General features: G+C 43.8%; 4 protein-coding genes across 13 annotated transcripts in view; 2 read left to right on the top strand and 2 right to left on the bottom strand.

Annotated features, from left to right (window-relative positions):
- mllt1a (MLLT1 super elongation complex subunit a) overlaps positions 1 to 15,259 on the top strand; it is a 23,704-nt gene extending 8,445 nt beyond the window's left edge. The window contains exons 4-12 of one of the 2 annotated variants that reach the window (XM_076876014.1): positions 2,089 to 2,232; positions 3,758 to 3,883; positions 5,923 to 6,573; positions 6,793 to 6,883; positions 7,033 to 7,144; positions 7,693 to 7,792; positions 8,157 to 8,225; positions 9,177 to 9,248; positions 9,352 to 15,259. In XM_076876014.1, coding sequence (XP_076732129.1) covers positions 2,089 to 2,232; positions 3,758 to 3,883; positions 5,923 to 6,573; positions 6,793 to 6,883; positions 7,033 to 7,144; positions 7,693 to 7,792; positions 8,157 to 8,225; positions 9,177 to 9,248; positions 9,352 to 9,477 — 1,491 coding nt within the window. In that variant the 3' untranslated portion in view covers positions 9,478 to 15,259. Of the gene's footprint in view, positions 1 to 2,088; positions 2,233 to 3,757; positions 3,884 to 5,922; positions 6,574 to 6,792; positions 6,884 to 7,032; positions 7,145 to 7,692; positions 7,793 to 8,156; positions 8,235 to 9,176; positions 9,249 to 9,351 lie in introns of both variants that reach the window. The other variant, XM_076876013.1, reaches the window with a different exon arrangement.
- A 1,699-nt stretch (positions 15,260 to 16,958) lies between these two features.
- Positions 16,959 to 31,918, bottom strand: acsbg2 (acyl-CoA synthetase bubblegum family member 2). Its single transcript, XM_004553814.4, has 15 exons — positions 31,599 to 31,918; positions 27,833 to 27,962; positions 27,517 to 27,638; positions 26,099 to 26,367; positions 24,728 to 24,816; positions 21,560 to 21,680; positions 21,298 to 21,378; positions 21,061 to 21,210; positions 20,736 to 20,912; positions 20,138 to 20,319; positions 19,690 to 19,932; positions 19,387 to 19,604; positions 19,103 to 19,242; positions 18,654 to 18,900; positions 16,959 to 18,346 (listed from the first exon to the last, which is right to left on the bottom strand). The coding sequence occupies exons 1-15, from the start codon at positions 31,603 to 31,605 to the stop codon at positions 18,228 to 18,230; spliced, it is 2,295 nt and encodes a 764-aa protein (XP_004553871.1). The 5' UTR covers positions 31,606 to 31,918; the 3' UTR covers positions 16,959 to 18,227.
- A 10,180-nt stretch (positions 31,919 to 42,098) lies between these two features.
- rfx2 (regulatory factor X, 2 (influences HLA class II expression)) lies at positions 42,099 to 73,666 on the top strand. 5 transcript variants are annotated; one of them, XM_004553816.4, is made up of 19 exons: positions 42,099 to 42,302; positions 51,850 to 51,958; positions 52,910 to 52,999; positions 55,045 to 55,127; positions 56,213 to 56,483; positions 57,554 to 57,628; positions 58,419 to 58,600; positions 58,779 to 58,898; positions 62,570 to 62,691; positions 63,266 to 63,384; positions 66,266 to 66,378; positions 66,608 to 66,759; positions 67,018 to 67,115; positions 71,958 to 72,107; positions 72,227 to 72,435; positions 72,568 to 72,721; positions 72,797 to 72,839; positions 72,990 to 73,107; positions 73,185 to 73,666. In XM_004553816.4, exons 2-19 carry the CDS (start codon positions 51,851 to 51,853, stop codon positions 73,351 to 73,353), a joined length of 2,376 nt encoding a protein of 791 aa, XP_004553873.1. In that variant the 5' UTR covers positions 42,099 to 42,302; position 51,850; the 3' UTR covers positions 73,354 to 73,666. The 5 variants fall into 5 exon arrangements, with proteins under 5 accessions (XP_004553873.1, XP_004553876.1, XP_004553875.1 ...); XM_004553817.6 differs by lacking the exon at positions 42,099 to 42,302 and adding an exon at positions 44,394 to 44,487; XM_004553819.4 differs by lacking the exon at positions 52,910 to 52,999.
- A 1,331-nt stretch (positions 73,667 to 74,997) lies between these two features.
- Positions 74,998 to 140,258, bottom strand: fcho1 (FCH and mu domain containing endocytic adaptor 1). Of its 5 annotated transcripts, none has more exons than XM_076875850.1 (28): positions 140,103 to 140,258; positions 124,204 to 124,254; positions 109,684 to 109,775; positions 105,391 to 105,465; positions 101,851 to 101,992; positions 101,490 to 101,642; positions 98,127 to 98,231; positions 96,798 to 96,854; positions 96,599 to 96,697; positions 95,784 to 95,880; positions 95,502 to 95,619; positions 95,390 to 95,414; positions 93,018 to 93,078; positions 91,332 to 91,525; positions 90,984 to 91,002; positions 90,782 to 90,838; positions 88,821 to 88,872; positions 88,005 to 88,129; positions 86,786 to 87,865; positions 84,582 to 84,688; positions 84,326 to 84,494; positions 84,130 to 84,244; positions 83,885 to 84,040; positions 83,678 to 83,810; positions 83,412 to 83,608; positions 77,767 to 77,831; positions 76,234 to 76,401; positions 74,998 to 75,471 (listed from the first exon to the last, which is right to left on the bottom strand). In XM_076875850.1, the coding sequence occupies exons 2-28, from the start codon at positions 124,228 to 124,230 to the stop codon at positions 75,443 to 75,445; spliced, it is 3,717 nt and encodes a 1,238-aa protein (XP_076731965.1). In that variant the 5' UTR covers positions 124,231 to 124,254; positions 140,103 to 140,258; the 3' UTR covers positions 74,998 to 75,442. The 5 variants fall into 5 exon arrangements, with proteins under 5 accessions (XP_076731965.1, XP_076731968.1, XP_076731967.1 ...); XM_076875853.1 differs by having other exon boundaries at positions 86,792 to 87,865; XM_076875852.1 differs by having other exon boundaries at positions 140,136 to 140,212.
- Positions 140,259 to 144,179: the final 3,921 nt, after the last annotated feature.

The raw sequence follows: 144,179 nt of genomic DNA, 5'->3' as shown, positions 1-144,179 counted from the left end.
CAGAGAGAAAAATCTGTGATGCTCTGCAGAGATCTGCAGGAAAACTGGGGGGGAGGTAAAAAAATCACTGACCGCTGCAAATAACGACACAATCACCTCCCTTAGAGATGCATCTCAGTCTGAATGGGACTTAAGGCTGCCTTTACACTCTCACAGGAATGCAGCATATAAGGAGAAATCAGGCTTTTCCAGCAATACTCATGTTAATCTGGTTAACTCCTTAACTTGATAGAGAAAACTGGGTTTCCCTTTTACTTGATGTGAACGTAATCAAGTTACCGTCTAAACCAGGAGTAATGCAATTACTTGTGGCCGTATAAAGGCAGTGATGGTTCAGAACCTCTGGTGGAAAAATATGTACACTATAAATCAGAAGTATCAGCTCTCAATGATCACATAATTGACTAATTAAAGGCTGGGCTACTTTCTATCCTCTTATGGAAAATCTAAGGTAGACGTTAGAAAGATTAGACTGGAAGCAGAGCCCCCCAAAGCTGAGTAACCAGTGATTACTGGCAAGCAATTATCAAACCTGTAGTTTATTAAACTAAGTTAAGTACGCCTGTGATTTCCACTTAGATCGGCTGCACACGCGTGATTATAAGATGAGCCATTCTGGACTTGTTAGCCGTGTCTTTCTGCACGTCTAGATCATGGCTCCACATGACAAAGTGTTGCTGGAGGATTTGAAGTCATCATGAGATGAAAGCTTTTAATCAATAGTTCTATTAAAGAGCCTCAGGACAGCTAATCAGATCAGATTTGTGGTGGCTGTCCTCTTAAAATGGCATCATGGGTGCTCTGAGAGTTTGCACAGATCCGACTTGCAAAAGACCTGCATATAAACAACATGTCATAAAAACTGCCAAAATAGCCTTTGCATGAAGAGAGATGCGGGGAATATTTGGAGCACTAGATAAATTTGTTCGGTCATATCTAGAACCACAGTGTGTGCACTCTGACTGAAGCGTGGGCTGGCCGTGTGATTACAGGTGACTGCACAAGTGCAAAGGCGTTAGGAAGGTGACGTTTATGGATGGTATTATTATTTGCTGCAGACGTACCAAAACACTGGCTGGATGACTCTCGGCCTCCAGGAGCTCGTAAGAAGGAATATCCCCGATGGCGATGCAGAGCCTGCTCTCAGAGTACCCGAGTGTGCTAGCTGACACTTTTAAAATATTTTACAGGGAAAAGCAACGATGTCTTTAAAGGCAGGCAAAAAGTAACTAGAGTAATGAAAGGTGTGCTGACATCTGGTGCATTGAATCGCGTTTGTTGTGGCTCCATTTGTGATATAGTAACTCGAAACTGTCGGTTTTTAATTTGACATAAGGGCAGATATCTTACTCTTGTACTTTAAAGTAATGCGATTACCTGAATGTTAAATGATTCAAATCTGTAGCACCTTAAAGTGATGTTGCAGCAGAGTGCGCTCCTGTGGTAAGCCGTGTTATAGGATCCGTTTCACTTTAGGAGAAATGCTCGTATGCAGTCCTGTGTTAGTGAAAGGCTCGTCTGGTGTGGAAACAGTTGTTTCTATTAGTCACAGCACCGGCATCTTTATGTCAGCCATTGAGAAGAACGATGGAGGAACCGCTCTGCTTGCATTACGATACAGGGCCTGTGCACATTAGTGTGCCATCATCTTCTGTAGTCCTTTGTAATGTTAAACCTTTCAACTGCTTCCAAAATTGCAACATCCTCCTTTTAAGTGCGAGTAGCTTCTGTAAACAATGAGACGAATCTGTCAGGATGATCCAGAAAAGACTTGAAGGAAAGTGAAGAGGAAAGTAAATATTAGCGACCATTAAGCCATCATCGCGGTTACTTAAAAAACTTTATTTATAAAGTCTTTGAAGAGTGACCTAATGCATGTGCCTGTGTCGCTCCGCTCCGCCGCTGTACAGCTTCCCTCAGGAATGTTTCTTATCAGTGCTCCAGCTCCAGCATTGTCTCTGTTCTGTTGACTTTCCGGGTTGACGGTGCAGTCATTCAGCTTTTATTGTGCGTTGTGAAATGTCTATGACTGAGTGCCACACGTGCTGTGTAAGGACTTTTAAAACCTTCATTCTTCTCCCTGTTCAGGAGGAGCCCAAAAAAGTGTGTTTCAACTACGACCTTTTCCTTAACTTGGAGGGCAACCCACCAGTCAACCACCTGCGCTGTGAGAAGCTCACCTTCAACAACCCCACCAAAGAATTCAGGAGAAAGCTGATCAAAGCTGGAGGGGTGAGGCTGCCTGACACTTTGGCTCGTAGCCAGGCTGACTGACTGAGAGCTAAATGGCTGATCAAAGTGAATATCAGACGCTAATAGTAGCGAGTGCGGCACACTGTATTTTAGCGTTAACGTGGGAGGAGTTGTTGTCTCGAAGTGTTTTTTTTCCTGTTCTCGACTCCCATTTTAATCCTTTAAGAGCCGCAGATAACCCGCATTGAGGAGATCACTTAAAGTCTTAAAAAGCATTGATTTACTTTAAAAAGGGGTCTTAGAAGGAATTAAACCCTGAGATTTCACTTTGAAAAGTATGTTTCTTCTTCTTTGTGCTCTTTTTGTGTGTGTGTGTGTGTGAGAGAGATCGGGAGCTGCTGGGATGTTACACACTCCTTTGCCCGAACGCTAAATAGGGGATTGTGTGAACACGAGGACGCTGAATCGGTTTAGTCAGCACTGCGGCTGATAAATAAGAAAGTGTGACTTTTATCAAAACCTTGTGTAAACTTAAATAATCCACATATGCTGTAAATTGTTACGTTGTTACATTATTTAAATCAATTCTATAATTTGAAAATGCTGCAGTGTTACTGATCAAATAGCTTTTGACTCTTATGTCCCTGCTGTTTCCCCCTTTGGCTAATGAAGGGATTTTTATACAGTTTAAAAATATCTTTAATTTGGCTGAATAATGTGATCCTGTTTAGGTGACCTCACGTCAGAGATTCATTTTAACCTCCTAAGAACCGAACTCTTTCATAGCATTTTTAATTTCTTTTTGCTGTTTGGGCTGATTGAGACCTGATGGATGTAAAAACAAAGAATTACATGATTATTTTTTATTTATTTACCTGATTTTTGTTTCTGCATATTTAAAATTGTGTCCTAGGACAGTGGTGTCAAACTCCAGGCCTCAAGGGCCGGAGTCCTGCAGGTTTTAGATGTGTCCTTGATCCAACACAGCTGATTTAAATGTCTAAATGACCTCCTCCACATGTCTTGAAGTTCTCCAGAGGCCTGATAATGAACTAATCATGTGATTCAGGTGTGTCGACCCAGGGTGAGATCTAAAACCTGCAGGACCCTGGCCCTCGAGGCCTGGAGTTGGACACCCCTGTCCTAGGAGGTTAATGTAACTCCATGGTGTAGATGTGTAAATGCTGTAGTAGCCATTAACCTCCGAGCCCAGAGTAGCTGTACATTTAAGGTGCTGCACACTATGAACACTCAGTTCATTGGAAATTGATCAAACTTGAGCTGCAGGAAGTGAGGACAGTCTTTATCAGCTTTGCTTTTCGCTGTTTCTGTATCTCGGCTGCTGCAGCGCGTCTTCCTCAGTATATGCTTTAATACATTTTTATTTGCACATAAAATAAAATTCATCTATGATACATTTCTTATCTTTTATACTGATTCGGTTTGATTTTCTTTCCAAACTCACGTATAAAGCCCACTTATAAATCTATCGGGGAAAATGAACATGTGTTTTGCTTCAGTTCTCAGAGCTTGCACCTATTAAAGCCTCTTTTTTGAATTTCAGGTGTTGGTGGTCCCCGAGGGGGCGGAGGCCATGTCAAGGCCAAGCCCAGACTACCCCATGCTCCCCACCATCCCCCTCTCTGCCTTCTCAGACCCCAAGAAGACCAAGACCTCTCACGTGTCAAAGGTTGGTGAAGAAATGATCCCGCTAGACCGTTTTATTTTCTCTTTGCACCTCTCTCATTCATCTTAAATTTATAATCGGCTTTATTGGTCAACTCCAACGATTGCATTTTCTAAAAACACACACACTGTCTGGGTAAAAGACATTAACAAAATCATTAAATCAGCCTTCAAAACAGCCTGACTCAGACTTCTAATCACTACCAGCTGTTTTTGAGCATCTGTATGCAGAATTACTCAGCCTGCCAGGAAAGGAGGGATATCAGAAGAAAACGGGAAACTGATCCCTTTACGTTTACTCTGCCAGCTCACAGGCCAGCACAGAACTGACCTGGTATGGTCTTTCTTAAAAGTGGGGCAGGAGATTGTCTTTCTAAGTCTATTCCTTCTCTCTTGATAAAATAAGGAGCTGATAAAGCGATAACAGGCCCCTGTGTTCTTCTCGTACGCAGTCATTTGTTAAAGCCTCACCATTGTGGCACGCGTGCAAACGAATGTCCGTCTTTATTTCGACATAGAAATGCACGTTTCATCAGTCCCATGATTATCGTGGCATGAGTGGATGTTTGCTGAGCACCAGCTCGAGCTGGAATGGTTTCATCCAGCTGTGTCCATCTGCTGACACGGAAAAACTCGGCGCAGGAAGTCTCCGAAGACGCACTTTTTCTCCAGTTTTTTAACAGTATGATAAAAGCTCTAATGTGTGCATCAACTTTAATAGTGTAACTTTGAAAAAGCTGTAAAACTGTTTGCTGATAAGTGGGCGCTGCCTGCCAGAGCTCTATTAAAAGCCGCTCTGGTGACTCTGTGGCGCGTTTGTTTGCACATTTGCATTTTTATGCCTCCGTGCCAGTGACAGCTGTGGCTGAGGAAATATGCTTCGGGGTTGACGATGTGTTTTTCTGCCCCATTCTCACGACCGATGTCTCAGCAGCTCTTTGAGGAAAATTATTCACGTTTGGCACAAACTCAGGAATTGGTTAGTATCTGCTGGTCAGAGTCACTTATACACCTTTTCGGTTATTTGTTGAGATCAGACAGAAATGTCAGCTTGTTGCACTCGGACTGGTTTTTCCTTCACCACTCAGTAGTGATGAACTTATGTGGGGTCAGAAGTTTGAAAGAAACCTGAAAATTATCACCTTAAAACCGATGGCTTGACCAATGATCCCATGAACTCGCTCTGCTTGGCGCGCCCAGTGCCCACTAAGTATTTCAGCAGCACCTGACGATACGCAGCACTGTTGAGGTTGTTGAGACCTGTGTCTCTCACCTCCTCTCTCTTCATACTTTGCTTCCTACTCTATAAAATTATTAATAAACTTGGTCTGAGAATTGTTAGGATTTTGCAGTGCACGACAGTCTTCTACTGAAGACTGCTGTACGGTGTAAAAGTGTGACGTCAACGGTAACGCCATCTGCAATTGGTCTTGCAGGGAGCAACCTAAACAAGTAGAAACCCTGCTAAAGGTGGTCCAGAGCTGCACGAGTCAAACCTGGAAATGTTGGAGGTTGTGGGGGGCGGCGGCTAATGTTGTTTCCGAAGCTCACTAGAAACGGAGCCATCGTTGATTTTCCGTACGCTTCGTCTGCTGCGACAAATCACGTATCACATTTGTCCAGCACCATCAATACGTTTCAGTGCGTTTCACGCTAATCGGATTCCAGCGACGCTAACGACATTCCCATCACAGCAGCTCCACATAGCCTTGCTTATTAACAGTTATAACTAGCTAATAGAATCAGCTAAGATCTCGAGCCTATTAAAGACCAAGATGCTGGGACTGGAACTGAGGATGTCCTCATTCAGCTCTGAGCGATGGTGAACTTCATACAGCTGTTAGGCAGATGTTATTCTGTTTACTAATTACTGAGACAGTCACATGTAATGTGATTACATGCCAGACTGGAAAGGCTTGATTTGGGAATCTTGGGAGGACACGGTGCGTTTGTACTCGAGGCAGCTGAGCTGATATTCTGTTTGTGGCGGTTTGAGCCAAATAGGAGAAGAGTCGATGATGATGATGTTGTTTCTCTCTCTAGGAACCCAGCAAAGAAGGAAGTGGAGGCAGCAGCAAAGGACCCAAACCACACAAGTTAACCAAGGAGCACCGAGAGCGGCCACGCAAGGACTCTGAGAGCAAAGCTGCTTCAAAAGGAGACAACGATAGAGACGGAAGCAGCAAGCCTGGCCGCGATCCTTCCTCTTCCTCGTCTTCAAAAAAGCCGTCAGACATCAAAGTGAAAGATGAAGTAAAGGTCCTCCCCAAGGCAGCCTTCAAGGAGCCTAAAATCACACTGAAGGACTCAAAGATGGAGGGAATGTCTCCGAAAGGAGGGGGGGCCGGTAGCGGCGGAGGAGGCGGGGGAGGAGGTGGCGGAGGGCCGCCGGAGCCCAAAGCACCGGGGAAACGACCGTCCACGGTGGAGTCTCCCAAACCGAGCGCTAAGAAGCAGAAGAAGGCCAGCTCCGAGGGGCCGAAGGGGCCCACCGGCAGCGGGGCCTTCACAGGAACCTCCCCCCGTGTATCGTCCTCGTCCGCAGCAAACCAGTCGTACGCTGAGAAGAAGCCTCCGAAGGAGAAGGGTCGCTGGTTCCCAAGCAAAAACGACACGCAGGAACTGAAAGAGGCCAAGAAACTACAAGACTCAGAAGAGTCGAATTCAGAGGATGAAGCATCGTCAAAATCAGAGGTAGGAGGACGAGACGGTCGCTTCAGTCAAGCTTTGAAACGGGAAAATGTTTGATGTGAAAAATTCATTAGTTTCTCTTGAACAGACTGAGGTCTTACCCGTCCATTTAAAAGAAAAAACAATGCATCATTACATCGTGAGCCCATCTGATACTCGGTCCCATGAGTGTCGTTGTTGTCTCTTCATGGACTCGTTGATCTCTCCTCCTTCTCTTTACAGCCGTCGGTTCCCTCCAGTCCTTCCACTCAAAGCTCCAGTTCAGATTCCAGTTCAGACTCTGACTTTGAGCCGGGACAGAAACAAGGACAAGGTACGGTTCTGTCAACTACGACCCATTTCACATAAAAATAGAATTTCATTAGATACGATTATTTCATTTAATGAGCAAATTTAGACCTTATACAAATTTTGGGTGCTGAGAATGATGGAAGATGATGGTTTGTGTGACTCGTCGCTCAGGCCCCCTGCGATCCATGGTGGAGGAGATCCAGTCTGAAGAGTCCGATGATGATGACTCCACCTCAGAGGAAGAAACGCCCATCAAAACCAACCCGCCTAACCGCGACTCTCGGTCAGTCCCCCAAAACACATCCACTCTTTGCACTGTCACGCTTTCCTACACAGAAATTAGTGACAGAAACATGCACATCAGTGAAGAAGTCATTATCAGTCAGCTTACATGTATGACACGCTAGTGGGAAAGTCATGGTATGTATGTTAATGCTTGATGTTTCAATTCCATTAAACAAATACTAATGTTTTGGGCTTTTTAATGCTTTTTAAAGTATTTTTATCCTGTAAAAAAGGAGAAATAAAGCGGTGAATATGCACTGTGTCTACGGGAGAATATAAGCTGCACAATATGCATCAAACAAGTCAAAGTTGGAGCGTATTAACTGATCGTTTTTCCCTTTTTATAGTTGTGCTGAGTAGCTACATGTGCAAAAAGCGTTACCGTAGTCTAATAACAGGCTGTCATATCTAGACCTGTCTGCCCACCTAACTTTCTCTTGTTGTTAGAAGGCAAATTCTACTCGAGGGTTAACTCTGCTTACAATGGACAGTGCGAGGCCTGTGTGCATGTCATTGACCTCTGACCTCGCCCTGTACCCCTGTCAGACTCAGCCTGGACAGCGAGAGCGACAGCAGCGACGGCTCCCACCGCCCCAGTCGAGACCCCGCCCCGCCCCCACAGAAACACAGCTCCTCCAATAACAAAGTGAGTCACAGACCTCACTCTGCTGCACACTTTATTAACGAGTCGTCTCATTAGAATAATCTCATTACTTGTGTCGTGTGTTTGGTTCGCACTCACTGTGGGACGAGCGGTTTGCAGTACAAGCTGTGAGTTTATTGCTTTTCTGGGGATTTCATTCTGTATGTGTGAGTTTAGTATAGATGTAGACCATAATTCAGGCCGTGTGTTTAAGGGTGATGCTTAAAGCGGTCTGTAGCCATTCACCTGGCTCGCACTTGCATTCCTGCTCCTTTTTTGCAGGTGGTCTCATCACTGCCTCTCTATCAGTATGCCCCCCCCCCTCTCTTACCATCTTTTACATTTTTCTGTTGTCTCTGAACTGCAGGTGTCTGTCCGAAAAAGCCCAGATTCCTCGTTTCGCTCGGAGAAGGTGATGAAGAAGGGATACGACAAGGTAGGAAGGGTAAATCAAACTTTTTATGCCTAAACCTCACACACACACGAGGCTTTCAGACAGCGTTCGGGGGCCACATTAATGGATTCAAGATGCAGTAATGACCAGTAAATTCATCCAGCTATGCAGACTGACTCTGGCCTTTGAACCTATAAACACATCTTTCTTCTTTCTTCGTTGATTAAAGTCATGTTTAAGTAGCGTTTGGTAAACTGATCTTTATTTTGTTGGAAGAGTCCAAAACTTCAGTCCCTCTAAACATGTTATGGTGTCAGTCAAAGAGAAATCCATGTCCAGCACCAACAGATTATTGTTTTTGTCTCTTTGAGTTACTAACTTCACGATGTTGATCAGACTCGTGTTTTTCTCATGATGGTAGTTATTTATTTATTGCCCCGGCTGCTGTATCTTTGTGCTTCTTACACCGCTGAAGATTTGGGACCAGATCTTCCAGATGTTGCTCCGTGAAGTATGAGAGTCTAAAACCTGCAAATGCTGCATTTAAAAGCCCCCAAAATCTGGAGAACACATGCGACCCTTTATAGATTCCCCCGTGAAGATTTATTGGCTGAGGTGGTGACTGAACCCCCATCAGCACCTCATTTAGACTAAACGTCTAAAAGCAGAAGAGATTCTTTGTTCCTGCTGTTACCTCCTGCTGGGATCGATTACCACAAAGCTAAGATGGAACATACTGATCGGTTGATAACGACAGAACTGATGCGTCTAGTCTCTGAATCAGTTTGGAGTTCCCAGTTTTCCCAGATGTTCGTCTCGTGTATGTCATGCATGTGTCCTTTATCTCCCCGATGTAGAAGAAAAATCTCTCTAGAGTCACAATTTTGTGCTGACAGAGTAGGAAGACTCTTAAACACTTTATTATCATTATTATTATTTTTAAACTCCTTGGACTTTATTCTCTCCTCTTTTCCCTCCTGTCCCATGGAGCAGGCCTACACAGAAGAACTGGTGGACCTCCACCGCAGACTGATGGCATTAAGGGAGCGTAACGTCCTGCAGCAGGTGTGTGTTCGTGCCAAAGCTAAATCACCCTGTGATGCTCTGATTCTGTGAGCGTACGGTGCTAACGGTTGCCGTGACGTTAACTGATCTTCCTCTCTCTCAGATCGTCAACCTGATCGAGGAGACGGGCCATTTCAATGTGACCAACACCACCTTTGACTTTGACCTCTTTTCACTGGACGAGTCCACCGTCCGCAAACTACAGAGCTACCTGGAGGCGACCACGTGACAGGAAGTGGAAGCCGGCCCGCGGATGGCGGAGGCGGCCTCGTCGCTGCGTCTGCTCTTTCGAGAGGAGACGGGTAGCTGGATCTGTCGCAGCTCTTTCGTGGGACTGACTGAACCTTCGAACAAGCACACACGAAGACACAACTCCACCACCTACGCTCGACGCCGGGGAGAGAACTGGAGGAGCAGCAGCGGGAGGCGTGGAAGGAGACGCCGGAGCGGCAGAACTCCGTCTGCAGTCAGGATTTTCACTACCCATCTCTCGTCTCGAGTCCGTGCAGTGGTGTGGAATTCACCCCACAACCCCTCCTCCACCCTCCTGCACCCTCATTGCTCCCGCCTCTGCAAACCTAATACTTCCCCCTCCTCCTCTTCCTCCTCTACATGCACACTCCTTACTCGGCAGAACACTCCGATTCTTCCCCCCCACCCCCGTTGTCAGCTGGAGCTCATTTCTCTCTCGACATACTCTTGAGGGGTGTGTGTGTGTGTGTGTGTGTGTGTGTGTGTGTGTGTGTGTGTGTGTGTGTGTGTGTGTGTGTGTGTGTGTGTGTGTGTGTGTGTGTGTGTGTGTGTGTGTGTCCGAGCACTGCTGAGGTTTAAGGGGAGATGTTGTCTTTGTGGTCACTGACTTCTCTCTGTTTGCTTGAACACAAACAGCCAGTTTGATTCTTCCCCCGAGCATACACCAACATATAAAGAATTAAGGTAGCACTTTACTTTATTAGCCACCTGTTTAACATTAATAGGCACATAAACCTCAAACAAATGGATTGTGACACACTATAATGTAGTTGTAAGCAGATGCGCGTTTCCTCGTGTTATCATATTGATCAGAGTTTAGGAGTTAAAGCCCATAAAGACTTTTAGTTCTTCTTGTTTTAAGAGGTTTTCATGCATGAAGCAGTTTTAGGAGCAAAATGACGAGCTTTCATTTTCTTCTTCTCTTGTTTTCCTCTCACACGTTACTCAGAGCAGTAAAAGATTCACTTACTGAAAATACTACTAACGTGGTTTGGGCAAGGGTTGCAGGTGTGATGCCGGCTCAGTCGCGGCGGACGCACCAGAGCGTTAGCTGCTCTGTTTGCACGCGATCTGACACGACGAGAACGTTTTAGAAGAACGCTGCGCACCGGAGAGGTCCGGTCTGATAATTGTGCTCATTACGTGTGACAGCTCTTTGCCACTTGTTTTTCTAAGCCCGGTTTGGGTCTCTGCAGTAAAGATTTGGGGACTGGTCTTTCACTTGAGTTCATTCATTCCCCTCTGTGGCAGTAAAAGATGGCGCACGCGTCTTAGAAACTCCTGTAAATAAAAGCCAGAAAGCCTTTTAGTCCCGACTCTAAGCTACTAACAAAGGCGGCGTCCTGTAGGAGAAAAGGATCATACACTAGACAACCACTGTTATATTTCACTTTTTTTAAAATAGAAATGCGTTTCAGAGTAACATAGTCCCGTTCATGGCATTTTCTTAATGAATTATACTCATCGTCTATCTGAACAGCGGGTGTGAAACCTCATATGTAATTATAGTGTGTTATAAACCAGTTGTTGAGTATTTGCAGTGCTCGCGAATGCTCAGCGTGAGGCTTTAAAGCAAAGCGGTACCGAGATTCACGCACATGTTTGCCTCCCGGGTCCTTCCAGCTTTGAACACTGTACATGAAGACACTGAGACGTGTGCTGTATGTGTGCGTGACTGAGCTTTCTGTCGTCTGAACATCTGAAAGCGTTCTCCTCAGTTCCCCCTCTCCTTCCTCGCACTGAAAGCTGAGCCTTGACCTCCTACCAACAGCGACCCCTCCCTTCGCTCCATCCCTCCACTTCACCCCCCTCGTCCACCTCCTCCCTTCTTCCCATATCGGCGTGCATGAAAGGGCTCGACTGCTCGCAGCCGGAGCAGCGGAGGGTCACTCCTGAATTGCCTTTTAAGCGTTGGGTCGGGCACAGTAAGGTGGGGAGAAATGGGGGGAGGGGGGGTTTAAAAAGCCGTGAAAAAGTAGCCATACTTGTCTCCCTGATTCCAAAAATTAAAAAATAAAATAAAATAGGGGCCACGCTTTTTTACATTTTATTTTTCTACAAGTGCATTTTGTGTATTTATTCCCAGAAACCTGTGAGCTATGAATGTATATCGCTTTTACTTTTCTACGGCTAGAAACAGCCCCACTCTAGTGCCTTTTTCCTGCGACTTGCAGTGTGTATATGTGTGTGTGAGTGGGGAGGGGGTGCACTCTGTTAGGCATGCCCACACAGATTGAACCCCACCCCAGCCCCCTCCTCCCCTTGGGGAAACTAGTATTAATTGGAATGCCTGACTATCCAGTATTTTCCTAATAGCTTCCATCCCTGCTTCTCTCCAGTGTCTCTGTAGGCTGTCGCCCCTTTTTATCGATTTCCACTCATCGAGCCCTCTGGGAATTTTCAGAAGGCGGCCAAGATTTTGTTGGCCAGTTTTGGAATTAGGTGTTTTAACGCGTGGTAGTTCCTTCCAGTGCGTGCTGTTCAATAGGCTCCTCCTTCAAGCAGCGTTAAGCGTACCAGCTAACAGCCAAGCGTCCGATATCAAGTCGCCAGGCACTTGAACGGCATCGCTAATAGATGTGAATGCAAGAAAATAAAGACGCTGGTCTTTACATCAGGAATCGGACTGATGGTCTCACAAAGCTGGCTTCTTCTAACTAATCGGATCAGTGACTGTACGCTGCGTGGCTCATTCTCTTTAAAAATGATGGTGATCAACATATTGGCTTTATGCGCTCAACATCTCAAACATTTAAGACATGTTAAAAAATAGTTTATCCCAGAGGTAGTGATATTAGAGACTAGACTGTATTTAGTTTGTTTATTTTAAAGCCAATATTGATATTAAAGGCTTTCAATAATCTGATCTAATTATAATGTAAGTTTATGTTGAGCGGTTTTCATTTTCTTCCCCGTTGCTCTGCGGTGCTTCGAGCCAGATCTTTGGTGTTTGTGAGCCTACTTCAGCTCCGGTAAGCGTGCTAGCCGTGGTGATTTATGCATTAATGATCAGGACCTAGTCAACAGAGTACTTGAACAAAGTCAGAAGTGACAATCATCAGTAACGCCCGCTTTAAAAGTTCATCGGAAAGCACGTCGACGCACTGAAATGGTGTTGAATGATGGAGGTCGACTGCTGTAAACGACGATGAGCTTTTGTGTGGTTGAGAGTACTTTGCACAGTGATTTGAACAATTTAACTCTAATTGAATTGGCAAAAACTATCCTGGCGTGTTTAGTGTGACCGCATTTAACAGACACCATCCCACCAGGTCGGAGAAGCTCCGCCTTCTCCTCCTGCGGTGGACTAAAGGCCAATCATTTGTATGCAATAGTTTTCTTTGCATCAAACCGTACTGTAAAAAGATCATAACACACCAGAGAAGCACAAATGTCGCTTTCTTCACTCTGTGTAATAGAGTCCACTGTAATATCTACTCTTATTTTTAGCTCCTAGTGTTTGATTGTTTTCTCTTTACAGTCTTTGTATTTACTGTATATCGTTTACTTGTTTTCTCAGACTCTGTCTATGCTCTATATATCTATAACGCTGCTGCAGAAGTTCCCCCTAACGGGATCTTCAGTTTTATCGAACATTAATGACACTACTCTCGATCGTGAGTAGCTTCCTGTTGCGTAATCTGAACAAACGTCTGCTCGACACATTCAGGAGCCAGTTTTGTGAGGCCCAAACGAGTCAGGACTGAGCACGAGTTCTGGACTTATTTGGGGCCTCGATGTTGGTTTTTGTGGCCCCCTTTAGGCTTCACGCTCTCTCAGACACCAGCCCACTGATCTCCTTCCTCGCTTTTTCCTTTTCCTGTGCTTCTGCCCTGACGTTCCGATAGCTTTAATACTTCGCTCTCTCCTTCTGTTGCCTGCCTGGCTCGGCGCCGCACTCCCTCTGCCCTTACCGTAGACGCCTCACGAACACGGACGATGTCTCAAAATCAAAACCGGCATCAACGCCGCCTCATGTGCCCTGCAGTAGCCCCCCCTCCCACCCCTCCCTTCTTCCTCCCTCTGCGCCACCTTCATTTTTCCCGAGGTGTGCCTCTGTCAGCAGAACTTCAGGCCCGAGAGTGAATTTTGCAGCCGTGTGAGTGACGATAGTGCATCTTGCCTGCGTGTTTGTCAGCGATGGGAGAGAATTTCCAACGAACAACTTTCCTCTCTGTCCTCTGTGCACCGATGTGGGAACTTGGAAGTCCTAGTTCATGAACTCTGACCTTTGACCGGGCGCTCATTCGGTCCCTTGTGGTCGTGGCGGAGACAGTGAGTTAAGTGGGAGAAGCCCCACTATGTACCCACAGTCAACGTTTTATTTATGGACCTCTGCACTTTTGGCTGTGATGACTTCAGTACTTAAGTAGTTACCTAAACTGTATTTTTAAGGATTTTATACAATATTTACATGCAATACAATATGAATTGAGTTTGTTTTGTTTGCCAACCATTTGTTTCTTATTTAATTGTCTTTTATTTTGGCATGTGTTCTCGCTATTATTCACAAACATGCCTGTCGATCTGTTTTAGGCATAAGATGTTGGGGATGTTCCCTGTAAAAATTAGTTTTTTTGTTTTGTATCATGATTCTGATGACAGCTGAACACCGAGAAGCACGTGTTTGGGCGGAAGGGTGAAAAACAAACAAAACAAAACTGCTGGATGAGCTAAACTTTCACCCTCTGCCCCGAGTACAAATAACTGGACCACAAGGCGGGACGTGAGGAGTCCACACTTTGGTTCAGCAGAAGAAAAACGGTTTGTTTTTCTGTCGTGTCCAGTTTGGGTTTTCTGCACGTTCGTAAATGTGCGCGCCCAAACGTAGACTGTCATCTTCATTTTATTACGTTAGGACAACTTGAGCCTGAGGAAACACAACATAGAGAAACAAGAGTTGCAAAGTGGGAGGAGATGCTCTGGAAGTTAAAGTGCTATTCATTTTTCCTGGTTTGTTATTTGTTTAAATGTTTGAACCCCTCTCTGGCTTGGATCTGCATAAAACACTGAAAACTGTCTTAAATATTAATATCTGTCTCAGAAGATGTGCTTTAATGAACTGCAACTTGCAGCAAGCAGTAAAGATGACAAGCCTGAGTGATTATCGTTAATGTTGAGGAACATTATAGAAGGGAATGGGAGATAGATGGGAGAAACCCCCCAGCTGTCCCTTCCCTTTGCAACTCTGTGCACAGGGCTGTGAGAGTGGAGCATTTCAGCTGAGTCTATATTATATATAATATGTGTTTAATACAGCAAAGGTAGATTATCTACTGTGTGGATCTTTAGAGGATGAGGAAAAAGCAGCAAAACAAACAAAAAAAAAACAGAGAAAATGGTTCATTGATAATGTGTGGAGGTGGGCGGGGCGGGAGGGAGGGGCATGTGCAGACGGGGTGTTTCCTGTGTCAGTGGTTGTCATAATGTGTCTGTGACAAGGGGGCAGGGTTGCCTGTATTTATAAAGGGTTTGATTATTTTTCTTTTAAAGGGGCGGGGCGAGGGAGGGGGGAGGGCGGCGTCTGAATCCATGTACGAGGTCGAAGCGACGAATGGCGGGAAGAACAAATGAACTGGATGGCTGAAGAACAATTTTGGTATTTTTGAAAAAACAAAAAAGGAAAATAACGAGCTTGGCATTACAACGCCACCATGTGGCCGTATGATGCAAGTTGTTAACGAGGACGAAACATGTTATTTTAATGTTATTTTTATGTTCAAATCATATTATTAATAAAGTCATTAAGTACTGTTGTCCCCCCCTCCCCGTGTGTCCGATCCTTGACCGCTGCGTGACCCGCTGCAAGGGTTCGAGTAAAGTTCACGTGACGGTCATCGCGGGCCGCAGGGTTAAAAGGACAAGCAGCAGGCCGGCTCATAATGCTCGTGATGCATTGACCATCTATTGAGGAAATGCGGCTGTAGGGAGGGACAGTTATTGGCGGAGGCCGATCAATAACCCGGGAGGCTGCGTGGACCTTTTGGCCTGTCGCAGCAGGAACAGCGCAGGTGCAGATGAAATAAAGATGGCTGAACGCCGTTTAGCAGCTTCGCTTTCACGCTCTTGACGTCGTTCGTGCCGGTTCAGTGAACGGAGACTATGTTAATGGTTCGGGCAACACAACAGTCTGTGCTGTGAGCAGAACCGTGAGGTCTCTGGTGCAGCCCCTGCTTTATGTGCTGATTTAAAAATGTAATGTTTTGTTAAGTTAATGGAAAACAGTGATTTTTATCCTTTAGAAGAAAAAAGAATCGAATATTTGTGATATTGTAAAAGTTTTAGTATCACAATTCAATTTGGACCCACGATAGCTAACAGTGACCACGTGGTAAAGACACTGTGTGCAGATAACCTCCGCCCTTTTATCCAGCTGATGAGACGCATGAGCACAGTTTGCGTAAAAATCCTGTTATTTGTGATAATTCAGCACTACTGTGGCCAATCCTGCAAAGTGTCACAGCTGCGAAACTAAATATGAATGTGTGCATGTGTTCATTACTACTGTTCAGTACATTTACATTGTCAGATAAGACAAATAATGGAGCTGGATCACGTGGTGACACAGTTCTAGTTCACTTACAATATAAATGTTCAGGATTTTCAGTGAAACGGAAGAAACAGAGTTGGGTCAATTTTTTTTTTTACTCTTTCCTTTTTACAAGTCAACGTGAAGCGCAGACTTTCAGCTTTATTTTTTCATAAATTTTGTATTAAATGTTTAGGAATTACAGCCGTTCTTATACAAAGTCCCTCACTTGCTTATGAAGTAACTGAATAAACTCCGTGGTTGCACGAATATCGCAGCTGTCGCCTTGGAGATTCTCTGCCGTTCAGTTTTGTTTACCATGGCAACGCAGCCTCCTGAGCCGAGTGCGGTAAGGCTCTTCGGCTGCGTGCACCTGCTGACAGAAGCTTCATGATGCGAAAAGCATCAGAGGAAATAAGAAACAGAACGTCTGCGAACTACAGAATCCAAACCTAAGAGATCGGCCTCTGCAAAAGCGAACCATCCTGTGCTGCAGGTTGATTTTTAGTAATAGCATCTATGACAAACTGCTACCACTGCAAGAATGAAACTTGCAGCACGTCGGTTTTTCTCTCCCCGCGTTTCCGCTTAGCATTAGAAGCTCGTGGGTTTTGTGGCCACAAATACGAGATGTGAGAGACGATCTCACAGAAGTGGAGGAAATATTATCGAGCAGCCTATTTATGGTTGTCGGCACACCGAATAGCATAGAAACGGTTCACATGTGCCACGTATTTAACGAGGCCGTCGGCTCTCCTTTCTTTTTTTACACCTGAGTCTGTTCTGATTGTGAGGTTGCATCATCATCAGAGCCCCGCCTGCTGTCTGCACAGTGCGCTGTCTGCACCGACTGTTATTTGTTACTCTGTGCATTTAAATCCCTCCGCGTTACATTTACAAAAACAAAACAAAGGACAAGTTTCACAAAGTAGCGTAATGAGTTCCAATTTATTCCACAACTGATCAGACACACATTCACATTTTCGTCGTTACAAGCAGGCCTGCTTCACTCTCCTGCTGCTGTTCTTTCAACCCAGACTTCTTTAAGACTAAACAGCTGTTAGGTTCAGGCAGATCCAGGTTTCTGTCAGGGGTGTTGTGAGCCCTCACTGAACCGTTTGCTCAGTCTCACAATGCAAGTGCATTCTTTTAACCTTTTTAGGCAACGGATTAAACTAAAAAGGCCATTTGGTGTTCCATCAGCCCATCCTCACTCACCCCGACCCCCCTGAACCACCGTCATTTCCTCCCTTTGTTTTTCATCCTTAAAACAAAACACACAAACCCCAAAATTTAACATAAATGAACCACAAGGCTCAGTTTGGCTCTGCTGGGAGTGCGCCACACACGCCTGCTATATACTAATCTTACAAGATATACAAGATGACCTGCTTTGGAGTGCAAGAGCTGCTTTCAAATTTGTGTCACATCGCAGACGAGGCCGATGGTAGGCGATCTCAAAATGTCGCTGTGGCGACAGGCCGCTAGCAGCTGATAAGATTTGCTATAAACTGACAATACAGTCCTATAACTTATGTACAATTTACTTCATCTCCATGTGAGTGCAAAATAAACGTATTCCTGACGCGACCGAATGGCTGGGAAAAAGAAACGAGGAGGTAAAACATATTTACAGTATTACAAAAAAAAAGGTCACAAATCAAAATACCTGACAGACACCAAAATGCAACAGATATGGCTTCATGACATACTGAGAACGATAGCTTAAATTCAACAGCAGAACATTTTTGACATTTAGAAAACAAAAAACAACAAAAAGGAGCGAAATCAAAGACGAGAGAAACACCAAGCACATGTGAACGTGTGATTGTGGGATTTCACTCCATCCGATGCTCATTTGGTAAACAGAAACTTTGGTAAAGTGAAAATAAATACACACAAATTATTCATAAAAACCCCCAAAACATCCTGTTGTTATCAAGTATTCCGGTTCGCGTCGCAGCTCCTTACGTAAAGCTGCTGCTACTTCATCGATCACACGTCACTGGTCCTTCCAGAAATACAAATAAATAAGCTCAATTTAACCTCATTTGGCTTCTGTTCTGTACAACAATCATAAATGTAAACTGAGACAGACTGAGCGTGACTTAAGGCAGTAAAACAAAAAAAAAAAAAAAAAATGTAAATACAGGAGGAACCCAGCAGTGGACTGAATGATGCAAATGGTCCCAGCAGGTCTATTTGGGTGGCAGCGGGTTGTCGGGGGTTGCTGGAGACGCCACGTCCTTGTAACAGTTATCGATCTGCTCCTTGTACATCTTCATCACCACCGGCCGCTTCAGCTTCATGGTGGGGCCTGCGGGAAGAGCAAAGAGGATTCGTGCTGTTTAACTCCTGCGAGGTGTAGAGTGACTGCAGCCTGAGCCGTACCAGCGCATCACCACATACATCCTCCCGGCCTGCTGCAACTTATGTTTCTCTGTAACGCACTTATTTGAGCTACCGTACTCAATATCACATGTGTTTTAGCTCCAAAAAGGCAGGAAATACCCAAATGTGAGTAACTGTGACTACAAATGGATGTGAAAACATCATCATCGTGCATCTTATTAAATGTCGTTTCAAAGCCGTTGTCTAATAAAATAAACCGCGCATTCGCTCACCCAGCTCTCCTCCGCCGACAGAGAAGTCTCGATCCAGGACGACCCACTTCTGAATGCGCTGAGCGTTGGAGGTGGACTTCTCGTTGACTCTTTTGATGCCCTCCTGGATGGCAGCGTTGACCGCAGGGTCTCGTCCGCCTGAGATCTCGGAGACGCGCGTGGCCTTGCTGCCCAGCTGCCTGCACAACTCCACAGCTTCTGGCGTCAGCTCGTCCTGTGGATCGCCCGTGTCTGGGTTCACTTGGCACTGGAGGGTGAGGGAAAAAAATCAAATAAATATCAGTAACCAAAACAGCACGATTCTGAAAATCCCAACTGTGTAGTTTCTCAAAGCGACCACCAGGTGTCAGTGCTCCTTTCCTCACTATCTGTTAAAGCAGATGCACTGATGCAGTGAGCTTCTGACACCCCCCTCACTCCTCCCCTGTTCTCACTGTCTGAATCTTTACCTTGATGGTGAGCAGCATGGACAGAAACTTCCTCTTGTCTCCGACCAGCATGGCGTTGCTAATCAGCGGCACGGCCTCCTTCACCGCATCCTCTATGGGGACGGGAGGGATGTTCTCGCCGCCGGCTGTGATGATCAGCTCTGTGAGCGAAGAGAAGAACAAACCTGAAGCAATCGGCCTGTAACAGGATATAAGACTGAAAGCAGAACTGATGCTCTTCATTTAAATAGATAAATAGAAATCTGGTACAGTTCCAGCAGAGTGCGATTTAGCTCAGGCAGTACCTTTAATCCGCCCGGTGATGAAGAGGAACCCGTTCTCGTCTTGCTTGCCCAGGTCACCCGAGTGCAGCCAGCCCTCCGCGTCCAGCGCCTCCTCTGTCTTGTCGGGCATATTGAGGTAACCCATAAAGACGTGGCGTCCCCAGAAGCAGATCTCGCCGTTTCCCTCCTCGTCTTTGTTGTGCAGCTTTGTTTTGCACCCTGGGAGCTCGATACCGCAGCTGCAAGAGAGCAGTCGTGTAACTCACCAGCGAGTATCAGTCGTTCCCTGCAAGCCGTCAAACCAATGCAAAGAGAAAAATGTACCTGGTGAGCTTGAAGGCATCGTGGCGGGAGATGGTGTGAGGGCCGCTGCTCTCGCTCATGCCGTACAGTTCGCAAAGAGGAATGTTGAGGCTGAGGAAGAACTCCAGGGTGTCTTTGGTGATGGGGGCGGCGCCTGTGTAGCACTTGGTGCAGCGGTCCAGGCCCAGGGCCTTACGCACCTTTTTGAACACAAGCTTTTTGGCTACGTGATAGCTGACCGGAGCGCTGCCTGGTGCCGAATTCCTGGGGAGAAAGAGTGAAAGAGAACGCAGCGTGAGGTGGAAGGCTATCCCAGCTGATGGAAATAAATAAATAGTTGTTTCAACAACAATCCTGCATCTGCGGTGATGTTCCACAAGAACATTTCAGCAAACTGAAACAGGAACCTCCCACCTCTGAGGAAACGACTCAGCCCCTTCTTAAAAAAAAAACAAAAACATATACTTACTGGTTGAGCTTGCTCAGATTGGTCCGCAGACCCACGTCTTTGGCCCAGGCAGCCACTTTCCTTCGCACGGTGGAAGACTTTGCTCCAACAGCTTTCATCTTCTCCTGCATCTTCTCCCAGACACGTGGGACGCCCATGAAGGCCGTCGGACGCGCCTCCTTCAAAGTGTCTACCAGCGAACCCTGTAAAAAACAGGAAAATACAAATAAAAATCACACATTTTCACAACTTACACAAAAAGAGGAAGTGTGAAAGAAACAGAAGCCGTTTGTGTAAAAGACTGACTACAGAGCCACGTGAGGAACCAGAGGGGGGCGCTATGCTACTTTTCTGTTACAGGCTAAAATTGCTGTAGTGCAAATGTGAGGGTGATCAACGGGGGAGGGGGGGTTACTTAATTTTACATCATTTAAATTACTGATGGGTATTTGTAATCAGACACTTGGTTCTTGTTCTATAGCAGCCACAAAGAACCATGACCGTACAGCAGGCCTGTTATATTGACCGTACTGTGCAGGTGAACCTATTAAACGGGCTGATGAGCGTTTATTTCGGGCGCCGGCGTGTTTGTGTTGTCCGTTTGTGGTGTGTGTCGCACCTTCAGGGCGTCGGGCTGAGCGAAGTAAGTCACCCCTCCGATCTTCATGGCGATCCAGATGTCGACCATCTGGGCCGCGATGTGGCTCAGAGGCAGGTAGCTGACCACCACCTCCTGAGCCTGGGAGGCCGCGGTGAGACTCACATGCTTGGCGGTGGAGTAAGCGGTCCAGGTTAGCTGAGAGAGTAAAGATGAGGTGCTGTGATTGTTGTGGGCGCACAAGTGTTTCACATCTTTACTGTAACAGTAGATCAATACTAATCAACTGATTAGAGGCACATTGCCTCACAAAGCTCCTGAGGATGTGAGGATGGGTGGAGCTTACGTTGTCGTGGCTGAGCATGACTCCTTTGGGCTGGCCCGTGGTCCCTGAGGTGTAAATGAGCGAGCAGCACTGGTTGGGCTTCTGGCTGGCGATGATGGCATCGAGGGGAGCGTCGGGCTCGTCGCGTCCAAGCTCCAAGAACTCGGCCCACTGTGGCACGCAAAGACAAATAAAAACACTTCGATCGTGCCTCTTGTGCTCAGCAGCTTCTTTTTATGCACGGGAGTGTGCGCTTACCGTGTACAGGTTTGGTCTCTTCTCTTTTAGTTCGTCTTTGTACTGGACGATGGCTTTCAAGTGTGGCAGCTGGTCTTCGATCTGTGGACGGATGTGAAGACGATCAGTAAATCCACTCGTGGGATTCCTTCAGTATAAGTTACTACTTTTACAGCTTGGTTTAATAAACGCACATATTATTATTATGTTTTTTTGTTCAGCTGTGCCTGAAATCTGTTCAGCGTGTTGCTCCACATCCACGTGTAACTCACTCTCATCTTACCTGAAGGATCTTCTGCAGCTGTTTGTGGTTCTCCACCACAATGATATTGGCCTTGGAGTTTTCTGCTACATACTGGCACGCCTCGGGAGAGTTGGTGGTGTAGATGCCCACAGCAAACCCACTGTGAGACAGAGACACGTCACACAGTCAGCTATAGAGCCATTTACTTCTCTATATTGTTCCAATCGAATCAATATCCAGTCATGTTGATTAAGAGGCCTTCCATTTGCAGATATGCATTTGATAAGTCAATATAGATATTGTTCATTTACTTCCAGTCGCCATGGAAACAAAAGCTTGCAGGTGAATCAGAAGCGCCGAGTTGCATTCAAGTCATACGACGGATGAATTGAGCGCTCTTGGTGGAAATGTATCAGAAATGCATCAGCACATGAATCAGGTTTGTGTTGCATCTGTGCAGCTGCTGACCAAAGGTATAAGTCAGCCAATCAAGTGAGAGCTTTCACCAAGGTACATTTAAGACTTTTAAGACAATTTGTTATCACACAGAATGCAATTAAACATTCATTCAGTAGTCTCGCAGTTATTTGCTGAAAGTGTGACTTGACTGACATCTACAGGACGCCTGTCGCTGTAAATAAAACTGACCTGACCTGAATCAGCGGCAGACTGAAGTTATTTTCGTGGCACTTTTCATACGTAAAAAACGAAACTATGTTCATCAAAATGAAGCGCAGGGCTGCTCCCAACAGTGGGTGGAGAACATGCAACATGCAAATGAAAAGCAAATCACTTTAACCCTGCATTTCAACAAAGCAGCAACATGTTAAATGTTTGCTCTGACTGAGCTGCAGATGCCCGAAAATTCAGATCACCTGACGACATCCCGATGTTACCACAGGAGAACCAGTCCTCCCCGTCTGTCTTTTTCTTAACAATCTGATGAAAATGGGTCAACAGAACCCACCTGACCTATGACAGCACTGTTTTACTAGAATACCTAGCTCCCGCTCTAAAAGACAGTGAGATATGATGCAGGATGCGATTCAAATGTTTTGCTTCGGTGTGGAAATCTGAGCCTTAAACTGAAGTTTCCAAACATGACCTGATTGCATTCATCACGACCGGTTTGTTGACATTCCAGCTGACCTTTTTGTTGTGATCATTACGCAGGGAGCGGCGTTTAAGCATGCACAGTATCGGTATCAGAGTGCGTGGAAAGAATGAGCTTCTCTATAAACAGATTTAAGACTTTTAAGAATCAAAGCAAACATGAAAATGTCACCAGAATCGGCGTGAAAAGACCCGGTTCAGCATAACAGATGTTTGGTGATGTCAGCAGCTGAGCCGGGGTACATCTGGCCTCAGCCAATCAGTGCCTTTAGACTCTTACTTTGGCTCAAGGGTCTCAGTTTCTTGGAATTTCTTGCACTCTTTTTAGCGTGTTGGATAACAAGCATGGGTTCATTCATAGTGAATACTTATGCAGCAAAGCTGAGAAGCTTGTGATTGCTGTTATGTGATCAGTGCACAGACACAGAGTACAAACACAACACAGATGGATAAATAAGCCTTAAAAAGCACATTAGCATTATCAGGAAAATGCACTGATTGGATCTAGAGCAGGGCGATATGACCAAAAATAGTTATCGCGATATAGATTTCAAAATTTGCGATAACGATATAACTGACGATATAATTGACACTAGACAAAATACTTTACAACTCCACAACTTTATTAGTGAAAAAAAACATCTATGTATTTTCACTTAAACAAGCAGCTGTTTTTTATGTGCATTAAAATAAATATAAAAATGTAACAGTGCAAATGCAAAATCCTCGCTGACAGTTTAACCAAAAGGCATTTCCAGTGGAAACTGGTCGACATATCCTCAGCATAACCATGTATAACATCCACAACACTTAAAAAGAGGTTATACACACACAATACGGTAACATTATGTTGAAGCACAGTACGTATCACTCCGCCAGGCTCCTCCCTCGTCATCATAAATAATGCTGTTCCAGGTTCAACATTGCAAGTGACCAATCACCTTCTCCTGACGTCATCCGCGACCTCGAAAAAAGCAAACGCCTTCAAAAAATCTACTTCACTTGCGAGAAGAGAAACCGCCTCTGTAAGGGCGATATGTATAATGCTTACCGTTTATTAAAGAAAAGTATCCTGAAATGCAAAGAATTCAAGTTCCCGGATGGGCGGACAGAAGCGGTTTCTCTTCTCGCAAGTGAAGTAGATTTTTTGAAGGCGGTATTTTTCAAAGACACAAAGACATTGGTCACTTGCAATGTTGACCCTGGAACAACATTTATTATGACGATGTGGGAGCAACGCCGACACGAGGATATCAGATCATCCCTGCGGACGACAGCTGTAACGCTCCGACAATCCATCAAGCGGTGCGGCTTCGTAGCTCAGCAAAGTCGTACTGAAACATTTAACAGATTTTCGAGCGCCGTGTACATAAAATCGTTCCGAGGTCAGTAAACACAACCAGAGTTCATACATAAGGCACACGGGATTATAAGGGGCTCTGTTGACATTCAGACAAATCAAAGGATTGATTTTAAGTGCGCCGTATTTTCCAAACAACACGGTAATAACGACGGCCCGCTAGCATGCGCTACCAAAAATAGTGCTTTGTTGTGTATCTGACGGACGAAAGCTAAACCAGTTCCACACCAGTGAAGCTGCAGCATTTTTACAAACCAGTTCTGGCTCATCTGTTTCATTCAACGATCCACTTTCGCTCTTCTCATTCTGCATCGCCTTTTTCACCATGTGCGTATGAAAACAAAGGCACTGCGCATGCGCGTTTTACCCATATTTTATCGTGATATTTCATTTTCTTGTCGTTGCCCCACATTACACCGGTATTACCGTGAACGGGATGATATGGCCCAGCCCTAATTGGATCCACAGCGGATCAGTTCAGAAGAGGAATCGAATCATCGCATGTATGAGCACAAGCTCTTGTAAAGTGAATCGAAGTTGAGTGCAGCACCCCAGTGAACACGCATAGTTTCAACCATCCATCAAAAAGACGGTATTGCTCTGGCACATAGGACACACCAGCAAACGCGCTGCCACACGTAAACATCAGCATGTAATAAGATATCCACAGATACAGAGAGCAGGAGGATTAGGGTCATGTAAAGGAAATATTCAGGGCTGACGATGAAACTCACCCCGCCAAAATGGCTCCGATGTCTGCGACGAACCACTCAACGGAGTTGAAGCCCAAGATCCCAACGCCGTGGTAACGCTCCAGTCCGAGCTGTAAAAGCCAGAGCGCACTTAGAGTCACAGCAGATCTGGCACAAGTCTCACTTCCATCGTTGCGATTGTTGTTACAAATCCCTTGTTTAATATTTACCTTTTGTTATTACTTCGGGATATTTTGTATTTGACAGGATAAAGCTCAGAAGGGTCTGCTTGTTACAAACTAGAGTGCAGACAAATACATGCACCAGATTTAGCCTGATGTTCTTTTCACGAAACACAGAGACAGTTTGAGCCGTCAGGTCTTCCAGCTGATGCAGGTGGGACCTGAGGTTAGCTGTGCATTACATTCAGCTGCAGCCAGCATTCATCAAGTCGTTCATTCATTGTTGAAAGATAATAATCAGGTGTAGCTGACTGTGTTAGGGAAGCACAAAACAAAAACTATCTGAGCTTTATTTATCGTGAGCGAGGGCGAAGTTCAGGTCTAAGAGTTGGATTCGAGGTTGGTTTGTGTGTGTGAGACGCAGAGAGAAACGTCCGAGTTTGTGTGTGTGTCAGTAGAAATGAGTCAGCCTGCTGTCTAACTTTGCAGAGTTTCACGTGAAACAATGACACGCTCTGTCCTGCTGAGACCTCGCCGTCTGGCCTGACATTTCAACCCTTTGGTGCGGCGACACGTGCTGTCTAGACAGACTCGGCACGAAGACGAACGGACGTTAAAACGGCTCGAAGAACTCGAGGACTGTTGTTGGAAACAGAAATGTGTTGATGCTGAGGAAGCCCAGCTGCTCGGGGTGAGGGGGCAAAGAAAGGTTTTGGCACCACACTGTGTGTCAGAGCTGAAAGCAGTAATTCTTCTTCTTCTTATTGATTTATCTGCTTTTTATCCGTTTTTTATGAGCCATCACTAAGATTTCGTCCAGGAAATGTTGGGATAATCAGATCCAGAGAGTGTCTGCAGTTATTCTCTCACGTGTAGCGCACAGCTGTGCCCGCCAGCTCTTCGTTACTGCTGGTTATATTATGTTGCTGCCTGTGTGAGGCAGCACACGGGTCAGGAAGGCCATAGCCATCTTTACCTTTCTTCTTCTGGCTGAACAGGAAGTGCATTTGGCGTTTAAAAGTCAGCCAAATCAAATCTGCGGAGCCGTCTGCTGTGGTGACAACAGCAGCCAAAATTCTCTTTCACTGTCTGACAGACGAGCCACCGTTTCTGAGCATTTGGTATTCTTGCTCAAAAACTGAACTCAGCTTAATTTTATGTCCTTAAAGTAACGAATCAACCGTAGATGGAAACTTTTGCAGCGTTACCCAAAGAATAAAAGAAAAACTACCTTCAGGAAGCTCTTGGCAGCGGTGCGGCAGGTCTGGTAGTAATCTTTGTATTTCAGGCTTTTCTGCTGGTCGCCCTCCTTCCAGCACAGAGCCGTATATTCGCCGTAGCGCTCCACGGTCGAGACGAACATCTGGTTGACCGTCAAAGCGGGTTCAGCGGCCAGACCGGACTCCTCCATCCTCAGCTTCACCTCTCCATCGCGCTGCGTCGTCCACAGACGGGGTTCTGCTGCCGGCACCGACAGGGAGTCTGGGCGCTGGGCGCTCACTGGAAGATGTGCAAATAACAGTCAGAGAATCGATCGAAGGCGGGCCTCGGCAATAGATCTGTACGCATCTGCCGTCCTTGAAAACTGCGACAAACACCCTTTATTTAAGGTGTTAATGGCGATACCATCCAGCTGCAGGCCTACGATAAATCTGCAAAGTCACACGGGTTCAAAACTAGTGTCAGCCAATGGTAACAGAGCTGGCATGAGTCACAGTGACAGCCAAGAGTTAGCAATCGCTTCAGGTTGGCTAGAAATGACAGTCTTTAAAAACAAAAAGTGGTATCATTTTAAAAGCTTTATAAATAATAAAATATAAATACAACTTCCAGCACGCCATGCGAGTGTACCGATGGACTTCCTGGTTAAAATTATGATCAGATAATCTTTAAATAAAACCGTCTGTTTGCCAACAATCTCCGATTATCACTTATCGTAGGGGGCCGAGGACTTGCACCAAAACTCTGACAACAAAACCAATCGATTTGTAATCGTTTCTGCAGGGAAGCCCCGCCTCCATGTTCTGCTCTCACACTCAGAGACAAACTGCCAGCAGGATGTTTGAATATGCAGCAGAACAGCGTCACACGGAGGGTTTATGACTATTTACGATTCATTTAGAGCAGGGCTGTAAATACTCTATCATGAAAAAGCCACCAGCAGTTATTATTACATGTTAAGAGTTCCTCTTTAAGAATCATTATAAACGAATGATAACGAATGTCAATTAACTTTGGGTCACAGTGCAAAGTTCCCCTTTCGTGGTTATAAACAGATCGCGGAGCAACGCGTGTGCCGGGGTTTTTCCTCACTCACTGAGGCGGGAAAGAATGTCACCGTTTAAAGGCAGGAAAAGGGAAGTGGAGCTCGCTCTGCCGAAGAACGCAGAGTTCATTCACGTCTGTTTGCTCTGCTTCCTCAGGAAGGAGAAAAAAAAGATAACATCAGCATTTACAGCGAGCACAGAGATGGGATAAAACCCGAGGTCACGACCTATCTGTACGGATGCTTGAGCCTAAAAATGAAACTGATGTCGTCTAATTGTACGTCTGCATGCTGCTTATCGCAATTCTTCCAGCGCCGCCCTGGTGAACGCCGGATGCTCGGGAGCGCCCGAGAAAGTGTAAACACGCTCCCTCTGCACTCACCTGCTGGTGTGTTTGAGCTCTGCTCCGCGGGGACCTCTGTAGTCTTGGTGCTGCTGGTGGCTGCGTCATGGGCGCCGGTCTCCTCTTCCCTTTCCCCTGCGGACTCTTCCTCTGAAGACTCACTAAAGAAAAAGGAAGGAAAAAAAAAACACACAGTTACGTGTGGGTCAGCAGGTGGAAGAGGGTGGGAATCCTGAGAGCAAAGATCATGCCCTCATCCCAACTGTTGTTGGTGTAAACACCGTCACTACCTCTCTGTAGGCAGTTCAAACAAAGAGGGGCTTATTTTAGGGGCGTGTAACTTGTGTTGACGTACTTTGCTGTGTCCACGATGCCGTCATCGAGGGAGGCCGCGCTGTCCACTGTAACACAGGGCGACTCCAGGAAACCGACTTCTCTGGGAGGCTCCGTCACCCCTGACATGCTGGTGGACTCGCACAAAGTTACTGAAACAGAGGATGGTCAGGGTGTCACAACAAGGAAACAGTTACACACATGACTGAGAGGCTCCAAGAGAAAGACCCCTCCCCCCAGCTGGATCCCAGGAGTGGAGCATTTGGGGGATTTGTGCTGTAATAACTAAATAATTTAAGTAGTTTGCTATTTAGATCTTAGACTATAAAGAATCATAACTGACAAAGAAATAAGATCCAAAGGAGCAAATACTGAAACATCTGGCTTTCCTTGTCTAATTAGCGCACAGCTCAGCTGACACCAACGTGTGACAGCCAGCAGTGGGCGGTACTCACAGAAGTCGTGCGTCCTGTAGGGCACTAGGTCATGTAACCCTAACTCTAACCCTTGCAGTTGTAGTGTTCTTGCAAAGTGTCACGAACCTGCCCGACTTCTGTCTCATGATCAGATAAAATGCAGCTGCTTAGAAATCTCACCGAGATCATTGCGACCATAAAAAAGCCGATCTCTGCTCAGGACGTGCAGAGAGCGACCTGTGACGCACTCAATCGCACAGCGAGAAGAAACGGCTCGATTGGATCCGACTTCATGAGCTGTTAAAAGCCTGGATGATAACGCAACATATGGAGCCTGGCTAGCAAACACACGTTACAGATAACGCTGTCTTTCTACTAATAATTGACTGTGACTGCTGCGCTTGGTCAACAAAACACCTCAATAAAGAATATTTACACTGCTCCACCCTCCTGGTGTCGAGTGGAAGAGAAACGGGAAAAACAAAGGAAACTGGTGATGATTGTGAAATAATTTTGAAAGATACAACAGAAAGAAAGTGGAAACCCCAACTGGGACATTAGAGCGTGTCCCAACTGGGACATTAGAGCGTGTCCCACCTGGGGACATGTTCCCTCTTCTCTCAATGATCTTGTGATTTACATGCCAAGCCGACCGTACCACCCCCTTCCCCTTTTCCTGCCTTTCCCACCATTTCGTTCATCACAGGAACCACGTCAGACCTCTCTATCATTCAAACCACTGCTGTTGCCGAGCTGGACACCCCCTCCTCTCCCTTTCCTCTTTGGTAAATCACAGGACTGATCTGTTTATGTAAGAGGGCTGAAAACACATACCAGCAGCTTCATCTATCTGCTCTAGCAGCAGCACATCATTTCTCACCTTTTGGGGCCCATGGGGGGGGAAAAAAAAACAGAAACAAACAAGCTCCAGAGAGCCAAAAATAATTTTTGTGACACATTTGAAACATATTCCCAACCTAAACTTTCCATAGTGGAATAAAACACAGGTCAGCTGGATTATTTCATGTATGAATTGCATCTAAACTGGAAGAATTCATCACATTTGGCCAAAAACATGTCCCTGAGGAGCAACATGGGCTTGATTTGGATTTGATCAGGATGTTTAAAGGTCTCTCTGTGGACGCATCGCCTCCGGTGCAGCTGCAGATTCCTCTGTTGCAGTTGTGGGTGGCTGAAGGTGGAGGCAAGCAGGCAGACCTGGGACTGACAGGGGGCAGATATTCAAAATCACCTCCCCTCCTCTTATTTCAGTCACTGCTGCGTTCTTGTGACGTGATGGGGAGGATTCTGAGCGTGACGCTGATCTCGAGGTTCAATCGCTCATCAACCCTACCAGTCTGCAAACGGACATGTGAAGGCTGAATATAGCCTTTAGAAACCCAGTGAGCTTTCATCACATTAAAAACCCCTGAGATGCGTGCCTGTCACACAGGCCTGGTATGAATCCCCCCCTGCTGTTCATCTGGCAGCAAAAACACCTTGAAAACATCCATCGGTGGTCAACAAGGTTATTGATCCATGAGCAGGCTAAGAATACATTTCCCCGGCTGCTGTGATAAACTTTCAGTTTTTCCAATCAATAATTTTTCTTCTGTGGTTTTCTGATAATCACCCATGAGAAATATGTGGATTTCCCATTTAATTATCTCTCAATCACCAAAATCACAAACCCATATCCTTTAGAAACAAGCCGGAAACCTCTGATTCTCTTACCTGATATAGATTAACCCGTCAATCAATGACTGATTGAGCCATGGCTTTACTTCCTTTACAACAATGTTTCTAATACTCAGTGTGTGTGATGGAGACCTGTACATGTTTAGCAGGTTTGGCCTCTGTCACCACAGCAGCAACATGGATGGCTTTCACCTTGTTTTCAGGATGTGAAAAACTCCCATCTAAAACAGATTCAGTACCCAACACTATCAGAGCAGCTGTGGCCCAGGAAGTAGAGCAGGCGGTCTACCAATCAGAACAACAGTGGATGGATTCCCCAGCTACTCCTGTCTACATGTTGAAGTATTTTGGGTAAGATATCAAAGAAAATGCTTGCATTATTTTTTTATTTGTTTGCAGTAAAAAGGGCGTTAACTGAGTAGAAAAGGTCTGGACTTGTTCTTTCAGCTCTACAGAGCTGCCGAGCACATTTTTTAATCACTCAGCTAATAAAACGACTGTGCCACAGTTTAGCTTTCCATAGCCCGAGGTGACGTATTCAAATGCACCTGTTTGAGAAGTCACAACCAAAGACCCAACCAATCAATGATCAGAGTAGCTGCACCATCATTTTCTGCTGACTCTCTGATGCTCCTCTTGATGAAGCACAGCCATTCTGCATGCTTTTGTTTTCATGAAGTTTCCTTGTCATAAGACAGCACAGCCAGTGCCAAGGATGAATCATCTGACGGATTCAGCACAGTTGTGCAAAATGCTGCATCCACTCGGGGGGGGGGAATTGTACTGCATAGCAACAGCTGTTTCATTCAGAAAGGGAACAGCAGCAACCCCCCCCCCTCCCCCCCTATTCCTTGAACAAAAAAGTGTCTGCCCCAAAACCAAATGAGGGACTCTCCCCGAAACAATACCACCATGCTTGCAAACTTCACTTGGGTTAATCCCCTTTTAAACTGTACAGACCAAAAGTCCCCCCCCCCCCCCTCTAAATTTTAATTTTTCTTCACTCGAGCTCCATTTCTGTTTGTCCAGAGTAACAGCCACCTCACTTCACCTAAAGCCACAGTGCTGCTGCTCTGAACGAAAGTCAGATACAGTGAATTCCCAAAAATCAGTGAATGTTCTCCTCCTGCTTCCATCCAGCTGCTTCCACGCAGCGCGCACTGGGCGTCATCCTCAGAAACCCCACGGTACACTGGGCACATTTTTTCCAACTTAATCTATTTGCATGCTAAGCAGACTTTTGTTAATGGCTATTTTAAACGTGAACCAAATTACAGGGAGAAATACAGATGGATCTGCTGGGTGGGTTACACCCTTTTAGGAAGAGACCAGGTCTGAGCAGGTTGTCTAGACACACCCAAGCCGTAAATTTAAGACCTTTTTTTCTGTAACACATTTATTATCATGTATTATCCTATTAACGTCTAAAGCAAGCTTCACTGAACCCAGACATAAAAAAACTCAAATTATAAACCAGGAAATTGTAGATCTGAAGGCGAAACATCATAATTCAGAGTCCAATCTAAGGCCTGTAAATGCAACACGCACACACGCAGGTGGTTTTATTAACGGAAAAATCGTGACCAACCGGTCTCTGGCCAAACCTGATGTGTCGCCGTGAAACCCAGCTTAAAACAAAACCAGAAAAGCTCCACACAGGGCTCAAATACTCACACTGCATTGCTGGAAGCTGATTCTTATTCCGGTTTGGTTGTCTGTTTCTTCGTGACTAGATTTTTCTTTAATCTTCCGCTTTTTCTTCGTGTTTTCCGTTAACGCCGTGGCTTCAGTTTGCCGTTAAACACGCACCAACCGGCCACTGTCTACTCAAGCACCAGATCATTCATTTTCAAACACACAACCGGCTCCGTGGGTCCCACCCACCCTGAAAAAAAAGAAATCCACCCAGGGTGGGGCCTGTCGGTTTCCTCCGGTCGCACCGCCCCCCTCACAGCACCGCCATTCTGATTGGTTCAAACTGCTCACACCACAGGACCTGGTTTCCATACAAGGCTACGCAGGGCACATGGACACAGAGGGGGCGGAAGTTGCAGTGAGCGCACGAGCTCATCTGCCCCTCCCTCCTCCACCCTCGAGCGTACACGTCGCAGATATGCCGGCTCGAGGGGGGCGGGGGGTTACTATCGGACAAACTGCAGAGCCCTGACAGCTAGCGCGGCTGAGCCTGTTCTTGGCTTTAGCTTCATAACTTTCCACTGACAGAAACGCGCACTTCAAATGCACCACATCCTGCAACCTACATTATTATAACTACTGCACATGCTCCTTTTCGTCTTCATTAAAGTTTACCAACGACGCCAATTTATGACATGTAAATATAACATAACAAATGTCCACCTACAAAAGAAGAAGCTGAAAATCAGGTTTTTTTCTTTTTGTTTGACAAATTGACAACTGCTACATTTTACTTTCATACTTTTCTATTTGTATTCCACTGCAATTCAACTGGATTTTTAAAAAATCCTCACTCCGGCTCCAGTTCACTGCTCTACTTAGTTTAGAAATGAGGACTTTGCAGTAAAAAGGTGACCTGGTAAACTACAGAGCTCCGACCTTAAGCTTGACAGACCAGTCCTGTATTAATGGTTTTATGAGTCACAACCTAATTGCATTAAAAACAAAGGGATGGGAGGGATGCAGATAAACGCTGTTGACACACACTGAACTTGTGTAAAATATGTAAACAAAGCTGTAATGGGGAACGAGTCCACGACCTCTCGTGAACTGCATGTTTCCCCCGAGGTTAATGAGGGTGTGGAGTCACAGCTGAATTTACAGTACACATCCATCCGTAGCTCAGTGTGAATGTCAGTGAGCTGCTATTAATCCGGTTCACACACAAAAATATGCCGGACGTGTTGTTTCATGACTATTCACTCATGTCCATTGGTGTCACTGATGAATGAAAGAATTTCCTTAAGGCAAATTTCCACTGAAGTCCCGCCTGCATCATTCGAGAGGTGAGGCAGTTCAAGGACAGAAAGAGGAAAGTACAGAAATGTCCTCCACGGACTAATTACACGAAAACACACACACAGGATTAAACCTTCACTTGCGCATTTAACCTCACAAGAAATTAATGCCACCTATTTTCAATATTTAATGATATTTTTTATTCAGAAATTTTAATTTTTTTGCAAATTATAAAATGCGCCTGGATATGCATGGCGTATGTTAACACATGATTATCTTCATGAGCCTTACTTCTCTCTTTTTTTAAGATGAATCTTAAAATGACTCTGAAGATGCGCCCTCATTATTGGTCTATGGAAAGATCAGTATCAGCCAATCGTCGGGAGAGACGAGCACCACACCACAGCATCAGATGACACGCAGGGACCGGCTCATCCAGTACAACCATGCGCACATGCTCTAGAGCTGCAGAATGCATTAGTGCTTATGCAACCCACGCCGAGGGTACGGCCGGTCAGAGGCATCATCTCTTCCTTTCTCTCTCATCCTACTCTCAGACAGCAGCACAGCGCACCGACTCTCAGTTTCTGTCAGAAGTTTTTGTTACGTGCAATAGATTTCCCTTTGATGTCTGTAACGTGCTGTAAATGTCAAAGCATTTTAATATGAAATTAGTTGAATTCTTACTTTACACAGTACTATTTGGTTCAATATATTTAAATGTGCCACCTTTAATAGGCTACATATTTCCACTAGTTTTCTTTGTAAACTGTTAATGTTTAAGGGTACGGTAGTAAAAAGCAGAATATGTTTTTTGGACTAGTGTAATATGAAGGATAAATTGCCCATTTTTAATACTAATATACTGATTGAATGGATGTCTACCTCAATATTATACTTGAATATAAGTGTATTTTGAAAATAATTTTACATTTAAGTAAGAAGGCAGTGCCCTCGAGAAAATCATTTTCTTGTGCAACACCCATTTGTGGTGAGTATTGTCTGTTTTTATGCTTATAATACAACTTTGTGATATAAAGATTTAATTCCAGAAAAGTTGGGATGCTGGGAAATGTGAATAAAAACAGAATGAAATAACACAAATTTCCAAATTTCATAGATCCATATTTTATTCACAATAGAACAGAAACTATTTTCCTATTTCATGGAGAAAAAATAGCTCAGTTTGAGTTTGAAGGCTGCAACAATTTAAAAAAAAAAAAAGTTGGGACTGGGGCAACAAAAGCCTGGAAAAGCAAGTGTTACTAAGAAGAAACATCTGCCATCTTAAGCTCATTAATGCAGCTTAAGACTGTCATTTAAAGAAGAAGCCACATGTGAACATGATCCAGAAATCCTATCTGCTGCCAACTTATCTGGACCAAAGCTCATTTAAAATGAACAGAAAAACTGCTCTGTGGTGAGACTTCATCCTTCTGACTAAAGAGGAGAGGAACTCCTCTTGTTGTCAGCGCTCAGTTCAAAAGCCAGTGTCTCTGCTGGGGGTGTATAGTAGAAGAATTTACAGGTGCATCGTAATGCAAACCTCTCTGAAACCCTACAACATAATTTATATTGTAACCTGATGTGCGCAAAGATAGCAAAGTAACTACACATCATGTGACAGCCCACTGCTACTCTGATTGGCCTGTTCAGTATACTGTTGATTTCTCGTCTCCACTTCCAGCTGCTTTTTGCCCCAGTTGTGAGTTTATCAGTCAGACAATAACAATTATTGAATAATGAGCATAGCATCAATATAAGGATTCACAAATGTCCCTGAATTCTTGGAGGAACACTGATAAAACTATATGAATGTAGCTTGAAGAATCAATTTGTGTCCCTTGATCAATAAATGATCAACAGCAAAGATTTAGAAGAAAAGAAAATTGCAGAATTTGATTTGTTTCGGTCATGGCTGCCACTACATATAAAACGGTTGCAGCTCCAGAAATATTTGAGGTGTAAACAACATCTTTATTTTTTGCCCTTAGATCAGCCCTTCATCTGCCAATCAGTACTGTGGAACACCAGGACACGACCATGAGGTAATTACCATATAACACACACAACCATTAATGCTGGTGTCAGTGTCAGCCACATAAGTAAGTGTCTCCACAAGCTTTACAGATTCACAACAAAAGTCTCGATCAGCCGTTAGTGACTCTGGAATCTGCAGCTCGCATATCAGGAAGTTCAGCTTCAGTACTACAGGTTTTATATGTTACCATACATCCTGACAATGTCTTTCTCAGGGAAGGCGTTGCATATTTCAGCAAGACAATGCTAAACCACATTCTGCATCTATTACAACAGCACGTCACATTTTACACAGTGCTGCGATTTCTTTGGCAGTGCGGTTGTACATTCATGCATATTTTTAACATATTTAGGTATCTTACGTATGTACACATTTACATTATTACATTTGGATTATACCATTATAGATTAACTTATAGCGTTCCTCCCTGTATGTATTTACCCAGCTTATGCCTGTAGCTGAATGTTTATCGTTGTTTAGCGTGAGATCATTGCGGTCTGTGGAGGCATTGCCAAAAATCCAAAAAATCTCCACAATGTGCGTAAGAAAGCAGAACTGGGATTTCTTGTATGTGCCACTGTACATCAGTCAAACTGATGTGCTGGTAACAGGAAAAACATACAAGGAAACAACAAGGTAACTGGTGATGCATAGACAGCTCAATCAGAGCATCTCAAAAAGAACAGGTCTTGTGGTTTGCAGAGGTGAGAGCCCATCAAAAACCAGTGAAGGACAACCCCCAGCAAACTCATGGGAGACAGTGATTAAGGTGGGGAGTGCTGATCCTGCAGAAGAGCTACAGAGTGACTAAAAAGCTCAATGGTGGCCATGATAGAAGGGTATAAGAGTATAAAGTTGTTGTGTATGAGGCTATGACCAGACGCCATGCCCATTCTGGGCCCCGTCCACACCTGGATGGGTCTGCAGAGGGCTGACCCACTTAGGTGGATCCTAGGGCAATGAAAGAAGGTTGAAGTTTCAGGTATTTTGACACCAGCTGGTGAGCATGTCAGAGGTGTATCCTTACACACAGTGGATCCATCTGTCTTTACAATTCCATAGCAAAGATTGTGGTTGTTCACCACACCGCTGCTTCCATTTAGATACATGTTTTTGTCCTTTTCATTGGGGTTCAATATGCCTCTGGCTGAATGACTCATATTTTCTTTGACATCATGCAGACAGCTGGATGTGTTATTTACACGGAAAGAGACGGGAATCCTATTCAAGCAGTGGGATCCGCTAGAACAGGGGTAGGCAACTCTAGGCCTCGAGTGCTGGTGTCCTGGAGGTTTTAGATGTGTCCATGATCCATCACAGCTGATTTAAAGGGCTAAATGACTCCTCAGCATTTCTTGAAGTTCTCCAGAGGCCTGGTAATGAACTAATCATTTGATTCAGGTGTGTTAACCCAGGGTGCGATCTAAAACCTGCAGGACACCGGCACTCGAGGCCTGGAGTTGCCTCCCCCCTCATCTAGAAAAACTACTTAGATCTGCAGACCCCAGACCGAGGGCCTAAAGGAGCTCCTGGTGTCTGTTTTTGTCATATAATCACTTAGTTCATTTTTACAGGAGTCTTTTTTACTACGTGCACAGAAAAGGCTTGTGGAACATGCAGTGGGCGATATTAAAATAGTAAGACCTGAAGCTGGTGTTTAAATATAACCTTTCAGTTGACTAGAAAAAAGCTGGAGCCAGGAGGGTTAACTGGACTGGTTAAATATAAGCCTTGTTTTCATTAGGAATCTGTAGGAAGAGGACCAAACTTTTCCTGTGCAGCTGGAAGTGGAGCAACTGCAAATAACAAAATAAAAAAAGGAAAGAAAAAATGTCTAGAAAAACAAGAACACTTAAAAGTTTTTTGTTCCAGTGTTTAATTTAAAAAGTTTAATTAAAATAAATTCATTTAAATATCAATCATTCCTTCCATTTTCAAGTCATAGCATAATTTTAGCTCATAAAATAATAATAATAAATAAAACTATACTTTAATACTCAGACATCCAGTCCACTTCTGTCCCACTGAATCAGGTCCAACTCCACCAAAGGCCTCATGGTGACATCAGAGTGTTTTGTACATGACTGATGCTGAGTGAAGATTAATTCAAATACTAACATTTAAACTCTACACAGTTTCTCAGTAACACATTTGTGCTCTGTTCTTCAATATGTGCTAAAATGTCTGCCCGCGCCGTATCACAATATAGACATATGCTGCCATCATGTGCCGCAAATGGCAAAGTGCATGGAAGTGACTGTGACTGCACTGCTGCAAGGAGAAAAAAATGACATTTTTATTTTCAGTATACAGATATTTTATACATCACTGGACACTTTATTAGGGACACCTTACTAGCACTGAGTGGATGCCTTTTTTTCCTTAATTCTCCATGGGATACATTCAACAAGGTCCTGGAAACATTTCTCATAGTTTTTGGCCCCAAATCTCATGTTTGACATGATAGCATCACACAGCTGCTGCAGACATGTTGGCTGCACATCCATGATGTGAATCTCCCACTCTAACACATTTCAAAGACCCTCTATTGGATTGAGATCTGGTGACTGTGGAGATCATCTGAACACAGTGAACTCAGTTTCCTCTTCAAGACACCAGTTTCAGATTACATTAAATGTTACCCTGCTGGAAGCCGCCATCGGAAGATGTGTACACTGTGGTCAGAAAGGTTGTGACATTTAAATCATGCTCAGCTGGGGTCCAAGGTGTGCCAAGAACATATCCCCCACTCTATTACCACTGATATAAGCCAGTATGGATCCATGGTTTCATGTTGTTTATTCTGACACTACCATCCAGAAGTTGTTGTTGAACTTCAGCAGGTTTGTACTGATTGTTTGTACATACCTAAATTAATTGAGTTGCTAACATATCATTGTCTGATTACAGGTGTACCTAATAAAGGGTCTGTAAATTCATGTGTATAACAGAATCAAATGTGTACAAGTGCAGAAACAAATGCAAAGATCTGTTTATGTGCAGCAGAAATAAATAAAAGTAGAAAAAGGGTGACTAACCAATTTTTTAAATGTAACAATTTGCAACTTAGTGCTAAAATATAGAGTTGTTTGAAACGGTAAGGTGCAATATCAGAAAGTTCAGTTCTGATTTTGATTTGTGCTTATAGGGAACAGCCTATTTAAACGGGTTTATAAGGCCATGATTATGGTATTTGTCGTACACAGTGTATAGCTCCTTCAAATCACAAACACAGTCTATTTCAGGGGTCGGCAACCTTTCTGATGATGAGTGCATCTAAAGTTTCCTCAGAGGTCAGTGTGCCATATGATTGCATTAGCAATAAATGTAATAAGGCTGTATATCAACAGTTACACACTACATAGAACCACTTTATAGAATCATATTTGTTTGCAGATGTTGGCAGCTGTCAGCAAATAGTTATCAGCTATTTTGAAACAAAAAAAGACTTTTTATCCATAACAGCAAATGAACTGAACAACAGAAAATGCCAATGCTATTTATGGCCTCCTCACAACAATGATAAGAAAAATAAACTGGGCCAACATGGCATGTTTGTTAATACAGAGACACACATGTTACTGTGATCTCTGGTCTCCCACTCAGAGACACAGGTCTCCGAGTGTCCAGCATTCAGAGGCTGCCTCAGGACTCATGTGAGAGAAAACCTGCTCACACAGATATGTAGAGCCAAATACTGTCAATAAGGCCTCTGCAATGTTCTGAAGACAGGTAAACTTGTCAGGTAGTGACGTCCAGCAGGTGAACATGCAGCTCCATGAACACGCACAGCTGTGGAGTCCAGCTGCGCTCGTAGTTCTGCAAACTTTGACCCCACAGAGTCGAGCTGTTCAGTTCAATCAGCTGCGTTTCGATGTCGCATTAACTGGCATTAACTCAGCCAGTTAATGTGAGACAACCAGCTGCTCATTAAAGCTTCTGGTTTGATCAGAAAAGAAAACATTGGTCCAAACGCCTGAAAGTCCTGAAAACACATTGTGAATTCTGTCTCGAGTCTACGGATGTATCCGTGTATTTCAGCGGTGCTGATGCTGCGCTGAGCCGACAGCTGCTGAAGCATTTGAAGTGTTGGAATGTGGAAATTTCAACATCGCTTGAAAAAACTGCCAGCTAGCAACGTCCCTCTCACCGGTAGGCGAAGTGATTTTTAGCAAATTACAAGTTGAGTCTGGTAGTTGGGGTTGTTAGCTAAGATGCCGTCATTAAGAAGCGGCACAACTAATGTGTGTATGTGAGCTAATCTGCGATGTGCACCGCTGGCCCGGCCATTTATTTTTTAATGCACCTTCTCAGATTAACTCACTGTGTGTCGTGCCCAGGGCTGGACTGGGACAAAACATCTGCCCGGGCATTTTGACTAGAGACCGGCCCCCCAGGTATTAAAGCCATAAAGCCTTTGAATGAAAACAGACGCTGTTGTGACAGTGATGTACAGTCTTGTTGGTATATGTATGATTTCTATACATTGTACATCAGGTAAAAACTTTGGTTGTAAAATTCAGATAATTATTTAATAAAAACGATACATTTTAAATGAGAATAAGAAAGAAAAGTATTTCTTTGTGCCCCCCTCTCCCTGTTAATGCCCTACCTGCCCCCTGGCAAAACTTTGCTAGACCCGCCCCTGCACAGTTACCAGCTGTCAGCTACTTAGAAAAGGATCCTGGGGTTATTTGTCTCTCAGAAACAGATCATAACTTCAACTCATTCATGTCACCTAAAGGGTAAACCTGTTTCTCCATCACCTGTTCAGCTCTGATGATCCAGTAAGGACATCTCCTGGTTTCATCTTCATGTTTCCCTCTCACCAAACCAAACCGATATCATGACCAGCAGCTTTACAGCTGTGGCTCCAGCAAACATCAGCTGATACTAGAAATTAATATTAAATAAATTCTAACAACAGCTGATCAAGCTTAAACGTGCTGCTGTTGTTTAGCGCGACAACCGCTGGCAAAGTGGGCGATAAACAAACAAGAGAGACGATCAGCTGATCATTGATCAGTTTCATGATTGAAGTAGCAACAGGAGAGGGAGGGTGAGAGAATGAGAGAAGAAGAGGCAGCTGTGCAGCAAAGACAGAATAAATCCAGCTTTGTGTCTTTTTCATTCTAGCTGAAGTCCTGGACAAACTGTGTTCCTTCTCAGCTCAACACGAAACGCGCAATATTTTCTCTGAATGCGGAACGATTCCGTTTTTTAGGGGACGGTTGGAAACTTTACTAACTAACCTTATGAATAAAATAAAGTTCACCATCAGTAACATCATAGCACCCACCCAGCTGTATGGAAACCCGTCATGCTAGCTAATACGCAGTACGAAAAAGTCAGCCTAACAAAAATAAACTCCATCTAAACTTGGTTTATATCTGACCCTGATAGACTGCAGGTCATAACTTCTTACCTGAAGTTCAGTTCACCTGATACTTGGACCGGCGCCCGCCTCGGGTCTCTCCTGCCTCCACTTTCCCCTCATCCACCTGTTGCCTCTGTGGAAGCTCCGCCATAGCCACCACTAGAGCAGGGCAATATGACCAAAAATATTTATCACGATATACATTTGAAAATTTGCGATAAGATATAACTGACGATATAATTGACACTAGACAAAATACTTTACAACTCCACAACTTTATTAGTGCAAAAAAACCCCCATCAATGTATTTTCACTTACACAAGCAGCTTTTTAAGTTATATAAAAAAATTTAACAGTGCAAATGCAAATTCCTCGCAGACAGTTTAACCAAAAGGCATTTCCAGTGGAAACTGGCCGACATATCCTCAGCATAACCATGTATAATATCCACAAAACTTAAAGAGGTTATACACACACAGTATGGTAACATTATGTTGAAGCACAGTATCACTCTGCGAGGCTCCGCCTACGATAGCCGTAATGCTCCGACAATCCATCAAGCGGTGCGGCTTCGTAGCTCAGCAAAGTCGTACTGAAACATTTAACAGATTTTTAAGCGCCGTGTACATAAAATCGTTTCGAGGTCAGTAAACACAACCAGAGTTCATACATAAGGCACACGGGATTATAAGGGGCTCTGTCGATTTTCAGAAAAATCAAAGGATTGATTTTAAGTGCGCCGTATTTTCCAAAAAATACGGTAATAACGACGGCCCGCTAGCATGCGCTACCAAAAATAGTGCTTTGTTGTGTATCTGACGGACGAAAGCTAAACCAGTTCCACACCAGTGAAGCTGCAGCATTTTTACAAACCAGTTCTGGTTCATGGTTTCATTCAACGATCCGCTTTCGCCTTTCTCATTCTCCGTCACAGCCATGTGTATGTAAACAAAGACACCGCGCATGCGCGTTTTACCCATATTCTATCGCGATATTTCATTTTCTTATCATTGCCCAACATTACACCGGTATTACCGTGAATGGTATGATATAGCCCAGCCCTAGCCACCACCAAACAACTGACTTATTTTTACACATCGACCAGCATCTGGCCAATCCACCACCTTTCAGTGTTTATACCGTTACAAATAAATAAATAAATAAATAAATCATCGGCCCATAAAAACGAAAAATCACCATCCGGTATGCCTGATGGCCAATCCAGCTATGGTCGTGCCATCAGTTAACCCGTCCCCAGGGTTGCCGACCCCTGTTGTAAACCTGCCATTTCACTCTTTCTTCTATTCTTCTGTTACGAATCACCCCTGACACTCATCTCCACCCACTCCACCCAGCCTGTATTCTCTGTCCGTTGTTTTTGGATGGTTGACCCCAGGTATTTCATTTCATCCACCTTCACTCTACTCCAGCGTCACCATTACAACAGCCCTGAATGAGCTGAAACACAGTCAGTGTAACAGTGTGGAAAGGTTCCCACTTCGTAACACTTCTGTTTGATCCTGTTATTTTCAGAAACTCTTTTTTAAAATTACAAATCTTATAAAAGGTTAAAAAGTATAGCAAAAAAATAGTTTGGGAATATAAGCAGAAAATTAAATTAATTACATTTTGAAGCATTTAATGTATTTTTATTTCATTTTTGTAATTAATTTATTGACTCCTTTTTCACCCTTATTTTATACCACGGCATCTTCGGTCTTCCATACTTGTCCACCTCCTGAGCCAAGACCACCTCCCAGTGGTTCAATATGAATTTACAGCTTTATTTAACTGGGCGGAACACGTCTCTTTGGCCCCTCCCTTGGATAGTGAGGGCCCTGACGTAGGCTTTTGAGGGTAGCAACAGTTGCCTCGAGACCCCGTCGCGCTATAGTGACTGTAGCCGTGGAGACAGTTACTTACCAACGGGCGCAACACTCAGCAACAGCGGCTGCAGCATCTGGAAGTCACCGAGCGAGAGGGAGAGAGTGGAAAGAGAGAGGGCACAACTTTTCTCAAGGCAAAGGTGACTATACGTTTGTAGAATTTAGAAACTAAATGAATCCTAAGTTCGAGGTCGAACGTGTTAGCAGGGGTCTGGATTATTTACAACACAACTTTCCCTTCTTTTGTGGTATCCGCCCCAAGTTGAGAACGGTTTTCCACTCTTCATTTGACTGACATTTACCAGTTGCAGGCGACAGCCTTTAGCCCGGGATCCGTTCCTTTTATCCTACTTAATTTGTTTTACACTCTGCCTTTAACATTATACTCCGTGTCATCGTTACTTCAACTCCAAATCGATTCAGCATCACTTTACACTTGTTGCTACGTTGTACCGTGTGCTGCGAGGTTTGAACGCACTTCCAGCTCAGTATCAGCGGGATGGATGGTGAAGCTACCGCTCAAAGCTACAGCTAATGCTAATTTGGACGACCAGCTGCCATGAGTGCAAGTTCTCTCGTTAGTTCGTGTGGCGTTGTTGACGGCGGCTGTGTGTTGTTCGCCACAGCACGGGCAAACTTCGTCGTTCCCAGAATCGGATTCAAGCAGGTGGAAAGGCTAGCTAGCTAGCCTTTAGCACGAGCGGCAGTTATGTTATGTTGCTCTAACCGTAACCAACGTCCGCTGCGTGCATCTTCTCACCGTGACAACTTTTATTTCTTCCGGGAGCTTGGCAGCTCTTTCGTAGCACTTTTCACTCGCAAGTTTTCTCTTAAAAGCAATGAAAAATATCGAACATTTAACCACTGATCAACTTCTGCCGGCGGGGTTACTACACCAAATTCTGACGCTTCCCCTGGTTTTTCCCACTACTAAATCACGTCATGAATCAAACTCTGTGACCTCTGATACCAAAATATAACTTCAGTAGAAAAAGTTGTGATGTTTGAGAAATGGCTTGAATAAGGGGGTATATTACAGCTAGGTGGTGCTATGATGGTTCTTTTATGTAGCTGTCTTGGATGAGAAACTAAGCGTTGAATTTGCTGTTTTCTGCGTGCTTTTAAAGCAGTGCATGCGATATACCGCTATGCATTTTATAATGACTAGATTTATGTAGTCGACCTATTCCCCACTCTTAAATTTGGAGTACACCCCCCCCCCCCCCCCCCGTTTTGACAATGCCTTATTTACTGATCAGATTCAGAAGCAAATTGTGTGCTAATGGCCAAGGTGTTCCTAGTGCCACTGCCTCTTTGTTCAAGCAGAAGGTCTCACTAGGGTTGCTGTTTGATCCCTCTGCAGAGCCGAAGGTGCATATCAATCTGTGCTGTAGCATTTAAAGGAAGCAAGAGATTTTCAGTAGTTTTAGACTGTGTCTGTAACTGGTTTTCCAGGTCTTTGCACACCAAAGACGTCCCCCCGCTTTTGGGATTGTGTTTCTTCCTGTCCCACGAGGTACATTAATTCTAACGAACTGTCTTTTCCGAGACAGTTGTCAGGTGCTCGGTCATTTGTAGTGTTTGCTATTGAAGCATCAGGAAGCATCTTTGCACCATGAAAATTTCACTAATTGATGCCCTCTTTGCAATGATCCATAAACTTGGCAACACACACACAAAATCCTTGGATGAAGAATTCATTTTGGAAAGTTGAGCTGAATGATTGAGTGACTAACCAATATCTTGTTTCTTTAGGTCAAAAAGAGGTATGTTAAAATATAATGTTCATGAACCACGTGTGCATGAACTTGTTTCGGACTGTGTGTCAGAGAGGGAAGCTTATGTTTGATTGGTCAGACAACTTCCCACAACTACAACGAAAATAAATAAATGACTGCGCTGAAACCGTGCGTGTCCCCCCCAATTGAGCATGACACTGTTATGTTTACATGGCAACTTGATATACAAATACACCCAAGTCGTGGAAAGAAAGGGGTTGGAGCATGCCGGGGGAGGGGGGTGAAGTGTTATTCTTTTAAAAGTCAGTGTTTTTAATCGGGTTATTTTCATCCCCCTCTTTGTGGTAGGAGTGCATAGCTTCAGCCTACAGAGGCAGGTCAGCAAAGAGAATTAAAGTGGAGAGCAGCTGGGGGTTAGAGAGCTATTTGGGAATTGTTTACTGCACAGCTTGTAAAGTGTGGAAATTATTAATTAGCATGTTGCTTTAATTTCTGATGTAGTTTACTTTGCCATCTGTCTTTATCCTGAATTTCAGTGACCACACTTGGCTTTATTGACATTGCCTTCACCCTGAGATCGCTAACCGTAAGTGTTACATTGGGGTGTGATTTAGAGATATTAATGTTTCTTTTTTAGGCTTTCCTTCGTCTCTCATAGCCTTAATTTAAGCCATGTCCGGACTTGCGTGTATGATTTATTTATTTTTTTGCAGTGTCCACTGTTGCCTGTGTGCCATTTTGAGTGTTTGTAGTACAGTTCAGCTATCAATAGGACAGCTGCAGTGGTCTCTTGAGCAGGGGGGTGACCTGACACAGCTTTAAGTCACATGTTCTTTCTCTCCCTGTGTATGTGGTGTGTGCGTGTGCTTGCTCATGCTGTATTTAGCCCATCTTAATGAGGCCCCAATGCTGCCCCAGGGAGGAGTTCTCAATCCAATAGCTAGCTTCAGATACAGACACTGACCCGACCACTACTGTGAGTTTTGCTGGTGCTGTTTACAGTTGATCGTATTCCTGCAGACTTACATTTACCTCCCAGTGTGATAAGTGAACTGTTTGGCTTTCGAAACCTATCACTGTCTGATTTTTTTTCCCCCCTGTTTTTAACACCACTTTTAATGGCTTGTCCCATAACTGCAGTCAAAAGCATGTCAGGATATCACAGAGCGAAGCAGAAGAACTAAGAAACAAATGCCTCGCGGGGCTTGTTAAGTGGAAATTAATAGTGCCATTTGTACACATGAAATGTTTTAATTTCATAAGCGCCATAATTCATTTATTTGTTAAGGGCTTTTCATTTTAACTGATGTGCTGCCATTACTGTTTTATAAGATTTGTTGATAGGGAAAATTGTTTTAAGTATCCTCTTGACTTGCATCAAGTCTTCCAGCTGTAAAGATGTTGGAAATCAGTGGAGACTTGTGCTGCTAGGATACGAAGAAACAAATCCCACACTGAAAAATGCTGCCACTGATTGGCCCTCGTGTGGTGACAACAAGTTGAAACTCGTTGTGAAATGAAATGTTTTTCTGTGTGTGTGTGTGTGTGTGTGTGTGTGTGTGTGTGTGTGTGTGTGTGTGTCATCAGCGGCATTCTTAGCATTCCACCTGTTTGTATCGTAGCTACAACACTGGTAATTAAATTTCCTGCCGCAAACAGCAGACAAGGCAGTCACATTTGCATTACAAAGACTGCCCCCCCACCTTCCTTTGAGTCAGAATAGTAGCAGACCCCCCCCCCCCCCCATTCACTCCCCACTTTTCCTGTTTTTTCTTTTTGGTTTTTTTTTGGTTTTTTTAGTGCTAATTTGTTAAGGGATATTTATTTGAATAAAAGAGAACATGTTCTGTTAGTGCAAACCTGCTACAAAGTAACAACCAGAACCAAGACTAACGGTAGTCTTTTTGATTGAGAGGCCTTCAAACAGTATTTTTAGGCAGAAATGCTTTTTAGAAGCATTTACATGATAAGATTTAATGGGCAACGATTGCAGAGCATTCATTGGTGGAAGCATTCTTGATTCTGTTAAGTGGTAGATGTTTTTTTACAGTGAGATCTCATTATTTATCTTAGAAGACCCTTTTCTACTCTTTATCTTAAATGGAGAGCAAATGTTAGTCTTGGATTTTTCAGTGCTGGTGGTATCGTGTTTTCTGACAGAAGAGCGCTGCAGATTGTAAGGTAGGGCAGCAGGCCTAGCAGTGTGTTAGTTTGACTGTTTGTTCTGTGTTTACCATACAATTTAAGTAAGTTGTCCAGTGTTGATGGACAAGCAGTTTAAATTAATTTACATTGAAATCATTTAATTATATTGGTATGTGGCAACTGTACCGTTACAAAACTGATTATTATCTGTAACCAGTAGTCTGGCACAAACTGTTGCATGCAAAGTACACCTGTCTACATATGCTGTATGTATAGTACTTATACCAAAGAGCTGACAAATGAAAGGAAAAACCCTTAGCGTGAGGGGCTTCGGTGGCTTTATTTTGTTGTTGTGTGTGGAAGTAACCCGGCACAGGTTGGTTTCACTCCACCTCTGAGTCACTGTGAGTCAATACAAAGCTGTTCTGAGTGATCACCTTTATCCTGTGATGAAACATTTTTGTCCTGTGGGGGAGTGTTCTCCACCAGGATAACAATGACCCTATTCGTAGGACACTAAGAGTCACTGAATGGTGAGTATAGAAAATATAGTGAATGAAATGACCACCTCAATCTGCCGATCTCTGCCCAGATTAAACCTGGGGCATTCTGGAGCCGTTTGGAAGACTGGCGAGACAGGTCACGACCTGGAGAATCGAGGGCCAAAGTGCACTGAAATTGTTCTTGTTTGTTTGCCATGTGTTAGTCATGTGTAGATGTGTAGAAGGCAAAGGATGCGTTAAACACTTAAATCTGTGTTTTGATGGCAAGCACTCAGCCTGGTGTAGTATTCACTACATAAACAACAGACACTTGGATCTGTCTCAGATTTAAAGCATTAACTGATGACTCATTATTTCGTATCAAGTAGTGCCCCGCGTACATACAGTACGATGATTCTTGGTGTCAGATCTCTATGGCGCAAACGCTTGCCAAGAAGGTAGACTGCTCAAGTGAAACATGAGGCTTATCTCAGGTTCATCGGTCAAGATTGAGAAAGCTTGCTGCCAGCACCTGAGGTAATCTTCAGAGAATGTGCTTCCCTGAAGGAAAAAAAGGAAGTGCACGGGTTTGAAACACACCTGTTATAACAGAATACCTAAAACCAGATTTGTGTATTTTAGTGTAGCTACAGAGAAGGTGAAAATCCACGACCAACTTAAGCATTAGGATATGTCACCTTTTTCCAGTTCCTCCTTAAAAAACCAGAACTGAAAACATGAATCGATTTTTGTAGTGTATCTATAGATTTTTAATATTGCATCTCAATGACAAAATGGCATTATAATAAAAAAAGCTTCTAAAATACAGCTGTAGCTTCTCATGTTTTCTATAATTTGACAAAATGAAAGCATTTTGCAGGCCTGACAGGAGGATGTGATTTAAGTCTTGCTGTTACATGAGTGAAACTGGTATTATTGAAAATTCTACTCTGTAGTCATTAGCCTCCTTTGCTCTTAAGCAGCCAGGTGACTCGAGTAAACTTCCCTTCTTTGTGTTATCGGTGTGGCAGCCTTGAAACACATTAGCTAAATTCTCTCGAAGGAAAGAGGCGCCCACACACGAGAGGGTACTCTGATTACATTTCCCAGTTGTGACTGTCTCGCTCCGCTTCCCTGTCTTGTGTTGCTTTCTTTCAGTTGAACTTTTGTTGAAAATGTGCCATTTTCAGATCCTCAGCCTTAATCTTCAGATGTTAAATGGCAAGGATAAAAGGCTCGGGCGGGGGCATGGAAATCTGGAAAGGGTTAGAAGAGGTATGGCGTCGGGGAGGAAGTTGTGAGTGTAATGCATAGGCGAACACACACAGTCTCCATGGTAACAGTTTGATCTTTCTCTCTGTGGCTGTCATGCCTGCAGCACACATGGTGACGGAGTGGACAGGTTGCACTGATGACCAGAGGCGGGGAGGTGCGAGCTAGGGAGGGGAGGAGTGTGCTTGCATCAGAGATAGTGGCCGGTGCCTCCTTTTTTCTTTTCCTTCCCTCTCTCACTCGGTCTCTCGTTCTCTTTCGCCCACCCGCCCCCTCCCAGCTCTCCCTAAACTCTGCCATCTGCAGACCCCAAGAGCTGCTTTGATTGGATTAGCCATGAATTAATGAGACAGGCTTGAAGAACAGCCTCTGTTGTGGAAATCTCTTATCATATCTTAATTCGCTCTTTGTGCGAGCGCGTGTGCCTGTGTGATCTTATAAGTTCTTTTAATGAAATCAAAGAAAAGCTCAATGCTTTCTTTTTCAAAGCCACAGATTGTAATGAATTTGCTTGAAATGATGTCGCTGACTAAATGAGTCCCCAAATTGGGGGAGTGTATGTTAAAAGCCCTGAGAGAGACCTGTTGCTCATTCTGGAGAGATGTAGAGAGGTAATGCAGGGTTGTACAAATATCCTCAGTTTCAAACACAACAAGTGTTACTTATGCTGTATTTTCTCTTCCACCGAGTTGGAAAAAGTTTTGCTCGGTTCAAGCTGTTTACTGTCATCTGCCTGGACAAAGACTGAGCGTGGTTTGGATGTGTTGTTTTTGGGTGGCATGAGTGTAAAGCTAACCCTGACGAATGGACTCCTGTCTCCTCGACGGCCTAAACATGCCCTCCTCCTTTTGACCACCGAGTGTTTTCAGAAAACAGCACTTTGTCATGTCGCAGTCAACCTAATCCTAACCAGCATAAAGTCTGTACATTTTTCTATGACTGCAGCACAGAAATAACTCTGCCTCCATGTCCCCTGCCGTCTGAAATTAATAGCATACACACTATTTATTGTTGTAAGTTTCTACTTAGCGTGAGATAGAAGGATCAGGTGGGGGATGGCATTGTTTGGTTTGGGAAGTATTCTGTTGGTTGCGTAGCAACAGGCTCCTGGAAACGGGAGTGGACGGTGTTGCCACTAGCAACCGTTGTTGCTCTGCAAACAATGTGGGCCAGTGCAAACATGAGCCAAGACTGCGGGCTCCTGCTTTTAATTGAACATCTGTATGTGTTTTTCTCTGATTGAGCCCTGTGTAAGTTAGATCTGTCACTGACAGATGTTTAAATTTTGTTGGCAATATAGGCCTGATTATTAATGACAGTTTGGGAGGCCTCCAGGGTTCCTAACATGTGACTTTTGTTATTTCTGTATAGCTTTTAAAACTCTGGTATCTCCTGAAAGCAGGGATTCTTTGTGTAATGTTGTAAAGTGCTTATCTGGGCTTTGCTTGAAATAAACCAGGCTTGCAGACCTGACATGAAAACAGACTTTTTGTGTGAAGTTGTCTCTGAGTAGGAGGCATAAAGATCTGACCGTAGCCCATCATAAGTAGTGGGTTTGCAGCAGCGAGCTGGCCCTCCTGCTGGGCTCTACCTTTGTGCCTTTCAGAGCTGCTGGTGGGGATTTTGTGTGGCTTTTAACCTTCTTCGAACGCTAAACAGACTCCTCTGAGCCACAGACTTTCTCCTTTCCCACCAACTCAGTGATTTTTTTTTTTTCTTTTTAATTTTTAAAAAAAATATTTGAGCGCAGTTTACCTTATCTAATTTAAGTCAGCACCTTCATAGACAAAAACACGCAGGTCAATGATCCTTTTCTTGTTTTGCTCACCACCTTGCTGTGCCGTCCACTCATTAATGGCATAAAGAAGCTCCTGAGGTTTGTCTTGCTTCCCGTTGGTGCTCTTTAATAATAGATTCTTGTCATTTGTTCACATTTGGTCCTTTTACATGTTTCAAATATTTTAAAGGACAATGTCTCTGTCTGAGTCAGAAGCATGCCCCCAAAAGAAAGACTCATACAACACTTAGGATTAGGTTGGTGTTTCAGTTGTGATTGACACACATCAGGAATTTCAACATAGGCCTCCTACGCTTAGTCTGTTAGTCATGTAAGCAGAACACTGTCTTTGCCTCTGGCACACATGGAAGTTGTCACTAGTGGCACACCCATATCTGTTATCATAAAGGTATTCTATCCCCCAAACTCTACATGTTGCCAAGTTACATTCGGTGTCCAAAACCTGAGAAGTAACAGTTAAAAAGTCTATTTTTGTTTATGATGGATTTTTGTGTTTGTTTTCTGGGGTTTTTGTGTGTTATTAATAAGTGTTGCATCTTAAACAAAGTTATGTTTCCTTCATGGTTTTTAAAAGTGCATTAAAATAGCTTACAGAGTGAAAGAACCGTAAGCTCTAAATGCTGTAATTAACATTTGATCAAGTACTTATGAGGGACAGTGCCAGGCGTTGTGCGATACAGTCCTTAGCTGGTCTGCTGGAGATTTACTGTTTCTAGTTATCATTTTGTAGTGAAGCATTTATCCTTATGGTCTGTGTTTTTAATGTCACGGCTTTGCGTGGTGGAGATTGTGTATCTGTGATATTCATGTTTTTTTTAGTTAAATGTATTTGTTCCTCGTTGCCATCAACAGTGTCACTGATCCAGGTTTTTGCTCTCGCGTTGCTAGTTTTTCCAAATGTTTTTTTTCTTTGGCACGTCCACAGAAAAGTTCAAGTTTGGTTTTGAAATTTGTGTTTAATCTCTAAGGCACACTTACAACCCCTTAGTTACTAGTCGAAGTCTTTTGACTTACCTGAAAGTTAAGCGTTGAGAAAGCCAAGACACGTGTGTGGCTGCACTAATGACTCAGTGTGCAGATTACTGCAGACAGAGTGGTTTTTGTCAGGTCTCTTCAAGTGAATTAAAATAACGTTGTTGCGCACGCTGTGTGTTATGACTAATCGCAGCATGTCTAGAGCAGGTTGTGTCTTGCGGCCCTTGGCTATAACACTCTATCTGAACACTACCTACTTGTTCCCCTACTGACTTTTCCTGCTACCCCACATTTTCTGCCTTTAAATTAAAGCCTGCTCTTCAGTTCAGCCCCCCCGTATCTCCCTCTCCTTTATTCAAATCATCCTCCCCCTACTCTCTTTGTGGTTGTACTCGAAAGTTCCTGTGCAGAAGCTTTATAAGGGGGCTAAAATAGAGGAGTGAACATGAAGGCGTGGGGGTGGGAGTCAGGGTGAGTTTGTGGGGAGGGAGCTGAGGGGGGGCACAGATTCCTCACCATAGCAACCGACAAACGTTTACAAAGCATTGAGGAATTTCCTCATATCAGCTGGATTATTGGAGCCCTCAGAGATCAGCTCTTGCTTGAAACAAACACTGGATATCATCAGGACCCTGGCAGGGGCTCGAACCCCACTGCTATTTTCATCTTTTCCCCCCATCATTTTTCTCTTTTGGGGCTTTTTTTTACCCCCCCCTCCCATTCTTCTCTTGTCCCTGCCTTGTTGCTCCCGCTCTTGCTCTGTCCTTTTTTTTTTTTTTTTTTTTTTTTTTTTTAAAGAGAGCCTTTGTGTCACTCCATTTTTAGCTCCCCTTTGCTATGCTGTGCACATTGTCACCCAGTCGAAAGCAGAGTAGTGGCAATGGGTTTGGTCCCCACGAAGCACTTCAGTCCTGTTGGTAACTTCAACTCCTCTACTGTAATTTTTCCTCCTGGGTCTCCTCTGTCAGCAGGACGATGTGTGTCAGTAATACTGTTGGCCTATTGATCTTGTCTTTGATTAAAACTAAAGGTGGGCAGCCTCTAGGGTTCTGAGTGCTGTAGTGACTCAGCTTGATTTGGTAAAGCTAGAACACCCCCCCCCCCGGGTGGCTCCACAAGAGTAGGGATGGGATGTAAGAGTGTTTATTTACTAAGGTGCTCATATTATATTCTTTCAAAGTTCTTTTTTTAAATTTTACCTGGAAGGGTATTTCTTCAGTCTGGTAGAAAATGACTTCTGGTGATGTCTTTTCTGATTCTCCTTAATGCTTCCCAGCATGCAGAACTCCGAGGGAGGGTCAGAAACCACGACCAGCGTGGCAGCGCTGCGGACGTCATCATCAGCCCAGGCTCCGGTGGTACAGCCTGTCCCAGCCTCTCAGCAGGTAGGATAATATATCTACCCTGCTGCTACTGTGATGATAGGACAAAGTCTGTCATGACTTAACTGTTCCGTGCCATCTCTTTCCAAATGTTAAGTATAAGGGAGAAGTTATTTTGGAAACCAGGCCAAGCCAGGAGCTAACGTTACATGGAATGCCAATGGAAATATAGCATAGAAGATCCCTTTTATAACTTCTGATTGGGTGTGCAGCGCAGAGAGCTGCAGCAGGCAGACCTGTCTGCTCGCGCACACGGTTACACTGCCCATGAAAAATCACACACTCAGACAAATAACTTGCTCTAACTGGTGCACAGAAAGGAGGAGTTTAGTGCTCTAAATGCTATTTTAACTTAAGTGCTTTAAGCTCATTTCATCAGGAATTGTATGACAAAAATCTGATGAGGACTGGCACGGTTTGTCTCTTGACTGAGACTACAGCGACGTCCTGCTTTGCCCACGTATTATTTCTAAAAGCCCACCCTAACACAGCAGGTTAAACCCTGCCCTGTCCAGCAGCACCGGCAATAAATAAGAATGTATTTTTAAATTGTGGTTCCAATTTTGTAACTTGTCAGCAAATAAAGCCGCTACTGTCCACTCTGCCAACAGATGCCTCTCGTATCAATTTACATTATTAGCTTCTGCCATGAGTTCTCTCTGTCTTGCCAGACCAGTACATCAAATTTGCTAATGTTTCGAGGCTGCAGATAAATGAGAATTATCAGCGCAAGCGCAAATGACAGTCGAAATTTCTGTCGTGTTGTTTTTATGTCTGTCTATTGCTATCGTTGCTACTTTATATTCAAAACCTGTATTAAAAAGAGATGTAAACCTGACATTTATAGATGAAGATGTTTGTTATTGTGTTGACTGTTGCATGTTTAGAATAATGCGTTTGTATGAATTTTAAATGCCCATCTATGTAATTCAGTTATGTCTCGTATTCACACAGAGAGTGCTGGTTCAAGCCACAGGCTCAGCTCAGAAGGGAGGACAAGTACAGCAGCTTTCAGTACCCAGGGCTCAACAGGTCCCTCAGCAGGTACACAGTACTGTACTTACTTGTACTGTGCTCTGACATTATGTACACCGCTTGACTTGACGGCTGAAGACCTGTGGAGTCTTACAATAAAGTAGGAAGAAGATTACATTTTAAATGACTCGCACATCCAGAATACCAGACTGGTAACGCGACCGTGTCCCCTGTTTGACCACGGCTTAGTTTTGTCGTTTACAAATACTAGTTATTCGTCAGGTCCTGTTCAGGTGACAGTTTATGTTTATAATAATGAAATTTAGTCCGAAGAGCTTCAGCTTTGGTCTTCAGTTAACAAACTAGGAAGTACACAACCAAATTGGTAACATATCCACCTTTGTGTATTTAAACGCTCTCGAGCATGGCAGCCCGTTTTTTGTTTTTAAGCACATTTCTCCTCTTGCTGTGCTCCTCATGGGTGTGTGAAAGTTTCTTTCTCTGGCTGAGCCTGGTCCACTGGCTGTATACATGAATAACATGTGTATACCTATAAAATGTCTCTTGGCGGCTTTTAAAATGAAAATGTTATTTTAAACTGTTATTTGTCCCGCTGGATAAAAGAACAAGTTTTGAATGTGTGTGTGTGGTGATGACAGTGTTTTTCTTGGCTTTTCTGTTGCCTATGTATGCTTACATTGTGCTTACATGTAGCTCTGGATCCTAGACTATAATGTGATTTGTCCATTGGTCATCTGATCGCAAATAGGACTCTTCATCTTTATCATTCAGTGCATCATTCATTAGCACTCAAAACCTCAGGGTCACTTAGAAATGTTCTCATTCTTGGAAGAAAAGTTTCTTAATTTACGTGACTTTAAAATTAGAAGCATTGTAAATGGGATGTAATCAGTAATTAGTTTTTTGTTTTAAACTATGTCTGTCTAATTTTCTGCAGCTGTGTCTCCTGTGTTCCACTGTACAGAGTGAGCTCTAATGCAAAAACCTTATTAATCTTTAGATTAGAATTTCAAATTTGTTTGAGTTGAGATGAAAATCTTTGTGCTGGCTTTCGAGAAAGTGAAGTAGGAGGCTGTAGTGGACATCTGGCCAAGAAGACAAGTATCAGAGTCTCTAGTTAAAGAAATGGGCAAACTGCAGGTCCTCGACTGACAGCTTCATTAAACGAAACCCACAAAACAGCCTTCTCACTGTCAACAGAGGGAAGGCGACATTTAGAGCAGAGTCAGAGAGGAAAAGCAATATATGAAAGGACAAGATTAAGATGGGCATAAGAACATGCCGGACAGAAAATTGGAAAAATGCTTGATGTGCTTGGCCCAAAGATTTTCTACATCTGTGAGATGTAGAATAAACGAAAAGATGATGGAGCGCGGCTTACCATCTGTCAAGAGTGGTGGAGTGCTTTGGTAGAGGTAAAGTGGGAGATTTGCACAAGATAAACAAAGACTTGAAGGAGGAACGCTATCATTCCATTTTGCAACATCGTGGCTCACTCTGTGCGAAACCACATGTGCGATATGTCTTCATTGGTTCGAGCTGAAATCCGCTCGTACTGTTTCACCGAATGCAAAGTGTATGTTTTAATCTACTCTGTCTGTATGCCTGCAACAGCTGTCAGCGGCACGGTGCTTTTTGTGAATATGTCTTGAATGCCTTGAGGGAATTTCCACAAATTTGGCACAAGTCTTTACTCCACGAAGAACTGATTTGATTTTAGCAGTCAGGTATCAATGTCACTGTGATTTAATTTTCTTCCATTCTTGCAAAAGCGATAGGATCACCTTTAGTTTCTGGCACAGACGTTCACTTAAACTCAAGGATGGAACTGATTCAAAATTGGTAGTCAAAGGTCATTTAATGCTCTTCAGTTCATGCAGTTTACTATGTGTGTGGACAGACATGGATGTAAGTTGTGTTGATGCATTCTCCCATGGGTTTGTGGGAGACTGCATCAATGAGAGAATTATGCCGTTATCTTATTTTTTCCTGTTGCCCACTTGATTGCAGCTGGTTCTGATAAATAAATAAGAAATCTTCTCAGGCCTGTTTCCACTGATCGCTGCTTTCATTGTACTGTGATCTCCATGTAGGTGCAGCAGGTGCAGCATGTCTACCCGTCACAGGTCCAGTATGTTGGAGACAGTGGAGATGCGGTTTATACCAATGGAACAATGTGAGTCGTGCTGCATTTTTTTTCAAATGGGGAATAAAAATTTAAAAAAAAAAAAATGCAGACAAAGATTTATTGTGAAACTGAAACACATTTACTACAATGACTCTGTCAGTGAAAGAACCCGGAGGACTGCTTTCTAAATCACACAGACACAGCGCTGCACGTATTTGGCTCCATCTCAAACGTGGAGTCATCTTGGATTATGGGGGGGGGGCTGGATAAAAGGATAAAAGGAATAAGACAAATAATTCAATTCAATTTTATTTATATAGCGCCAAATCACAACATAAGTCATCTCAAGGTGCTTCATAGATACAGAGAAAAAAACCCAACAATCATATGACCCCCTATGAGCAACACTTTGGCAACAGTGGGAAGGAAAAACTCCCTTTTAACAGGAAGAAACCTCCAGCAGAACCAGGCTCAGGGAGGGGCGGGGCCATCTGCTGCGACCGGTTGGGGTGAGAGAAGGAAGACAGGATAAAGACATGCTGCGGAAGAGAGACAGAGGTTAATAACAGATATGATTCAATGCAGAGAGGTCTATTAATACATAGTGAGTAAGAAAGGTGACTGGAAAGGAAAAACTCAATGCATCATGGGAATCCCCCGGCAGCCTACGTCTATTGCAGCATAACTAAGGGAGGATTCAGGGTCACCTGGTCCAGCCCTAACTATATGCTTTAGCAAAAAGGAAAGTTTGAAGCCTAATCTTGAAAGTAGAGATAGTGTCTGTCTCCTGAATCCAAACTGGAAGCTGGTTCCACAGAAGAGGGGCCTGAAAAATACAAATAATTGTCCAGACTACTTTATAACAAATATCTCTCAGATCAAAGTGCCATTAAAGGTAACTGATGCCTAAACGACTTTTATCCCACACTTTGATATTTAATGACTCTAGCAAAGCGAAATATTTGCACGACCTCGGTAATTTTTGCCGATGTCAACACAATTATGTAGTATATTAACAATACTGTTGTTGTTGTTGTTGTTGTTGTTGTTTCCCCGTGCGTTTGCATAAAGATTCCTCTTTGCAGGCAGAGCTGAAAATCAAATGTTCTTTAATTTCTGTGGCCTCTCTGCAGCCGAACAGCCTACTCCTACAACCCCGAGGCACAGTTGTACGGGCAAAGCAGTGGCGGGCCCTACTTTGACTCTCAGGCCGGTGGAGGTCATGTTACCACGGTGGTCTCCTCTGCCAGCGGCGGCGTGCCCACTCATGGCATGGTAGGCATCACCATGGACGTGGGCAGCAGCCACATCATCTCCAGCGGCAGCACCTACCTGATCCACGGCGGAAATATGGAGGGAAGCCGCAACCACATATCGCACTCGTCGCGTTCCTCCTCGGCTATGGTGAGCAACAGCCATCCCGCTGTGCTGTTATTCTGGTGCACGTTTACCAACTCGAACAGGATTAATAACAAAGCAAAAATGAATACTTAATGACTGAAAGAGTCTGGGGGGGGGTCTAAATAATAGTTTTGGTAGGTTTCATCACTACCTGAGATAGACTGTGTCCTAACTCACCACCCAGTTTCCCAGGAACCTGCAGCCTGAGTCGGGGCCTCCTAGCTCTGTAGTAACGCACAGAGTGGTGCAGGCCAGTGAGCCCGCAGAACCGGGACATTGGCTTAAATAATTCAGCACTGCCTTGTTTCAGAGGTTTTCACAGGCACTTGAGCGCCCTACGAAACAAAGCAACCCTTGGGGCTCATTACCATTTGGCCAAGAGCCCTCGGGAGCCTTGGACCGCTGCCCGTTTCTTTTTCCTTTTATTCTGTCTCCAGTTTGGCTGCACTACCAAGTCTTTTTTGACTTGATTTTTCTTCTACAGCTCAACAGAATGTCCCTGGTTTTGTCGTTCACTTTGCCCGCCAGTTGGACTCCATTATTTTTCGTTGTCTAGTGAGAGACTAATATGTCAGCGTATTTTTCTACACTGACGGTTTTGCTTAAGTCGTAGTCACAGCTTACTCTGTCTGCCATTTAGCTCTTCAAATATTTTTCAGCTACATCGTTTGATAAACTGCGGGGTGGTAGGCATTGTTGACCTGTTGCTGAAAACCTTAAGCTGACCTGCGACCCCTGTTTGTGGTTCCTATTTGCATACATTAGAGTGTCTGACTGCAAACCTTCACTGAGCAGCTTAACCCTATGAGTCCCTTGATTTGCATGCTTTTGTCAGCCAGTAATAGATTTGGCTACAACACTGACTGATTTTAATAGAAATGCAGAGATCTGGCTGCTCGCTAACAGTCTTATTACCTTTATCTTTTTGTGTGTGTGTTTGTTTTTTTTTTCTTCATATACCCCTGCTTATTTCTGTTCCCTTTTTCTGTCTCTCAATCTCTTCTTGCCTCCTCCCCCTTCTGTGTCCACTTCTTTCTTTTTTTCTCTTTTTTGCATGCTTCTTCTTTCTTTAGCTTGAAATGGCGATTGAAAACCTCCAAAAGTCTGAAGGAATTGCAAGTCACAAAAGCAGCCTGCTCAACAGCCATGTAAGTCAACCAGGAACTTTCTTTGAAAAGGACGTGAGGGGGAAAAAAAGGAAAGAAAGCCGTGGCTGAATCTGTGGGCTGTGTGCTCTTTGTGTGCTGAGATGAACGCACTGCTACTTAATCTGCTTCTGCACTGTCTCAATGACACGCACACTTAATGTTCTTTATCTGAACTTGCATTTGCTATCACTCTTTCCTCAGTTATGCATCTTGTACATGTGCATTAATGCTCTGCGTCTGCATGTACTTAAGTCGACTGATGTTTCCAAATATTTCTGTTATTTTCACTTCTAAGTACAGCGAGACACACACTCAGATTTTATTACAGTGCAGCTTTCGTCCTGCCCGTCAGGTGTAATAAGGCTTAAGAATGAGATTCACATAATATCTCTGGGTAGGTTTTTATCTGCATGAGGACATTTGTGGTGTAGATTCCTTCACTCTTAACATAATTTTTTTTTTTTGCTATATTGTTTGCATAAATTTACTTTGATGTATTTTATTGGATTGCATATTGCAAATCATAATTTTGCTGATTATTTCTTCAGTTTCAGCCATTCTCCTTAGTTACTGTTCGTCATGCTGTAGTCGCTTATGTTCTCTGAAGAATACAGTTAGACGGGGGGGGGGGGGGGGGGGGGGGCTGCAGTGGTGTCTCTGGTATTTATATCACTAAACTAAAACAGGCTACTGTGTGCGTGTTGTCTGTTTTGTGACGTGTCTTCACCAGGTGACTATAGCGCTAATTTTTATTTTTATTTTTTGTGACTTGTCTTCTGTGTATTTTTAGCTGCAATGGCTTCTGGACAACTACGAGACAGCGGAGGGAGTTAGCCTGCCCCGGTCCTCCCTCTATAACCACTACTTGCGGCACTGTCAGGAGCAGAAACTGGACCCAGTTAACGCAGCCTCCTTCGGCAAACTCATCCGTTCAGTCTTTATGGGCCTGAGGACCCGCCGCCTCGGCACCAGGTAGGAAGAGGTTGTTGCAGATGCTGATGACGGTAATCACATGACCATTATAGATTTGATGATGCTTAATGCTTATAGGCACTGGTAACCTGCTGATGGACCGGGCTAATGATAGTGATTACACTGATGGCAAGGCTTCTCATGACTGGTTTCTGGCTTTTCTCACTCTATCCACCAGAGGCAACTCTAAGTATCATTACTACGGCATCCGGGTGAAGCCAGACTCGCCGCTCAACCGACTGCAGGAGGACACCCAGTACATGGCCATGAGGCAGCAGCCAGTCCACCAGAAACAGAGGTCAGGTTTTTCTCCCTGTCTGCCTGCTGTAGCGTCCTTTCTTTACATCTCTGTGGCTCTGTGATGACTTTTACTAGTTTCTGAATAAACCTTCACTGACATCAGTCCTGTGACAGTTGGCTATGTTCATTTCCCTTTTGCTTAACCAAAAACAAGAACAGCGCTGCTGCTAGTGTGTGCATAATGCACCGTGTGTCCTGGAAACCCATGAGCCTCTTTTAGTGAAACTCACTCAGGAATAAACTCTTTAATGCCGCACATAATAGATCACTGCACGTCTTGGTTATCTGACACACCCACTGAACTTAGAAAACATATTTCAAAAACAAAAATGTCGTTGCCGCTGTTATCAAGTGGTGGAAGGAACACTTCGAGGACCTCCTAAATGCTGCTGTCGTGTCTTGTGTAGAGGAAGCAGAGACTGGGGACGACGCACTGAGGCAGCTAAACAACTACAGGGCCACTGGGGTGGATGAGGGTCGCCCTGAGTTCCTGAAGGCTTTGGATGTTGTCGGGGTGTCTTGGTTGACACGCCTCTATAATGTTGTGTGAAGATCAGGATTGGCAGACCGGGGTGGTGGTTCCCATCTTTAACAAGGGGATAGGAGGGTGGTCTTCAGCATTAGGGGGATCACACTCCTCAGCCTTCCTGGGAAAGTCTATGCCAGGATGCTGGAAAGAAGAGTCCGTCCAGTAGCTGAACACCGACTACAGAAGGAACAATGTAGTTTTTGTCCTGGTCGCAGAACGCTGGACTAACTATTTTTACACTTGAGGGTGCGTGGGAGTTTAGTCTACATGTGCTTTGTGGACTTGGAGAATGCATTCGACCGTGTCCCTCAGAGTGTCCTGTGGGAGGTGCTTCGGGAGCATGGGTTGCCAGGCCTGTTGCTATGAGCCATTCGATCCTTATAAAACTGTTGCCAGAGCTTGGTCCGTATAGCCGGGAATACGTCGGACTCGTTTCCGGTGGGTGTTGGACTCTGCCTGGCCTGCCCTTTGTCACAGGCTGCAGGGTTGTGAAGGCTGTACCGGTCCGTCGTGGTGAAGAGAGAGCTGAGTGTAAAAGCGAAGCTCTCGATTTACGTCCCTACCCTCACCTGTGGTCACGAGCTGTGGGTAGTGACCAAAAGAACGAGATTGTGGATACAAGCGGCAGAAATGGGCTTTCTGTGAAGGGTGACTGGCCTCTCACTTACAGATAGGGTGACAAGTTTGGCCACCTGGGAGGAGCTCACACTAGTGCTGCTACTCCTCCACATTGAAAGGAGCCAGGTTGGCTCCAGGGATGGCTCATGGGTGCCTCCTGCGCGAAGTGTTCCGGGAGGAGGCCCCAGGGCAGACCCTGGAGAGTAGGGCTGAACGATATATCGCATTTGCGATAATATCGCGACATGATCAAGTGCAATTTTCTAACCGCAAAGGCTGCGATTATACTCTGGACATGTCAAAATTCATGGGCTGCATCCTCCTGAGGCCGCATTTGTAGACCGATTACGTCACAGCGACGCGCCAAAGGCTGTCCAAATTACTACCATATCCCAGAATTCATAGCGCGGCCCAGCCAAACTCCAGTTTCCAGCAATGGCGACCGCTACTAAGTTTTAAAATTACTCATACTAATCTTTCTGGGTCACAAAATAAACTTTTAACATATTTTCAGGCGAGAAAGTAGTTGTGTAAACATCAAATATCTGCTCGGTTTATCAAGATATCCCATATTTGCAAAAGTGCTTCGACGTTTTCAGAGGCGTCTGCTACCCACCAGCTCGACAGCTAGCTGGGAGCTCGAGGGTTACTGATGCGGCCGAGAACGGCACAACTCCCGGCACATCATTTTCAGATCACCGCGGAGTTTCGCTGCTCGGGTTAAACGTAATATATAAGTCACTTAGACAACCTAAAAATGTTATTGTTGGGCTTTTTTCAGTGTTTTGTTTGTTCGTGAGTAAATCGGTTTGGCTGAGATTAAAGTTATTAGATTAGATTAGATAAAATAAAACTTTATTAATCCCCCGGGTGGGTTCCTCCTTGGTTTTCACACAGCTGACTAAACGTCAAACAGAAAACTTATTAAACATGTAGCATTCCAGCCGGACTTTATTCAGACGATGCACTCAATGATCATTACGGATGGACCATGGTGGGGTATTCCAACCCATTTATTCACAAATTGCCATAGACACATCGTAAGAGCTGTAATCATAACATAAAACAAATAAACATTCACTTGATATAACCACGTTTCTGTTATGCTAATCAATTCACAGAAAAGGCACAGGAGGTGCTAGCATCAGCCTGCTAGATCGCTCATAAACTTATTAACAATCAAGTAATACATTTACAAATTGTCCGAAATGTAAACAACAAGTACAACACACAAACATACCTGTTCGCCTTCCAGCTAGATGCTAATTTTAAGATGGATGGAAAACGATAACCTTCTCATTAATCCTTTCTGCGGCAAGCAGTTGCGGTACGATCTTCCTTCCCGGAAGTTGCCCGTTACGAATTTCAAAATAAGAGTTTAATCTATATTATAAGGTATAATTCGTTCAGGGATTTAACTGTTTGAAAAATATCAAATAAACAAATAATCTGGGTCATTTACAAAACAGAAGTATGAGACAGTCGAGAATTTACACCAGTGTCTGGTTATATTTTAGATAGCAAGAAGCAGACGGCCGAGTTTATTAAACTCCACCGAGACAGCGGTGACGCTAATCAGAACTAGACCGTCCAATTTCACGCCTTTAAACTTTAAAGGCGTGTTTGTGTGTGTGTTTATACAATTGCTATTATGTTTGCACTTTATGTGTAATGTTACTGACTGCAAAGATCAGTAAGATGTGTGTATTTTTTATTTATTAGTTTTATTTATTTAATATTATTTTTTAATTGAATGACTGTCTAGTAGTTCACAGATGTCGAAAAACTGAGTGTGGTAAAGCCACTGATTTTTTTGTTATGTATATTTCTGCAATCTGCACATTGTACTGACTTTCATTTTAATGTTTACACCAGGGTTCCTTGTCAGCACTTTATGCTCAGATGTTTGTAAGCTAAAAATAAACTATTGTGTATGTTCAAATATACTGTTGTGATTGAAGAAGTTAAATAAAAATGTCAGTCATCAATTCATGCATCACCTCATGTCATCATAACAGAGGTCTGTCTTCCAGGAAAGAACAGTTTAAAATTAATGTAATATAGTATTGTATATGATGTATTGCTTGTCTTTGTTTAATAATACAGAAGACAAAGACCTTAAAAAATAATCGCATATCGCATCGCAATCGCAATATTGGGGCAAAAAATCGCAATTAGATTATTTTCCATAATCGTTCAGCCCTACTGGAGAGATTATATCTCTCATCTGGCCTGGGAACGCCTTGGTGTTCCCCTTGACAAGCTGGTGGAGATGGCCAAGTAGAGGAAGGTCGGGGCTTCTCTGCATAGGCTGCTGCCCCCACAACCTGGCGCTGGATAAATGGAAGAGAATGGATAGATAGTTGCCGCTTAAATCAGCAATAAACCCGCATAAATCAGTCTCGGTTTTGTACCGAATGCGATGTGTGCGTGTGCTCCTCAGTGTCCGATTCTTTCATTGTGCTTCCCCAGACCTTCAAAAATCACTAATGTACACGTTCCACCCTCTTGTGTCTACACAGGTTCAAGCCTCTGCAGAAGGTGGACAGCATGTCTGACAGTCTGTGTGGGAGCTCGCAGCACTGCAGCAGCACTCCAGAGCAGTCTGTGGCTGCTCAGAGCCAACACCACCAGCAGTACATAGGTAAGCACAGGCGCTCCCACTGAAACTGCTTAAGGTGGTTTAACTCTTATCTTCTCTTTCCAGATACAGTCTTTAATGCTAGCACTAGCTATTTTTATTTCACTAGCTGGGTCCACGTCCTCATTTTAGGTTTGACAGCGTTTTAGTAGGTAAAGGTGATGCTTGGACATGAATTGAGCTGCGGTTTGGGGACTGGTGACAGTCTAGCAGATCCCCATGCACTAAATAGAAATTAAGTTAAAGAATTGAGAACAAGGAGGGAGGGAGGGTCACGTAAACGAGAATGAACAGCTTGCAGAACTGAGGGAACCTATATAGATGACAACCGGAAAGAGCGTGTTTGGAGGCGTGGTCCCACTCCTGAAATTCCGATACATAATCTCCAATAACAATACGTCATAGCTTCGTCTTGGCTTTATTAGAACATAGATTTTAAACTTGGGTGATAAATGTCAGACACTGTGACGCAGACCATATGAGCTGCACGTATCCATAAAGCAGTTGATGTCATATGTGTCATTACTCCTTGTTGCTGTGTGAGTGAAATGAGTGACGCCTGTCTACATTTATGCAGATATGTCTCACAGCCTGCCTCCGTTTCCAACTCCTGACTTGGGCACCCAGCCTCTGCCTGAGCGCATCAACATGAATGATATTAAGAAGTTGCAGACGCTCTACAGAGACCACTGCGAGGTGGGTCACAGTGAAGCCGTATTCTTTTCTGGATTTGTCTTACACGTGAACCTTTGTTCTTCAGTTTTGTAGCATCCCATTCCCAGTTACAGTACACTCTGCCCTCGCCTCGCCGCTTCAATTTCTCACATAGTTAAATGTTAAACAAACAATGAAAACCTTGTTATATATAAATACTGTACTGTAACTGAAATGGAAAAAAAACATGACTTTTCATCTATTACTTCTTTATCAGTAGGAAAAACTGTAAAACTTGTGGAAATATAGTTAAAAGTGCAAAATTTGTCCTCCTTCACTTTTATCATAGCTGTCCAGCGGGCCAATTTTGGCCCCCGGGCTTTATGTTTGACACCTCTCCACCAGAGTGTTCTGCACTTTACTTTCAGTGGATTAAGTGCCATGTTTGTGACACCTTCAGAGATCTGTGAATATACATAACAGACAGCGATGATGAATTTTTAATAAGCAGATGCATTTTGACAGTGAAAAAAGGTGTGTGTGTGTGTGTGTGTGTGTGTGTGTGGTGTGGTGTGGGGGGGGGGGGTCTTTCATCTGCAGAAACAATTAATGCGTCCTGTGTAGTTTTGGTTTTAATCGTGTTATTTTGGTCTTTTGCACATCAAACACATGAACAACACATTTGAGTGGAGCCTATTACTGCACTGTTATAAATTCCAGCTTTGATATTTATTACCTGCTAAACAGGATGAAGCTGAAACAATGGAAGCCTGCAGTTTAATTAGTGGCATTATAAGCTGTAATGACTCATTCTTATGTCACAAACTCTTACGCATCAGTCAGCAGTTGAGTGTGAGATATCATATCAGCGAGCAGTGAGTTTCCTGCTGTTCGTTTTGAGTCGATCCCACAAACCTCCTGCCTTCATAAATAGCGATCACCTCGTCAGACTGACACCCATGTCAGCCCTCTGCTCCGAGGTCAGGCGTCGCCCGGCTGCGGTGACCTGGTGTTGCTTTCGAGAATAAGAATCAATTCGACACCACTGACATTTAAATATCATTTAACTGATGTGCAGAGAAAGAGGAGGAAGACAGAGAGGTGCGACGGGAACCTTACGGGGTGAAATTTAGCGTCGCCCTCAGCAACCTGTATCGAACCACATTGCAGAAGAGCAGAAATAATTCTGGACATTAAAGCGTGGGTCTTTACAGACAGGCGAGCGGCTGTGATTAAAAGCAGCAAAGCTTTGGCTTTATCGTATTATCCCTGCCCTCCCCTTGTCCAGCCTCACCACGCTCCCTTTGTTCCAGCCGTCTTTTCATCTCCGTGCAGCTTTCAAGACATGCCAATTAACCTTTCAGTGCACTGGGTGGACATCTTGGTGTCTTTGTGGTGGCCTCCCCTTGGGCCTTTGTGCAGCCTTGTCGGCGGACAGGCACACGGGCTCCTGGCTTTGGCAGCCGGCACATTTCTGTCAGTCTCGCTGCCTCTGCGTCTTTAATGTTCAAGCACTCGACATTTTATCCTGTTTTGTTATTTAAAAAAAAAAAAAAAAGTGTGTGTGTGTGTGTGTGTGTGTGTGTGTGTGTGTGTGTGTACACTGACCTATTAACACATTAGCCAAGGGTTTTACTGATATCATTTAATGTTACAACACAAATAATGATTATTTTAGCTAAAAATAATATTTTACTCTAAAGTGTAAAGAGTCTCTTTTCAAGTGGGCTGTAAAGTATCCAGTGTGGGGCATGTATTTATTAATGTCATGGTAACAGCCAAATATCCAGGCGTCAGCCAAGCCTTTGGATGAACGTTTGAGAATAAATGATTAGTTTTCAGTAAACCTTGCAGGGTAATAAATCACAGGATCTTTTTGTGCGAGTGCACAGAAACAAGCAGTTAAGATTCAGGAAGCTCCACCGGAGGCCTGCTTGTCTGTCTGAGCTCTGCACATGAACACGTTGTTTTTTTTGTTTTTTTTCTCCTATACTTTAAATGTTTTTTATATTTGTGTGTGTGTGTGTGTGTGTGTGTGGGGGGGGGGGGGCGGCACATAAAACTGGACGCGAAAAGCTCCTGTTTAAGAGGGGATGGGAAATTCTCCTTTTTGTTTTGGAGTTCTGTGTTTGACCTGTTGCTGGGGGCAACTGTAAACACGGTTGCCATGGCGATGGCTGGAGAGGAAGCAAAAACATATCATGTGATTTGAGCCTACGCTGCTGTGTAACAAGATCCAGCAGCAAGTGCGTGTCCTGCCAGATAGAGAAAGCAGAGAATTTCACGGTGCAAATCAAACTTTTCAGTTCAGCAGAGGCTCGGCGTGGACAGTTTCAGATTGTCAGGTTGACCTTTTGCTTCAGGTGGAGTCCAGACTCTCACCTCCTCTGACCTGATGAACAGCCCCAAAAAATCTGCGCAGCGCTGGATTCGAGGGGGCGGGGGGTTATGTGCTGACTCTAGTTATAGAAGCGGCAAATCATTTTAGGTTTGAACCCTGCCACTGCTTCCTTTGTGCTCGAGTGTTCACTTGTATGCAGCATGCTCTCCTTTCAAAGGGGTTTCTGAACAGGAAAAAGGAAGTCACATGGGTTAGCGCAGGTCACTAAAAGTAGGCAGATGGAAGCATAAATCTATGTGAAATAAAATGCAAAAAGCATAAAACGACCCGTCCAGATGAAGCCCGAGCGTGGCCTTTAAGATTCTGCTGGTGATTAATGTGCAGGGAGCTGTGTTTGAGCTGGCTCATTGTCTAACCAGGAGGACCTGCAGTGAGAGAGAGGCAGCCCGCCTGGCTGTAGAAACTTTGTGTGTCTGGTTGCCATGGTTCAGCTCTGTGTGTTTTGTCCCCTTCTTCCTCCCTCTCTTTTTCCCTCCTCTGTTCCCTCCCCCTCAATTCCCTCCCCTGCTTCCCCTCCTGCAGGCTACTTTGGATGTGGTGATGAACCTCCAGTTCCACTACATTGAGAAACTCTGGCAGACGTTTTGGTATTCAACACCGCCACCTAGTGATGGAAGCACAACCCTTCCCAGCAGGTCAGAAAGAAAAAGGGGGGAAAAAGGCTTCAGTGTTTGACGCCAGGGCATTAAATGACCCTGTGATGTCATGTCTGTGATTACTGCTTTTTCACTCGAATTACGAGCAACAGTTTTGTTTGTGAGGCGGACGTTATTTTTAAAAGTGTGTGTGTGTGCGTGTGTGTGTGTGTGTGTGTGTGTGTGTGTGTGTGTGCGTGCGTGCATGCGTGCGTGCGTGTGCGTGTAGTGATGATGAACCGGAAGGTGTGATTCCCACAGAGAAGCTGGTGGCTCTGTGTAAATATGAGCCTGTCAGGCTGTGGATGAGGAGCTGCGATCACATCCTCTACCAGGCCCTGGTGGAGATCCTGATCCCCGACGTGCTGCGACCTGTTCCCAGTCAGTACTGCTGAGGATTTCATTCAAATGATTAAAAAAAAAAAAAAAAAAATTAAACAAGTAAAGCAATATATTGAGAGTTAAGACTGATGAGTGACAACAGGATGAATTTAGGACCAGGGGCTCGCTGTGTTGACGTACATGCTGACACATTAGAGGCATTTCTTTGTTTTCAGCGTACGGCGTTTACACTCTCGCTGAAAGGCTTTCTGCAGAGTGGGGACAGTAATGATAATCCAGGCTGCTCTCTTTCTTCAGGCACTCTCACTCAGGCCATCCGTAACTTTGCCAAGAGTCTGGAGGGCTGGCTGACTAATGCCATGACCAGCTTTCCACAAGAGATCATCCGCACTAAGGTATCAGCAGAAGTCTTTTTCAGATTGTCTGCATGCATGCACATGATTTATGTGAGCTATAAAACCCAGCAACTCTCCAAGTAGGCTTTTAAAATCATATTTCCACAAATGTTCAGCTGTGAACTTTTCAAACTCTCGTGTGATCAGTGTTTCATTCAACACTACAGTGATCTGTTTTTTATGAATGCACCTGCCCACTACCTACAGAGGTTGGATACAGTCTACTATTGTGCTTTATGTGTTATTACTGGCTGTGAAAGTCATGTACATCACTGTTCTTTATACGCTGCTGCTAAATGTCCATCTGTGTATCACTGCATGGTGATATGACCTTAAGTTTACCCAAAAATTCTTTTCTGAAGATTTCTTCAGTGAATTATCAGAAAACTGTGGAATCTTGTTTATCCATCCATCCACTTATTGGACACTGGGTTGTGGGGGCAGCAGCCCTCCCTCTCCTCCACCTTATCTGGGGGTAACACAGAGGCTTTCCATATAATCTCTCCCGTGTTTTCTGGGTCTACCCCGAGGCCCGAGGTATCACGTGGCGGAAACAGCTGCCCGAGCTGCCCATTAAGCATCCTCGTCAGATGCCCAAACCACCTCAGCTGTCTCCGTGTGATGTAGGTGACCAAGATGGCGAACGCAGCTACAGCCAGATTGGCGTCTCAGAATAGGCTGTGTGATTAATTCTAAGTCGAATATATTTTGCCTGAAACAAAACACAAACAAACAAAAAGGAAAAAATGGCAAAGATGAGAAAAATTGAAGAAGATTTGGAGGAAATTAAGCTGTCGCTTAACAGACGTCGAAAGAATAGTTAAGCAACGAGGAATGTTAACGACTTTAATGCACCAAATCAAAGCATTAAAAAGCTTGATTAAAACAATCCAGCTCTTAGGAAGGAGAGTGGAGGAACAGCATGCACGACTGGAGGACGTGATTATTACCGGTTTGGAAACCAAACACAGGAGCTATGCAAGAGTTACTGAGACTCAAACATTAGAGCGTCAGGTAGTGGAGTTTTTGCGAGTAAAAAAACTTCCCCTGCATAGCAACAACATCGCGGCGTGTTACACCCTCCCCAGAAAGAATGCCAGGACACCTCGAGCAATCGTAGTAAAATTTGTGAATCGAAAACACAAAATTGAACTACTGAGGCAGTCCGGACAACTGAAAGGGAGTGGAGTATATGTGAATGAACATCTCACAAAAAAGAACACCGATATTGCCAGACAAGCCCGTATCATGCGTAAAGAAAAGAAAATCCAAGCAACATGGACGAGAAATTGCAAAGTGATGATAAAGCTCAACGGAACACCAGAAGAAGCCAAGGTTGTAATGATCAGGGATCTTCATGATCAGGACAACTACGGGGGATGATTGCACTGCTGCGGTCGGACGGCAGAAGGTCTGTGATGTGTTTGCTAACAACTAGCCGAACTTATTCAATGAAAGACGCTATTTCCGACTGTCGGAGGGGGAAAATGGCAAAGTATGAGACAGTAGACTGGAAGAGTATTAGTGTGAAGCTGCAGGTGGATATGGAACTGGGATGGGAGCTGGGCAGAGACGAGATATTGATCTGAGCCGCAGTTATTTATGGATCAGAAAGAACTGTATAGGTATGAGTGGTTTCTCAAAATATGTGGTGAAATACTTGTACGGATGTTAATGAGTATTTCATAAGGATAACAGACATTTAAAGAATACTCAATCACAATGACTGAAGATTCAATACATTTTCATTAATTCATTTCACCTGTTGAAGCCTCTATAAAAGTTTTGTTCTGATCAATGATTTTTTGAATAATCTGAAAGGCAAGTTTAAAGAGACAGCACTGTCAGAAACATGGATGGATGAGGAAAGGCGTTGGGACTTTCACATTGATGGGTATGAATTATATTAAATAGATCTAATAAGAAGGCAGGAGGTCCGGCACTTTTTGTTGATAGTGATTTGAAATGTAAACGGGTTGAGTATATGTCTGTGGCTATTGCTGATTTAATGGAGTGTGTGACAGTAGAAATAGAAATGGAAAGAAAGAGGAATCTAATTGTTACTTGTATGTATGGGAGGCCTGGGACACTGATGGAAACATTCACAGATGTAGTAGAAGATTTATTGAGCAAGGTAAAGGGAAATAAGACATTCTGTATTTGCGGTGATAATAATATTGATTTTTTTTTTAAAACGTCCAATCATAAGGCATCATCAGATTTTTTTGAGTTATTATTTGGAAGAGGGTTCTACCCTCTGATTACTAAACCTAGTGGAATAACTGAAAAGTCAGCTACTTCAATTGATCACATTTTCATGAATTGCTTGGAAAGTAACATAAGTGATCATTTACCTGTTTTTTTTTTTTTTTTTTTTTTTTTTTGTTACTTTAGATTATAAAATGACATGAAAGGAGGACGTGTGTGTGGACAGATATATAAGAATTAGAAATGATGATGCAATAAATGAGTTCAGGCAAGACCTTATGAAAGAAGATTGGAATGAGGTTTATGTAAATGACGCCAATGCTGCATACGAGTCATTCTTAAATACTTATTTGGTTTTGTATGAAAATCATTGTCCACTGGTATTATATAAGCAAAAGAAAACTACTGGTAAACCATGGATAACAAAAGGACTAGAAAATGCATGTACAAAGAAAAATAACCTGTATAGAGATTATATAAAACTTAGAACAAAGCCTGCTGAAATATAAAGTTGATAAAAATAAGTTGGTATTAATTATGAGAGAGGCTAAGGAAGAGTATTATAATAAATTATTTTACAAAACCAAAAATAATATTAAGGGTACGTGGAATATCTTAAAAAAACTTATTGGGTAATAAATATACATCTTTAAATTTACCTACTTACTTTAATAAGAAAAATAAGGTCGCACGTGATATGAATGAAGTGTTGAATGAATTTATTTATTTTTTGTAAATATTGGGCCTAACCTGGCAAACTTAATTAGAAAACAGGATGATTCAGAATGGAGAGCAGAGTGGTACAGTCTGTGTTTTTAGAGGAAATCACTGAAAAGGAAATCATAGCTATTGTAGCAGAATCTAAAAACGACATCCACTGACTGTGATGGGCGAGACGTGGTCATCGTAAAAAAGACCTTGGATTGTATAATCAAACCTCTCTGTTATATTTTTAATCTCATTTTATGCGGGTGTATTTCCTGACCGAATGAAAGTGGCAAAAGTTATCCCTCTTTATAAATCAGGAGACAGACAGTTTTAATAATTACAGACCAGTATCGTTGCTATCACAGTTTTCTAAAGTGCTTGAAAAACTCTTTGCACAAAGATTTGATAGTTTCATTGAAAAACATCAGCTGTTAAGTGAAAGTCAGTAGGGCTTTCGACGGAACAGATCAACAGCAGAAGTATTAATGGAAACTATTGAAGACGTTTCATCAGCAACACATCATAATAAATATACTGTAGGGGTCTTCATTGATTTAAAAAAAGCTTTTGACTCTGCAACACTACATCTTGATTTCTAAGTTAAGAACTTATGATGTGAGAGGAATAGTGTTGATCTGGTTAAGCAGCTATTTAGATAATAGGTTTCAGTATGTGCAGTGTTTAGCCGACTCATCTGATGGAATGAAAAGAGACTGTGGGGTCCCTCAAGGTTCTGTTTTAGGACCAAAACCTTTTAATTTCTATATAAACAAAATTTGTGATGTGTCAGAAATGTTACACTTTGTTTTGTTCGCAGACGATACAAATTTCTATTGTTCTGGAGAAAACTTGAAAGAATTGGTTAAAATTATGGTTATTGAAATAAAAAAATAAAACAATGATTTGATGTAATGGTATTCGGAAACCGTGTAAAGGAGGAAGCGATGGTATTATCTATAGAGGGAGTGATAATTGAAAGAGTGACAGAAATCTGTTTTCTGGGTGTAATGGTGGACGAGTTACCATGGAAACCTCATATTGAACATGTTAAAAAGTTGGCTAAAAGTATTTATATCCTGGGTAATGTTAGATATATTAGATTACAAGACAATGAGAATAATATATTTTTCATTGTTTCTACCTTATCTGAGCTATTGTGTTGAAGTATGGGGGAATACATACGTGACTAATATGAAACCATTATATTTATTACAGAAGCTTCGAGTTATGCATAATGTTAAATATGAAGAACACACTAATAGTTTGTTTATAAAATCAAAATGATTAAAATTACAGACATTAATTATTATGTTTAAGGCAAAAAATAAAACCTTAAGTTACAAAGTTTATTTGTATTGTGCGGCAGAAGGAAGTTTTATTTTAACCATCAGTTTGTCGAACCACACAAAGGCAAATGTGTCCAACAGTCACAGGCATAAGAACAAATGTTTCTCCATTTAAAATCTGCTATAAGGATAAAATGATAAAGCAATATGAAGAAGTTGAAAATAACAGAATTTAATTGTTGAAAAAATGATCCTTTTAGTTTGAGATTTAGTGGTGTTGCTCATTGTTGAGTATATTGTTCTGTTTGTTTTGTTATGTGCAGAATATTGTCAGAGTGTAATTTTGGTTGCCTACTTGTATTGTCACAGACATCACAGGCAGGTGTCAGTAAGAATTTCTTCTTCTTCCTTTTCATGCATGGAAACAGTGTGACTTTAACTGAAAGGAAGGCTGTGTATGGGAAATGAATTATTGCTGTACCATGTGTGAAATAAATAAATAAATGTTGAAGCATCGCTGTGACATTTAAAATAGCCGTGCTTTTTATTTTTGGTGCAGATTTTCAGCCTGAAAACAAACGATTCATCTGTTCGGTCTCATTCCAGTCAGACGGGCTCACGGTGTATTTTCTGTGCGCAGGTGGCCGTGGTCAGTGCGTTTGCTCAGACTTTGAGACGATACACCAGTTTGAACCACTTGGCCCAGGCGGCGCGTGCCGTCCTCCAGAACACCTCCCAGATCAACCAGATGCTCTCCGACCTCAACAGGGTGGACTTTGCCAACGTCCAGGTGAGCGGAAAACCTCACATCGAAAAGACAAATATTTGCGTTGCACACGGGAAGGGAATGTGTCGACACCGTGTTTGGGGTTTTGTTGCTGAATGTGGCGTGTTTGTTGTGTCTAACAGGAGCAGGCGTCGTGGGTGTGTCAGTGCGACGAAAGTGTGGTTCAGCGTCTGGAGCAGGACTTTAAGGTCACCCTGCAGCAGCAGAGCTCTCTGGACCAGTGGGCCACCTGGCTGGATAACGTGGTCTCTCAGGTTCTGAAGCCTCACCAGGGCAGCCCCAGTTTCCCCAAAGCTGCACGCCAGTTCCTGCTCAAATGGTCTTTCTACAGGTCGGTGTGGTTGACTCGTCTCCGTTCACACTTCCAGTATAAGCCGCCGACTGCGTGGTGTTTTTAGAAACGTTCTTTAGCTTGTAAAGCTCCCTGTAGCTCCTTGACGTGACATCTTTCCTTCTCCTGTAGCTCCATGGTGATCAGAGATCTGACTCTGCGCAGTGCAGCCAGCTTCGGCTCCTTCCACCTTATTCGCCTTCTTTACGACGAGTACATGTTTTACCTGGTGGAGCATCGCGTGGCTCAGGCCACTGGAGAAACTCCTATTGCTGTCATGGGAGAGGTGAGAGTGTTTAAAGAGCGAGGAAGGAATAGTTTAAGTTATGCAGCGACTGACAGTTTCTCATCTAAATTACAGTTCAGTGACCTGACCTCTATGATGCCTTCACTCATGGAAAAAGGTTCATCTTCATTTTTCATTTGATACAATTCAGTTTAAGTCCAGATGAACAGCATCAACCTTCTGGGTGCTGTTAGGAATGCATTTCACTGTATTGTAGTTTTACTGGTCACTGCTTTCACACTGACAGTCGCCGTGTGCGTCTCTGCAGATGCGTCTTTCTCAGATGAGATGAGTGATTTGGGCAGCGACGCCGATGCATCCAGAGGACCGACTGAACCGGCCGTGAAGAGAGAGAGGATCGAAATGAGCCACCCTCTGCAGGAGATGTGAGTCTGGTGTGAACGGGGTCAGACTGAGAGCCACACCGACCAGCATCTCACTCGTTTGTTTTTGTTTTTTTTAGGCCTTTCGGGTCGCCGCTCTTGGCCCCTGGGCCGAGCATCCTCCTGCAGTCAGTGTGTGCAATGTACATAGACAAGAGTGTAGCAATGTCAGCTCTCCCCTCACTAGCATTTATAAATACGAGAAGCTCACGGGTTGTTTCTTTTTACGCCACTCTGCAACAGGTCTGAGCATCTTTGTTTTTGCGGCAACTGTCAATGAGTGTGTGCAGTACTTTTCCTTTTTTACTGGATGTGTGGTGTTGGTGATTCATCCTCCCTCTTTTTGTTTTTAAGACTAACTAGCTGTGCCATAGTGTCATTTGAGTGCCTTAGATTGCTAACTTTGAGATGTCTGTCCCTCAGCTGTGCCTCTACCGCAGTATGAATGTATCGTCTCCAAACCTCAAACATTCGAAGCACCTTTAACAGTGATTATGTGTAGGTGTGCTCTCCTCGTTGCCTTTGCCGCAGCTCGTAGCGAACGCTGGGCAGGCGGGGGGGGGGGGGGGGGTAATAACAAGAACATGCAACCTGTAGACCCAAAGGACCTTTCTCCTCAGTTGCTCCCACCGGCCGAGCCTCAGCTCCGGCTCCGTGTGTCAGGCAGGACCTCGTAATGTCGCAGTAGTCGGTAAGGCAGGAAGCTCCTGCTGTTAGCTTGGCTGTGTAACACGTTGACCCGTTTACCTCAGTAGATTTCTATGCTGTGCCTCATTTGGCTCACGCGATGAGGCAACTATTTAAAAAACAAAAAATGAAAGTAAAAAATGAAAAGTAGCCACTGTTTCGTGTCCCTCACCCGGTTCTTTTATAAAATGTAAATAGTTCTCCTCGTTCCTCCTCACGGTTTGAGTGTCGCGACGGCTCTGTGGCAGTTTACTCAGCTGCCACGCAGTCAGAACAAATCCACAGTAATCAGCTTTACGGAGACGGGACGTTAACCCCTGAACTGGAATCTGGACTCGCTCATTTCAAGACGAATCAAACGCCTCGAAACCAAAAACGATCTCGTGGGCGTCCCAGCCGACGCGCACTCCCCGAATCCTTTGACCTCACGCTGTTACCGAGTTCAAGTCTTACGTTTTGTTTGAAATAGAAAAATCCAGTGCGTTATTTGGGGAATTAATCCATAAATTATATATATATATATATATCTTTCTATGATGTAGACAGTGTGTGCTTCGTGGCCTTTGGTCTTTGCCTAATCTTTGTTCATGCTGTTACCTGGTTGGTCACATTGTATCAGAAAGAAATGCTTTGATGTGTAACGGATTAGACTGGCGTGTGTGATGAATCTGTATCCAATCTCAACTGTTCAATGTAATGAAATTTAATTATTACTGCAGCGCTGAAGCTCTCCGTAAGCTATTAAACTGACGTAAGGAAAAAAACTATAAAATCTATTTATATGGACTAATCTGATTTAATGGAGTTTTGTGTTGAAATTGGTTCTTTTTTTTTTCCCTCCTCGTTTCCCTCACAGAGGATTTTGTTGTAGCAATGGGAATCTTTGAATTTGAGTTTAAGGCTTTTTGTAACTTGTGCCTGTCACAGTAATTTGCCTTAAAGTGCTTTGGGAAGAATAATTTCTATGTGTACTTTGTAATGTTTTGTAAGGCTGTTTTAGATTTTTTGACGGAGGATTATTTTTTATTGAACTAGGTTCTTACAAGTATACTGAACCCTTATTTTTGTGTATTTTTAAACCTGTTCTTGACTACACTTTAACTAGCTTAAGGACAGATGACGGTCTGTAATAAACTGCATAGTTCAGCTGTATTTTGTACCTGGTCACAGTGTAATAAATCGATGTAAACCAAAAAAAACCAAACGTTCCAGCACTTCTTTTATTTTTATCAAATCTCATCACAAACATCAGATTTACAAACAAGTTTTTTTATAAGGTTTTGTACAAGATGTTTGCTCATAACTGACTCGATGCTGTAGAGATTTCATGGACAGTAAAGTTTTATTTTAATCACACTTTTCTCTAATTCAAGAAAAGTCATCAACAGCATATCTCAGTCTGCAGTCTTTTGACACAAAGGCGTACAGAACAACACGGACACAGATTTAATAGGAAAAAGTTTTCTTCCTGGACGAGGAGGACAGCTGAACGTACGACGGCACACGGGATAAATTAGAGAAAAGAATTGGTCCGAGAGCAGCAGGACACTGACGGGAGGAAGCGAGTTCCTCGACTCAGGCGCTGAAAGTGCAAAGTTCTCTGAACCTTCAGCGATCCCCGTTCAGAAACCTGACGGTCCTTTAGTTTGATTCACAAGGAGCAGCCCGCCATGTACTTCCCTGTCAGAGACATGAACATAAATGAATAATCAGAAGGCAGAAAGGAAGCCACACATGCAAAATGTTTAGATTAAGAAATCAAACTATTGAGGGGAAAAGAAAAAAAAGAATAGATCCTATTTTGTTATGCTATCCATAAACACAAAGTGGACTCGAACTGGAGCTTCTCTATGATATCAGTCTCTTATTCAAGCATGGAGCTGGAGCCAGAAATCACCCGGCTTAGCACCAAGTGTTAGCCTAACTCTAGAGATTGCTAAAAATGATGTTGTTATCAGTATAAAGACTAAGTGTAAAAGCGTACAGCTGCTGTTGGCAGCCATCGTGCTAAACTGAGCTGCTTTCGATTTAAAGTATGAGAACGGCGTTAGAAAGGAAATGCTTAACTGTCCTGCACCTGTATATCATCGGCCACAAAATAATATCAAAATGACAGGAATACTAATACTCGCATTATTTCCATTACAGATAAAAAGAAAATCTTAAAAATAAGTTGAATGGTTCTCAGGTCAGTGCTGGGGGCTTTAAACACAAAGACATTCCTCTGAAAACAGCTGGACTGGACTGAAAGTGAAGGGGCTAAACAGCCAACGTCCATGGAGGTTTAAAAAAATTACAACAAAGTCTGTCTCCTTGAAGCAAAATATAAAGAAGAGTGTTTAACGACTAACACAGCACTGTAAAGTGTGTAAAATAAGATGAAATGCCACCACCTCCGGTTTTATTAGTAAAAAGAAACCTCGTGAGTGTGTTCAGAGTCACCTGTGGCGAATCTCTTCTTGACCAGCGACATGCGGTAGCGACTGCCCACCAACTCCACGTCCATGCCCGACAGCGAGGCCCCAGAGCCCACAAACTGAACAGCCAGGCTGGGTGGAGGGCCGCGAGGGACCTCCAGGCACTGCCAGCTGGCACACAGAGTCCCCGAGCCTGGAATCACATCAACACACGGCAGTGATAAAGAGCAGGAAAGACCTGACCCTTTGAAGTCGGTGACTCTCAAGGTCCGTTTACCTCACTGAGACACACACACACATTCTCGTTTTGCTATCTTAGTGAGGACATCTAATTGACATGTTTTCCCTGACAAGGAAAAATGAAGTCGAACCCTAACCTAACTGTAGTAGTAAACCTCCAATTAGTGGTCCTCACAAAGATGTCTGAACAGGACGCACACACACACACACGCTTTGAGTTCAGGTGAAGAGCAGAATCATTTTGGGGCATCTGTCAGATATAAAGTACAAAGAAGGGGCGGAGTTTCTTAAAACACGACACCTAAATGTTTACATTTGTTTTCCATGTAACAAAAGAAGCCACATTTATAAATGAAAAACGTGGTTTTACAAAGAAGAGGGAAAACACCAAAGAAGCCTGGAAGTTGAAAGTAACCATGGAGCTCCAGAGTTTCGCTGACATCTCCTCATATCCACACGAGATCCACATTCAGCCGCTCAGATGTCTGCTTCGTTTGTGCCGAGCCTCTGGAAACGGGGGGACTGTTACCAGAGCTAAGGAGCAGTTAAGCGGCTCACCTGTTTGACTCGCAAACAAACGAATAAGCGAGAGTCGCAGAGGTGTGCGCGTTCACGTATGACGAAGCGTTCGAAGACGTACAAGAAGAAATGCTAGTTGAGCAACACCTGTTTATAAGACAGTCGGTGAAGCTAACTGATGACAGACTGTCAGGCAGCATTTATGCAAAGCTGCACTTTTACAATTGAACTCGTAAAGAAACAAAAAGGATTCGAAGGAGCAGGAAGGAGTTAAAGCAGCCTTTCAGTGCTTTGTCACCACCTCGCACAACTTTAACTATCAATGCTTTGTCCTGTGAAGTTTCCTTATCGGTGTCTGTGAAGCCCTTTGCTTCACATAGAGGTAATAATATATGATTAGAAGAATTAGGTACGCGACACAGAGGAGAGCTGTGGGTGTCGGGTACAAAGACGCACACGGGTGAAGAAAACCTTCAGCTTAAATGACTTAAATGTTCGACTTTCCCAGCTGAAATTAGAGCCGCCTCTCATTGTGTACCATTAATGTCATGCAATCAGTCGGCTCAGTATTCAGAAGCAGCTTCGCTCTCATTTTGTTCATCTCCACCAGACGGAGAAGCTGCCACGCACACCTCCGGGAGGAGGACACGGATGTTTGTGAAGTCACCGAGAGCAACGACTGTCAGTGATGCAGAGAGGAGAAAACGAATCGGTTAATGGTGTCGAGCATCAACTAATCGAGGTTTCTTGGTTTGATGGGGGTTAAAAACAGAGACGAAGGAAAGGTCAGAGCCCTGACCTTTGCTGTGGTTGGTCGGGGAAAGGTTGGGCAGTTTCCAGAGCAGCCGGCGTTCATCGGCGTTCCTGCGGAGGCAGAAAAAAGTCAGTGAGGCCAAAAACACTCTGAACCTCCAACCTTTAAACATCCTCCAAATGTCTCGGGTTATCGACCTCAGCCAGCCTATTAAACATCTTTAATACAGAAGACAACGACGATAACCGTTAATCTGGACGATGGATTTGGCGCCACCTGTGGCTGCAGGCTGTAAAAGCAAATGTGGTTTAATATCAAAGGTCACAGAAGTTAAACCAGCAGAGAAGTTGGCAGATGACTGCACTCTGACGCTTTTGAGCCACTTTATCAGATTTTCTGCTGCTGTCTGCAAACAGCCTGAACAGTGAGACTCTTGGTAATTTTACTGAGAGGATTACATGTTATTTATGTAATGAACACATTTTGAACTCTTAAAGAAATATAACCAAAGGAAAGACGCCCAGCTGAACTAAAATGATCCAGCAAACAAAAACTGCAATCTCCTTTGGGCTTTTGGAGCCTTGACCTGACTTTTAAAAAAATAACTGGGGAAAAAAGCTCGAAGCTGCTGAAAGAGGAAAAATAGATATTTGCAAAATTCTGCCTAAATATGTATTTTACCTGGTTACTGTGTGTGGCGGGGCGTGGTCTGCAGCGCTGCTGCAGGGGTGGCGGACGCACCTGAGCGGCACCCGCAATCACGCCTCGCCGCCTTTACGTCTGTGCTCTCTATGCTGTTGTGTTGGTGTGTCGGGCTGTGAGCTGCAAAGCTACAGCCGGCTGTGTGCGAACAGCAGCCGTGTGTGAAAAGTGGTCAATAAAGAGGCATGAAGCGTGTTCATGCAAACATCGTCGGGTCTGCCGTGGTATGTTTACAACGGGACTTCTGCTCCTGAACCTCTGCGCACAGCGTCTGCAGGTCGGGGCTTTCATCTTTACGCAGGACTGTAAGCTGTCGTCTGTGAGGCGTGAGCGGCGTTTGTTTTTAACATAGTTCACGGTGGAGCTGCTGACATAATGTGGATCAGAAGATCCATAATTGGCCTACCTGGGGTCGAAAGTCTCGATAAATGCACGGCGTTTCGGGGGGTACACCGGCTTTCGCCAGTGTGACGCTTATTTTGAGCGATCAAAAAATAATAGAATATAATTTTATTTTTATATTTCAAAATCACAATAATCTTCCAATTTAGAACTACAAGTTAAAAAAGAACTAACATAAATAAAATACACTAAAGATAATTACTTAAAAAAAAACTAATTTATTTTCCCAAACCACGCGGCGCCGCACTAAAAGGTCTAAAGAGCCGCAGGTTGCCGACCCCTGCCCTCGGACCTGCCGTCCACATATGTGGACATCACATTTTGGGTTGTTTAGACCAAATTCTGCTCTACAACAGCCTGACATCTACTTACGAGGACATAGTGCCCAGTGGCGTGTCTAGAAAATTTTTGTTGGGGGGGCCAGGTAGGGGCACAGATTTGGAGAAGGGTGGCAGATTTAATTGGCAGATAATGTTTAAAAAAAAAATTCTACCAACCATTAACCATAATTCAATAATCCTATAAACCTAATAACCGAATGCACTTTTAACTCTTATTAGAATGAGATTTTAACCACTACGGTGCAAAGTTTTTAGATACTGCGTTGATAAAGTACAAGAGATACAATCAGTGCTTTGTCAGTGTTTACTCAGCATTCAAGGACATCAATATTTGCATAGTATTTTTACTGACATGTAGTGCACATATGTTTTGGGCAAAAACATTTTTGAAAATTAAAATACGAACATTTGTAGCAAACAATTGACAAATTAGCCAATGCCAATGCAAAACTTTCTCTGCCTGTTAAAAAAAGAAGATAATCTTCTCACAAACTGGTGTTTGATTTTGAAACAGGAAAAAAGTGGAGAAACAACTGAAAAGACTAATATTTGAATAAAACCTGAAAGCAAGTAAATACTTTCTATGCTGCCTTATCGTAAACTTTGGTAATATTGATAAAGAACAACACTGGCTGATGATGAAATACAGTCAGCTGGCATGGTGACACTGCCAGTATTAACCTGCAGGGCTGGACTGGGACAGAAAATCGGGCATTTTGACTACAGACTGACCCACCAGGTATTAAAGCCATAAAGCCTTTGAATGAAAACAAACCCTGTTGTGACAGTGATGTACAGTCTTTTTGGTATATGTATGATTTCTATACATTTTACGTCAGATAAAAACTTTGGTTGTAAGATTTAGATAATTATTTAATAAAAGCTAGATATTTTAAATGAGAATAGGAAAGAAAAGTATTTCTTTGTGCCCCCCTCTCCCTGTTAATGCCCTACCTGGCCCCCTGGCAAAACTTTGCTAGACCCGCCCCTGCACAGTTACCAGCTGTCAGCTACATAAAAAAGGATCCTGGTGGGTGGTCTTCACGTTTCCCTCTCACCAGATATCCAAACCGACATCATGACCAGCAGCTTTACAGCTGTGGCTCCAGCAAACATCAGCTGATACTAGAAATTAATATTAAATAAATTCTAACAACAGCCGATCAAGCTTAAACGTGCTGCTGTTGTTTAGCGCAACATCTGCTGGTTTCGTCTTTCTGGCGCAAAGTGGGCGATAAACAAACAAGAGAGAAAAGCCGATCAGCTGATCATCGATCAGTTTCATGATTGAAGTAGCAACAGGAGAGGGAGGATGAGAGAAGAGGCAGCTGTGCAGCGTAAAGATGCAGAATAAATCCAGCTTTGTGTCTTTTTCCATCCTAGCTGAAGTTCGGGACAAACTGCGTCTCTTCTCAGCTCAATACGAAACGTGTAATATTTTCTCTGAATGAGGGACCATTCCATTTTTTTAAGGAGCCGTTGGCAACTCTACTAACTAACCTTATGAATAAAATAAAGTTCACTATCAGTAACATCATAGCAACCGAACAGCTGTATAAAAACTCCAAGCTGGCTAGAACGCAGTATGAGTTATTGCAACTGACAGTAAAAAGTCAGCAACATGAAAATAAACTCCACCTAAACTTGGTTTATATCTGACCCAGATAGACTGCAGGTCATAACTTCTTACCTGAAGTTCAGTTCACCTGACACTCGGACTGGCGGCTGCTTCGGGGCTCTCCTCCTGCCTCCCCTTCCCTCATCCACCTGTTGCCTCTGTGGAAGCCCCGCCATAGCCACCACCAAACAACGGAGTTATTTCTACACATCGACCTGCATCTGGCCAATCCACCACCTCTCATTGTTCATGCCATTACAAAAAAAATAAAAAATAAGTCAAATAAGCCCGATGGCCAGTCCAGCTATGTTAACCTGCAACCAAATCTGCAGCTCCATACAGCAATGTTACGACTTAGATTATATCTTATAACTCATAACTCTTATGTTAGCTGCCCTCAGTAGCATACTGTCTGAAATATTCCACAGCTGCAATAATTCTTTAAGTGTTATTTTTTCCTTGGTATTCTAATTTCACCGAAGTTTACTAAACTCAACAAACTTGATATTACTTACCGGGACATTTATTCTGTCCTCATTTTCTTTCACCGAAAAATTGTTTCCTGCAGTGACGTCTTTCGTGCTTGGCTCTCCTACCTTTGCTAACGTGATGCACATAGCGCAGAAGCGATGCTGCATTCACTTACACTCGGATATCTGAGCGTCACCGTGAAAACATAATCGGACATTTGATATTTGATTGAATTTTATTGTTTTGCCTTTGGAGTGGCACCTGGGGTGGCCAGTCTGGTTGGGGGGGGTGGCCTGTGCCCCCCCAGGCCACCCCGCTGGACACGCCATTGATAGTGCCACTGTTCTATCGACAGTTTAAACAAATATCCTCATAAGTGGCGCTCAAGCAAAAAAATAATTCTTTGTTTTTACATTCATCATGTTCAGGTCTTAATGAGTTAATGAGGAAAATATGCTCTAATTGAGAAGCTGCAGTAGAAGCACAAGAAAGGAACATCCTGACATTATGGGGCTGTGCCTGACAATATTAGGATAATCCTGCACCTGTGTCACTGCACGGTATTTCAAAATCCCAGAAAATTTCAGAATCCATTGAAACTACTTTAAGTCATCTATAGATTGTATGGTTTGTGCGGAGTTGTCAGAAAAATGCTTGAGAGATGAAAAGTAGAACATCAGAGTGCATCATGCAAACTCCACACAGAGGAGCACTTCCTGTGAGGAGACAAAGACTATCGCTGCACCACGGCAGCGTCCTGATAATAAAATGACTAAAAACACAGAATAAACCATGATGTGTCACATTCGATACAAAAAGTGACTCGACATTAACAGGAAATATGGAGAGACTGGGTACAACTCCTAATGAAGCTCCGCCATTATTTCATTGGAGCGTAAGCCGGACGACGTTAAACTGACCTCCTGCCACGCTGAAGCAGTGGGAACGTTTAAGATTCGGCATCAACTACAATCATTTTTAGTTAGATACCAACCAGCCTACTGTTACAAAACCTGAATGCAGAACTATGAAACCTTAAAGACGGAGTCGCGTTACAGGACATGATCGTGTTGAGGGCCTAAAACAGCAGCACAGCGATGAGATTAAAAACAAAATCCATTTAAGAGGATTTCAGGGCTTTTCATGAGTAAATGTGTAACTCAGGACATTTTATGCATCCAGAGTCCTCCAGACATTTCTGTTTTCCTTCTTGTAGGGAGATCCAGCAGTAGTAGTGAAGTCTGCTAACCATGCACATATCTTTACCCATGATGCATAGTTCCCATACATTTATTACTTATAGCAGCTCTCAGGAAGTGTATATGCAGCATCTTTTCACTGTCCTGTCTTCAAACAGTCACAGGGCTACAGTGTGACTGAGCATCACCAGCATCATCGTATTGTTGGTGGTTGGTACTGCTCCAGCCTGCAGCACCAACCACTGAGCATCAGCGGTGCTGCAGGAGACCGCGAGCAGCAGCAGCAAGTTCCCACAGGAACTCTGAGGACGTCTCCTGGGTTCCGACTCGCCTCTGCTTCCTCTGCAAATCGATGAGAAGCACGAGTCCCGCCTCTAATCACGTTCTCCTTCAGCCAGGGCATCACAGAGCGCGTCCTTCCTGGCTGCATCACCGCGTGCTACGGAGGCTTCACAACCTCCTTCTCAAAGACCCGTAAACGTAGAACCTCGCCGCCCTCCCTCGTGGACAACATTTTCAACATTCGCCTCGCCCCCGCCACCCTTCATGCTCCATTTTCAGCCTCCGGAGCCTTTGGGGAGGAGGTACTGAAGCATTCGGGCAAGACTGCTGAACAGCTTCATCCACCAGACTGTCAGAAGACTGAGCTCTGACCTCCCCCCCTCTGACTGTAGCACGCTCTCACACAAGTTACTGCTGCTTTACTGCAACCACGTGCACCTCTGTCATACCTGCTGCATCTCACAAGCTGCTCTATTTATGTCATTATTTGGATGTCAACGTTTCGCTCTTTCTTTGTCTCCCTTGGGAGAAATTTGCTTTGGACGGAGGGGTCACACCGCTCCCTATAATCACACCGACACTGTCGTTCTGTGGCCTTCATGAGGCGTTCTGGATGTTAAAGTAGAACAAAATTAGGATAAATTAAAATACGCCAAAGAAGTCACGTCTGCTCACCAGGAGGCGGGCGGCTGGCACTGCAGGTCTGTGGCAGTGTGGTCCAACGGCAGCAGCACCTGGACGGCAGTGAGTTGGGTGGAGGGCGCGGTGGCGGGGCAGCAGTGGTAATCCAGGGAGACCCTGGTCACCGTGCCGCTCCGCTGACACTCGGCTGAGAGCAAAAGAGGCGCCCGACCCGGGTCCTGAGAAGACACCTGAGAAAACGAGGCAAAGTTATTTTCTGGGTGTCACGGAGAAGCGGCATCCTCGGTTTCTATCCTGACCTGATACTTGAACAGCCCGACGTTGTAGTACGAAGCCTGCGGGTTGACTTCGGCCTCTCGCTGCAGGTGCAGCTGCAGAGCCTGCATATTGAACCAGAAGTCTCTGGCGTCGGGGTCGCTCTGAGACGGGTCGCTGAGGAGCATCGAAGACAGCGACGATAAAGACACGAGAGCCGAGACTTAAAAAGCAACAAAAAGATGGCTGACCTGTAGAGAAGCTTTTGATTGGGCAGAAAGTGATCGATCTTTGAGATGTTGACCAGTCTGAAGCTGAGCACGGGAACGTTGGGATTGGCAGTGAAAATACGAGTGATGCCTGCTGGGAAGGACATCGTGAGGTCACCTGTGATCTTCACCAGACAGCTGAGGACAGAAGACGAGGCAAGTTAATAAGTAAGCGCACCGTCTGCAGTTAGATAACAAAATGAAGAAATAAAGAGCGCCACGCTGACCGATTGTGCTGTCCACCTTTGAAGTAGGCGTTGATGTATTCAGTAATGGCTGCTGCTACTGGCCACGCCTCCTGTGTGCTGAGCGATATGGGACTGGGGCCTCTGGACAGATGCACTGTAGAGAAACATTGCTCACATCTCTCGCTCTCACTGCGAGGTTTTAACTGACATTTTTAGACGTGCCCGTGTGGCTTACACTGTCTCTGTTGGTGGTCCTGGTGCTGGAAGGGCAGCGGCGAGGCCTGTCCCACCCCGGCAGGGCTCTGAGCTCGGTTCTGACCCCCCCACTCACTGGGACTGGAAGAGGAGGAGGAGGTGAGGGAAGGGTTGGGCTCTGGCAGTGGAGAGGAACACAGGGACCGCGACTGAAACGCACAGCCGGGTCTGAGTTAGTGCTGCTAATGACAGTCTTGCTTCTGACATTGAACGGTTAAGCCGTGACCGATACTCACTCTCTCACAGCCACCGAGTCGACCCGAAGACCTCTTGGCTCGGGTCGCTCTCGCAGGAGCGGCCGTGACGCCTTCGGCTGTGTCCTGTCTGAAGTTATGTTTGGAGCCTTAAAAAAGAAACACACACAAAGTGGATGAAAGCGGATCTAAAGGATGAGACACGCTCAAAACACCACGCTGACAAAATCTTATTTGCACTGCTTCAACAAAGACTTGCTGAACACGAGTTTGTGTTAAGACGAGCACGAGTGATTGACGAGCTGGAAAAGTGTTTGTTTTTCTCTGGGATGCCGAGAGCTTTGTTTGTTTTGTAGCTCATGTGAGAAAAATTATTTTCACATTTGAATAAATTGCAATCGACTACAATCCCGACAAAAAATATAAGTCAGGCTGAAAAGTTCTAGCTTTGCATATCTTTGGTAAACGTTCACACAAAGCAACAACAAAACTGGCTGGAACCCTATGTTTCATACATAAGGCGCATTAATCAAAACAAAACAGTCAGATAAGTCAAACTTTACTCAGCTCATTCTTCTTGCTTCCTCCACTTCAGTAACATTGATTCATTAATGTTGAATTCTCTGCAGCTGCTCTATTCCCATGTTGTTGCAGTATATTAATGACTAACCTGGTATTGTGGATGGATTATCTCAGTTGTTCTCCTGACTGAAGTTTGGTCCGTTTACAGCATCCTGCCATGCGATTGCATTTGTCCCTAACCATCAGGAACCCTCATGTTAACTTTTATCAAGTGGAAAAAAGTTAGCTTCATCCTCCAGCTTCACTGTTTATGCTATGCTAACATAGCTGTGTCGCTAGCAATCACGTAGCACATCATTATATACCAGCTAGTCCAGCTTCAGTAACCCTACAAACGTCACTGCTGTTTAGTTTCCTGTCTTCATTTATGTTGGAAGTGATAGCAGAGCTGTACGTTTGAACAGCTGTATAAATGTGGCAGCCTCTGGCGTGCGCACTCACAACAATGGCTGAGCTTAAATGGAGTCATGTGTGGACGTATTTTACCTCCACAAACAGCCGAGGCGTGGTTTGCGATACATGTGGCAAGAAATGTATCGCAAACCTCGTCAAACACCTCAGAGTAAATCATATCACAGAACATGACGAGCGTATGTTAAGATGAACTGAAGAGGAGGACAGGGACAGGTGCTGCTAGGGCGAGACAGACGTCTCTCACGGAGTCCTTTAGTGCTGCAGGCAGGCAAGGTGTTCAAATAGCCACAACTTCAGTTTTTTTTATTTCTATATGATGAATTCTACATTGTTAAGCGATAAGAACAAGTAATCTGATGTCCAGTAATCATTATGAAGCTATAATTTATAAGAAATAAAATGTTTTTGTGCAAAGTATCGGTCTCGGATCAGTATCGTCGACTCCACCCTGAATCTTACTTGGAAATCAGTGGTATCGCACATCACTACCTGAAACAGACGGAGTTTAGGACCCAGATGACTCCGCCAGGCTCCTGACTCCGACGATCCATCCGACCAAAGTCGGACTAAAACATTTGTGATGGATGTCTGAGCGCCGTGTAGCACGTAAAATCGGTCGAGGTCAGTAAGCACAACCAGAATTCACACATAAGGCGCGCTGTTGATTTTTGAAAAAATTAAAGGAGTTTAAGTGCGCCTTATAGGTATGGTATTTCAAAAAAGGCCCTAGATCAAAAGTACCTGCTGGTTAACTTTGTAGTATTGTCTACTTGGTTAAATGTGTTTTATCTCAGTCCTTCCGCTTAGCGTTTATTTTTCCCTGTTTTAATCAGACGCAGCCACCCTGCAGCCTCTAATGACCAATCAGGAAGGCATAACGTGCTATTAAATAATCAGACTGCATAACCTTCAACGTGAAATAAAAGGGCTAGCCCACCTAGAAGGGCCAATCACAGCGAGAGTCTGTGAAGCACTTTTCTTTCCAAGTGGAAAACAGCTGACTCTTTAATCTGTGAGCCAGAAAACAGCACAGGTGACACGAAGGTGTTACTAAATCCAGCATATGTGCATATTCATGCTTCATTTCTCTGACTACTCTGAGAAGAAACTGATTGCTACCTTTGTGACTAATTAAGGAGCGCCACAGACTGAGGCTGGAGGACAGCACGACTCTCGGCGTTTACTTTTATAATTAGAACTGGAAATGTTTTTAATACAGTCAGTAGAAACTTAAAAGAATAAAGCAGTACCCTTACGAGAGCTGACACTGCAGGACATCTGTGTGCTGAGATCCAGACAGTCTTGATCTTTGTCTGTTGAAAAGCAGAGATCCTCCTGGGGCCCCGAATGCCTCGTGAGGGGAGGGGCGTTCCTGCGCGGCTCACCTTCCGATGATCGGTGTTTTCTCCTCTCTCCGCCGCCACCTTCCCCTTTTCCGCTTGCTTCTTGTGATTTGGAGCCGTTGCCTTCACTAAATGGGTTGTGGAGCGAGTTCCAGTGCGTTAGCTCCTTCTTTGGCTGAGCTGACGGTAAAGTGTTCGAATTGGCATCGAATCCAAGTCTGGTGGCGCCGGCGGCGCCGCCGCTGCCGCCGCCGCTGCCGCCGCCGGTGCCGCCGCGTGGAGGGATCCCCCCAACAGCTGCCGCCAGCGACGACTGATGCGTCGGGCTGCCGATCATTGTGATTGCAAATGGGTCATCGGAAGAAATGGGAGGCGGGAGGCTGCGATCCCGCTTCCTCTCCCTCTCTTTCCGATTGCACGAGGAGGATGAAGAGGAAGAGGAAGTGCTTGGAAGTGTCTTGGTGTCGTTTAAGGTAACGGAGAAGGGGTCCCCTCGCAGATCCATTCCTCTGCCCTCCTGAGCAGTGCGAGGCGGAGGGCGTGCCCAGGCGTCCGACAGGTTTAACGTCTCCTGGGTGACGGTCCTCTCAAAGGCGGCGAGGAAGGGATCCTCGGGTGGGATGTGTTTGCAGTTCCACACTGATGACTCCATCTCTGGTGGGGCGAGGGACTGAGAGAAGGCGGGGAACCGCACCGACGAGGGGTCCTTATCAGGGGGAACTCGCGAGGGGCGCGACGGAGCGACAGACCAGACGGCGGTAGGGTCATCCTGCGGGTGAGGACTGCGTCCGGGGGAGTGGTCACGGAAAGCGGAAAGGAAAGGGTCCGACGGTCGACCCCGTGTTTGCTCTTTACTCTGCGATGCAGGAGGCCAGGCCGCCCAGCCTGCTGGTTCGGGGGAGGGTCCGAGGGGCTGATGGGAGGGTGAGTCGAGGCCAGAGTCCTCAACATTCTCCGGAGACGAGGAGTCGGAGGAGAAAGCAGCATCTGCCACACACAATCAACACATTAGTCGTGGGAACGGCGCCGAGACAGAATTTAGAGCTTTTATGTTCAGGTCGTCCAACAGTCCCGTCTCTCTGTAAGAAACAAAACACAAGCAACAGTTAAATGAAAGTAACCTTACATTCAGACGCTCCAAACGCGCTCCGCTCTCTGAGTTGGTCCCGGCTGTCGAAGCTTTTGGACTTGAAGGCCGATTCCAGCGGCGGTCCAAACAGACTGTCCGAGCCCGACGCTGTCGAGCTCAACCTGATGTAGCGAAGAAACGATAAAGAAAATCAGAGCGAGTGGCAGAGGGAGGTTCTCTGTCCGCGTACTTCAACTTCCTGCCAGAGGCTAAAGAGTAGCGTGTCGGGGAACTGGTCTAATCTGGCGAGCGTGTGCATGCGAGCACGAGTGGCTGTCTGTGATGAGACTGGTGGCCTGTCCAGTGTGTAGCCCCGCCTCTTGCCCTGTGACAGCTACCCTGACTGGGTAAGCAGTTAAGCAGCATATCGAGATTTCCACAGCGTAAAGGTGTGGGCCCAGTGCCACCCGGTCACGCGTATCATTCGCGCCCCTGTTTGAACTAAAACCTGCATCACAGTGGCGCTATTGTGCTGTCACATCTGTCCACAATCATATAAACACCGGCCTAACGCTACTACATTTTGCCATGGTAACAAGGTAGAAACAATACGGGCCACACTACCACCGAGAAAAACAGTCGTTTCATCTGAGCGACGGAGGCGAAAGGACGAGGTAATTAGACGAATGAGCCTCACATTTAAACGAGCTTGCAAAGGTAAAATGAGATGGAAGAGGGTGAAAGCTTCAAAGCGCTGCACAGGCCGTTGATGATGCTGATGATGCCATTTAACCTCCAAAACAGTGTCCCCACCCTGCTCACAGCCAGATTTAAAGCAGGTAGAAGATGATGTGAAGGGCAAAGGTAGCTTACCTACTGTGATCGGGGCTGGAGGTGGACCTGCGAAGGCCCTCCTGCTCTCCATCTGTACAGACACACACGTCATTACGAGACATCGGGACTAATCAGCAGCACGCTGTCCTTCGTCAGAGCTTCTCAGAGGCTGGGACGAGCTGACATGAGACTACATGAGACCCCCCCCCCTCCCCCGCCAATATCTTCTCTGTAATAAATACCAGCAATTAGCCGGGTCTCACTGAGCTCCAGCCAGTGCTGCTGTCACTGCAGAGTAACGGCTTTAATCAGATGCTGATCATTAATCCTGCTGCCTGTGGATTTAAGAGGGAGATTCCCCACTGGTGGAGTGCAGCAGGTTGTAGACTCCCACTTGAGCCTAACCTCTGACAAAATAATGAACCAGTCTGCAATAAAACATGCTTCGGAGCACGAGCAGACTAACGACTGGTATGTGCAAGGTCAACCAAAGAAGAGATTTTCTGCCTAGATCAGATTTCTGATGATGAGTGCATCTAAAGTTTCCTCAGAGGTCAGTGTGCCATATGATTGCATTAGCAATAAATGTAATAAGGCTCTATATCAACAGTTACACACTATATAGAACCACTTTATAGAATCATATTTGTTTGCAGATGTTGGCAGCTGTCAGCAAATAGTTATCAGCTATTTTGAAACAAAAAAAGACTTTTTATCCATAACAGCAAATGAACTGAACAACAGAAAATGCCAATGCTATTTATGGTCTCCTCACAACAATGATAAGAAAAATAAACTGGGCCAATATGACATGTTTGTTAATACAGAGACACACATGTTACTGTGATCTCTGGTCTCCCACTCAGAGACACAGGTCTCCGAGTGTCCAGCATTCAGAGGCTGCCTCAGGACTCATGTGAGAGAAAACCTGCTCACACAGACATGTAGAGCCAAATACTGTCAATAAGGCCTCTGCAATGTTCTGAAGACAGTTAAACCTGTCAGGTAGTGACGTCCAGCAGGTGAACATGCAGCTCCATGAACACGCACAGCTGTGGAGTCCAGCTGCGCTCGTAGTTCTGCAAACTTTGACCCCACAGACTCGAGCTGTTCAGTTCAATCAGCTGCGTTTCGATGTTGCATTAACTGGCATTAACTCAGCCAGTTAATGTGAGACAACCAGCTGTTGAGTCTGGTAGTTGGGGTTGTTAGCTAAGATGCCGTCATTAAGAAGCGGCACAACTAATGTGTGTATGTGAGCTAATCTGCGATGTGCACCGCTGGCCCGGCCATTTATTTTTTAATGCACCTTCTCAGATTAACTCACTGTGTGTCGTGCCCAGGGCTGGACTGGGACAAAACATCTGCCCGGGCATTTTGACTAGAGACCGGCCCCCCAGGTATTAAAGCCATAAAGCCTTTGAATGAAAACAGACGCTGCTGTGACAGTGATGTACAGTCTTGTTGGTATATGTATGATTTCTATACATTGTACATCAGGTAAAAACTTTGGTTGTGAGATTCAGATAATTATTTAATAAAAACGAGACATTTTAAATGAGAATAAGAAAGAAAAGTATTTCTTTGTGCCCCCCTCTCCCTGTTAATCGACCAGCATCTGGCCAATCCACCACCTTTCATTGTTTATACCACTACAAAATAATAATAATAAAAATCGGCCCACAAAAAAGAAAGATCACCATCCGGCATTTGCCCGGTAGCCGGTGCGCGTCCAGGGTTGCCGACCCCTGACCTTAGACAGAAACACAGAGAGATGCTGCAGATACACAGATGATTCTGACTCGCAAAAACGAAGGACACCAACCTGAAAACACTCTTACAGATGTAAACAGAGACAGAACTGAAAACTATCAAGTGCCTTCACTACTCATTAATCTGTCCATTATTTTTCCCCAATAAGAAATTTATCTTTAGATCTTTATTGTTTATTCTGTGTAAATAAAGGACTGGACTGGATGTCTGGATACTGAAAGACTCACCCCTGCGGGAGGCAGCGTCCCCGTCTTCTGATCGGCCTCCTGCGGTACTCGAGTTTCCTGGAAACAAAGTTAAGAAATGGCACTTTAAACATTTCCCACTGCCTTATGTTACAAGCAGAGGTATTACTGCACACCAGCAAGGACTGGAAATGTTTTATTATTTATTTTTTAAAGCAGTTTAAATGCCAACATTCAAACTTACGGGAGAGATGTCGCTTGACCTGAAAGTCGAGACAGAGAGTGAGAAATATTCAATATATTGAGCTATGAAAAGGGTAGGAGCTGACATTCTGCTGGGTGTTTTTATTATTGTCAATAAATCCCATGAATATACCCAAAGGAACAAAGCTTTAGCTTCTTAATAACTTTGTGCTGATAAACAAAGTAGTCGTTTCCAAAACATGCTGAGGTTTTTTGTTCAAAGTTAAATGTGTTTGTCATCATATTGTCTCTTTGTGGAATTTACTAAGAGTACGTCTTCAGACTGTTTTGAGGAGGGTTAACGTGCACATCTCAAATATATCCTCATTTAAAGGAAATCAAAGCCAACCTGCTGCTTCGGCCCTCTGTTGGGTGGCAGCGTAAGCGCCCCCACGGTAGCTTTGAGCTCCTTCTCTGTGGCAACGGAGCTGCTGCGGTTGCTGCTGGCCACCGGTCGGATCTGAATGTGGAACTTCTTGGGCTCTTCGTCATCAAAGTCTGAATCGCTGGAGTAAAAGTTGGTCTCCTTCTCCTTGGAGCAGCGTGGAGGAGGGTCAAGGAAGAAACTACGTGATGGTTAAATGACACAAAGACTCTGCTGTTTTTAATTTCAGTTAAAATGATCCACCTGAGACTTGAGATTTCAGAAACACAAACAGGAAAATATAATTAAACCGGGAAACATTTCATTTCATTAAAATCTGAACAAAAACACAACCAGCAGCAACGAGGGGCCGACAGACGGACATGATGAACATAAGCAGGACCGCCGCTTCCTGCAGGTAAGTGGTGCAGAACTGTCAAACTGCCACTTCCTGCCACATCATTACCCACAAGAAAAGCCACACCCCCTTCCTCCTCTCCCCGGACTTCAATCTGCATATGAAAATGTTACGTGCACCTTCAGACTCTGATTAGTGTCTGCGGGGAGCTTAGTGGAGAGATGGCACAGGCAGGGAGAGCAGCCTCCTCACATCCACTCACACTGCCACCAAACATGAACGCAGCCGAGCCGAGGGGCGCGTCTGCGTCTACGGTTAATTTGAAAACGTCGCAGACGCGTTGGTTAAACTCCATCTCTCACCTTCTGACTACAAACCATTTAAAGATCACCGTAATCCTTCTCAGCTAAGGGGTCTCCCAGACTTCATGCAGTGATCTCAGGGGTTATAATTTGTCGTCACGCAACTTGAGTCAAGCTTTCCTTCGGTCACAGCAACGAAAGAGACGTGAATCATTTGGAGCAGCGATTGTTCTTCCAGTTTTCATCCAACAGATGGTCCTCGTTATATTTGTGCTCGTTCACATTTAGACCCAAGACTCAACAGGAAGTTTATCGAGATTTAGTTGATCAAAATCGCCGTCGTTTACTCTTTTGGAGAGTTTCTGAGCGGTGCTCAGACTAAGTTGGAAATACTAACGGGGAGGGCGGGAATAAGACCCCCGCTAGACTTGAACTGTGGACACTCTGGGTCATGGTTATTACCGGGCTGCTAAATAAAGACTTTTATGACATATGGTGGACATTCATCGATTAAATACGGGCATGAAATTGAAATAGTGCAGACATAAAAAAGACAATAGAGCGGCTGTAAGAAGCACTCAGCCTCTTGGGTTGGGAGTGTTCGTGTGCTGAAACTGTTACATTAAATCAAAAACGTTGATGTTCCAGAGAGAACAGATTGCTACAAAATGATCTGAATAAACCAAAAACTAAATAAAAACTCCTGAGAGGGCGAGACACCGCAGACAGGTGACGGAAAAAAGATTACAGACGATTCTTTAGGACACAAGTTATTAAAAGTTACTCTGAGCTGGTGCCATCGACTCCCAGTAAGGTCACGTGTTACAGAAGAGTCGCCTCCACGTTTTCAGCTCATTTCAAAACAGTTTCGTGAACACTGAGGCTTTTCTGTGGCGTCTTCTTTGTTTGCCACGCATCTGGATCCTCAGTTATTCTTTATTACAGGTTCAAAACAGAAATATTCCTTAATGGTCTTTCCTGGCCCTGAATGCAGGAGGAGCAAAAGGATATCATTCTGAGTGCTGTCAGCTCGGATGACGAATCCTTCGTCGTCTACTTCCAGGGGGGAATTCTGCGGGAATGAATGGGAACATACGCGCACAGAGGAGGGAGAGAGGGAGGCAGACAGCAGCTGGATCAGAGACAAGCGGCTGATATCTGACACAAAGAAGGGTTTTGTCACACGGTGTAACTGAGCACTCCGACCTGCGCGCACTGAGAGCTTTCCATTAGTGGGAATAATACAGCTGAAAAATATGACACACTGTTTGGTAGTCGGTGACTAACTGCTGCAGCTGCTGTGCATTAAACACATTCTTGCCAGCAGCTCGCTGAAGCAGCAAGAGCACTTCCAAGTTTGACGGAAATCGTTTAAGCAAGGCAGGACGTCTGGGAGTGAAAGCACGATAAAGACGAGAGGAAATCCAAACTAATACCTCGCCGACATGGGAGCAGTTATTTTTAGAGCGCGGGCTTATTAAGATGATATTTCATTACACGCGGTTTCAACAAACAGACCTCTGTGGGTCTGAGATGACGAGTGTAACCGAGACCGCCGACGTGTTTTTGAACAGGATCGCAGGGAAAGACGATAATTAAGGAGCAGGCGAGTGATCTAGTTAATATGACGAGGTTATAAAAGTCACATTAATAAGACAAATGCAGCTGCAGCTGCTGCTTAACTGCAGTAAGCCACGTGCTGTAGATGTAAAGATCAATGATTTTACATTAGCACTCAGTGATTACACGTCGCAGTCTGACAATAACGGCCTGCTGTTGGGCTCCGCGTCACCCGCTCAGCATCAAACATAAAATCAGTGATAAACTCTAGAAAGTTATACATGAAAAATGAGCCGTTTTTCTCGTTTCTTTGAGCTCTGCGTCAATGAGGTCGTGTTTGCGGCGGCGCTGGGATGTGTCGTCCAGTCTGTGAAAGCTCGGAAAGCTTTGAATGAGTCATTCAAAGGTCTCGTGTTTACAGGCAGAACCGATAAAACATTGTAGAGCTGCAGAGTGGGGTCATCTTATCATCTGGCCTGCACCGAGGTGTTCAAGGTTAAATGAAAGATTTATGTGTTAAAAAAAAAGCCTTAGAAACTGATTATTACAACAAAGTACTGTGTAACATTTTTGACCTCTGACCTTTCCTTTAAGGGAAATGTGTTGATCTGAAGGCCAAAGTGTTAATACTGTTATATAAAACACAACATACAGGGAATGATGCACGGGGATTCCTCAGATCATGTTACTTTGAACCTTTGACCTTTTCTTAAAGGTCAAATAAGGTCAAAGGTTCATAAATTGTCTCTTATCCTTAAAACATTCTGCTGCCTTTGTTTGTATTGGAAGCATTCAGGTAATAATCCAGGTATACGGGGATTCTAAATATAACATTTGACCTCTGACCTCACTTGTACATTTAAGATCTTATTTCTTCATCTCTAACGAAAATCTGGTCAAGAGAAAGAGAATAAACTGATCAGCTAGTTAGACTTAGTTATTCACGGCCAGTTACCTACAGATAACCACTGCAAACTTCTTAAAGTTCATTTAACCTCCTAGGACCTGCGTCCACATGTGTGGACATCTCATTCTGGGTTATTTAGACCAAAATACTCAATTTTGCTTTACATGGGCCTGATATCCACTTACCAGGACGTTATGCTGCTGCTGTTTTATCAAAATTTTAAACAAATATCCTCATACGTGGCTCTCATTTTTCTTAAAAACAAAAATAAGGTAAAAAAATAAAAAATAAATCTGGTAATTCTTTGTTTTTTCATTCTTGGGCCCCAATCAGCCCAAATATCAAAGAGAAATTTAAGATGCTGTGGAAGAGTTCAGGTCTTAGGAGGTTAAAGATAACAAAACAAAATGAAAATATACAAAAAAAATTAAATAAAAAATAAACAGTTTACTGTTTGTTTACTTATTAATCTAATCATAACCTAATCTAACCTTTAAATAAAACACAATTTCATATCTAAACTTTAAGCAGCCACTGATTTAATTAAAGTCCATTGATCGAGAAACCAAACCTGTGTAATTAGATTACTCTCCGTCTCAGTCTGCTGGATGACACTGTGGCAGCGACCACAGGCCGAAGCTACACACCTCTGTTTACAGCACTTTGCGTATCCACCGAGTTGTGTACGCAAACACGTGCCCTCACGTGGAGCGCTGCACTTCCCCTCTGGCACAAGTTTGTTCCCAGAAGTACCGAAATAGACCGAGGAAACCCCACACCGTCAGGCACATTGTAAACACACACGCGCGCACACGCACGCGCACACGCACACACACACACACACACGCACACACACGCACGCACACGCACACACACACGCACACACAGGCCTTTAAACCTTTTGTGAAATACTCACCAGAGCCTCGGTCACAGCCGAATCGCTGCAAATAAGACGAACACGCAGGTGAATCAGAAAATCCCTCAGACACTCGATGTGTATTATTAGGAGCATTGATGCGCACACTCACGCAGAGTCTGGCTCTTTGTCCCTCTTGCCCAGACCGGGTATCCTGAAGGCCTTCGCCCGACTCTTTTTCCCTCCTTCGGGCGCCAAAGCTGTCATGTATTCCTCAAATCCAACCGCAGCTGCATGAAAATCACACACACATCCATCCATTTAAGCCAGTCACAGTTTGCTTCTGTGAATCAGCTTCCACGCTGCTGTTATGAATGTGGGCGTCTTCATATTTTGTTATGCAACTTCTGCAGCTGAATGTTTCCTCCTAACTGGATGAGCCAGCTCACAGTACCTGGACGATCTTTGCCCGTGCCCTTCTGTTCAGCAAATTTCTGAATGAGGTTATCGATGCCGATGTTCTCCACGTTCTGCTTGAATTCTTCGTGAACCTGCAGTTGAGAACAGCAGAAGGATTTATTTGGTTACTGACCCAGACCCAGGACACGCTGGAGAGATGTAATCTCTCCCAGAACACCTCACCCAGGAGGCGTCCGTGTCAGATGCCCGAACCACCCCAGCTGGCTCCCTTCGATGTGGAGGAGCAGCGGCTCTACTCTGAGCCCCTCACTGATGGCTGAACTCCTCAGAGGCCAGCCACCCGTCAGAGGAAGCTCATTTCTGTCACTTTTATTCGTGATCTCGTTCTTTCGGTCACTACCCACAGCTCGTGACCACAGGTGAGGGTAGGGACGTAGATTGGCCGGTAAATCAAGCGCTCTCTCTTCACCACGACGCACCGCTACAGCGTCTGTGTGCTGATGTGTCAGTTCCTGGCTCTAATTTACCCACAAACACTGTTTGTTTAATATAAGCTGCACATAAACCCCCCCCCCAGCAGGAAACAGAGCACACGCTGTTTATGGTCATACTGGGAAACACTGGAATCACCATTCCACCTCTGACACATCTGCAAGGACACCTAGCGTGTGCGGTCCACTACCATCGGCTGTCACCACAAATCCTGAACCAGATTTGTGGCTCTGCTCAGCTCTCCCACCGAGCTTTAAACAAACGTAACTCCAGGAGGAAACGATGAAAGAAAAAGACGGCATGAAAAGAACGAGGCGAAATATATGAGAGCAGGATTTCACATGAACTCCAGCGTACCTGTCCCACCTGGACGTGGGTGTCTTCTATGGAGTGGGAGTAACCTTTGATGAGCTGTTTCATCTGCCGCAGATGAGCCTCCTCGATTTCCTGAAACTTCTGCTCGAACACACACAGACAAAGATGGTGAGACAAGAAAAGCCTTTGCTTTACGGCGCCAAAACCCTCGTGTGGGGTTTGAGATTTAAGAGCTACTTACTGTGGGGCTTGGTTTTTTTCTGCATTTCGAGCAGCCACCACACTCTTCAAACTCGACCTTTATTCAATAAAATGGAAATAGCCTTTGAAAAAGAGCCGCGCTGCAGCTGGGCGGTCAGCCAGCTACGGAGGCACCGGCTCGCCAGGTCGTTAAACCTGCGATAATTCGAGAAGATTTAGCATTTGAGTTTGATCTGGCTCTTTATTCAGCCAGCTCATTTGTCGCTGTCTGCTTCAGGGGAATTGTCTTGATATAGGGGAAATTGGCTTTCGGTGGAGAAGCAAGCTTATGAGCAAGCTTGTGCCAGCTCCTTTACTCCAATTATACATGCAAGATCTGGGCTTGGAGAGCAAATATAAAATACTGCTGCTGTCAGCCTCAGGCAGAGTCCTCATTTCCATCTGCACTGTGACACGGCTCAAGGTTTCACTGCAACGCTTCTGTGTATGCAACTGGTTTCTCCCTGAAACATCACAACAAACTGCTCTGGGTCTGAACCATCTCTGGTGCATTTGGTTTAGTTTGGCAGTGAGTTTGTGGATAACTAGCTTCAACAGTTAGTCGAATAATCGTTTAGGATGGCTGTTGCCAAAGCGGTCCAATCAATAACTCATGCCTCACCGCTGACTTTGTATCGTGTGAAGGTGCCCGTCTGTCAACTGCATCAACAAGCAAAATGCACCTTTACGCTTCTCCCTAAAGCCGGTGTTGTTTTTGGTGTACGGCACGCTGCCCTCGGCTTCTCAGGGGTTTCATATTTACAGTTCCTGCAGGAGGAATGTGCGTGAACACACACCGCGTGCGTTTTCTTCTTCTCTTGGTCGAATTAAAGGATTTTGATCTTATAAAAGCAGCCTTCCTCCACCCGGACGACCGTCTCCTGACACGTTGTTCTTCCAAGTACTTCCTCATAATTACTACCAGACCTTTTCCTTCAGAGCTATTACAACAGATAATTGGTCGCTGAGATTCTTGTCGCCATCTCAAATCTAAAACACAAAGCCGCTCAACGGGGTTTGTTGAAGATTTCCATGGTAACAGCAGCAGTAACCATGGAAGTGCAGAGCCGGTGATTAAAGGTAACGAGCAGGGTTGCGGGATGTGTGCACAGGTCGGTGGGTGTTTGGGAGTCGGGGGCAGAGGTTTCCTTTTTTGGGCAAAGCAGGATGTAGGATGACAAACGAACAGATAAGAGCGAGTTCTCGTGTGGTGGGAGGATACGGAGAGACAAATCCAGCCCGAGAGAAGCAGAAATGCATAAATCAGTAAATCAGAGGGTGGGAGAGAGAGATAAAAGTGGCTTTAGGCCCAGCTGGAGTCGGAGCTGACCTGGGCGGACTCGCTCATCTTCTGCTCAAACTCTCCTCCCACGCGGTTGTACTTCTCGATGCACAGCGCGAACGACTCGGCTGCTTTCTTTGACTTCAGCTCCGCCTAGTGAGGGGAAAAAGGAAAAAAGACAACGGCCCTTAAATACTGACCCTCGATCACAAGACGGACAAAAGTAAATGACTCCACAAGAGAACGAGACAGATTTGTTAAAAAATGTCTGCAGCAACGCTGGAACACATCACATATACTCAGATTATGTAACCAGTCATCAGCTGGCTGTCCTGAAATAAGAACAACTTTGTTACAACTTCTCAAATGTGACCACGTGCTACTTTCAAAACATATTTATGACACTTTTGAGTGTTGACAGTTGTTAAAGGGCTCACCTGTGAGCTCTCAGTGATGAACTCTGATGGCAGTTTGAGTCCTACTACGATAACTACAGATTAGTTTGTGTGTTCAGGTTCTTTCTTTCTAGCTTGCTTCAGAATAGTAACCCGTCTACACCACAAGCCTTTGATCACGTCGCTCTTTCAACACAAGCAGACAGACACAGGAGTCTTAACCAAAGGAACGTTTTTTGGATTGAAGGCTTACGGGCCAGTAAGTATCCTGAGTTAAACGGGGATTTTACAGCTTTCTCATGAACTTTATTAGAGACGCAGTTATGTCACCACGTTTCCCCTTTTTGTTCTCTTTGTCAGATTTGAATTCAATTTTGGTGAATCTTCGTCCTCTTTCACCTGCCAAGGTTTTAAAGACATCTCCTGTTGGTGTGTTCACAGACTGTTTTTACATGATACCTTCACATGAACAAAGTCTTTTGAAAAGGGAGCGCCGCCTTAATTCAATCCAGTTCCGTTTTATTTATACAGCAACAAATCACAACAACAGTCGCCTTAAGGTGCTTTATATTGTAAGGTAGATCCTACAATAATACACACAGAGAAAAACCAACAATCATATGACCCCCTATGAGCAGCACTTTGGCGACAGTGGGAAGGAAAAACTCCCTTTTAACAGGAAGAAACCGCCGACAGAACCAGGCTCAGGGAGGGGCTTGAGATTAATATTAAGTATGATTCAGTGCAGAGAGGTCTGTTAACACATAGTGAGAGAAGAAGAAAGACCCAGTGCATCATGGGAATCCCCCGGCAGCCTACGTCTATTGCAGCATAACTAAGGGAGGATTCAGGGTCACCTGAAGCCCCGGCTTGGACAGTCTCGGTCGTTGTGTCCTTGGGCAAGACACTTCACCCGTTGCCTACTGGTGGTGGTCAGAGGGCCTCGCCTCTGTCAGTGCGCCCCAGGGTGGCTGTGGCTACAATGTAGCTGCCATCACCAGTGTGTGAATGTGTGTGTGAATGGGTGGATGACTGGATATGTAAAGCGCTTTGGGGTCCTTAGGGACTAGTAAAGCGCTATATAAATACAGGCCATTTACCATTTACCTGGTCCAGCCCTAACTATATGCTTTAGCAAAAAGGAAAGTTTGAAGCCTAATCTTGAAAGTAGAGATAGTGTCTGTCTCCTGAATCCAAACTGGAAGCTGGTTCCACAGAAGAGGGGCCTTGGAGTTTCTGGGTGTATAAACCAGTACGTATCCCTCCCAAAGAGCACCTCAGACTCCAGGAAGAGTTTCTTCTGAAAGACAGCTGTGCATTTAGTTTGTTCGGCCGGCTGCTCCTCGCTCCATGATTCTCTGCTCCCATCTAAACCTCATCAAAACGCAGTTCTTTGACAGGTCTGACAAGATTATTAATATATGAGTTTTAATGAACTTGCAAGCAAATATATTTTAAATGTTAATTTTTACAGAACTACCACGACCTGTGGCCACAGATTAGCAAAGGCTGTATACGAAAGACGGCCATAGCTGCGCTTTGACTGCTGCCATGTTAGTTTTTAGGAGACAGAAGTGACCAAATGATTAAAAACATTCAGCAAACAACAGCCAGGTTTACCAAACTGAATCCATACAGTGTACGGGAGTAAAGCACAGAGGCACTGACATCTTTAGATCATTTCTTAAAATATAAATAAAGAAATTCCAGTATAGAAGAATAATAAATAAAATCATCTATAACACAGCTGCAATGATGAGGAAATCTACTTTTCTACCAGGCTGTATGCATTGGATGCATTTAATGTGTAAAGTTGGGTATTTTAAACGATACCAAGATCTGCAGTTCTTCAAGGTTCCTGCAGCCACTTCCTGAGAAATAACATTTTAGTTGGTGTAAAAAAATAAACCAGCTTGCAGGAGATGAGAGATACAAGCCTACAGTGTCAGCTGCAGAGGAAGGAGAGACCAGTGTGTACAGCTGTGGGCAGCTTATAACCAGACAAAGTCAGAATAGCACGTCATATCAGATGTTCTGCAGCAAACACCCACACACGTACAATCTACTGATTATCAAGTGTTTCCCAAATTTAATCAGACCAAACTTTATCTGTGATGCTGACAAAGACGCTGTAGCTGTTATTTATCACTAGATCCTGAGAGATCCAGTCTCCATCATGAAGAGAACTGATAATTATGACTAATTAATGACAGTTAACTGACCATACTTATGTTCCAGTATTTTTTTTAATGCTGGCTGTTTTTATTTTATTGTAAAGATATTCTGTAATGTTCCTGTTATTGTATACTCTTACATTAGTTACAGCTCTATTAGTACATTTGTGTTACTCTGACTTAATGAGTACTTTTTGTGGACATTTCTGCACCTGAGAAATGTTTTTGGTCTTGTCACGGCTCTTTCTAACGAGGCTAGGTAACAGCACCGACTGCCATCAAGTACCAGGATGAAATGCTCTGACCCACTACGTGTCTCTACGCTGGTGCAAGGAGCCCAGGGTTCCTTCACGTGCACGCCAACGTCCGGCCTCACGTGGTGAGGGCATGCAGGCAGTTCCTGGAGGATGAAGGAACCGATACCACTGATTGGTCCCCACCCCGCCCGACCTAAATCCAACCGAGAGATCTGATGTGTTTTCAAACTGTTCTTTTATTTTTTTTGAGCAGTGGATTTTGGTAAATATTCTTCAGTTGATTGAAACTTGAGGTTGCTCATTCCTTTTCGAGCCACGCTTTCAGTTTATGAGATTTTCCAAGGCCAGCATGAAATATGTAGCCTGGCTCCCTCACGCTGCTGCAGACCTTCTCTATCTAGTTGATATTTACTTAAAACAAGAGATTTCTCATGCTTGAGACTTAACATCACCCAGGCATTCATGTTTTTAAATTATTGAATCTAATTCAAACTTTCTGAGCGAGATGATGCTGCAACAACAGAAACATTTCATTTCATGGGACACTTTGCAGTTGGTTTCTGCAGTGAGAAAGGTTAGGCGAACCTTCTCCAGCTCTTTCTGAGGACCTCCCTCCTTCCTGAGTCGATCCAGCTCTAAACATTTGGCGTGGTAACCCTCCTTGGACTTCTGAAGCTGTCCGCTCTGAACCTGAAGCACCTGCACCGCCTCCACCGTCCCCACCATCTCCTCCTTAGTCTGGTTGATACACATAAACATGCATAAAGAATAAAGCCTACATATGGACATACTGTGCAGGGGATCATTGTACCGAGTACTTTTCAGGGCAAATGCACCAATTACATGAAGGAAAGGATGGTAACTGGATATGCTCTGAGAAAAGAGCTGATCAGGGCTGGCAGGACTGGGGTGAAGTGTTTTTTTCCCCCTCACTTCAGATACGTACCTTGCGGTGAATTTTGACCTGCTCGTCTGTGTACTTGTTGATATCGCGGATGAGATCGTTGAACTTCTTCATCAGCTCGAGGTGGCAGAGGGCAAGTTTGTCTGAAGACACCCTGAAAACATCCCACATGGGAGCAAAAGTCCTGGAAAATATGCAGATAGTAATAAGAGATAATCAACATGTAATTCCACTGTTGTCCTAAAGACTCCTACATTTTCCACTACGCTTAAGAAATCGTGGACCACTGAGTATTTCATAGGTATATTTGTTCATGTCGGGCACCATATTAATAGTTTTTATCATCACTAACAGGACTAAATGTTTCCAAAAATGTAAAATTACATTTGCAGTTATTGTTTTACACAAATTTATTCTCATTTTGTTACTCAGAGATCACTGAAATTGATTTTCCTTCAAACATCAAGCATAACAGTCTGTCTAATATTCTGTTGGTCCCATTTGGTGCCGAAACAACCAGACCCATCGAGGCGCAGACTCCACTAGACCTCTGACGGTGTGCTGTCTGAAGATGTTAGCAACAGTAAGTTGGGAGGTGAGGCCTCCACGGATTGGGACTCGTTTGTCCAGCACATCCCACCAACAATTGACTCGACTGAGCTCTGGAGAATTCGGAAGCACCTCAAACTTGTTGTTATGAACCTCAAACCGATCCTGAACCATTCCTGCTTTGTGCCTGTGTGCTTTATCCTGCTGAAAGAGGTCATAGCCATCAGGGAATACGTTTCCCATGAAAAAGTGCACATGGTCTGCAAAAATGCTTAGGTAGGTGGTACGGGTCGAAGTAAATCCACATAGATGGCGGGTCCCAAGGTTTCCTAGCAGAACACTGCCCAAAGCATCACACTGCCTCCGCTGGCCTGATGCAGATATCTGCTAGATAGCAGATGAGGCACATGCATCTGACGATCCATGTGATATAAAAGAAAGTCTTCTTCCATTACTCTGTGGTCCAGTTCTGAAGAACATTGTTGGCGCTTTCAGTTGTGGACAGGAGTCAACACCCTGACTGAGCACCTCTGACACCTTTTATCAGAACCAGCATGAACTTTTTCGTCTGTTGATGGGACCACACAGGCCGGCCTTCACTCCCGACACACATCAGTGAGGCTTGGCTGCCTACAACCACGTCGCTGGTACGTCTGTTCCTTCCTCGAACCAATTTTGAGAGACACTGACCGCTGCAGACCAAGAACATCGATGGTATGGCTGATCGATGTATGTGGAAATCAATGATGCAGGGCTCTCACAGCCCTGTCTGACTAAAACGAATCACTGACCAGAGTGTGCAGAAGTGTGCTTTGTTGCATATACAGTGGGGCAAAAAAGTATTTAGTCAGCCACCGATTGTGCAAGTTCCCCCACCTAAAATGATGACAGAGGTCAGTAATTTGCACCAGAGGTACACTTCAACTGTGAGAGACAGAATGTGAAAAAAAATCCATGAATCCACATGGTAGGATTTGTAAAGAATTTATTCGTAAATCAGGGTGGAAAATAAGTATTTGGTCAATAACAAAAATACAACTCAATACTTTGTAACATAACCTTTGTTGGCAATAACAGAGGTCAAACGTTTACTATAGGTCTTTACCAGGTTTGCACACACAGTAGCTGGTATTTTGGCCCATTCCTCCATGCAGATCTTCTCGAGAGCAGTGATGTTTTGGGGCTGTCGCCGAGCAACACGGACTTTCAACTCCCGCCACAGATTTTCTATGGGGTTGAGGTCTGGAGACTGGCTAGGCCACTCCAGGACTTTCAAATGCTTCTTACGGAGCCACTCCTTTGTTGCCCGGGCGGTGTGTTTTGGATCATTGTCGTGTTGGAAGACCCAGCCTCGTTTCATCTTCAAAGTTCTCACTGATGGAAGGAGGTTTTGGCTCGAAATCTCACGATACATGGCCCCATTCATTCTGTCCTTAACACGGATCAGTCGTCCTGTCCCCTTGGCAGAAAAACAGCCCCATAGCATGATGTTTCCACCCCCATGCTTCACAGTAGGTATGGTGTTCTTGGGATGCAACTCAGTATTCTTCTTCCTCCAAACACGACGAGTTGAGTTTATACCAAAAAGTTCTACTTTGGTTTCATCTGACCACATGACATTCTCCCAATCCTCTGCTGTATCATCCATGTGCTCTCTGGCAAACTTCAGACGGGCCTGGACATGCACTGGCTTCAGCAGCGGAACACGTCTGGCACTGCGGGATTTGATTCCCTGCCGTTGTAGTGTGTTACTGATGGTGACCTTTGTTACTTTGGTCCCAGCTCTCTGCAGGTCATTCACCAGGTCCCCCCGTGTGGTTCTGGGATCTTTGCTCACCGTTCTCATGATCATTTTGACCCCACGGGATGAGATCTTGCGTGGAGCCCCAGATCGAGGGAGATTATCAGTGGTCTTGTATGTCTTCCATTTTCTGATGATTGCTCCCACAGTTGATTTTTTCACACCAAGCTGCTTGCCTATTGTAGATTCACTCTTCCCAGTCTGGTGCAGGTCTACAATACTTTTCCTGGTGTCCTTCCAAAGCTCTTTGGTCTTGGCCATGGCGGAGTTTGGAGTCTGACTGTTTGAGGCTGTGGACAGGTGTCTTTTATACAGATGATGAGTTCAAACAGGTGCCATTCATACAGGTAACGAGTGGGGGACAGAAAAGCTTCTTACAGAAGATGTTACAGGTCTGTGAGAGCCAGAGATTTTCCTTGTTTGAGGTGACCAAATACTTATTTTCCACCCTAATTTACGAATAAATTCTTTACAAATCCTACCATGTGAATTCATGGATTTTTTTTTCACATTCTGTCTCTCACAGTTGAAGTGTACCTCTGGTGCAAATTACTGACCTCTGTCATCATTTTAAGTGGGGGAACTTGCACAATCGGTGGCTGACTAAATACTTTTTTGCCCCACTGTATAATCACAGCAGTGATGTTGGACTGCAACAATGTAGCACGGAGTATACACGCAGCTACCAGACGACGCAGCTTAAAAACTAAACCTAAACTCTAAATAATGCCAAGAAAACTGTTTGTTGTCTTATAATGTGAAGTAAAAAACAAAACTCAGCTTATTTGGTTGTGTTTTGATAAGATTTGACTGACAACAGCCAAACAATCCACACACTCTAATCATGTTACTGAAATATGATTAGCACAGCAAAGTATTTCCACATGAGCCAAATCAGCTTTAAAACAAACAAATACAGAAAAACTTTTGAACCATTGCAGACTTGTGTAATCGTGTCCAGTGATGCAGTCCTAGAAGGTAATTAAACATACAAATATCATCCATCAAAGAGTAGACGACATGACTGGAACGATATAGGCTGAATGGCATCACAAATGTGGGCATTTGGTGCCACAGATGGTGCTCATCCATATCTCATATGCAGCCATATGACCATCACATCTATAATTACCAAACCAGCACCTTCTGGGAAATAAAATCTATACAGTAATTTTCTGAACCCCTTCACAGGACGCTGTCCTGCTGTTCTATATCGTACATGAGGTACTCACCCTTGTGGACTTCCATTGCTGGCCATTTTAGCTAGTTTACTCATTGACTTAGAGTAAGTCTCCTCGATAGCAGCCCTTTAGGGAAAGAAAGTGAGAAAAACATATATACGTAAGCATGAACAGGACACATGGCTAGACTAATTTTATATCTCATCCACATATGCATGTATGCCTGCAAGGTGGAGCTGCACACCTTTTCTTAGCCTTCCTGTTATCCTAATAGCATGACAAGACTAATGATGCACAAACCCCCTGAAATGTAAATTAATCTAAATACCCTTTAGACCGATAAACCAAATGCACTCCAGTAGCACTTCCTCACAACGCCATTGCATCAGCTAATGGCCTCATATGTTATGCTCTCCATCTAGAGCTTACTTTGGCCCAGACACCAGGCATCTGCCTCCTGAGTCAGAGTCTTCGAGATAAAGATTAATTTTCATCTGTGTTGGGTAACTGTTACAAGGAGCCACATTTAAATGATAAATAGATGTTTACAAGGTTGGCCATAAAACTTTAATAACCATCTGTGGACCCTGAAGGGACAGCAGAGGAACATCGATCCAAATATCCCGAGAACAGAGGAACCTGCTGCAGAGGAGAACCGAGAGTCGTAAACAAACAGACTTATCGTTGCTCTTCGTCTCGTGCAGAGAGTTTGAATCAGTCTCACAAGTTATTACTTATATCTTAAATTAAACTGACCTTTTTAGGCGTTTGATTATCCGAAAGGATCCAGTTCTATTCTGTAGGAGGCCAAAGACTAGGCTTGATTTGTGGTAACAGGTTAAATGTTTGATGTTTTAGGAGTTTCAGAAGTGGTTTATTTTAATGGAATCTCACATTAGTGCTCCTTGTGAACATCTGTATATCTTTGGATACTAAACTGCACCTATTAAAAATTCATGGGGGCTCTATTTGATCTGTGTCGACACAGCACGTATAGAGAATTAATGTTACTGTTGACGGTCGTGCTTTAAAGTTTTGTTTATTATTGTTACTTTTTATTAGAAAGGCTTAAAATCTGTTTTTTGTTGTTGTGCTTTGCCCAGCCTTCCATGGCTCGTGGTTCCCATAAAGATGACCAGTTATTTTATCCCAGAGTGAAGTTATCACGGTACACCTACAAATGACACCTGCAGGAGCTGCTCAGTCATGGAAGCTCCCGGTGCACAGACTGTGTGCTGACGTTACTGCCAGAGGAAGTTTGGAGCGTTGGTACTGTGACACACTGTGCGCCTCGGCGCTCTGTGACTTCATGTGGTCTGCCACTTTATGGCTGAGTTGCTGCTTTTTCTATTTGCTTCCTCGTTGTAATAACACAACTTACAGCTTATTTTGGAATATCAAAGAGGGAAGAAACTTCACAAACGGGCTGCCATCCTATTACAATCCCACAGTAAGTGAGCTTTTTAGAATGAGCCATTATTTCACAAGTGTTTGTAAAGACAGACCGGCTGAGTGCTTCATTTTATACACCTGGATTCACCAATAACACGTCCGGCCCAACACTTTCATGTGCTGCTGCTTCTTCTTCTTCTGTGTAATGAATGTCTATTTAATGCAGTGTCTGTAGGACATCCACCAACTATAATCCAAATACTTTTTATTTCCAGGATGAGATCCTCACACTGTTGGAAACTGTGAACAACTGTATCTAACTTAAAGTCTCTCAGTACATAATTCTATAATAAATGACCACTGTGATGTTTAGTAACTAATTAGCTCATTGAATGATATATTTAAAGGCTGATCTCTGCTACATTTTATTTAGACAACCGTCGTCTATCCTCAGACTCCAAGCTCTAGCCAATCAGATTGTCTTCCTTAAAGTAAATACAGTACTATGCAGAGAATGCAGAAACCCTGATAGTGTGGCTGAAGGGTTGCTCTGGTACTTTAACCGAGTGTTTCATAGACTCTCTTATATCAAAATGACCTTTCGGGAAAGTGGCGAGAGAGAAAGATTGAGGAAATTTATCAGGACAATTGCCTCGCCTCCATCCTGCAGGATCGCACACGGTTTCACCCACAGTGCTATTTCATTTCCTGACTGCTGATTTGTTGTCTGCTGCTTTCCAAGCAGATAAGTGAATTTCCCCTGTGAGGAATGTGCACAGCACTCTGAATCGATGTCAGGATTATATCGCTGGTCTGACAGTGTGCTCTGTACGCGTTAGCATCCAGCTGTGAGAGCACAAACTCCTCATTACTCCCCTCAGTGTGCTAACTGCAAATCACAAATGAGTTGACAGAGTATTTGACGTTACACACTCTCAACTTAGTTTTGTGTCAGTGTGCAACTGTCCCGTTTTTACATCCCAGACACGATGGCACCACCAGTTATTACTGACTCGTAGATGGCTCATGCTGATTTTGCTAAGAAAAATGACAACTAGATTTCATCTGATTTATTTTAGTTTGCAAACCATTTAAAAAGGTCCCAAAGACGTGCACTGTGTCTACATGCATAGTAACTGATTACTAAAGTGGTAAACATGTACACAAGGAAAATATTTTGTACCGCAGAGCTCAATTTAATTTTATTAATACAGCGCCAAATCACAACAACAGTTGCTTCAAGGTGCTTTATATTGTAAGGTAGACCCTACAATAAAACACACAGAGAAACCCAACAGTCAGAGAGGTGTACACAGCAGGTGACCTCAGGTGTGTCTCACGAGTAGAAGCACTCTGGTTTATGTGAGGGTGCTGCCTCGACTGAGTGTACAAGGAGAAGGCCACATTATATTAAGTGGCTTTCTATGTATTTAATGGACAATAACCTGATGAATTTGAACATGCACACCACAGGGAGGTAAAAACTGTCACAGTTAGGTGTAAATATATACATCTGGATACATTTTTACCCGTTTCCTTAAACACTTTCCAATTATTGTTATACAATAGACGTGTACAAGACGTCTACACTCTCAGCTTTCATTTGAGGGCACCCACACTCAACATGTGCCACCCTCTTTTCAAAGGGACCAGAAGTAATTGGACAATTGGCTCAAAGGCCATTTCATGGGCAGGTGTGGGGAATTCCTTTATTATGTCATTGTTGATTAAGGAAATCGATCACCTGGAGTTAATCTGAGGTGTGGTGCTTGCATTTGAAAGATTTAGCGCTGCTGAACTTCGTAACGCAGACTTGGATGTCCACGGAAGATAACGGTGGTGGATGATCGCAGAATTATTTCCATTAACAACAGCCAACCAAGTAGTAACACTCTCCTCGAGGTCGGCGTATCGATATCCAAGCCTACCGCAAAGAGAAGACTGCATGACAGTAAATAAGAGGGTTCACTGCAAGGTGCAAGTGTCCAGAGACAGACTGCTCAAATACAGTCAAACTGGTTGGGCAGCGTTTCATAACACAGATCCTGAGGAGTTTATTAAAGCAAAGAAGAGGAATATTCTTGAATGGCCAAGTCAGTCACCTGATCTTAGCCCAGTTCAGCGTGGATTTTACTTGTTGAAGACTAAACTTCAGACACAAAGGCCCACAAACAAACAGCAACTGAAAGCTGCTGCAGTAAAGGCCCAGCAGGAGGAAACCCATCATCTGGTGATGTCCATGAGTTCAAGACCAGGCCGTCAACGCCAGCAAAGGGTTTTCAACCAAGTATTAGAAATGAGCATTTTATTTTCAGTTATTTAGTTTCTTCGTTTACTTTTGGGCCCTGAAATGAAAAGACTGTTAAAATGCTTTATTTTGTCACAACTCATTGAATTAAAGCGTAAAGTCTGCACTGAGTTGTTTCGTTTAAAACGTATTGTGGTAACGTGCAGAACCAAAATTAGAAGAAAGTCATCTCTGTCCAAATATTTATGTGACCTGACTGTATAGATGGCGCCATGTCCGATCCAACGGCGTCATGCAGTTTTGCTCTGCTCGTCGGATTATGATAGAAAAAAAGTTCAGAACTGCAGCGTGCAGTGTGTCGCCTGCTGTGGCGAGCTATGATGAGAGGTCATCCACATACAGTGCTCAGACCTGAGTGCTTGAGAAACAGGCACTTCAAAAGAAGCAGAATAGTGAGGTCAGAGGTCAAAGCACAGACAGACTTGTGTGCTCCACAGTACACGATCTGCAGACAGGATGAATCTGAACACCTTGTTATACTGAGAGATGAGATCAGAATGCTTTTTGGTATTTTCCAGTATTTCTTCCAACTTGGCACAATCTTTATATCCATGTACGTAGTAAAGAACGGTGGATTTTCCACCCAAATCTCATCACTTGCACCACCTCCCACACAGATATTCACAAATACACACAAACCTCACCTCTCTCGGACAAACTCGGCGAGTTCCTTGGTTGCCAGCTGGCCATGTTTCATGTTGTGGTAGAGCACATCAAAGCCGGCATTCTTCTCCCCCTGCCGAAAATAACACACAGACACACACGTCTGTTAGCAGTAAGTCGAGAAACAGCAAACCAACATGGCAAAAGTAACAAAAGCGATGCCAGTCGGGGCCTCAGAATCAAGTTCGCTCGAGTTTGAGACATTTTTCTCCTGATCGTCTGCTGTAAACACCAGAGACACTCAAAGGTTCAGGGTGAAAGTAAAAGTGAAACCAGCTTCTACCATCTGGATAAAAAGAAATTATTAAAAGAAGTTAATGAATCGTGTGCGTACGGGCATGACGGGTAAATCGCTCATCTTCTATAAGCCAGTCCTGCACGTTACACACACGTGACCTTCAGTTATAGAAAAGCTATTCGAGCATTCGCGCTTCCAAAGGCGGCAAAAGTCATTTAACATATGGCCACAAATATTACTCATTTCTTTTGTTCTCCCTCAAAACATCACAGCGATTGGTCATCAGTGCACGAGGGAACTCAACGCTTCACAAAAAGACCTTTTGCGTGTTTAAAGTTTCCTTTTGATAACACGAGTGTCTCTCTGATGCACTTTTTAAACTGCTTTACCGCTCGACGGTCTTCATATTGTCATATCACAGCATTTTAGCGTTTGAACAGCACAACTTCAAGTTAAACGTAACCACAGCATCTGTGTGCAGAAGCTCGTCTGACTCACAGTCCATCATAACTAGGGATGGGTACCGGTATCCGGTTCTGACATAAACGGTAGTAACCAGACCGAAAAGCAGCGCACATATTTCAGTGCTTTTTTTTCCTGAGATGTGATACACTTTGGATTCTAGCCAATCATTTTACCTTTGCAAGCGTAGTAGGCGGGTCCAGGTACGTACGTTCTTTTAGAGCAGAGCTACAGATTAAAGATGCCCAAGGCGAAGCGGTCAAAAGTCTGGCTGTACTTCACAGCAAAATATGCAAACTCAGCAGCAACAAGTGCTTTAAGCTGATACTGTGATACTGTCAAAGGAGGTAACACCTCGAATCTGATCAAACACCTGGCGACGCATAGCGTTTTTTTAAAAGCCGAGAAATGCGCCGTATTTGATAGCTTGCTGCGAGACCTCACACCGAGCACATCTACTGTGGGTGGGTTGCCTGTTATCAGACCCGGAGTTAGCAACATCCCCAAAAACCCGAAGAGGAGAGTCCTGGCCCCTAGCCCTGCCAGTGTAGCAGAAATGATGAGGATGATGATGCAGCAGCAGCCGTTCTTCTCTGCGTGAGTAGCTTAATGTTGTTCGTGTGTAATTTACGTTGAGTAGGCTAACCACGTTATTACATTAATGCAGGTAAGGTGAACTAGCAAACATCATCATAGCTACATGCGGCTGTCTTCTTGTTTGATGGCAGATACTCCCTTCACCCTGGCCAAAAAGGCTAAAAGGACCAAAGAAAAAGTGGAAAACAGCTGAACATGAGAGGTTTTTGGACCAATTTTGTGTTCTTGATTCTTTAAGCACCGGTTCGAGCACCGTTTAAGCACCGGCACAGTTTCAAAAGTACCGGTTTGGTACTGGTATCGGATAAAACCTAAACGATACCCATCCCTACTCATAACTCTCAGGTTGTTGCCCGTAAAACAACAAAAGTGATCAATCGGGGTGAAAACCTCTCAGTTCGTTATCGTGTGAATCCCGTAGGAGGATCAGTGATTCTTGTGAGTTGCAGGTCGACAGACAGTCGAGTTAATAAAAGGACAATTTATTGACATTAATTATGAATGAATAACTAATGTGCTTTATCGGTAGTGTTCGGATGGATTTCCATAAGCACATGTAGCACAGGACACTCACACTGTGACCGTCTGTAAGTTTCAGCGGTTTAAATCCAGCCGTCCCTCACGGGTCCCTGCAGCTACTGACTCTTCTCACTGCTGTTTTCTTTCATTGTCACTTTGTTCTGATCGCTGACAGTTTTATTTTTATTTATACCCTGCAGCATCGCACAGCATCAAATCATTTATACTGAATACACTGTGCCACTCATTTAGTGAATATCATTACACGCAGCCTTCTGAAAACATTTTTGCAAATGAATTCATCAAAATAATTTAATTTTCTTTCAAAGACTGCTTTTCTTTCTTTTGTTATTAAGCCCTACGAGTTGGAAAGCATGTGCTTGAAGAAACAACATGTTCGTGTAGCACACCTTCAGACGTTGCTGTATAAGCATCAGTACCAGTCCTCTTCAGGTACAACAATTTGTGCTCATAGATAGTTACTCCAAAAGCAGCCTGACCAGCTGAGACACACTCTAAATGTTAGACTATCACACAAAGGACCCACACTGTTCACCTCTCTCTCTATTATTTGGCATTTGTTGCTCTTAGTTCCAACATGAGCTGTGATAACTGAACAGATCGCTTCGTGCTGATATTCCAGGATCAACTACGCCACGTCTCGGGCTGCGAGCGGCTGCTGCAATCTGAGCTGAGCTTTCTGCTCCTCTGTGGAGCAGAAAGCTCAGCTCAGATTGCAGCAGGACCAACATGACTCAGTGTTGTGTGAAAGAAGCACAAACAAACACAGAACTGGATTGTTGGTGAGATCAGTCGCACACCTTATGGCTCAGCAGATTTAGCACCGTCCCCATCGCCGCTGTAATTACACATACCTCCCTCCGATTACATCTATGTAATCTGGATGAGAGCCCGACTGAGGCAGAGGCAGATTGCATCTTCAGCCTCACCACATTTTTCAGTCAGCAGACAGCAGGGTTGTGTGTGCAAGCAGAAACGCTGACAGCTGCTTCGCAGGACCTAAAAATATCGCGCTGGGGAACAGACCACTTCCCAGGTACCAGGGGAATGGCTGGAATGCCAAGGAAGGGTCATCAGTAAATCACACGCACGCACAAACCAGACGTAAAGGAGCAGGACAAGGAAAAAACAGCTGAGAATGATCTCAGACGAGGTGCTGGCATCTGTCAGAAAACACACAACAAAGTCAGCTTCTCACACGGTCACGTCCCCTGAGCTTTATTTTTATGATAGCCATAAAAGAGACACATGCACACTCATTTTCATATCTTGTGGGGACAACTCATTGACACAAAGCTTTCCCCAGCTGCTGACCCTGAACCTACCCATAACCCAACTGTAACCCTGACACTAAAACCACATTTTGAGTTTCAAAAATATTTTCAAACTTGTGGGGACCTGGATTTTGGTCCCTATGAGTAAAGTAAACTTCTAATTTTTGATCCCCACAAAGATATGAATACACACACACACACACACACACACACACACACACACACACACACACACACACTTAAAGCAGCTATACAGATGTTGCTGAATTTTGACAACATTTATGAGTCACTGCTTTTGCAAAAGGATCAAAACAAGATCAGATCTGGGTGAAAAAGTCAATCAGCTGATAAAGAAGAAAAAATTAACCTTGTATTTTCTTTGTGCCTCAGTAAAGTCCGAGTTATGCTGTTTCACAGATAAAACAAGCTTTGTGAAGTCTCAAACATGAAGATTAGAGAAACTCATTTGCAGCTTAATCATCAGAATAATCATCAGCGGAGCCGCAATCAGTTTAACTTTTGATCCTGTGTCTGACATAAGCAAAGATTAGGTTCACCCATAGGTTCATATGGGTACATCTGTGAGTACATTCACTAACATGATGTTTTATCTTACTCTTAATGTATCTGTGTAGGTTCTCAGACATCCAGGTCAAGCGACTAGACTTCATAAAGTTTCTTTAAGACGTTTCACCTCTGAGCCGAGAAGCCTCTCGGTCGCTTTTCTCTCCAGCTCCTTAGAAGCTAACATTAGGGTTAATCTAAGTGCAAACACACAAGACAATTTTAATTTTAGGCCAATATTCAACTCTTTAAAACCAGTTTCAGTTTATGGTTTGGATGAACCCGTTTTGCTTTTAGAAATAAAACTAGTGCAAGATACAATTTTAAAATAAATTTAAAAAAAAACAAAGACTTGACTGGTTACACTGTCCTGACATAAAGACTCAGTCCTTTAACTTCACACAAAGTGGTTTCGTTGTACTGAGCACACGATGAAACGCCTACATCCTGTTTTCTGTCCTTCGTAACTTCAGATCCGTGTTTTCACCAAACGGCTGAATGTTTTGACTTTCACTGTCCATAAACAGCGAGTTGGACTAATGTCATGCAGGACTCGTTCCTTCCTCGCAGAAACTTTACACGTGCCACAGAAAGGTGAGCTGCCAACACACACACACACACACACACACACACACACACACACACACACACACACACACACACCTCTCAGTTCCATGCAAATAGAGCTTCCCCACAGTCTGTCACGGTGCCTTATAAGGTGAGCACCGTGTCTGATTATGATCACAGTCCTTAAGAACATTTGAATATGTGAGAAGCGAGTCTGAGCAAACTGTGCTAGGAGAGATACGAACTTTATTACAACAGCTTATTGCTCAGCACATTGAATTGTCTGCATTTACCTTCTCTAAGGCTCAAATATTTACTCATGTTCCCGTTTAGCCGACAACTCGGCGATCGCAGATTAAGTTGACAAAGACGAGGTCGTTTCTCAGTGACAAGTTTCACCGTGACAAGCGTGCAGCGAACGGACCAGAAGGTTGTTTTTTTATTTAATTAAACCATTTCTTTCACTTTTTGCATGTACAGTTAGTTCAACACGATGACTTTCAGGAGCAGCTGTGTGACTCTGTGCTGCTCTCTGCACCGCGGCAACGTTTCACCTCAGGTTTGCTTTACAAACCACTTTTAGCAGAGAAAGCAGCGCATTTTCCAAATCTGCTTCATTCTCTGCGACAGCTGGTCTTTTTTTGTCGTCTTGCAGTTTTCACATTAGATGGAAGAGACTCATTGTTGATGTAAGGAAATAAAAGGCTCTCCCACCAGCAGGGCTGTCAGACAGTTTCAGCTTTGTCCATCGTCTCTTCAGGGGACGACTGCCTGAAAACTAGAATATTCAGATCATGTGTCCTCAGCTGCAGCAGATCACGTGGATGAACTGGGTCGTTACTGATTATATGAAATGCTGATGATTGGGAAACTGTATGCCATAAGAAAATCTTTAAATATAAAGTATGTTTTAGATCTCCCATGGAAAAAACCCCCAAAGAAAATAATGCTAATATTAGACACATTCGCATGAATTCAAAGCCTGATGAAACTTATTCCTTTGTGCTGAAAGCAAAGTTGTACCACCACCAATTCTATTTAAAACACATCATAACATGTTGGTTGTTATGGGCTCTGTGGTTCTTTTTCAGTCAATCCCACAAACAATTTTCAGCAACGAGTAAAAACCCACTAGAGATCCAAATGTTATCGGCAGCTGAAAATAGATCCCGCTGCACAAGTTTAGGGATTAATTTATTCATCTTCACTTCAGGATGAGTTCAGAATGAACGGGGCGAGTGCAGATCAGGTTGAAAAGAACATCATGGTTTTTGGTGCTTTCCTGCTTTGATTCATTGGCTATAACTAAACTACTGTATAGAATAAAAACAATAAATATGCAGGTTAGCAATAAGTATTCCTTAAAGCCTTCAGTGCGAGAAAAGCCTTCATGCCTGATATATGCGAACCCCCCTCTCTTCCCACCTCTCGCTGATCTCTTTTTCATCAATTAAGCTGACCGCTTTGGTCATGCATGATGGAGCCATGACAATGAGGAGCGGAAAAAAGGAGACGAGGGAGGGTTTCAAATCTGTATGTGTCCAAGTTTCTCATGAAGACACAGACTTGGCGGGACACTAAGGTCAGTAGGAGAAATGCTCAGATTTGTTAACAGGGAAGGTGGTGCAGGGAAGACTCCTCTAAAAGTGGTTTAAAATCAAGCGTGTTGATGAGTGTACTGACCATCACTGATTTGGCAGTTTTGGAAGCCAACATACGAGAGGCTCACAGGGTGTTGCGACTTTCATCCGTAAATAAAGCCGCGGCCGGCTGAGTTGGTTGTGTCCCTGTGACGCGCCTCCAATAATCCATAATGAGTTGAACTTGTACTTTGCGCATTTATTTTAAGAACAAAACAAAAACAAACGTTTGCGCTTTCAATCAATTTACAACCAGCGCATGGATTAACTGGTGTGCCAAAAAATGACGGTCAACAGAAAAGTTTGCCCACAAACCACTCACCCAACACCTGCTGCGAACACCGACATCAGGTAAATAGACTGTGACCACACCCACATACCATCACCTGAGACGCAGGTAAAGCTATACACCTGTGCCACCAAAACAAAAAGGAAAAACATAAACATTGACTTTGGCTCTTACACAGGGTTTGCTGTGAACTGCATGCAAGTGAGAAGAAGAGAAGTTCAGTCTTCTCATGGCTCACTCAGAGGCTGCATGAAGGTTTCCTGTGAGGTCACTTTCATCGAAATGGCAACAATGTTTAGAGTGAGTTCAGAGTTTAGTGTTACATTGTATTTCTCAAACGGTTTCCTGTGAACACGACATGTTCATAAGGATATAAACAGGATGTAAGAATAACGTGGCTCACATGACCTAAAAATGCTGTTCCCTGTTAAAACAGACAAAACCTTTAGTGTGAAACAGGGCGAGGATTTAGTCTAGCAAGTCCCCAGAGTTTACCCGCTACTGCGTCTGAAGCAGACGACACTGAAATAACTGAACTTATAAGCCTGCTGTTTCAGACAGTATATTAGCTCTTTATCTTAGTCATCATTTCAGTGTAATGTCGGCTTCTGTGTGCGAGAGAGAGCACGTATTCATATCTTTGTGGGGACCCAAAATTGGAATGCTACTATACTTGTGGGGACCAACAGCCCTTATAGGGACCAAAATCCAGGTCCCCACGAGTTGGAAGGCAATAGTGACTCAAAATGTGGTTTTAGTGTCAGGGTTACAGCTGGGTTATTAAGGGTTAGGGAAAGCAATATGATTGCAATTAGATGTCCCCATAAGATATGAATACCCGACGTGTGTGTGTGTGTGTGTGTGTGTGTGTGTGTGTGTGTGTGTGTGTGTGTGTGTGTGTGTGTGTGTGTGTGTGTGTGTTTAAACTGCTCTCTCTTGATTCTAATTAGACACATCTTCAGACTTCTTCCAGGCATTTATGAAACTAATTACAGACGGTGAACCTGGGCTGAGCTGCACTTTGCGCTGCACGGTCATCTTCACAGCTGCTTCTATAACAAATACAAACGTATTCCTGTGCATCTCAACTGTTTAACCTGTGCTGCTGATTGGCAAATGACAGAAAGGGTAAAAGATTATATGGTGCCCTACACAGATGAGCCAAAGACAGCTTGAGGCATTAGCAAGAAATCCTCTGCTTTCACCTGATTGGATGCCTGCGGTTCTTGGCTGGTGGTTTTAGAAACGTCACATTAATTCAGAAATATTCTGCTTTTTAGAATCGGCAGCGGGTTTTACCTGCGTTAGGACTATTTGTGCTCTCTAACTCGCAGCACACAAAAGGACCAGAGAGAGACACAAAAGGACTCCCAGGAACTGCATTTGTAGATTTCTCTTTTTCCCCCAAGAATTTAAGCATACTGAGGTGAAGCGCTTGGCTCAGGCTTTCTGATATAATGTTCCCTTTTCTGACAATATCTAGAGCTGTGCCTTTAGCTCTGCCTAATATGACTGTGCAGTCTGACAGATGGATGGATCCAGTGTCTGAGCATATTCCTGCTCTTTAACACATTGTGTTGTATTGTTTCATCAATAGTAAGAAACAAGCAGAAACAAATGACACATAGTAGCACCAGGAACACACCTCCTCTAGAAATCCCAAACAGTCTAACGCAGGGAAGTCAAACTTATTTCACAGACACACAAACGCTCCTTTCTGTTACTGCAAAGAAGTTTAACTCCAGAAATAGAAATGCAATTTCAATATATCTCAGTTTTTCTACATGATAAAGTCATAAAATAGTAATTAATTAAAATAAATGTTAAAAAAATATTTTCTATTGTAAATTGTGAAAAAAAGCAACTTTCTGGTATTTAACTATTTCGATTTGACTCGTTTACTTAGGTGTTGTATGAATGGCTGTCGTGGTTTATCAGCAGGAAAATAAAGTTAAATGTCTAAACTTTATAACTGCTATTCAGAGGCCAGATTGGAGTCTTTGGCAGGCCAATTCTGTCCCCGGGCCTTATGTTTCACACCCCTGGTCTACAGCATGGCGTATGAAGGCCGCAGTGATACTGCACGTCTTAAGTTCTTCATATCCAGCCTCGCCCAGCACCCACAGGAAGACCCTTTTTCAACACGTGCTGGTTTAAACTACATTTGTACTTTGCTGAATTATGTACAGAATAAATTTCTTCTGCTGGTTTTAGAGAACCAGTGCATTTATTTGTCTGCAATAAGGCAAAGCCAGCTATTTCCAGTCATCACAGATCAATTTTATTATGCTGTAGCAGTTTTCACAAGTCACGAGCAAAACATCATTTAAACGTGACAGGTCAGCACCACACAGTGATGCACTGAACTGTCCTGCACTGACGGGCTGCTGTTGACAGTAGCTGTAAACTTTTACAACCTTGCGTCAGACTATCACGGAGCCAGTTGATTGGCCGGTCTGTCAGAGCTGCTGCGACTTTCGCTGACTCACAGAAACTTTCTGCTGACCGAGCAGGTTGAGCGGCGTGAACGCTCCCACAGCAGAGAGGTGTCAATAACGTCAGCAGCAGGTAGCTGCAGCAGAGGCTCATCATCGCAGACGAGTAGGACGGTTTGAGCAAATTCACCTCTTTAAGCGCGTCTTTTTATTTTGCCTGCTGATTTTCTTATGTCATGTACACATAGATATATGTACTATTTATTTAATTGTTAACCAACCCAAACTATGCAGTCAGTTCACGAGGAACACGAATATTTGGAGATTACTGCCATACATAAAACAGATTTAACGAGTCTCATATTGATCGGTCTTGGCTCCTATTCTAACCTGGCGTAGAGCATTTTTTAAAATGAACAACTGAGCAAGGACGAAAGGAGGTGGCAGGGAGAAGAGGAGCAGGGATGAAATGAGAGGAGGAGGGAAAACCCTGAAAGCAGGAAGATTTTCTCAGTGTGTTCACAGATCTTCACCCCACAAGAAACCCACATGACTCAAAGTGATGGCAGGGCAGCAACACTGGCATCATTAAACTGAGCTGCAGGCAATAATAGAAGTCCAGTGGGTGCAGCGTTTCTGTGCAAACAGACATATCTGCAGGCAAAGGAGGCATTTTTAAGAGACGACAGCAGACAATGCTGTCCTTTATACTGTACAGAGCTGCACCGCTCGCCGAGCTTTAAAGGTTTCTCTGATGCAGTTCTTCTAAATTCCCCTGGTAAGCACGCACACTGGCCTTCTGAGATCTATACAGCACTGCAGCGAATATTATTAAAGAAGCTAATACAGGTCAGCTTAGTAATGAATTCAGATTATGTGGCTATTTTCTAAAATACAGTCCTGATAAAAAGTTTAAGACCAGTTCAAAAATGGCAAAAAATGTTACTTTGCATGGTTGGATCTTAACAAGGTTCAAAGTCGAGCTTCAACATGCAGCAAGAAGAAATTTATTGAAAACAACTGTTAAACTGAAACATGCTGATCTACAGCTGATCAACAGTTTAGGACCAGTTGACCTTTAAAAGGCCAAATCTGTGCAACAATGTGGATCCATTGTCCTTTTCTGTCAGGTCGTCACACTGTCATGACGCTCTGATGGCAAAGGCAAAAAACCTTTTTGAACATGGTCGTGTTGTTGAACTGCATAAGCAGGGTCTCTCGCAGCGTGCCATCGCTGCTGAGGTGCACCGTGAGGTGAACAACGGAGTCTCAGGAGGTGCAGGAGCGTCAAACGGGCGCTGGCTGTGTCCAGACGTTGCAGAGAGCGTCCCTCGTGACTGAGGGCCCTCGTCTGTGTGGTAACCACTGGGTTTTTAACAGGACAACGCTACAGTACACAAGGGACTTCCTCCAGGAGAATAACATCGCTCTTTTGGACCATCCTGCATCTCTGATCTAAATCCAACAGAGAACCTTTGGGGAAGTTACAAAAATGGACGCTTCATGCGGCCGTCTTGGAGAAATGCTCCCTCTCACCTCATGGAAACACTTGCATCAAGGATGCCGCAACAAATTTTTGAAGTGATCAACAATAACGTTTTTGTTTTTTAGGTGTGGTCCTGAACTGTTGATCAGCTGTAAAACGGCCTGTATCAGTTTAAGCGTTGTCGTCAACGAATCGCATGCTCAAAGAAATGTTTCGTCTCTCTCCCGTTTCTTCTTGTTGAACCTTGTTAACATCCAACCGTGCAAAATAAGACTTTTTTGCCATTTTTCAAGTGGTCTTAAACTTTTTATCGGGGCTGTAAAACGATGCTAAATGGTGCAACTTTGTAGGTGATGGCATCAAATCAAATGTAATATTTCGTTTATAAGCTGGGAACAGACTAGATTGAGTTTGTGCTGCGTCAGGACTGTGAGGCGCAGAGGCACAAAATATATGCAACCTTCAAGATCACTGCGATTTGAACTTGTTTGAGATCAATTTGAAACCTTTTTATCTTTAAGATATCAAACTCACAAACTTGCCTGTCGGGGTGACGACAATAGCCCATATTTTACATCATCATTTAAAAAAAACAAACAAACTGTAAAGCTTACTCAGTTAATCCATATTAGAAAATATACTTTGTTAAATAATAAATTATTTGAATTACATCAAAAGGAAAGAACAACAACAAACCATATGAAATTCTTAATTGGGAAGATTTAATGGCGACGTATTCTGCCAAAATTTAAGCTCCATATTTTGCTTTATTTTTGGACTCCAGTGAAGTAGCTCTGCATGATTCGCAGGTCCAAGTAATCCTTATTTATCTTCCTTATTCTGGGCCTTTGTGGAGCCGCTCGGTTCATCCACTGAAATAAACTATTTTAGCTTCTCTACCTTCGAGGCAAAGGGAGAACCAAGAGAATAAAAACTGTCTCAATCCTTTGGCACACTCGCAAAGTGATGACATCTGAGAGCCAGCAAACGAAATCAAAGCATACTGAAGAGATATTTTATATTCTATATACCTCGATGATTATTGCTAAGTGCGATTATGTTTCCTGGAACGATCGAGCGTGACGAATCCTTACAGAGAAACACATTCTGTTCCCAAGACTTAGCAGCGCCTTAATTTGCTAAGGATGCACTTAATTACAGCCGGTACGCTTCCTCCTGTGGACCATAAGCACAGCTTTCATTCAGTTAATGGGAAAGGACAGAGTGCTATGAGGAGGCTTTGTGAGTGGCTGTGAATGTTCTTGAGCCAAACAAGCCGAGGCTCTGTGTGTAGCTCGTCCCCGAGTGGCTGTGCTGCCTAATTAACTAGAGAGTGGTTTGTATTTCAAAGCCATTTGGCTCTGAAAGCAGGCTGAATGGGAAATATGTAAAGACACACAAGTACGTCACCTCATTTGTTCTTTAGATTTTGCTTTTCTACTTGCCTGGCTGTAAATCTGCAGTTCTATGTTCAGCACAAACACACAAAGACAATCGACAGCTCATATTCACCAGTAAAGAAAACACGAAAGCAAAGCAACACTACAGCTGTAAGAGACGGACAGATGAGCAGGAGAGGTAATAACAGCTGCTTACAGTGGGCTCAAGTTCAATAAATTATCATTAGGGATGGTACTGATAAGATTTTCACGATTCCATTTTCGATTCTCTTTAACGATTCGATTCTTTATCGATTCTTTTTTAAAAAGGAGAACACTAAGGTCGATCAGCTCAGAACTTTGTTTTTTATCTTCTCTTTGAACAAGATAGAAATGTAGGAGTAACATGGCCTTACAAACCCAGCAGTGAGATCTTAAGAGATCCAGCCCACGGCTCTTCAATGGGGTGTCACAGGGTCCCCAGGAAAACAAAATGTAAATGTAAAATAATAAAATAAATATTCTTCTGTAGCAATAACAAAGTGTAACATCAATTATTCTGTAGCAATTACACAAGAATATCCAGTAATGTCCCTGCCTACAATTAAACACATTCACTTACTGAAAATCATCTGCTGTGGCAAATGGGTGCAAACCTTTGACCACAAACTGAGTCACTGCTCGGTGACGTTCGTCTATCCTGCCTGAAAGGAGACGCTACGGCAGACTGCAGCGAGAACTGCCAGCATCTCAGCCAGACTCTGTCTCTCTCATCATGGTCACTAAATGCACAGTAATGGTTTTGTAATAAGGCAGATCGCGCTAACATAATATGCACTGTTAGTTGATTATTTACCTGCCGCATTAACGGGAGAGGACGTGCAAACGTTACCGCTGCTGCTGGTTGAGATTCACGAGTCCGGAGTGGAATTAAAAACACGACATTCATTTAAGGTCATTGCGTGTTTTGTGAGCAAATGCTTTTGCATGTTCGTAGTGTTTCCTCCCTTAAATGAAATATCTACTTTGCAAGTATTGCAAGTTGCCCTGTTGTCATCCGTTCTCGTAAAGTATAACCAAACTTTTGAGCGTTTGAGCCGCCGTGTTTCCTGCCAGGTAAATGACGCTCCGCAACGTGGTGACGTCATTCGGGGCGACTGGAATCGATAAGGGAATCGTTTGCAAAAATGGCAAACGATTCCAAGGAATTGAGACAGTGGGAACCGGTTCTCAACAAGAACCAGGTTTCAATACCCATCCCTAATCATCATGGGGTGAAGTTCAATGACGAGGTTCTCAAACTGCCTCAGTAATAAGGCTGCATGCAAAAATAAAATACTGTTTAATACCAATATACAGTTTCCAAATATGGGTGGTGTGACCATCAGCAAAAACCAGCTTCCTCTGAAGAATCACTTGCACTGAAACATAAAACAGACAACTGACTACTAAGTCAGTGATGGGAAATGAGGCATGATAGGAAATAAGGGGTGTGGCTACAGTTAACTATACTACTGGACTCCCCCGTCCGTGCAGGTTCTCTGGAGTTATAAATTAGTGGCTTTAGATGGGTCATTTTTCTTTTCTGGCCCTAAACCGCACGTCGGCTCAATGAACTAAACTTCGAGAGTCTCTGTTATAAACTGTGTCTTCTGCACCTTAATTGAAAGTCTGGAAATATTAGTTCAATGTGGAAAACTTTTCTGTCTGTTAGGCCAAAAACTAGGGCACACCTGAAATAGATGTACTAGGTAGGCTGGGACAGAAGCAAAGAGGAGGACAAAGAGAGAAGGAAAAAGCTGTCAGCTGACAAAGTCACAGAGGCATGTGGGAGACTTTCACTCCTGTGCTTCGTACATTGGTGTAAGACTACTAATGAGGCCGTTATTCATGGAGAAATTAAGCCAATTAATGCCATAATTAGTCATACTAGTTTTTTTAATACTTGCAAAACCGAGTGTAATCTAACCCGAGCTTATGAATCCTTTCGCTGTCAGGCTTTTAATTACCCTGTTTTTTCCTCTTACATGTCATGTTAGAGGATGACTCATGACATGATGTATAGTTAGTGGCGGTGAACACACAAGGCGAGACGCTGTAAACACCTGGCACCGGCTCGGGGAATCTGTTAAACGAAGCGTTTGAGTTTTTGTGTTCGCACAGTTGTGGTTCGCAAACAGACACAAGACCTAGATTTTGGAGGACTGCACGGGAGCACGTCTGTGGGCGACTTTTGCCGCTTGTTATCTGAAGAGAGACGTGTCCACAGACGCCTGCACGTTAATTTCTGTGTGCAAAGACAGATACGGGTGAAATGTGAAGACTGAAGGGAAATAACATAACTGGACTTTTCCTTTTGCAGCATTTTTTTGCATATAAAAATATTCAGGTTCCCACCAAAGATTTTGGATTTTGATTTTCCACCAACAGATAAATCGCCAGGACTGGGACAAACATATTTATAGCTACTTTTTTTTTTTTTTTTTTTAAAGTGGGTTTGAAAAGCTTTTATTTTTCTTTATAAACCAGCCAAAAGTAAAAGGAAATGCAGAACAGATGAAAAGAAGTGACAGGGAGAGTCATTCAACTTGCAATCTCTGACATTCACCAGAAAAATGTGTTTTTTAAATAAAATAAGTTTCCTCAAACCAAGTTGCCAAAAATCACTGATGCCCATCAACAGCATCTGCCACATAACAGTTATTTTAAATAAATAAAGTCTTAACATAATAACTAGTAACTGCGAGTTAAAAGCCATTCATCACCATCATCTCAGCCTAGAAGCAGAATTTAAATGAGACTGCTTGAAAGCTGAGATCTAAATAAAAGACTGGTATCTATTGGTAACAAGCACTTCCTGTTTGTACCTGATGCACAACAGAGAGGCACGACTGTCTGTGGAGAATATGAATGAGAAGCTGGGTCAGTCATAGCTGTGATCCAGCTACCACAGGTGACCAAGTTCAGTTAGAGATCTTTGCACGTGCCCTGCAGCGTTACTCCATTTAAAGAGGTTTTCAAGACACTTACCCAGAAGTTGTTCTGAAATAATGCCATCTTCACTCAGAACGTCACAGCAATCTGTAAGAAAGAGGGAGAGCCGCATTAGAGAAAAGTGTGACGTCTAGATTCTCTCCCCCCCTTCTCTCCACATGCTGGAGAGGAAAATGACCCAGAGGATGTTTTGTAACTCTATAAAATGTGGAAATGTCAAAGATTCTCCTCTGCCCTGTGACAAACTATCAAAGTGTCAGCAAAACGCATGTAAACGATTTCAGCAAAGTCCAGCTTTGTAGAAACTCTTGAGACACTTTGAGCGTAGGAAGGGAACTCCTGAGGGAGAGCAGAGAGGAGCTTCACAGATGACTTCAAAGGATAAATTCAGAGAATGAAGGGAGGAGGGGTGACACGGGAGAGATGGGGGAGGAAAGAACAGGGGAGGAGAGAGAGAGCGATCGATGGAGTGAACGAGGCAGAAGAGACCAAGGTAACCTCCACAGAAAGAAGAAAAAAAAAGACGTGCATGTGCTGCACTTCATCGCAGCACAGCTACTGGTGCATTTAGGTTTGAACATGCATGCAGCAAACACTCTGCTTATCTGCTCAACATTTCTGGATTGCAACAGTTTATTACAATTTATTACCGACACACAAGCCCTGTCACACATGCCAACGCACGTCTGTGCGAGCGGTCGAACAGGAAAATCAAAGATCGCACGACATCAGAACAACATGTGACCCCCATCGCCTCAGAGCTTAAATACGACTTGTCGTGCGTCCACCGTTTTCACGAGAGGTTTATTTTTAATTTGCTGGTGACAGGAGGAAGTGCACTGCAGCAGCAGAGCAACATGCACCTTTTAAGCCCCTGCATACACAATTATATCAAAGAAACACAAACACTTTAATGCAACGTGTACACAAAGCATCCTGCCCTTTGCAAGAGAATCCATAATGGGGCAAGAGTTTCCCCAGGGCTCACGCAGGGTTCCTGTTATCTGTTATTCTGCTGACTGTGTGTGTGTGTGTGTGTGTGTGTGTGTGTGTGTGTGTGTGTGTGTGTGTGTGTGTGTGTGTGTGTGTGTGTGTGTGTGTGTGTTGACAACAGCCCTCTCCTTCTATTGGCACAGATTCAGCTCAGTCCTGGTGACCTGGCATAAGACAACAGCCACACATGCAGAAACCAACACAGCAAGCCCTAGAGTGTGCATGCACACACACACACACACACACACACACACACACACACACACACACACACACACACACACACACCTGAAACTCCTCACACCTCAGTAATTAGCTCAGCAGCAGGACTGGAGGCCTGCAGACAGCTTTGTGTTGGGCAGAGGAGGAGAGCCCACAGGAGGGACGGAAATACTGCGGAGCAGCAGCTGCACGACTGATATCAATGCTTAGTGTATCGATTTCCAGCGAAACTACACTTTGCCAATATTTTCATATCTGCTGTACAGTGTGGAAACCAAACAAACTCCTGAAGATGATTAATGACCGACTACTGCAGCGCTGCCACCGTAAGATTCATCATCTTTGGCCTTTAATATGGGCGGAGTCAGCGGTGGAGGTCATACACCAGCACATCAATCAATTTATTTAATAAAAACCCAACAACTTCTCGTCAGTACCTCAAATGATTATCACTGGCCAACCTCGATATTTATAAAACGCTACCCTAACCTTTCAGAGAAATGCTGGTCCTCGTTGTCAGAATATTTTACAGGTTTTAACCCACTACTAATAAATCCTGCCTGAGCAGATTTCCACGGCAGCCGTGCAGCGGGACGGCAGATCTGACCAGAGCACCAGATGGTTTTTAGGCAAGCAGAAAGGGGGGCAAAGGGAGCACACCAGATTAAAAACAGACGCGTCACAAAGACACCGAAACCTGCTCGTAGATCTGAGTTAATTACATATACTTTTAGCTCTAATCCTCACAGTCCTGACGCAGCACAAAGCAGAGGCACAAAGACACCATACCCACGGTGCTGGCATGTATAGAAGTAGCTGACATCCAGCATTCTCCGCCTGGTTCCAACTAAACGTTGAGCTGAAATCAGCTCTGGGGCAAACAGAGCCCTGAGAAGAAGTGGGACACTCTGTGACCCTGATTCCTCAAACTCCAGATCATTTTTTATTCAGGAAATAAATGTGGGCGCAGTTTTTGGTCCTGCCATGTGCAACATCTACTGACTGCTCGCACAAGCAGCGAACATGCTGAAACGCGTTATGCACCGATTAAACGCTTGACATTTGGAAACGTGAGTTGCTGTAATGTCACAGTGTGGGTGTGAGACTCACGCCTGACACTTTCTTATGACATATCGATAAAGTTTCACTGATCGCATCTACTGAATGCGTCGTGTTGAGCAGGGTGCAGCACCACCGGACCCACCCGGGATTGAAAGCTGCCGACTTGTACAAACACTTCTCAGTTTCTCTCCAGACTGTAGTGAAGCTTGGAGAAAGTAAGAAACAACCAGAAACAGAGACCGTTTGCCTTCACAGTAAAAGCTGTGCACACATTTCAAACTTTTATTGTGAAGGTGAGCAGACACCGTTTCTGGTTGGCGTCGCACTTTTCGAAGTTTCAATGCAGAATAGCGAGTAGTTTACGAGTGTCTGCAGACACGTCAGCATCTTCCGTGCAAAATACAGGCAACTCCAGGAGTCTGCTGGCAACCACAGCGATCGCAAGGTTTTCAGTGCAGCACCGTACACAAATCATTTCACACTAGTCACTGCGAGCAACCTCCAGCAACCACTCGTCAACTATTCACAGCTTGCAAAAAATTCACTGACCAGTCTTGTGTCCACTGTGGGCGGGGCCTAAACCTTAGCTTTACCTGAGCATGTCAGTAAGAAGGCAAAAGTCCTCTGTGTCCTCTCGAGTGACTTATATTACTGGATACTAGTAGGACTGTAGAGTACAGTGAGAGGAGGTACAACTGTGCACCCTCCTCAATAATGGTTCTAAACCTAAAAATCATATAAATATATAAGATCATCGCACGTTTATAACATTTCACTAATGAAAAGCATGCTGGGTAATGCTAGGCAGTCAGGTAGCACGACAGTCTGTGAACAGCTGAGCAAACTGTAGCGGCAGATCAACAGGAGACCAGAGATGGATCAAAGAAACTTGTGACAAAGACAGGAGCTGCGTCTGCTGTCTGCAAGTTCCCCGGCTTTATAAAATCAGACTCTGGCATCTCGTCCACAAACGCCAAGGGGAACGAGGCGAGGCAAATCTAACGGATGTTTTTCCTGACAGAGCGACGTGTCCGTGTGAAGTTCTGCTGTGGAAACATTGACACCAACGGGCCAAATGTTTTCTGTTTAGCAACAAAAGAAGCCACCTGTCAAGGACCAACGTTGTAGTCATATGTCGAACAATCATGTGGTTTTATTTTATTTTTAATGTTGCCATTAAAGAGCGTTATTATTCCACACAGTCCTTATACATTTATAAAAGCTCAATTATGCAGAAATCATGTTAATTCTAACCTCCTTCGACTTTATGAAGCAACAGTCTTAAAAAATACTGTGATACAAATTTTCTCATAGTGTGAAACACTAAAGTTGGGCCACAGTTTCCAAGTTTTTTCCCCTCAACGAACCAAACTTTGTAGAATATGAATGTTTGGTCACTGATGCCGAGGTGATATTAGGTTAAATATTAGGCCGCTGGATCTGCAATAGTCAAACCAAACTAACAGCAATATCACGATCTGCTGCATCCAATATTTTTAATTTATTTGTGTTAGTGTTTTATTATCTTGGAGGATTGCACCAAAATATGTGGCAAAATTCAAAAATAGGCAACGGTGCTCATGTTCTCAGATTCCTTCAATCTCGTCCTGCTCTTTGGGACAATAAAGGTGGCTTAACCTCCTGAGACACGAACTCTTCCACAGCAGCAGTTTTAATTTCTCTTTGATATTTGGGCTGATTGGGACCTGATGAATGTAAAAACAAAGAATTACCAGATTTATTTTTTTTACCTAATTTTTGTTTCTAAGAAAAATGAGAGCCACATATGAGGATACTCGTTTACAAGCTTGATAGAACAGTAGCAGCATAACGTCCTCGTAACTGGATATCAGGCCCATGTAGAGCAAAATTGAGTATTTTGGTCTAAATGACCCAAAATGTGATGTAATAATATATAAATTAACAAATATTTACTCTGAAAATTGGACTGATTATCCACCAATTAAAAACGCACTGAAACCGTTTACATGCCTTTTTCTGAGAAACATGCGATGAAATTATTTTTAGAAATGTTTTTTTGGCAGAACTTCAAACGGCCTTTCATCGGCATCAGGTAATTCTGTTTTCTACACACCCGATCAACCCTTATTTTTGGCGTTGGCACTGCAGGCCGAAGACGAGCAGATGCAGAACGGCAACACAGGCAATGCAACTAAAACTAAACACGAGGAGGAAAATATATCTTTAACAGCCACACAGGGAGGAAATGCAGCCTTATCAATTAAAAACACTCTAACCTCGTCTTCTGCCACCCTCACACTGCCTGACAACACGCAGACGGCTGCCATGAAAAATTAGGCCTTTAAAAAGCAGATGGGAAGGAATGAAATAAGGTCTCATACAGGAACAAGAACTACCCACAGCAGGATATAAATGATGCATCCTCTCCGCCCATACTAAGCATTTCAGTTTTTATTTCCTTTCCCTTTGCCAGCGATGGCTCTACTAGCAGACGTCTCTCTGACAGGAGGGAGGAGGGAAGGAGGGTAAGGGAAGGTCAACCCAAACTCCCGCCTCCTCACCACCTCCACCTGCCTTTCTCCTTCCTTTGCTTGAGAGGACAGAGGAACGAGTCCCCACGTGTCTCCTCGCGCTTTCAGACACCGGCATCCTCATCTGGCTCAAAAAGCAAAATAAAAATGGAACTGGGTTAAATGTAATGACACAGTTGAGCATAAAATAAAGATGCCCTGCTAACCTCGGAGGAGGCGCATTTGTCACAAGCTCTGGGAGCAAAGCAGGTGTTAAAAAACGAGGCAAAGGAACAGAGGAAAGGAAGAAAAAGGACACGTAGTGTGACTAAAAGATAAAACAAACGAGCCACAGCACAGAGTCGGATCGGTGAACAAACCTTCGAACAGCTGAAGGACGGGAAGGAAGCAATCAGTAAAGGTGTCAAAATGATGCTTTTCATCATCTATTAATACCAAACGAGTTGTACAATCAGAAACCATTATAATCTCTGAATACTGACGAGACTTAATAACACCGGCTTTTAAACTGGACGAAATGGGAATGACAGGAAAATGTTGTCTCGAAAATAATCACCAGAATTATTTCTAATGAACAAATGCGTGAATTCATTTGCCAGAAACAGCAGTCAGACTTACTGCTGTTACCCAAGTGCAGATGTGAGACGCAGTGTGAGAGAGGACATGGGCAGGCGGACCGAACTGATGAAGCGACCGGCGTCGGCTGCACTGCGGAGCAGCTCCGCTGTCCTTCGCTATCAGTTTTAAACCTGATTTGGTGAAGTGTGGAGGAGAGCTCATTTTGTGTCACCGCCACCAACAGACTCCAGCACTGCTCTGCCACATCTGCCAATGGGATGACTCACTACTGAGGACAGTAATTTAGAGCGAGACATCAGTGTGGATGTTTCCTTCCATCATATCAAACCTGTGGGCACTGACCTGTAAAATCGAGTTTCATTACAAAATATTCAGACTTTGGATTGTATTTTTTCCCCACTTACTTTCTTCATCATTGCTAACAGAATGACACGTGGAATGGGACTACATGTTATATAAGCACCGAAGAAACAACTCATTAACTAATCAGCTAATACCAAAAATTATTTCCTCGCGTAGTCTACCACCTTTAGGGCCATGTGAGCTGTAGCCTAAGCAGAGAAACGCAGACTTTAGCAGCTCTACTCTGTGAGGCTGACATATAAATTGACCACTTTGCTTTTATACTCAGCTACCTCGTCAGCACAGTCCGTCACTGCTGAATCACACCAAACCATCTATGATCCATCACCCACAAACAAGAACCCGAGATACCGAAACTTTTGCCGCCTTTCTGCCGCTGAGAACCACGGTTTCAGACTTGGAGCTTCTAAATTTCATCACCAACACCTCACACTTGGCTGCAAACTGCCCCAGTGCTAGCTGGAGGTCTCTGTCTGATAAATCATCAGCAAAATGTAGAGAGGTCATCCCAAGGCCACCGAAGCAGAAACCCTCTGCTTACTGGCTGTGCCTCGAAATTCTGTCCACCAAATCTTCGAGTGGACAAAGAGTTGGCCCGGTCTCGCACAACCACGTGAAAAGTGCATTATCCCCTCCGGATTGAAGGAATCTCTTCTCCAGCACCCTGGCAAAGACCTTAAAGGGAGGCTGAGGAATGTGAGCACACGCTCAGATCCTCCTTTTGTTGTTACAATGTTACAGAGGAGTGTCAACCAGGACAGAGGCAGAACAATTACTGATCAAAGGAACTTTTCACATTTCTAATGGACGCACAGCTACAGAGGGACATTTTTAATTTAACATGAGCACTTTGACTTTTCAACACTAAAAACGGTCGAAATTGTCTGGTGCATTTGCTTTTGTAGGTTGAGTTTCAGCTTAAAACAAATTGCTCTGAGAAATAATAATTAATTTGGGAAGTTTTCAACAATAGTACTACTACTTTTACAGACAAGAACATTTATCACAGCAGAGACACTGATACACTTCTCTTGATTGATGGACAGTGGGGGGGGGGCCTCTGTGAGAGGAGCGGTTCCTGTTTTAAAACTGCAATGAGACAGAAGAGACCCAGAAAGCTGCTCCGATACTCAGCTATACAGATGCATTCACTCTTTGATTAGCAGTTTAACAGTTTTCAGCTGTGCTGACCTGATAAAAAAGGCTGTTTCCAATGATCAGTTATGATATAAACACGATAAACTTGGATTATGTTAAAGAGTCTCTGTAAACAAGAGTTTCATTCATAACATTTCTGGTTAGTTTTACTGTAGCATGCTGCAGTACTGCTGGGCCTGTTGATGCTGCAAACCATGACATTCAATGCTTTTATAAGGCGTTGTATGAACGCAAGTACGCAACACATATCACATTATAACACGATGATGTTATAAGATGCCTCATTCAGCTTTTGTCGATATAAACGAGACGATGTTGTGAAATTAAAATGGCATAATGCAAAAAAAACAACATGTCGCTAAAAGCTTTCTGACAGAACAACTTTGCTTCTCACTTCTCTTCTTCTGTCCTACAGCAGCTCTGATGTGGAGGTTTTCCTTGGTGAATTATCACGCAGACTGAGTGCTCACACCCAAAATGGTAGGGAGCTGTCGCAACGTCACTGTTTGCATGGATGATGGGCCCAGAAAATGTACCAGTGCCAAGTTTGTAGCTCAAATCCTGATTGTGTCGGAGGAGATTGTGGACAAAGAAACAAACAGAGAGAGATTTCCTGTTTTACAGTAAGGATAACAAGAATAATGAGATGACTAAATGACCACAAACCTTTGCACGATACAGTCTATGACAACAATATATTTACGAGGGCGAACCCAAAAGTAAGGTCTCCTATTTTTTCCTGAAATAAAACAACTGTTTATTTTCTATCATATTTGCATCATTTTAAAGGTTGAAGAATTATTTATTTTCGGTCGATCATTTTTGTAAACGCTGTGACAGTTTTAGGATGCCGCTATGACACCAGGCTGTAAACTCTCTACAACACTTGCAAAGTTTTTTACATCCATGCATAGCTGTCCGTATACTTCCATTAACTGTCAATGAATTTCAACCGCTTCATCACCTTTTTGGTTCAAAAATCAAAATAACTGCGCGATGTTCCATTTTCAAGATTGAGCATCCCAGCGAAGCCGCGCATGCTTGTTTGGGAGGAAGGACCAATCACAACAGTGGGGCCAACAGCCGTACGAACAGTTTCTCTACGTCTTTGGAGACCTGACTTTGGGACTCTCCTCGTACTTCTGAGAAACTTAAACCAAAAAAAATATTTCACGTCTACTTGAAAAAACAAAACGAACTTTTCGTAAGTTCATCATTGGACCGACTGCTTTAACTTTATGAGTCTAATAATAAACATTCAAGCAAATGACGTGCTCGGATGCTGGGCCGCCTTCAGGACTATTAGGATTTGTTGCAAATGGAAAATGTATGGGCATTAGTATTTCAGCATGCCGGCTTAATCTCTGGCAATTTGCAATGAGCGTTTTCATGTCTTGCTGTTATCCTTTAAACAAACTCATTAAAGTGACTGATCACAAAAACAAAACAAAAACAGACAGCCGGGCTGCTTCTTGAGGCTGAAAGATTGGATCAATTGTCCACATGAGACCGTGATCTTACAGACGTACAAAATCCTCTTGGTGATTCATTGCTGGTCTATTATAAGAAAACATGATTGCTACAATTATAGACAACTACCTCAGCACCCACAAATTGCTGCCCACCAAACAAATGAGTCAACAAAAGTGTGCTAAAGCAGAGCCTGAACCCAACAATCAGATCGCTGTCACTACCGTGACAGAATTACACCCTGTGTTTAATGACGAAGCCACACTGTGCACAGCTATTCTCTTACAGTGACAAACGCGCTGCCTGCTGAACGTATGCACAGGCAACGACCGAGAGCAGAAGAGAGAAGCGGAGAGACGGCAAACACAATAAACAGGAGGAAAGCAGCGAAAGAAAAAGCAGAGTGATAAACACAACCCGGGCTGTCAGCTCCCCATTGTCCCGGCCTGAATGCGCTTTTGTTACTGCAGCACACAGCTCCAGTCGAGTCCAGTCTATGACAACGTGCCAGGCGAGCATCACTTCTAAGCTTGGCACGACCAGCTGCGTAAGGCCAGAGCCGCTCATCGAGCGCTATGCACGGCTAGAGAAGATGGTTTTTATTTTTGTTATATTCACATTAGGGGTGGGGGGAAAAATCGATACTGTGTAGTATGGTGATATTTTGTTTGCTAATAATGTATCGATACAGGGACAGCAGAAATCGATATTTTGTTACAAAAAGGTTTTTGTGCTCTGACTTCAGAGCATGTTGATCCTTTTTCTGAGCAAGAATCCTGACATTCCTTCACTGTCCAAATGTGTTTAACCTTTTTTTGGCAGCAATAAACATGACAGTTTACTTATTTTAATTTAAGACGTGTTTTATTTTAATTACGTTTAAAACTTTTTTATTTAATGTAAAATTATATTTTGTTTTAATTTACTTTCAAATTCTTCAGTTGCTGAAGGGGCTCCATAGTTTTCATATTGCATAGTTCAGAATAGCTGTAATTGTACCAGATGGTTGCATTCAGTTCAGTTGGACTAGACTGTAATACAAACCGTTCAGTTTGTCAACAATAAAACTGACTGAACTGAGAGAAAGACTGAGTGCGAGACTTTGATATTAGATAAAATGAATATTGATAAAGTTTACCTTTATGTACAGAATCTGAATATCGCAAAATATTTTTAAAAATTGCAATAATATCGTATCGTGTGTTAAGTATTGTGATAATATCGTATCGTGGGATGTATGGTGATTCCCACCTCTAATTCACATACGGCGTTCAGGAAGTGCTCTTTAAAAGGACAGCAGTGGAGGTGACAAGACGACTCTTTGAAGGGTAAATTAGTCAGAATTGAGTCATTTTTGCTTCTTTATGGCCTAAGGTTGCAACGAAAAACAAAGAAAAGCAGCAAATCTTTACATGTAAGAGTATATCTTAACTTAAAAAAGCTTTGTCTATCAAAAAAATAAAAATGTATATAAAACCAGTACTACTGCTGCTGGGAAAGCATCTAGAAACACTTTGGGGACATTTATCAAAAGAAATGCGAGTCCTCTACTACAGCGGTCCCCAACCCCCGGGCCGTGGACCGGTGTTGGGCCGCGAGAGTTGAGGCTCGGGTGTGAAATTTATGGTTTTCAGGGTTTTTTAACGTCAACTCCGTTTCCCTGGGTCTTTTGCCGCATTGTAGTTGCGCGTCTTATTTTGAAAGAAATATTTACCCGTTACCATAGCGACCAGAGAGCATTAAGGGGCAGAGAGGAGGACGTTACTGTCAGTGTTGTTGGCACATTTCAGGTGGACGCTGCTAATAAAGTTACACAATTGCAAAGTGAATTCGCCTTTATTGTTATATTTACAAAATACCACGGTTTTTGTCGTGGTCATTTTATGTTGTTGTATTTATCCGCGACACCTTAAAGGCCGGTCCGTGGAAATATTATCTGACATTAAACCGGCGCAAAAAAGGCTGGGGACCGCTGGTCTACTATGTACCCGGTATCACACTCGCAAAGCACGTGAGACTTGGTAAGATTAGGTGACATGGTGTAATATTCCTTTATATTGCAAACTGTACCAGTTAAAGCGCACATATTACAGGTGTGGTACTACGCTCAGTCATCTGAGACCAGTCCGGGGTGTCGGGTGATCTTTAAAGAATAGTCAAACAGTCCCGGTGAAAACCAGTTATTTTGTCTTGGATTACCACTCCTTAAATTGTTTGTTTTGTTTGATCAGCAGCTAAAAACATATTTACAGTATCAGGTACAGGAAAGAGTAAATTCCTCCTCCTGCAACCAACAACTTTTAGTTGTACTGCTCGACACGTTTCTTCATTAACGGAAAAATGAAACATTTTAAACCACCACCACACATAAAACAGCCCAATAAATACACTTGTATTACTCTAAACTACATGAAAAGACAACCTGTCACTGACTCAGAGTTTCCCTTCTGGTGGCTGATTTTAGTTTTAATCTGAAGTAATTAAAATAATCTTAAATTGAAGTCACTCTCCGTGTTCCTGTCATTTATTTTAATTCAATAATGCTTCTCGCTCTGCTGAGTGCTCAGAAACAGACCCGGGCGAGAGCCGAAGGCGCGAGCTCAGTCCTCCATCCTGCCTCGGGACCCTCCCATCTGCTACAAGAGGAGCTTGGCTGGACTCGCTCGTGACCTCAGGCACAGGTCGTGGTTTTAGATACATTTTTTATTTTATTTTAATCTTGCTTTCATTCAAATTTCTTACATGTAACTCCAACTGCTTTAAAAGTATACAATATTTTACATAAAATATTTTACTGTAAAATAAAGAGCAGCTCAGAACTGAAAGTGTTCTCTTTATTACAAAAGAGCTTCACTCGACTGTTTCCTGTCTCTAGGTCTTGCCCTGCTTGGCAAAGACAAGGGAAGGCCTTGCGGTGCTCCAGCCTACATATGAAAACACACATGTATAATTGATCGTGTGGCTCTGTGTGCACATGAGCATTTTTGAAAGGTCGAGCCGAAGGACTGTTCAAACAGGTTAAAGCATCAGTTCAGTGCAGGCATCTGGTGCTTCCAAATTAAAATGCAGAACAGGGAGCTCTTTTTATTTGTCCTCTTCTGCCTGCAGGAGGAAATACCAGGTTGTAACGGAGTGTATGTGCTTCAGTAATTGGCTGTGTGCAGCAGGTGAGAGAAAGTGCGAGTCAGCAATGTTTGAGGGAGTCATGAGAGGTTCGGGTACTTTTTCACTGCCTGTATTATCTTCTCAGGTGGCCGGCTTACTCACTCGCTGTGGCTGCATAGATAATGACCAGTAACTACTACATATCTCACCTGGAATGATCCCTAGGTGCCCATGCTTTTGGTCTCCCACAACAATTTTACTGCGTTTGCTGTGCTGTTACACTGCAAAATACACAGAGACACTGGGAATCCTACAAACGAGGCTCATCTCATGCACCACCTTCCTCAGATAACATTAGCGGAGCAAACATTCACTAAATCGGCTCAAACAAAAAAACGTACAACACACTTATCTGGAAAAAGCGACCTTCTAATTCAGAGTAAACTAACGGCTCAGTCACACGAGTGCAAGTGGGAGAGCAGCCTCCCTCCACCTACACAAAATAAATAGATACATAAATAAAATAGAAATGATATCTGCCTGATTTCTTCACATTCTCCAACCAACTGCAACCTGTGGTGACCTCGTGTTTGTCCCAAGCTTGAGGGTGCTGCACACTTATGGCCCCTTTTGATTAAGTCAGTTCGATTCCATCTTATTTACATGGTGGCAAATCAGAACAACAGTTGCCTCAAGGCACTTTATAGTGTAAGGTGAAGATCAACCCCCCTTGGGGAAAAAATTTGGCAAAACTGGGAAGGAAAAACTGCCTTTCAACAGGAAGAAACCTCTGGCAGAACCAGGCTGGTGAGAGACGGGACAGAAATAAATAAATAAAAAGGCAATTACGAGGGGATTGCACGAATAATGGTGTCTGACTTGGACCGAATGCAATCAGTCTCAGAGACAGAGCTGAAGATTTTCAACACTTACTGTCTAAATTGTAAGATGCATAGATTGTCAACATGTTGCCATCAGTCTATAGCAGGGGTAGGCAACTCCAGGCCTCGAGTGCCGGTGTCCTGGAGGTTTTAGATGAGTCCATGATCCATCACAGCTGATTTAAAGGGCTAAATGACTCCTCAGCATTTCTTGAAGTTCTCCAGAGGCCTGGTAATGAACTAATCATTTGATTCAGGTGTGTTAACCCAGGGTGCGATCTGAAACCTGCAGGACACCGGCACTCGAGGCCTGGAGTTGCCTCCCCCCGGTCTATAGGAATCACCTCAAGCTAGCTGATGTTACTCTGCTTATATTCCCATAGAACAGGAAGGTTAATCATCATATTGGAAAATGTTAAAAATCCCAATAATATCATATTGTGTGGTGTCTGGTTATTCCACCTCTTGTAAATACAGAAATCACCTGTTAGCCAACAGCTCTCCAAACGGTCCTGTAATGATCAGTCCTGGAGCACCACTATGTGAATACATCAGGGCATTTTTATATCCAGCGGTCAGTATTAAGTGCTTCGCTTAGCAGCAGTACGTAATATTTAGACAAAACAAACAACAACAAAAATAAATAAACAAATAAAATAACTGTGAAAGGACTAAATGTAGCAACACAGCTGGTAAGTTGGCAATGACGAGAAGAACTCGCGTTGCCAACTTATTCACTGTTCAGTGACATCAGTGAAGGAGACGGAGCCAGGCAGACCAGCAGAGACGGTTCGTGTGAATCCCAGACTTAAAATCACGAAAAGTCAAATATTTTATACGTGGAAAACACAACAGTGGCAGAACTGTGTCACCGTACAATATTTATCCATCTTGCACAGCACCTGTCCAGCACTCAGACAGACTTTCTGTCTTCAGCTGCTCCAGAGATACTGCAAAGCCTTACCAGGCACGTAATAACATCTGTAGGTTTGTGTGCGTCTTGAAAGATGCAGTGTTTCCTCACGCACGTGTGCATGCACGCACACACACGCACGCACGCACGCGCACGCACGCGCACACACACACACACACACACACACACACACAGGCTTTTACGCTGAGTAACTTCGACTCATTGAAACACTTTTGTCCATCTGTCTCTGATTAACAGAATCCAAGTCTATGTGAAACTATGAATTTTCAAGCGTGACCTTCACCTTGATCCATTAGGTGATGACTGTGTGCAGGGCTCAGTAAAAATCACACAATACTCAAGGATGAGTAACAATTCTGGTTAAAATTGGAAAAATGACACCTAAAACGACAAGTATGACCTTGACCTTCAACACAGAGTGAAGACTCCGTGGGAAGAGCAGAGATTCTTTGCAACCGCCGTGATATAAGCCTTCGTCACATAATCAGCTAAACATCAGCATCTTCACAAGCAACTACTCAACGAATGCCAACGTAGCTGATTTAAGACTCAATCTATGATGATGCCAGCAGTTTGACCGAACACAGTGCGCATGAATCTAGATATCATACCGACCTTAAGACTCCCAGAAAGAAACACACCGTCAATAACCAAAATAAACCCACAACATCAAACGGCCTAATAAAAATGACAAACTTAGACCGCATCGTCATTTATGTTGAAACCAGTATACGCGTCCTTCTACATCGAGATCAAACTTTTGGTCCATGTGCAATCAGATTTTTAGGCAGAGATCGGTGCGGGGGTGTGAAAACACGCAGCTTAGTGAGCGAATGAACAGCGAGCAATCAAACGCAATCCGTTCTAATGACGTCTGTAAACAAAAGAATCGAGAAAAGAAATCCATTCCTCCCGACGCTGCTGCATTATACTTTATTTAATGATAGTAAAACACCTCCTTTCAGTATTTTCTCTGCATCCCACTCACCCTGACTCAGAGTCAGGAGGAAACAGAACCTTCTCCTTGTAGTCAAGGCACAAGGGAGAGTGTTGTTTACCTCTCATATCAAAAGATCCCAGCAGCCTTCAACTCTCAACTCCTGCCACTTGGTTTCAAAGACACACAGAGAAAGACAGCTGTGCTACAGTCTGAGGTTGCAAACACTGCGGCTCACGCTATACATGCTTGCAAACTAACATAAAGTCATGGCGAGAATGTCTATCAGTCAAACGGGGATTTCCACACAATGGTTTCTTTGGTGCAACCAGACAGTGGTTGATTTGCACCTCAAAAGTGATGCAACAGAATTAAATGAGCCTTTACTTGCACCTGAAGGTGTTTCACATGATGCATTTCCAGAATCAAGCAAAGTGGATTCAAGGTTAGGCTAACACCACTCGAGCTACCTTTATTTGACAGCAGTCAACAGAGTGACAGAGAGGACATGGAGCGAGGGGGTGGACCTGATTTACATGTGGGTTTGCTTGTTTACCGACAATCAGGACATTATGAAACTGCCAATATGTATTTTTCTTGAGTTGAGACTGAGACTCACGACAAGCTCCAAACATTACACTCATTGTGAAACTCTGGGCCAACACAAACATTTAACATGATAAAGTAGTCATTTGGCCACCGGCTGATGCTGATTTTTGTCGGTCCAATATTTTTGTTATTTATCTCCCCATCTGTCCAGGAGAACTGCCAAGTGCTCTTGCTATCATATTTGCAGATAACCAATATGAGTATCAGCTGATTTCCATGTTCTGTTGATATCTTGCTGCATCTCTCAGTTTAGTGTCTTTGAAGCTACAAAACAGACATGCAAACTGAAATGTACCTCACAGCCCAGAGAATATGTCCATATTGCTTAGAAGTATTAGACGAATTCCCTCATATGTCTTTAAGTTAGGTGTCACTCGGTGAAGCCTGACACACTTCTAAGAACTGACAGAGGATATCTAGGACAAAACATCTGCAGTCAAGTCAGTGAAGCCCCACAGCGGGTGCGTGATCTGTGATGTCCAGCAGTTAAACCCAGGACTGGTTCTGATCCACCTCGCTGGTCACGCACATGCAGCTGATATTAGCAGCTGCTTTCAGGTTATCACAGACAGACCTGTACGAGCATACAGTATTTTAAACTCTTAAACGCCAGTACCAATACCGGCCTATAAGTCAAAGGTTTCCATGATTGCATAAACTTGTCTAGTAACAATCATCACAACGACAGACAACCTGCTTCAGCATGCAGGAAACCCGATCGAGCAGTTCAACTCCCAATAACAACCCTGTGGCAATAAATTCACTCAAATGACTGCAAAGTAGCATCACAGAGCAGAAACAGCCTCTCAGTGCGAGACAGGATACTAAACACATTTATGTTAGCAGGACCAAAAACAAAGTGTTTCTGCGGAAACATTAAGATAAAGCTCAGCTTCTGGCCATAGCTTACATTCTATACCCACGTACTTGTCTCACCCAAGTTTCTCCTTCAGCGTTAGCTGGATTTCCCTCGCTTCATATGTCAAACAAGCGTGTCTACTACTGCCCGATATTTTCAATAGCGGTGCAGTAGCGCAGTCTTTCTAGGCTATTTCTGCCTGCAGAGAATGTCACAAAGGAAGGCAGGAGGAAAAGGAAGAACGTATCACCTGCACGGAGTTTTCAGACACAGCTTATCGTACATTTTCCATCCCCGGGCTTTCAGCGGGCTCGACTCTTCAGCGGACCCTGAGCGGTTTGACGTTAGTAGTAGAAATTCACCAGGCAGTTTCCAGTGTGAGCGCAAACTCCCTCCCAGCTCAGCGCTGATTGGCTACTCCTCCCTTCAATCAGAGAGGAACGCGGAGTAGGCATAGCAACCACAAGAAGGCGGGTTTAATAGTGTATACCGGCAGCCCATTGGATCACTTCTCCACAAAATCGAGAATATACAATTTAATAGGAACCTGAACCCTTTATGCGTTTGTACAACAAATTCAACAACAGCTCGTCAAAGTTCAGCCAACGAACAACTGAAGCATTTAAACGCTGATCATTTCTGTCTTTGTTCTTCATTCTCCATCAGCGTCGCCTTTGAAACTTTTGAATGGGAAACGGTAAATATTACCACTCAGACACTTTTCTGTTTCCACAACAGATGTTGCAGCTGTTCATTTAAACCAGGGGCCTCAAACTTAAATGAGCTGTGGGCCCCTGCCGGCACTGTCTTCTCATTGGAGGGCCACTTTGGTGTTCAAGTAGTGCAAAGAAACAAACAAACAAGAAAAAACCCACAAATATTTCTGAAAATGTGGTGTTTTGGTTGTTTTTTTACATTTCAAATATTGTATAACAGGACAAAACTGCAAACATTTTACACACACCAGTACCTCATGCCCAATGAATAAAGCCAAATGCCAATATAGTGAAGTGGAACTTTTCTCGGGAAAAGCATGTTTGGGATGTGTCCACTTAGAAATTAATAATAATAATAATTGTAAAACAGAAATATCCTCTGGGTTTAATTCTTTCACCATGGCTCCTTTATTGAGATCAAACCAACATTTTAATTCATAAATCCACTGGGAGGTAACCTCCAAATTAACTTCCACGTATTCTCATTGAACATCTAAAGAACTTTCAAGTTAACTGCAATGTTATTTTCCCAAACTGGTTAAACAAATGAGAATTTTCCTAAGAGGTAGGCCTTAACCACGTCTATTTCTGTTGTTTTTGAAGTACCATATTCACTAGCTACCTGACTTTGGGAGAGACTACCCTCAGCAGTGCAGTGGGAAAGAATCAGGTGGAAAAATAGAGACTACTTTAATCAACCAGAGACATCAGGTACATCCGGGCATGTGCCCAGAATACCCACTGGATAATCTGGCCCAGGATACAAGAGTGAGTGTCTGCAGCTGTCTGTATAACATGGTGGCGGCTCTGCCGTGGTTTGGGGCTGCATTTCAGCCAGTGGTACTGGAGCGCTTGCATTAAAGCATTAAAACTGATGTAATTATGAATGCTGAAGAGTATTCTAAGATTCTGTTGCACCATCTGGAAAACATCTGATTGCCAACAGCTTAATTTTTCAGCATGACAATGACCCAAATACACTGCCAATGCAGTTATGCAGTCATAGATTGGCCTCCCCAGATCCCAGAGCTCAACATTATTGAATCAATGTGGATCATCTTGATCAGAGAACAGAACAAAAGTCAGACAACATCCAAAGAAGAGCTTTGAATGTCCTTCAAGAAGCCTGGAAAACTGTTCCTGAACACTACGTATACCAAACACTGACTCATACAGCCTTACTCTACTTCCATGGACGTATGCATATATTTCCACTATATTTCAAATCAATGCATCTATTTTGATTTTCATGGAAATGTAAAGAAATCAGGACTGGCTCAGGGCTTCAATCATTTATCATCTCATGTCACCATCAGAGTAAATCTTAGCTGTAGCACAGTTAATGATGTCTGTGATTTAAAAGAGAATATATTATTTTTGTAATAAGAATTCTCTGCTCTAACTTTAACAAGTGTTTAAAAAAGCAGTGATTTACAGGTTTACTAGCCAGTAGATCATGAAATAAAGAATTAACCTTGAAAGATTAATTTTAAGACATTTCCAGCCTGAATGCATGAATGAGTGCAGCAACCAAAATATTTTTTCAGCGGGGCAGGTGGCAGAAATATATTAACCCTCATGCCAGCCTCCTAATGAAAATCAGATGGTGGAGACACTGACAGAAGGCTTTCAGCAGGTGATGGTTTCAGGCTGACTGACTGCGAGAAGGTAAAACGAGTGTTCTCCATCAGTTCCTCAGTGAGGCCTGTAAGATACACATGAAGCTGATGGAGAGGGTTAAAATAGCAGTAGACTGCTGATTTTTTTCAAAAGATAAGGACACAACTTTATTATATAAACATTCAATACAGTTCTCAGGGTTAAAAATGGTATGAGGGTGTAGTTGTGTCTCATTTCAACACGGCCCACTTCTGCAATTAAAAAAAAAATCTACCCATAAATGTGAACTGCAAAAATGCAGGTCCAGACTCAGCATGGCACTGCTCACATGGGGTCTGTAATGTTTGTGCAGCAGGAGAAACGTTTGTCAAATTAAGCCGACTGCAAGCAAGAATGAGCCAAGCAGGGAGAGCAGGAGTTATTTTAATACACAGGTGTGTCCAGACCTGCTGAGAGATGCATCAGGGAACAGCAGCCCTTATTTCTGCGAGAGGCATGAAATGCATAAAAGTGTGGCGTTGCTTTGGTTGATGCCCTCACCACATGCAAAGCTGCTGCCACTCACTGCTGTGCACCTTCACTTGCCCTTTCTGGTGCTGTTATACATCAAAGACAGGAGCAGTGAGGGTTTCTCTGCTGGAGGCGTTGATGCTCGATTCAACGATTAGCGGTGCAATATTGCAATCCACACCGGGTGCAGGAGAACATCATGTCAAAAGCACTGAAGTGCAGCTCAGCTTTAATGTTAGAGTCAGTGCTATTTCCTGTGAGATGGTTAGATTAGATCACTTCCACCTTCACAGTTTGCACGAGTCGACAGCGAACCACAAAGTCACGGAAGATATTTTAAGATGTCTTAACGTGAGACATAATAAACAAAATGTACATCACGTCGGGCATTTTTCACGCATGTGTTGAGAGAAAGAGGATCTGCAGGATGCTGGCACAGAAGCTGTGCGATCGCTCTTTTTGCAAGCAGTGTGACTGCCATTTCCTCCTCTTCCATCTGCAAACACAAATGAAACGGGGGATAATTATCAGAGCCTTTAATCCCCGGCAAAATCTCACAAATAAAATGAAACGAGCTGTTGAATTTAATTACGTATCATCAATCCCTGCCACCTGTTGCTGTGTCTATTCTTATCCCGCTCGACTGTCGCTTCTGACACCGGCCGATGTGCTCTCATTTGTCTCCCTCTAAAGGCTCTTTGTGAACATGTCCTCACTCGTAACATTAGTACTCTTTAAAGGATATATTTAAAGGCGCTGGAACGATTTCAGATGGCACATAAGGGAGTTTCGTCACTTCATGGCCATTTTTCTTTCTGCTGTCTACCTAATTTGGTCTGTTTGAAATGGAGTTTAACAGGAATTGAACTGAAACAGACTCAAAGTGATGGCCGGACACACCGGTTGTTGCATTATTTCTTGTTTGTTTATTTTGCATTCAAATAGGATGCTGCTCTGCTTCTAGTATCTAGCGAATGAGGTCCACGGTATGGCCACAGGCTCTGCATCACCTCTCCTCCAGTGCTTCTCCCTGCTCCTGCTCTCAGCAGGCACTTTCAAATCAGCTTAACTCCTGCTTGAACAGGCAGGCAATTAAAGCTGGCGAGACAGAGGACGGAGACCACTGCTCAAAAAGCACACGCAGACAAAACAAACCTTCTTTCCCCCTAAGTGGTCCTCCGAACTCCCCAGGAGACCCAGAGCGCTATCTATCCATCTGTGCCACGTCTCAGTGATATCATTGCCTTTGTCTGGCTGTCCCTCAGGGCTGGGATTGTGTCTCTCTGTGGGCCCTGTTGGCCTGTGGAGAGGTGTTGCAGAGAGATGGCTGCTCATGTCTGTGAAGAGGAAGCGACATCTGTTGGTAAAGGAAACTCAAAACGCCTCTTAGATTAAATGATCATTTTTCTTTCGTTGCTTTCAAGAACATCCACCTATTCATGGATACTTTACCTACTTTATGTATTATTGTTTCTGTGCTT

This window comes from Maylandia zebra, linkage group LG17 (assembly GCF_041146795.1).
Source record: "Maylandia zebra isolate NMK-2024a linkage group LG17, Mzebra_GT3a, whole genome shotgun sequence".
NCBI lineage: Eukaryota > Metazoa > Chordata > Actinopteri > Cichliformes > Cichlidae > Maylandia > Maylandia zebra.
This window is presented reverse-complemented; position numbering and strand designations above follow the sequence as displayed.

What these genes read in the sequence shown, in the direction of transcription:
- acsbg2 (XM_004553814.4), bottom strand. An exon ending in ATCGGAGCCATTTTGGCGGG is followed by an intron (nt 21,681 to 24,727) that starts GTGAGTTTCATC and finishes TCTGTCTCACAG; the next exon opens with TGGGTTTGCTGTGGGCATCT. An exon ending in CTCAGCCCGACGCCCTGAAG is followed by an intron (nt 20,320 to 20,735) that starts GTGCGACACACA and finishes TGTTTTTTACAG; the next exon opens with GGTTCGCTGGTAGACACTTT.
- rfx2 (XM_004553816.4), top strand. Translation starts at nt 51,851, where the DNA reads ATGCAGAACTCCGAGGGAGGGTCAGAAACCACGACCAGCGTGGCAGCG. An exon ending in CGTGCTGCGACCTGTTCCCA is followed by an intron (nt 66,760 to 67,017) that starts GTCAGTACTGCT and finishes CTCTTTCTTCAG; the next exon opens with GCACTCTCACTCAGGCCATC. An exon ending in AGCCACCCTCTGCAGGAGAT is followed by an intron (nt 73,108 to 73,184) that starts GTGAGTCTGGTG and finishes TGTTTTTTTTAG; the next exon opens with GCCTTTCGGGTCGCCGCTCT.
- fcho1 (XM_076875850.1), bottom strand. Translation starts at nt 124,230, where the DNA reads ATGGCATTATTTCAGAACAACTTCTGG. An exon ending in CCCACGTCCAGGTGGGACAG is followed by an intron (nt 95,881 to 96,598) that starts GTACGCTGGAGT and finishes TCTCAACTGCAG; the next exon opens with GTTCACGAAGAATTCAAGCA. An exon ending in TCGGGCTGTTCAAGTATCAG is followed by an intron (nt 83,609 to 83,677) that starts GTCAGGATAGAA and finishes TCGTTTTCTCAG; the next exon opens with GTGTCTTCTCAGGACCCGGG.